General features: G+C 36.4%; 6 protein-coding genes and 1 long non-coding RNA gene across 16 annotated transcripts; 6 read left to right on the top strand and 1 right to left on the bottom strand.

Moving 5' to 3' along the window:
- Positions 1–5,275: 5,275 nt before the first annotated feature.
- vcpkmt (valosin containing protein lysine (K) methyltransferase) lies at positions 5,276–8,704 on the top strand. Its single transcript, XM_079632474.1, has 5 exons — positions 5,276–5,653; positions 5,834–5,947; positions 6,366–6,438; positions 6,951–7,070; positions 8,246–8,704. The coding sequence occupies exons 1-5, from the start codon at positions 5,397–5,399 to the stop codon at positions 8,351–8,353; spliced, it is 672 nt and encodes a 223-aa protein (XP_079488600.1). The 5' UTR covers positions 5,276–5,396; the 3' UTR covers positions 8,354–8,704.
- Positions 8,705–12,094: 3,390 nt separating this feature from the next.
- LOC307009743 (calpain-1 catalytic subunit-like) lies at positions 12,095–20,031 on the top strand. Its single transcript, XM_079633776.1, has 12 exons — positions 12,095–12,222; positions 12,512–12,756; positions 13,753–13,822; positions 13,945–14,063; positions 14,170–14,303; positions 15,346–15,520; positions 15,788–15,862; positions 18,024–18,109; positions 19,145–19,219; positions 19,300–19,460; positions 19,643–19,806; positions 19,904–20,031. The coding sequence occupies exons 2-12, from the start codon at positions 12,520–12,522 to the stop codon at positions 19,934–19,936; spliced, it is 1,329 nt and encodes a 442-aa protein (XP_079489902.1). The 5' UTR covers positions 12,095–12,222; positions 12,512–12,519; the 3' UTR covers positions 19,937–20,031.
- An 18,258-nt stretch (positions 20,032–38,289) lies between these two features.
- LOC307009063 (calpain-1 catalytic subunit-like) lies at positions 38,290–49,447 on the top strand. The gene is made up of 13 exons (XM_079632466.1): positions 38,290–38,437; positions 38,733–38,977; positions 39,986–40,058; positions 40,214–40,332; positions 40,422–40,555; positions 41,437–41,611; positions 42,916–42,990; positions 43,729–43,814; positions 46,105–46,179; positions 46,260–46,420; positions 48,693–48,856; positions 48,954–48,965; positions 49,084–49,447. Exons 2-13 carry the CDS (start codon positions 38,741–38,743, stop codon positions 49,315–49,317), a joined length of 1,545 nt encoding a protein of 514 aa, XP_079488592.1. The 5' UTR covers positions 38,290–38,437; positions 38,733–38,740; the 3' UTR covers positions 49,318–49,447.
- A 444-nt stretch (positions 49,448–49,891) lies between these two features.
- On the top strand, positions 49,892–62,206 carry LOC307009066 (calpain-1 catalytic subunit-like). Its single transcript, XM_079632470.1, has 13 exons — positions 49,892–49,961; positions 52,082–52,302; positions 52,583–52,827; positions 54,217–54,289; positions 54,447–54,565; positions 54,655–54,788; positions 55,548–55,722; positions 55,989–56,063; positions 58,920–59,005; positions 60,427–60,501; positions 60,581–60,741; positions 61,140–61,307; positions 61,541–62,206. The coding sequence occupies exons 3-13, from the start codon at positions 52,591–52,593 to the stop codon at positions 61,597–61,599; spliced, it is 1,362 nt and encodes a 453-aa protein (XP_079488596.1). The 5' UTR covers positions 49,892–49,961; positions 52,082–52,302; positions 52,583–52,590; the 3' UTR covers positions 61,600–62,206.
- A 267-nt stretch (positions 62,207–62,473) lies between these two features.
- On the top strand, positions 62,474–99,688 carry aspg (asparaginase homolog). 5 transcript variants are annotated; one of them, XM_079632460.1, is made up of 19 exons: positions 62,474–62,610; positions 64,024–64,114; positions 85,463–85,610; positions 88,046–88,175; positions 89,381–89,492; positions 89,740–89,865; positions 90,278–90,361; positions 90,771–90,897; positions 91,613–91,725; positions 91,918–92,103; positions 92,178–92,291; positions 93,062–93,181; positions 94,353–94,448; positions 94,663–94,826; positions 95,393–95,479; positions 95,875–95,974; positions 96,670–96,741; positions 97,986–98,012; positions 98,371–99,688. In XM_079632460.1, exons 2-19 carry the CDS (start codon positions 64,040–64,042, stop codon positions 98,401–98,403), a joined length of 1,914 nt encoding a protein of 637 aa, XP_079488586.1. In that variant the 5' UTR covers positions 62,474–62,610; positions 64,024–64,039; the 3' UTR covers positions 98,404–99,688. The 5 variants fall into 5 exon arrangements, with proteins under 5 accessions (XP_079488586.1, XP_079488584.1, XP_079488587.1 ...); XM_079632458.1 differs by having other exon boundaries at positions 62,581–62,610; positions 64,028–64,114; XM_079632461.1 differs by lacking the exons at positions 62,474–62,610; positions 64,024–64,114 and adding an exon at positions 85,004–85,155.
- arf6b (ADP-ribosylation factor 6b) lies at positions 78,310–83,307 on the bottom strand. Its single transcript, XM_079632475.1, has 2 exons — positions 83,145–83,307; positions 78,310–82,953 (listed from the first exon to the last, which is right to left on the bottom strand). Exon 2 carries the CDS (start codon positions 82,314–82,316, stop codon positions 81,789–81,791), a length of 528 nt encoding a protein of 175 aa, XP_079488601.1. The 5' UTR covers positions 82,317–82,953; positions 83,145–83,307; the 3' UTR covers positions 78,310–81,788.
- Positions 99,689–100,559: 871 nt separating the features above from the next.
- On the top strand, positions 100,560–116,134 carry LOC307009473. Of its 6 annotated transcripts, XR_013800043.1 has the most exons (9): positions 100,560–100,849; positions 103,291–103,393; positions 103,660–103,784; positions 103,910–103,978; positions 109,390–109,526; positions 112,255–112,396; positions 112,523–112,608; positions 114,488–114,529; positions 115,432–116,121. It is a non-coding gene; the product is annotated as an uncharacterized lncRNA (long non-coding RNA). The 6 variants fall into 6 exon arrangements; XR_013800041.1 differs by lacking the exon at positions 114,488–114,529 and having other exon boundaries at positions 115,432–116,134; XR_013800044.1 differs by lacking the exons at positions 112,523–112,608; positions 114,488–114,529 and adding an exon at positions 107,936–108,119 and having other exon boundaries at positions 115,432–116,114.
- The last annotated feature ends 6,615 nt before the right edge of the window (positions 116,135–122,749 follow it).

Below are 122,749 nucleotides of genomic sequence, written 5' to 3'. Positions count from 1 at the left end.
CTATGGAGAGTTGCTAGACTGCCCTGACTGCAAAATACATTTTGCTGCCGCTAGGGTGTGCGTCTAGATTTCTAGGCTAGCACCCTGCCACACTGCAAAAAAATTAAAGGAATGGTTTGAGGAACATGACAAAGGGTTCAAGGTGTTGCCTTGGCCTCCAAATTCCCCAGATCTCGATCCGATTGAGCATCAATGGGATGTGCTGGACTAACAAATCGGACCAGTGGAAGCCCGACCTCGCAACTTGGAGGACTTGAAGGATCTGCTGCTAATGTTTTGGTGCCAGATACCACAGGACATGTTCAGAGGTCTTGTGGAGTCCATGCCTCGACAAATTATAACTGTTTTGGCCGTTTTTGACCTGAAATTAACATGGCAGTAAAACTAATTTGATTAATTTTCCCATAATTCCTTGCAAACTTACCTACATTTTGATGTTTGTATCACATAACCAGCTCCATTTGGTTTCTCACGTAAATGTTCGGTAGAGCACCCGATACAGCATTGAACTTGAGTACTTTAGTCAGGAAAAAAAGCTCAAATATTTGTAGAAACAAGCTAAACTGGCGATGCCGCTACAGTAGGCCTAAATGTTTTTTTTTTTTAAATCTCTTTTACTTTTGTTAACAATATCGGTTAAGTATTCGAAAAATACTGTGCACTGACTTGACATTTCATTTTGAAAGCATTGTGAAACGTGAAGAAGCAACCTTAATATAATTTTGCAGAAATGACTATTCCCTCAACATGTTTGTTGGATTAACAGCAATTTAGTGATAAATTGTATTTAACAAACCTATAATCATCTTCAAATGTCAACCATATAAGCTGCATAGCTCATCCGACTCAGAGCTGATGCACAAGTGATAATCAAGGAGACATTTAAACAGCTGTCACCAAAATAATAAAGCACCCTGCCAGAGCCACCTCAGCAGGCAGTCTCAAATGCCAGTGTCAGTCTCATGCAGAGACAAGCGAGTCGCAGGCAGATTAGCTGATGAAAAGGCAAACTGGGCAGCCGCTAGAGATGGGTCTAATTAAATAAAATAAAAGACATGTTTAAGCAGGAAGGAAAATGTAAACTCTAACAGCTTTTCCCATATGGAAATGTAATATATGTACATATATGAAATATATCCACATATATAATAAAATATATATACCCATATATATATGCCCATATATAAAACCTATTAGAAAATGGAACAATTGACATATAAAACCAGCCCATATATTTTATGTATGTATAATAGTGTTTTTTTTACATACATGTCACATATATATAATTATCAGTTTTCAAATAGAATTTGTGTAGTATTTGTTTTGTTTTTATGAGCTGGTCAAGGAGAGGTAAAATATTAATAAATAAAATATTTTATTTATAAAAGATTCGAAAATGAGATAGAAATTGAAATGAAATGTGGATATGTAGACTTGATCTGTAGACTTGAAATAAATAGTTAAATAGTAAATAGTTTGGCATATATAAATTAAACATATCGGTGACATATATGGTCAAAACATAGTATTATATAAATAATAATCATATACATCATATTAATATATGTCAATATACTCATTTAATATGGCAAATTTATATATGTTAAAAACCTATATCAACATATATGTAGAGATATGTATATATGTGATAGCAATATATTGTCTTATATTTAGCATATATGACGTCGTCACTAGCGATATAGGGACATATATGTCATATATTACATTTCCGTATGGGTTAGTTTCTCATTTGATAAACCACTGAATATAAGGGGCTGCAGTTTATAGACAATGTTCTTGTCTTGCAGAAACAGAATAATGAGTAACATGAGAAAGTGCTGAGAGTCCGAAAGCCTGCTGGACTTAAATTACAATGCAAAAACACATTCCCACATCATTGACAAGCATGGTTTACGGCCTGAGAAAAGATAAACATCATATCTGTTCTAGTACACCACAACACACAATATTTCATGCAGTACTTCAGATCAAAAATGCCGTGCTGAGCTCTCCTGCCCATCCTATAACCCTAAAAGGAGGGTGATGATGTGTGGAGACCATTGGCATACTGTGAGCATAGCAGACAGCTCAGTAACTGCTGATCTCACGCTATTACCCTGCGGACTATGGGAGAAAACAGCAGTTGATCTTTGTAAACAATAAATGCCATTACTTTTTAGTATCAGATTAAATGCTATTCCAGATACACAGAGATCCTGCCGCTTTCTTCTCTCTTCAGCAGCCAGGTGATCTAAACGCCACAATTCGTAAGACTTTCCATCATTAAATTAAACCAAATTAAGATTTTTCTAATGAAATCTCTGAGAGATTTCTGTCTCTCCAGTAAGTCTAAGCCTATTCACCCAAAACATTCATAAAGAGGTTGTTAAAGAAATCCATATTAATCAAGCTGTTTAGTCCAAGTCTTCAGAAGGGCCATGATCGCTTTATATGATGAATAGATTTAATTTAGGTTTTTATTCACATTATTCACAACACTCAAATATGGTAAACAGAAGTGCAAGGATGCTTGCTTGACACGCAAGAACCAATGAGATTGGTTCTTGCGTGTCTCGCAAACACATTTGAGCTTCCGCAAAAAATCAATGGAGGTTTGTTCTCGCACGTCAAGCAAGTATGATTTACCATATTTGAGTGCTTTATGTATGTATGTCAGTCAGAGTGGACAACCAAAATGTCTGGATCTCAACAGGAACAGTTAGTTACACATCAAAGTCCAATGTAGTGAAGATTCAGGAAGGGACACTTGTAGTTGAGTTAAATCCAGCTAATTTTTGGTCAGCTACATTTTGACAAAATTTGTAGTCACTCTGTTTTATATTTGTACATGAGATGACAATTATGTAATCATATACATATACTGTAGGTAGGCTATAAAAACCTGTATGAATCAGTCTACACTGCCATCTAGTGGCACCAAATAAAACCACCATGTTTGGTAGAACGCAGCACAAAACTATCAACTTCACTAAACATCAGTCACATACAGTAGCCTACATGTTCTCACACATCATGCAAATGTGGGTTACCTGTCACAAAAACGGAAGAGTTATATGAATACTATAATATGAACTATTGATCAAGCAATCTAAATGGCACGGAACAATCTTGTACGACACACACTGACTGCATGTCCTTGACAATAAACTCAATTAACTTTATTTGTAATCAGTTGTTTATGGAGACTTTAAGCTGGAATGGAGCAAATAATAAACAATAAAATTACTTAAATAAATAATAGCATCAAGCCATTTCAAATAGCCTATATGGTAAACCTATAATATTTTGATGTCAGCCAGGTAGTTCTTCTTTATGACAATTGACAAACACGTGCTTAGCTTCCATAAGTCAACTGACTTGACTAGCTAGCTAGTTCTTTGTAGCCTAATGCAATTTTAAATGTGGGATTTTTTTTAGGCCTATTTGATGTCAGTCAGAAAGACATTCCTCTGTCGGACAGTTGTGCTAATAGACCTTATTCAGAGCAGTGCCATGATAGGTATGAAAGAGAGGCTGTGAGGGATAAACTTACCTCTTTTCAATGGCATCCGCAGTAAAAAGGCAAAAGCTGTAAGCTGAACACTTTGCCCCAGCTATATGGTGTGGTTTTTTTCTTCTTCTTGTCAACTGAAATTTCAGTGTTACTGTTTCATCAGCAGGACAATCCAAAAATACATGAAATAATACCATAACCAAATGAAGAGATATAACGTAAGTCTATATCTTTCCCTCACAGCCTCCCAAAGATGGCGCTGCTGGGAATAAGGTCTATTGGGTGACGGTGAAAACTTAAAAGTTTGAAATACCACTTAAAAGCCAGTTCAACAAACAGATTTACGCATAGCAAAAAAAAAAAAAAAAAAAAAAACATTACACAAACAGACTACCACCAGTAATATTATGGAAGCTTATGAGTAGCAATATTCAATTTGATATGTAATATGCAAAATGACAATTCAATATGTAAAATATGTAAAATGGCAATGCATTTCTGTAATTACATTTACATTTTCCCATACATTTGTGCAACGTTTGGTGCAAAATGAAAATGAAAATGCAATTATATAATTTACATTTGCCATTTCATACACTAGGTTTAATATGTAAATTGAATACATATTTTAACGCTTTATAAGTTGCAAAATGAAAATGAAAATGTATTACAGAAATGATTAGATATGTGTAACATGTTCAAGCAACAACTGTTGCAAAATGATCATTCAAATGTTATTTTTCTCAATTGCATTTACACTCACAGTCAAGACACTTAGGATTGCATTTTCATTCAATGTCCCGCAATGTATGTAGCAAAATTCAATGTGCACATTGAAAATGCATTCCGAGCAGATCACGTCTGTCTCCGCCCCCTCCCGCCATGTCAATCACTGCGTGAAGGCGGGGCACGGGCACGGCAACAGGTAAACATAACGTGCTTTTTGAGATGTTGGAAACATGGCGGCGGCAGAGATAATACGGGCGTTAAATACACTAGCAGATGAAGTGGAGCGTGAACAGAGAAACGGTAGTTATTCCGAAGATTGTTACGCGTATGTAGGTGATAGAACAAATACGTTGTTGGAACGTCTGGGAGAATTGTCTGCCTTAATACGCGTAACAATCTTCGGAAATACTACCGTTTCTCTGTTCACGCTCCACTTCATCTGCTAGTGTATTTAACGCCCGTATTATCTCTGCCGCCGCCATGTTTCCAACATCTCAAAAAGCACGTTATGTTTACCTGTTGCCGTGCCCGTGCCCCGCCTTCACGCAGTGATTGACATGGCGGGAGGGGGCGGAAACAGACGTGATCTGCTCGGAATGCATTTTCAATGTGCACATTGAATTTTGCTACATACATTGCGGGACATTGAATGAAAATGCAATCCTAAGTGTCTTGACTGTGAGTGTAAATGCAATTGAGAAAAATAACATTTGAATGATCATTTTGCAACAGTTGTTGCTTGAACATGTTACACATATCTAATCATTTCTGTAATACATTTTCATTTTCATTTTGCAACTTATAAAGCGTTAAAATATGTATTCAATTTACATATTAAACCTAGTGTATGAAATGGCAAATGTAAATTATATAATTGCATTTTCATTTTCATTTTGCACCAAACGTTGCACAAATGTATGGGAAAATGTAAATGTAATTACAGAAATGCATTGCCATTTTACATATTGAATTATCATTTTGCATATTACATATCAAATTGAATATTGCTACTCATAAGCTTCCATATATTATGAATAAACTACCAAACGATTTGAGTCCATCAGTGAAAAGAACCTGTTCAAATGAATGATTCGCGAATCAGACGTCACGTAGATGCGTGACGTAGAATGTGTGCAGCCGCGGTCTAAAGAACATGGCGACTGACGAGGATTCGGAAGATTATTTTGTTAGAGAAATAGATAAAAATGACGGGTCTATTTTAAGAATGTATCAGTGCAGCAAAGGGGACGTGGGCTGTGTAGTATGGGACGCTGCTATTGTCCTGTCAAAATACCTCGAAACGCAACAATTTTGCAGTATTCAGTCTGGTGTTAGTACATGGTTCTCCAAGAGCATTATTGAACTGGGTGCAGGAACTGGACTAGTTGGTCTCGTTGCTTCAACTCTGGGGTGAGTTATGAATGCTGTGCCATATAAACATATAAACATAACTGATTAAAATGAATTTATTATGAAAGTTTTAGGATTATAATGTATTATTCTTTGTTCTGATAATAAATATTATGCATAAATATTGTTCAATTAAAAGTATTTTGGCTGGATTTCAACCTGAGTAATGTGCACCCACAGGGCAAATGTGACAGTGACAGATCTAGAAGACCTGCAGCCTCTCCTAAAGCTGAACATTGAGAAAAATCTGCATCTCATCCGCACAGGCTCAATCACAGCCAAGGTACTGAAATGGTTTGTACTGCATTTCATCCTACAGGATCTTTTGGGGAGGGGTGTGTTTTCATCCTTAGCTATGAAACCTATTTATTCATTACATTCAAGGTTTACTAAATACAAGTTTTACATCAAAATAAATTAATTAATACACTTTTACTTAAAAAAATGTTTTTTCTTCTTCCAAATAAAGTGAGTTGCCCCCACATGATCACATGACCATATTGCACACAAATAAAATGTAAATATTGTCATAATTTATTCACCCTTATGTCATTCCAAACATGTATGACTTTTATATTAAATATTATTTTCTTATATGAATGAAAATATTTTGAAAAAGGTCTGTTTTTATTTTTATTTTGTCTGTACAGTGAAAGGTTTTCATTTTATGAAAACGACTAATGAAACTTATGAAATATTTTCCTTTTAAAAGGGGTGGAAGTGTTGAAGATTTTCTACCTTATCCTCATTATATTCTGATGGCTGATTGTATCTACTATGAGCAGGTACTATAACAATGAATATTACACACACACATATATATATATTTATATATTTTTATTCATACATTCATACATACACATTTTTTTTAGAACTTGTGTTACCCATACAGCAATAAACCTTATTCACAGCAGTGCCATCTTTGATTTCTAACGGGAATGAAAGTGAGACTGTGAGGGATAGACATGCATCTCTTCTTTGGGTTGTACTGTTTATGTGTACAGCACTTCAATGTGTTTTTTGGTTGTTCTGCTGACAAAACACTGCAAAAATATCTTTCCAAGAAATTACAGTACACAACAAACCCCAGACAACATGAGCTGTGGAAAATTATAAGTGATAAAACACTAGGAGTTTTATACAGCTTTTTACAGCGGATGCCATTGAAGTCTATCCCTCACAGCCTCGCTTTCATCCCTGTTATGGCTCTGCTCTGAATAAGGTCTATAGTTAGCTCTACATTCCAGAATTGTTAACAGTACTAGGTTTAATACCCTTTGTGTTTTATATTCCACAGTCTGTGGAGCCACTAGTGGAGACTCTGAAACTCTTGGCTGGACCAGAGACGTGCATCATCTGTTGCTATGAGCAGCGCACTGTTGGTGTCAATCCTGAAATAGAGAAGAGATTCTTTGAGGTGAGAGAAATAAACTGTAAAATCCTCTATTACACCTTTACATTGTCATATTTAGTGGCACACTTTAATGAGAGTGTGTTAGATCAGTAGAATATATAATAAAGGGGACCTATTATGCCCCTTTTTACAAAATGTAGTATAAGTCTCAGCTGTCCCGAGAATGTGTCTGTGAAATTTCAGCTCAAAATACCCCACAGATCATTTATTATATGATGCCCAAAATGCCTAGACTGGGTAAACCCAGCCTGATCTGCCGGTGATTTGATTTCGCCCTTCAGATCAGGCTGGAAGCCTGTACATTTATTTCTCAATAAATGAAATCAACCTGCAAAAATTGCTCAATGCTACAAACCAACACGTTTGTTGACACGTTTCCTGTCTGGAGTTTTCGCGTCGCTGATTGGTTGAAGGACTATCCAATTGCGTACAGAGTCATTTGAACTATGCCCGTTGATCACTCTTGTGCAGTAGAAAATACATAGACTCCCCAGACCAATGTTCAATCTTAAAAGATTGAGCTTGGTCTGGTGATAGCCAGACTACAAAATGTCCCTTTTTGGGTGGAAGCAAAAACATGCTGTTTTTGGTGTGTGTATCTTTAAATGCAAATGAGCTGCTGCTTCCTTTCCAGAATAGGGCTGTGCCTTTACAGCTTGTACCTGGAATAGTCTGGCAACAACAAAACAGGAGAAACTGTAAAAGTGAGAAAATGTAAAAGTGCGCTAGACAGACCTTGCATTTTCCCCCGTCCCATTCGGGGGAATTCAGTCAACGTGTCTTTGCGTCTAAAAACGCGAGACGCGGACAGTGGAAACATGCTAGGTCTCGAGATGCGTTTTTTTAAAAGTTACACTTCTTTTAACTTCAGCGCTGCATTTTTAGAGCGATGTTTCCTGTGGACGGGATGTTTCCTAACAGCCTGTTACACTGTGACCTCACAATGTACAAAAGATGCAAACAAGTCATTTTGAGACACTGTTTATGATTTATGGGGAATAAATAAAAGGAATAAGTGGACTTTTACCATTGTAGGGTGTTTGTGTACACACACTGCTGACGCATTTATGTTTTGCATAATAGGTTCCCTTTAAATGCATGAATAAAAAGCCAGTTAAATTTCTTGTCTGGCTAAATCTGCTATTGTCTTATTCCTTATCTAATACTCTGTTTCATAGCTACTTCTGCAAGAGTTCCAGTCAGAGTCGATCCCACCTGAGAAACAAGACCCAGAGTTCAACAGTCCTGACATTCGTCTTCTCCACCTGCGACGAAGAGTCGACTGAATGCCTTTTATGAGGATGGGTTGTGTTTTTATGTTTTAATAGATTGCAGTGTTTGTCACTGTACCTATTATAAAAACAAAAACAAATTTTAAGTGCATGTTATGTGGTCTGGGAATTTGGGCTTAATGTGAGCCCAAGTGTGTTTTAAGACTAACAAGTTTAAGCACATGGTTTTGCATGTGCATTGTGGACTGTTAAACTGAAAATAAATCTCAAGTGTGTTTTTTTTTTTTTTTACACCAATTCAAAGAATGTTAAACTGAGTGTGATCTGTAAATAGTCTACTTACTGTATAAACTGCACCAAAACATTTTTGTCAATAGTAAATCATTTAAAAACCTTTAGACAATGCTCAGTTTTAGTGTCATTAATCATCTGATTGTGATGTTTCAGCATTATTATTATTTACAGTTTTGTCCAGTGTCATTCTGGGCCCTTGAATGCATTGAGACTACAGTGGAGATATTTAGTGATATGTTTCATAATTTTTTTAAGAGCTACGTCTGAAGCAGAAAACACTGAAATTTCAGCAAATACAGATCTTTATAGATTTATTTAGTTATTAGATTCATATTAATGTTTTTAATTTTCTAATTCACAGTTAATTACAGAGGCAGAAGTTATTTTTAGGGGGGTACGCATTAGACTCTACCCCCTCTAATTGTATGTAAGTGTGAAACGGTGGAATTCACGGCTTGGCAAATTTACAGGTGGGAGGAAAAAGCGTTTACAAATTCCAAGAAATGTATTGACAAAAAAAAAACTTCAGCCAACATGAGCTGTGGAAAATTGTGTGAGATTAAGTTTTTTTATTTTAGTTTTGTTTTTGTTTTTTACAGCGGATGCTATTGAGAACACAATAAGTTTATACTTGGTCAGAGGGTGCAGGGTTTTCTATTGCATTTGTGTCCACCGCTCCGTGCTTGTACATATAAAAATGCAGTTATTTTAGTCACAATGCTGCAACTTAAGTCAGTGATAGACAGAAATCAAAAGGTCTTCAGATGATGTACTGCTCCTTTCATTGGGCCTTTAATTTGACCTATTCTGGACGCAGATTTGCGGAAACACCAGACTCCACTTAATCTACAGTTCATAATGATTCAGAAGAATCCAGAATTATTTTTGCCAGACACAAGTAAACGTCAACTGATCAGCATGAAATACTACACACAGTTAAAAAATCCAGTCAAATCAAGTCAAAATGTATTTCTATAGCACATATTTAAAAGCAACAGAGTTGTGCCAAAGTGCTGTACAATAAAACATTGAGCATATACAAAGAAAGCATACAATATAAACACATTAAACAAAATGCAATACAAAATCTAATCTAATCAAAAGCCAGAGAGAACTAATAAGATTTAAAACAGACCTAACATTTAAGGGCAGACTGTTCCAAAGTGTAGTTGCTGCAGAAGAGAAGCCTCGAACACCTTTAGTTTTACAGCGAAACCGCGGGACAGTTAAGAGAAGCTGATTACCAGATCTCAGTGTTGTTTGGGGAGAGTATGGAGTCAGAAGGTCACAAATTTATTTTGGTGCAACGCCAGATAAAGCCTTTTACACAAATACAGCGATTTTAACATAAATTCTGAACTTAACAGAAAGCCAATGCGAAGTTGCTAAAATGGGAGAAATGTGTTCTCTCTTTTTTGTGCCGGTAAGATGTCTCACTGCAGCATTTTGGACAATTTGCAGGCGAGAGATCACAGTTTGAGACAGGGAGTTACAGCAGTCCAGACGTGATGTTATGAGAGCCTGGATTATGGTCTCCAAATCTTTCGGAGGTAGAAATTGTTTTAATTTCGCAACCGATCTCAGATAAAAGAAACTGCCCTTTACCACTGACTGTACTGATTTGTTTAAAAAATTTTAGTGAATCAAATGTAACCCCAAGCTTCCTTATATGAAGTTGAACACTGGCGGCAATAGAATCTAAATTTAACAAAAAAATCTAAATTTTACTTTTGCTTTCATTTAATTGCAAAAAATTATTAGCCATCCAACATTTGGTCTCCTCAAAACAGTTGCAGCCCAGCCAGCAAAAAGTTGTCTATTAGACGTTGAATAGACGTAATTTTTACGGTCTAATTACGGTCCACTGAAGGTTGAAAATGAAAATTGAAAAGACGTCAAATTTGTCCGACTTTTCAACGTTTAAATTTTTTTTATAACTTTGACGGAATATGTAAAACTCTTTAAATTTATTTGACATAATAATGAACATGGTTTGGTAGTTTGTTTTCTCTGTTGTTTTAGCATGTATAACAGACTTATCCTAGCTGTCTTAGATTATCAGTTGAAAACATTTTAGATGATCAGTTGAAAACACGTAGTCAAACAGTCCGGCCAAAACTACTTAGTTGAAATCACGTCGTAAACCAGTCCAAGGCGGACCGACATATTTTCAACCATATTTCAACGTTGAAAGACGGTAATTGTTTACTGGGAGAGCACGTCCAAAGGACAAAAAATTTCAGCGGGTAGATAAAACTGTATCGTCAGCACAGCAATGGTAGGAAATACTATCTTTCTTAAATAGTAGCATATAAAGTGGAAAGAGAAGAGGGCCTAGATTGGACCCTTGGGGCACACCACATAATAGGGGAACTGAGGAAGAAGAAGAAAAACATCCCAATGCTCACTGAGAAAGTTCTGTCTTTGAGGTAAGAGGCCAACTACTCCAAGGCGACACCCTGAATATTAAACATAGTGAAACTGTCAGCATACCTGGCAATAGAGAAACACACAGCAATTGTGCTGGAAGTTTTGCTTACAGATGCTTTCTTCTGTGTTTTTCCAAATCTCTCTAAATACCCAAATGGAACAAAAGAACTGTAAACATTTAGCACCCAGATATTCATGAAGCTTTTGTTGGACCTACTCTCATGCACAGAGGGTCACGCCTGGTTTCGGGGTTCGACTGGTTTTATCAACACTTGACTGTGTTTAAGTTTCTTTAAACATTTTGAACAGAAAGCTGAGAAAATTTAGTTTTTGTCAAAGCCTATGGATTAGTAGATCCATCAACACCCCAAAGCCTCACAGTCATTTCCTCTTTATGGGTTCAACATTTTATTGCCCCTATACCATAAACAGAGAAAAAAATCTGTTAGGAAGTATTGTGTCATACTGTAAATGACGGAAAATTCCATCAATGGCGGGGATGGGAAAGAGTAAAGTAGACTGGAAGTAAACCAGTGGACTACACAAAAATATACTCAGAATCAGGAACATATCTGTTTTCTTTATAAATAAAACAATGTAAGTTTATAAGACAGTATGTAAAACTATGTGTAAAGGCTACTAAATTAAACACAACTACAAGCCAAGTATGCTTAGAATAATTCATTATACTTTTAAGTATATCTCGATCAAAAGATTAAGTACAAGTATAGGCCAAATATAATTTTCAATTGTCAGTTTAAGTCAAGTATACTTGTGTAATTTTAAATATATTTCTGAGAAGTCCATAAAAAGTAGACTGAAATTATTTTTACTTTCTTGTATTTTCATTTATAAGAAGTATAGCATATTTGAGTAAACTTTTTAAGGGAAGTCTCATTTTAACTGTATTGATAAGTCAGTTGACGTTTAATTCAATATTATAAAAAAAACAATATTTTGGCTACAATCTTAAAAAGACATTTGAAGTTGAACCTGCTTTCCGTGTTCATTTGCATATTAATTTTTTTTTAGAGTTAAGGCTATATATGGTGGGACTGGTGTCCCTGAGCAAAACCAAAACCTACACACTGCTCTACACCCTTCCTGAAAACATCATTCGCTCTGAGCACAGCAATCCAGAGCCCAGGGCAGAACAAAGAGAATCGGTCAAACCTAGTAAGAGAAAACTGCTCAATTAGGTGAGTTGTTATCCTTGGAGGTGAAGTATATCATTTATATCTTAAAAACTGAGTTTAATCACTAATTATATTGTAAGTCTCTTAAAGGCTATCAAGATGTGTCTTCCAAAAGGGCAATATTTCCCTCCCAAACATGTCTAACAAGCCTATGTCTCTTATCTCTTATAGGTCTTTGGAAGCAAAACATATTATAGCATAGTGTTGTGTCATCTCACCAGTAACTGATGCAAGATGTGACACTTTTATCTTTGTTTCTTTATATTTATTCCTAAAAATCTGACTTTTACAGCTGTAAAAATGCCACCACCTCCTGTGATCAGAATACCCAGGGATGAACAGCCCACAAGAGACAGAACTGGCACTCTTGACGTCCCTTTGAAATTCTTGGATCAGGACTACCAGGAATTAAAGAAAAGCTGCTTCACTAATAACAGGAAATATGTTGATGAGAAGTTCCCTTTAGACAGCAGCTCCATTGACCCAAAGAAGAAACTTGGATTGGATATGGAACAAATCAAATGGTTGAGGCCATCAGTAAGTTACCTGTATTTACTTTCCATCTTCAGAAACTTAAGAAACTTTCATGAAGAGTAGACCTTATTGTTTGAACGGATCTAAAACAACTTGTTGAATATTACCTGTTATGATCAATTGTAGCAAAATGTCTCTTAAGGCTTGTAAGAACAGGTTTATCTGTAGCATTTCCCAATATATTTCTTTTATTTACAATTGTGGCAAGACATCTTAAAGGCACAATATGTAAGATTTTTGGATTAAAATATCCACAACGACAATGTTATATACTTTGGTGATGTGTACTGGCATGATCGCAAATGTTTCCAGCAATGTTTAAATCCAGAGAGATCAGGTATTTTAACCATTGTAACGGCCGTGTCATTGTTTCGCCTGTCAATAACGTAATATATCCACATTACCAGTAGGACATATTTGTGTTTGGATACTTTTATCGACAGAAAACAAATCATTGTTATATAGTTCAACACGATTAGTCTTATTGCTTGAATCTCTTGTTTTCTTGATTTACCGCGAGTAACATGTTTGTACAATGCCTCAGAGACAATGCTATTTTGTCAAGTGATTAACATGGCATAATCAGACAGACCTTGTAGTAACATTTTCTCCACCATACAATATATTTTAAAATTAAGTGCATGCAATTTAGCAACACAAGTCACCCAGCTTTTCGATCTAGCTTACTGCAATTAACCAGCCACCAAGCGAACGCACAGAGTAACGTTAACATAACTTTCAACACACTCAAATGTATTTTAGTTTTTTAAGTAATTTTAGTCATTTTAAAATGACAACTCCCATGATTCCACGTTCAGTCACGGCATCATCAATCTACGCCTTTGTTATTGTTTTGAAAAAGGAACCTGAGGCGTACTGTGCCTTTAAGTGTCTTGAAAGCAGATTCAAAATACGCTATACGAGTCTAAATGTCTTCTGTTGTTCCCAAATCCTTAGGGCAAATTTCATTGTATAACGTATTAATCTCTCTCTCTTTAGAAAATAGTGGCAGACCCTCAACTTATTGTAAATGGGGTTTCCAGGTTTGACTATTCCCAAGGATCTTTAGGTATGTTTATATCTGTGTTTATTTACATACTCCAGTAGGTGTTGGTTTTGAATGACACTGTATCTATGCAGTAAATAGCATCAATCCATATAGACCAGAATGCCTTTTCTCTTTTACCTTAGGAGACTGCTGGTTTCTTGCTTCAGTTGGAGCTTTAACCTTTCAGAAGGATCTCATGGACCAGGTCATGCCAGTTGACCAGTCATTTGGTGAAGATTATGCAGGAATATTTCACTTTAGAGTGAGTTTTTTTTTTTATTTGAGTTCTTTTTCTTTTTCTAAATAACTTAAATACATTTTATGAAATCAAATGATCAGTCCTTAAACCTTCTGCTTTATTCATATAGTTCTGGAGGTTTGGGAAATGGATTGACGTTGTCATTGATGACAAACTGCCAACAATCAATGGCAAGCTCATTTTTGTTCATTCAAACACATCTAATGAGTTTTGGCCTGCCTTGCTGGAGAAAGCTTATGCCAAGTAGGTTTATTCTTAAAATTATTATTCTTTCATACTATAAAAGCATGTTTGTGTATTGAACATAAGAAAAAAGAGATCCGCACACGAATATAGGCCAAAAAGCCCACGGGATTTTATTGTCCAAAACGTTTTCGTGTTCATCCCTTCATCAGTGTGATGTGTTACCAAGCGTTCACCTGCGGTCATTTAAACACGTTATTGAACATAAAAATATGAGGTTACGCTTGATTTTACAGTATGTGTTCTTACATTGTACTTTCCCAAGACAGCACTGGTAATATAAGATAACTACATGGGTAAAGGTTAAGTTTAGAGGTAGGTTCAGTGTTAGTACCTATTTATTACCCAGTTATTGTAATTTCTATAAGTATGTAGCTATGTAAATGGAGAACGAGACTGTAAATAAAGTTGCTCACACTATTTATTTTCACACTGTCATTGTTACAGTGTAATTATACATTTAAGTATTGAGTAATATTAAGCAACTACATGTACTTACTATAGGGTTAGGGTAGGATTGGGATTTTTTTGAGGGTTAGTTGCATGTAATTATGCATAATTTACTGTTATTACTATGGTAAGTACATGTAACGTATGTAACAAGGACACTGTAAAATAAAGTTTTACCATAAAGTGCTACCAAATATTATTTAATTACAAGAGATCTGTGCCCTTTTAATGTTTTTTATGTACTCTGGTTCTGAAGTTGCTTTACAGATGGAAGTATTGGACATTGTCACGATGATTACAGTCCAAACCCGGTCCTGGAGGGCCACTGTCCTGCAGAGTTTAGCTCCAGCTTGCCTCAACACTCCTGCCTGGAAGTTTCTAGAATGCCTAGTAAGACCTTGATGAGCTGGTTCTGGTGTGTTTAATTGGGTTTGGAGCTGAACTCTGCAGGACAGTGGCCCTCCAGGAGCAGGATTGGACACCCCTGATCTATTTTAATAATCAACAATTTGAGTAATCCCACAGAATCAGTCATTAAAGGCTTGTTGGTCCACTGTATATACAGTATTGAAATGTAGAATGACTTTTACAGGGTGTGCAGCTCCTATGCTGACATGCAGGCTGGTCTTGTATCTGAGGCTCTGTTGGACTTCACTGGTGGCGTCCACGTGCACTTTGAAACAGCAAAAACTTCTATTGATTTGTGGAGCCTGATGAACCGTGGAGCAAAAGCAAAAGCTCTGATGGCCTGTGGCACCTTTCTGGGGGTAAGCAGTGACCTCAGGCTTGTCCTTTCATTACCGTGACCGATTATCACCATGTCCAGCTAAAGCTTTGTCACTGAAGTATTTTGCATTAAAGATTTCAATGTTCAATTAAATACAAATTACTACAGTGAACATTTTTACAATGTAAGATGTAGGAAACAATGTAGAGCATTAGCTGTACATAAAACAATATCGTCCTATTTCCTGATACATATTTCACCGGGCAGCATTATTGATTCAATATGTCTGTTTTTCATACCATATCAGAAAACATCTGCAAACACAGAATTACCCAATGGCATTGTTCAAGGCCATGCATATTCAGTGACGGGGGTTTACAAGGTAAGTCTGCACAGAATCAAATGTCAAATCACAGTGCCATCAGACAGACAGACAGACAGACAGACAGGCAGACAGACAGACAGACGGATAGATAGATAGATAGATAGATAGATAGATAGATAGATAGATAGATATATAGATAGATAGATAGATAGATAGATAGATAGATAGATAGATAGATAGATAGATAGATAGATAGATAGATAGATAGATAGATAGATAGATAGATAGATAGATAGATAGATAGAACAGTTTTATTTGTAAAAAACACAACTTGAAAAAAGTTGAATTGACTGATTTTGTTGTGTTGGTTCAGCAAAAATCCACATTGTAAAAATCTCGTAAAAACAACAACAACTTAGTACTAATTTCCCCTAGCTTTTTCTTGCTAGGTTATATGAACAGTTATAAGTTGTCTGTGACAACTTGACATGATTTGTTTTCTGGAAATATACAACTATTCTATAACAAATATTTTGTAGTTTTGTAGTAACTGTGTTTATTGGAAACAGAAGTCCTTATTAAGAATAAGATGTAGATTTTTTATTGAAAATGTTTGGTCACCATTTTGGTGATGAGCTTTTTCCTTGAGTTGGGCAGTTTGGCATTTTATGTGAGTTTATCTAGATAACAGCATCATAAAGGGGAATAGTTCACTATTCTTATTCCTGACTGAAAAGTTATTATTTGTGAATAATATATTATATTTAACATAACTTTAATGCTTGTTGATTAGATATTCTGAATTTAGATTTTGAACTACATTTTGGGATTTTTTTTTTTTAAACACACACACAGACATCAAGAATCAGCATATGAATCTCAACAATGGTGACATGCTTCATATCGCAATGCATGCTGGGAGCCATGATTTTAGTACTATGGTGGCTCCCAGCATGCATTGCGGCCTGAAGCATGCTTCATAGATTCATATGCTGATTCTTGATGTCTGTGTGTGTGTCAAAATATTTTTTTTCCTTATAACGTATTCTAAAATCAGAATTCAGAATGTCTGATCTGCTGCAAGAAAGTTTTGCTGGTAAAATATTAATAAAAAATAATCAATTTTGGTCAGAAATCAGATTAGTGATTTATTCTAGTTTATGAGGCTGAAATCTTGATCATCTTGGTTTCTTTTTTCTTAGAAGTTTTCTTAAATTATGTGTTTTTCTAAACACTGTTACAATGACCACAAACTCACACAAAAAATCCAAGAGTCAAACTGCCCAACCAAAGGAAACGCTAAGCACCAAAATGGTGATGACCAAATGATTTCCAATAGACAAAAAATGTTGAATTGGCTCAACTACAATGGATTTGATACAGAATAGTTGCACCTCTCCAGAAAATAAATTATGTAAAGTTGACTCAACTAAACGTTTTCCAGTTCGTATAACTGTTATTTACAAAAGTTGAGTCAACAAGAAAAAGCTAGGGGAAATTAGTACTAAGATTTTTTGTTGTTGTTCAAGCTTAATTTTTTTTACAGTGTATTGGAAAGCAAGAATAGTGCGTTCTGTTCCAAGATGTAACTGCAAGTAAACTCACCAGGGTTCCTTCCAATTGCAATCCTCTAAGAAATTATCAAAACATGTAAAAATCTAGCAGTCTAGCAACTTTCTGAATTTGTTCTCCATATGAGCATCACTTTTTAGCTATTTTAGATCTTCAGGAGCACTTGATAATTACAGACGGGTGTGTTAGATCAGGTTCTGAACTCTAGGTTTGATCTGTAAGAACAGGATTGGGCACCCCTGAACCACAACAATACTTGCTTTCTTTGTTCTCATATTAACCATTTTTGTTATTGTGTACACCAGTATTTATTTACTAATTGCATTCGGATGTATTCAGCATATGAGCTGCACACTTTTATATGTCTTTTGTTCAGTTTGCATTCCTTTGTATCTCTTATGTCAAGCAAGAAAAGTTTCTTGAAATAATGTTTTGTACTTTATGTAACTCGGAGCATTGTGTTTAGACACTTCAGTCCTGAGGTAAATAGGTTATTTCACAATATCCCTGGTGAAATTACATATTCTGTATTTAAACGGTGGTGGGGAAATCCCACAGTAGAAGCAAGCAGCCCACACTAAGGTTTTAAAGACTTTTATTACAAGAATTTTGCATTAAAAGTGTCATGTCATGTTGTATTCTACAGGTAACATGCCAAGAAAAACCAGTTCAGCTGGTGAGAGTGTTGAACCCTTGGGGAAAAGGCGAGTGGACCGGTGACTGGAGTGACAAGTAAGAGTCATATGAAATTATAGGTGCACTAATCACAACACTGATCAAGCGTCATTCTTTGTTCGTACCACTAGATGATTCATGACTATTATATTTTTAAAAATCTTAACAGGTTTGACAGTTGTGTTAAGTTGTATTTTTTTTTCAGTCAGCTTGTTAGCTTTCAAACTGTAACTCTTTAAAAGTCACTTTGTCCCCATCATATATGTAGTATATTAGATAAAATATTAAGCTCGCCAAGCTGAGTGCTATGTAATAAAAATGTAATAAAAAAATTTAACCCAACGGCTGGGTTTGTCCATATTTGACCCAAAATTGGGTTAAAACAACCCAGCATTTTTTAGGGCACGTTTACACGACAAAGGAAAAGTTTTTCATTTTTGCGTTTTTGGTGTACAACGACAATGAAACACTACGCGTCGCCTATATAGACTGAACATGTAACATGCATGACGTCACCGTTTTTATGTGCGTTTTTACATGGAGACGATAACATTTTCATTTTCAAAAACTTTCACACAAAGTTTTCTGTATGTAATTTAAAATGGTGTCTGTAAATGCCCCCTCAGTCCTTGAGTCTTGTTAATGAATGTTCACACAACATAGATTAAATCGCTGGAGGTTGTAAAGTGCTGTTGGTTTTTCATTTGCAGTTACATAACGATCACTGTCATTCATATCTCCGGAATCTGCTAACTCACATTCACTGAAGGATATTTTGAATGAATGAGCTTTTGTTGCCTTTAGTCACTCTTTTGTAATAGAATATCCGTTTAAAAACAAAAGCCTGTTATTTAGTGACATCATCTTCTGCTAACTTTATTTCCATCCTTTTTGGCATCTTATTTAATTCTGAGCCATTGAAAATTCAAATATCTTTAAAAAAAAAAAATTAATTAATTACAAAAGATGATTATTCAGTTTAAAAGGTAGGCCTACAGTATATCTGTTTTTTTTCCTCTTTATTTGCTGCTGTTAGTTTCTCAGTTAGCATAACCATGTAATATTTTAATATATGCTTCTGCATAACTTTAGGTCATCGTTGTGGGACAAAGTGAGTGAGAAGGAGCGATCCAGGTGTCGTGTTTTGGCCAATGACGGAGAGTTCTGGTGAGCATTAACTGTAGTTTCAGATATGATCTCTTGCATTAATGAATCAAATGTTTTCAGTAACTCATATTTTACTGCAGGATGTCAATGGAGGACTTCACCAAAAACTTTGAAGACGTTGATATTTGCTGCCTCAGTCCTGATTTTCTGGACAGTTCCTCTGAATGCAGATGGACTTCCACATGTTACAAAGACAGCTGGGTTGCTGGGACTACAGCTGGTGGCTGCCTCAATAATAAAGGTAACTCATAAATATATAATGAGAGAGAGAGTGGCATGTGAGCATTTCATTCAATTACATACTAGCATGCATGAATAGAAATATTAGATACAACATGCAACATGTGTGTGTGTGTGTGTGTGTGTGTGTGTGTGTGTCTACTGCATGTACCTCAAAGGTCTGATTCAATGGATGTCTTGTAGACTCTTTCTGGAGGAACCCTCAGTTTCGGGTGAGGATTGAGGAGCTTGATAAGGAATGTAGTGGTCAGTGCCCTGAAAACATACTGGTGTCCCTCATGCAGAACCATGAGAAGAGAAACAGAAGCGAAGTCTCTAACTATGCCATCGGCTTCAATGTTTTTGCGGTCAGTATTAACAAATAACTCTATTGGAGTCACAGAAATACAGTAATTTTGGTTTCCACTTATTAATGGTGTGCTATTCTATTTTCTACTTCAACAGATTCCACCAGAGGCAAGTACAAAATATAGTTAATTCAAGCTCAAAAGTGTTAAACTTTGCTTTTAAAATGCATAAATTCCATAATATTTACAAAATAAACTGGTTAATTTAATACAAGTTTATATTTAATTCTCCTTTAGATGAAAGATGTGAAGCTCCCGGACAATTTCCTCTACCGCAAACGCCCCATTGAAGGTAGTGGGAACTTTGTCAAGTCAAGACAAGTGATGAGATTCTTCAAACTTGAACCAGGAGAGTATCTCATTGTACCGGCCACTTTCAATCCTAAAGACTGTGCAAAATTCATATTGTCCATCTTCTCAAAGAGTGAATCCCATAGGAGAAATAACTAACCTGAGATGACATATGTATGAAATGACCGATCACTGAGACTCCAGATAAATGAAAAGACACGACTGCAGTAATTTCATACATCAGTGCTACTGTATGTTCCCTTGGGATTTTTGTTGTTTACAAGCATTAATGTTTCTCCTAAACTATTGTTATTTAATTTAATATCTGAATTTGTGAGCTGTGAAATTAATGTTATTAGTCACATTTGTGTTTGGATCCGGTCAGTCATAATGAGACCTTGTTAATGCCATTTCAGTCAGTGCCCAGAATGTCCCACTAAGCAAAATTATGTTCAAAAGACGTCTTTTCAATGTCTTTGTCAGAAAAGCGTGAAGAGACGTTTTTTATGACGTCTTTTTTGACCAGTTCTGCGTGTTTGATATAGACGTTCATGGAACCTCCATACAAGGTTTAAAACCAGTTCAAATGTGGTCATTGTGGACATATTTTCAACATCATTTTGATGATTTATACTGTTTCTGGACGCATCTTTGGATCGTGAGAGAAACCAGATTTGAAGGAAAGACTTTCTGGTTTAGACAGTGTCTCCCACTGAGCCTCTTGTGCTGCTCTTAATCACAGACATAAAATACAGATACTTTGACTATTTCGGTCAGATGTCTAAGTTAATATTGAGAACTGACAGAGGTTTAGATGTTGATATTTGTTTCATTTGAAGTCACCATTGAGGAGGTCAGTGTTTGCTTTGCTTGGGCTCTTTGGCCTTGACTATTTGATGTCAGTTTTATCTCTGGCTGCTGTAAGTGTTTGTTATAGCAAGAGAAAATGTGATCAACTATGTCTGATCCAGAAAGTCTTTCCTTCAGATCTGGTTTCTCTCACGATCCAAAGATGCGTGAAATACAGATGCTAAGTTGTCTAAATGTGTGAGTGATGTCTTTTATTTTCATGATTTTCATGAGTTGCTTTGCAATTACAGATGGAAATTAAATTGAAATAAATGTGAGTTTAAATTGAATGCATCCTGAGAGTGATTATTTGGTCCAGAAACAGTATAAATCGTCAAATAATATGATCAAAAGTGGTCGCTTGTTATTAATAGATTTTCACCAGCAATGCTTTCTTGCCAGAGATCAAACATTCTGAATTTAATTCTTAAATACATTGTAAGAAAAAAACTTTAGATACACACACAAACATCAAGAATCAGCATATGAATCTGGAAAGAACCTGAGGATTCATTTTGACCCATACAATGTATTGGTGGCTATTGACACAAGTATACCCGTGCGACTTATGACTGGTTTTGTGATCCAGGGTCACATATATGGTGGAATTCACTGTTTGGCAAATTTACAGGTGGGAGGGAAAACATTTTACAATTTTTACATTTTTTTTTTACAGCAGATGTCATTGAAAACACAGTAAGTCTATCCTGGGTCAAAGGGTGCAGGGTTTTCTATTGCATTTGTGTCCACCGCTCCATGCTTGCGCGTACACAAATGCAGTTATTTTAGTCACAATGCTGCAACTTGTTCAGTCAGTGATAGACAGAAATCAAAAGGTTTTCAGATGATGTACTGGTCCTTTCATTGGGCCTTTAATTTGACCTATTCTGGACGCAAGAGAGAGTTTGTTGGGCTACATCCTGTCACTTTGAGTGATTTATGGCCCCCTCATAAATTCCGATGCCCATAGCCCCCACCCGTGTGAGTTCCTGAGTGCGCATGCGCGGTGAGTGTGGGAAAATTCCCACGCTTGCCCCTCCCCTAAGGGCGTGAACTGTATCGTGGGAGAATCTCGCAGGCTAGTCCATCCTTTATGTTTTACCCATGTAGAATTTGTGTTAAGAATTGAATGTCTGATAAGTTTTCTGTACGGAGCACCTGTTGGTGCACCTGTTATGTTTGTCTGTTTCAATCACAGTGTATGGATCCTTAGCTGTGTATGTGTGTTTTGAGGTGTAAATGGTCGAAAATGATGAAAAAATATTCCAAAACAACGTATTTTAAGCTTTTTAAGAAGGATGACAGAAAACAGAGATGAGATCATGTTTTTTATTAAAGAAAGGGTTTTACACATTTACATTTGAAAAAAGTTGTACTTTCACCCGTTAGTAAAATGTTTTAAAGGTTTAAAATTAAAAAGGTTTAATAGCATTTTCTAAAACTATATCAAGCAAACGGTTCTATTTTCTAATATACATTAAACAAAACAAAAAAGTCTTATGTTTTTACATATGTTCAAAAAGTTTAGCTATTCACAAAACACATGGATTTAAAAATCATTAAAACGTTGTATAAAGTTAAAATACACATGTTTTCCACACATTCGTAAAACTGTTGCATTTTACATAAGTCAACTTGCTGTTTCAAACACATCATAATATTAAACCATATCAAGCAACATGTTAAAAAACTGCAAGTATCAAAATATTAAGTTTTTACAGTTCCGTTTGTTAAAGAAGAACACAAGTTTTTTAACCAACCCCAAAGTTTAAAGATGTGTAAAAAGATTCCCATGTGTGTAATCTCATGGGAGCTCAGTGAATCGCGTGTGGTCACACCAGAGGTCTGTCGGGAATGACAGAATTGAAAGGTGTCCACTGACTCGCTCAGGCCACTCCTACCAAACACACCCCTCAAAGCTGAGAGGTTGAGAGGCCGTGGTTTAAATTAAAGGTAGATATCTATACGAAATAAGATGCACCGGTGTTTTGTCAAAAATAAGATTATACTATGCATCATCTTTATACTTTAATTCCTTTTTAACTGTTTTTAATTGTCCTAGCTTTTATTTTTATTCCTTTCTCTATTTTTTAGGGTTGTGTGTGTGTGTGTGTGTGTGTGTGTGTGTGTGTGTGTGTGTGTGTGTGTGTGTGTGTGTGTGTGTGTGTGTGTGTGTGTGTGTGTGTGTGTGTGTGTGTGTGTGTTTGAGGTGTAAATGGTCGAAAATGATGAAAAAATATTCAAAACAAATATTTTAAGCTTTTAAGATGTATAAGTATGGCAGAAAAACAGAGAAGGGATCATGGTTTTTATTAAACAAATAGTCTTACGTTTTTACATATGTTTAAAAGTTGTACTTTTCACAATTAAATAATGTTTAAACTCATTAAGACAATGTATAAAAGGTAAAATACAACGAAATGGTATGTCTGTAAAATCGCTAATAAAAAAAACAACAAGTTAAAACGTCTAATTTTCTTAAAGTTATCAAAATGTGTTAGCATGTATTAAATTATATCGAGCAATCGTTCTATTTTCTAATATACATTTCAAAGATGTACTTTTCACAATTACATTGTGTTTAAAAATATATTTTCAAAATATATTTCAATATATTTAACAGTGTTTCACATATATGTGAATATATTGCATTTCTGTATGGGTGATGTTAAAAATTAGTAAAGAATTTCAAAACAGCGTGTGTCAGAGTCGGTAGAAATGCCTGCATATGTCTCTCTGACACCTATCGCAGGTGCTGTCTGCACCATCTAATCTACTACACCAAAAGAAAACATTTTTAAGAGTAGCGAATGTGCGTTTGTACGTTGAAATCTATGTTATTCAATTAAAAAATGCTACGAAACAAAGACAAGAAAACACCTTTCTATAAGTGACCCTCAAAATATGTGCATGGAGCAAATGGGTCCATGTACAATGATTTATCAGAAAATTACTCTTGTCACTTTGTTTGAAGAAAAAAACTTAAATCAGCTGGTGCTATAACTATTGAAGTTATTACATCCTGAATACGGTAATGACCTGTTTTATGCGACATTTAGGCCTATATCCTCTTTCAAAATTAACTCAATACATTTGAATACGCTAAAGGTCTATAACCGAACTTTAACATCTTAATATTTGGTAAAGTTAACTTTAGCCCTGCACAAAATGAAATACATACTATCTACTTTCTAAATGCTTGTTACGACTCTTGTTGCGAACAGACCACCATGCATATGTTTTGACCTTGTAATACTTAATCAAAATTTTGTATTCGGTGTGGTAATCTACACGTTGTGTATGTCACTAACAACAGTTACACCCACTCTTTACAACGTCATGACGTGTGGAGTTGTATATCTGACCTGACAATCTCACAGATATAGGCTACGCAGAGCTCAACTGACCTCCGGACAGAGCTGACCTAACAGGCCCCGTGCAAAGACCGGTGTGGACACCTGTGGTACTGCAACATCTCATCGATCAAGGTTGAAGGGATATTGTCTGGTTGTTACATGGATAGCCAAAGACCACATCAACATACCCGTACGTCTGAGCATGACACGAATTGCGCTTCTTCGGCTAACAATGTGGAGGATCTGACGGTAAAACCCCCACTTCAGAGCGTTAACGCAGATGACCTGGACGATTGTCCTGCAAGGACTCAACCACATGACATTCCAGGAACTATCCGTATCTTTCAACATCGAATTGGGGACAAAGTTTATACCATCCGTGAAGTTTTGTTCTAAGGACTTGTGAAATGGAAGAACGGAGTCCGTTGAGTTCTGAAGATGCTGCACACAAGCCAACGGTGTACGAGTGTGCCGCGAGCAAAGAGTGTCGTTTAAGGGGTACCATAGACTGTATGTTTAATGATTATTTCAGAGGACAGATGATTGACTTGATGCATAAGATCATCGATGCTGTGTGTGATTCGAAGAACGATTGTACCAAGCGTGTAACAAATCTCAAAAATGAAATGATCGCAAGAGGCTTGGTTGGCTCATGGCCTGATGTTATGATTGTATGTCTTAATGCCAATGAGCCGATCTGTGTAATTCTCAGAAAAGTTCTGGGTGTGGTGTTTGATTGTAGTGACGAATTTGGAGTTCTCTGTATGTGTACATTTGTAGCAGATCTATGCATGACACTGTTTTCAAAAAATGAGAAAATCTGTGATGTCTGTGAAATAGTTGAAACTCTAGTTAGCTACATCCTAGAGCAAAACAAGATAGGCTGCCGAAAATTTATTTTATGGTCAGACAAACTCTAATGTAGTTACTATTGTTTTACTTTTACTTAGCCTATTGCTTCTTTAACGCTTCAATGTGTGAATATACTGTAAAATGCTTCAATGTATGAATATACTGTATAACACATGTGTGAATATACCGTATATCCCACAATATATTGTTGAAATAAATTGTTTTAAAAAATATTTCTTTTGTGGTCATGTCTGAGCTCATAAAAATGTAACATTTTATCATATTACAAAACGTATTCTTGGCGCTTATTAGGGACGGGGGCTTTGGTAAAAATGTAACGATTCGTTAGTATTGCAATGTTTGAGCCGCGATTCAATATTATTGCGATTCTTAACATATTGCGAAAAGATAATCCTACTACTAATAATGCAATATACAACCATAGGCTGTGAAAATATAGTCTACAACAATGAGTTGTGGGGCATCAATTTAGTAAAACATTCTCAAACAGAAAACTATCACTTAAATTCTTAATTGTCATTTATTCCTATAAACACTGAATGTTGACGGCTCTCAAAGAAAAGTCTTCACCTAAAACACATACAGTCCAACACACAAAATGTGAAACAGGGTCATAATTTCCAAACTTGTGTGTATTATAAACGATGCTTTTCACCCCCTCTTTTCTTAGTAATTTGGTCTTTTGAATCTTACACGGTTGTGCATGTGTGATTCCTGTATAAAGGTTATGTTTTAAAGTTAGTCCATAGGCTTTACAAGAGTGAGGTGCTTTGCATCATATGACAAAATAATACAACCAAAGATTTAAGCACAACTATTTACACACAGAATATCTAGATTGTGTACATTCCATTATCTCTTTGTTTGGGATTAGAGAACATCCTCAGCTCCTTAGCTCATATGTTTCTTTAATTTGTGCAGGATGTTATACAGTAGGTATTGGTAACAAACAAACAACCAAAAACTTTAAAGCAACATGGACCCATAATATTAATATATAAAATATGATATAATTAGTTTGAAAATGACTTCCATAATATTTTCTTTTAGTAAAGCTATGCCTGGATCACCCAAAGATCTCATAAAGATTACACCAATATTAGCTTTCTCAAACATTGCATGTTTGCACTATGCCTAAAACTTAGAAATCAACATGCATTTCCTGCAGTTGTTAAACGCCTAAAAAATGAAATGAAATGTAAGTTTGTCAGAAGAAAAAGGATTGGTCATACATTTAAAAAAGTCTTCTAGTGAAGATGTTGTGTTTGTCACAAACACATCCAAAGAGTTTTTATACGTGTGAGGAAACCTCTAGCAACAATACTGATCACAGAAATAATGCAGGTCATCAGATTGTTTTAAAGAAATTAAAACATAAATAAAAGGTGAATCTTTATTTAAAGAAGATAGATTGCTGCTTTTTCAACACACATAAATGTTCAAAATCGTTTGTATCTTTGACTACTTCTAATCCATACTTTGATGCATCATGGTTTTAGGTCTGTAAAAAAATACATAATAAAAAAGAAATAACTGACTAGGGTTAAATGAAATATCCTATTTTGGTGTCTTGTTTTAGTGTAATAACAGTTTTTGTAAAGCAAAGAGTAGAGTTCTATTAATGTTTTTAAAATAGTTTTCATCCATTTCTTGTAGAGAGAACTAAAAGTTTACCAAAGCTCACAATGCCATTCAGAGTGCACAAGAGATGCTTTCTCGTTATCTAGGCATAACACAGCATGGTACAAAGTGATGCTCTCTCTGTATGATGTCAATCTAATAGTGAATTAGTACCTAAATTAAATTAAATGTGAAACATTTTAAACGTTGTTTTGATTAAGTACTTTTACCCCGATTTAAGTCTGTAGCAATAGGGAATGTGAAGGTACGTCACGCAGTGTTGCATTATGGGACGTGGCCGCCATATTTACAGGCACCGATCTCTGTTTACCTTTTCGCGGTAGTTGATGACATTTAATAGTGGGTGTGTTTGGCTAAAAAGAGATACAATTGAAGAAGAACGGGAAAAAATGGAGAAGTTGAAATAAAAAGAGAAGGGACCCTACCGGGAGAAACTAAATGCCACTGCCAAAAAACGTTATTTGGACAAACTGGGATTATGGACTAAATGCTAAATATTCAGCTGAAGTTATGTTATTTTAAAGAGTCATAAGCAGTGGGTTTGAGCAGTTGCATTTCAATAAAAAAAAAAGATTTGTTATAATCGTCAACATTGTTTAAAAAATATAATTTATAATTTTCTGGTATCTTTGAAAGTCGTTCGCGAAAGACATTCTATAACTTGTTGACTTTTTTGTTTTTAACGTTTTTTTAAATATGTAGCCTATGTGAAGGAAAGCATTCTAACTTTAAAATTTGACACCTTTGTATTTTAACTTTTTACATCGTTTAAAAAATATTTAAGTTTTACGTGAAAGTGTTACACCCCTGTGAAAACTGTTTACCACTTATGTTTCACTTTTTAAAAAGTTTAAAGCACATCGGTGTGTGCGTGTGTGCGAACTTCTGTGACAAAGTTATTTGTTATAAAACTGTAAAAATACTAAGTTCATAAGAGCGATTGAAGATCGCTATCGTTGCATTCCGTCTTATGTTTACTTTGTTAATTATGTTTGCACTTTGATCGGCTAAATGTCACGTGATCCCCCCTTGTTATTTATCTGTACAGTATTTAATGTTATATCTGCATTTTGTGTAGACTTCGACTGTGTCTCAGGGAGCATGTAGGTTAAGGGCATGTTTATCCGGTTCGAAGGACCATGTAAAAACAGCTGTTCACTTTTAACTTTTCTGGTTCGAAGTAATTGAATGGATAGCCTTCTCCTGGGGCGTGGGAGATTTGTGTTGTCTTTTCCCACGCTTTGCTAGTCACCTGGTGTGGGAGGGGTGGTTAGGGGGTGGAGCCACATCGGGTCCGTGTGTGTGTGTGTGTGTGTGTGTGTGTGTGTGTGTGTGTGTGTGTGTGTGTGTGTGTGTGTGTGTGTGTGTGTTGTGGTGGTACTGGGTGTGACGCGTGGGAACTGCTTGTTATTTTTTCTCACGGCTGTCACATGGTGTGGGAGGGATTAGAGGTGGAGCCTGCGTGTGGTCACTGTCTTCTCCTAATCACCCCATTTCTGGCAGACCTTTGAAGTGACCACCTGTGTTCTTCTTTAACAAACGGAACTGTAAAAACTTAATACTATTTTGATACTTGTAGCTTTTTTAACATGTTGCTTGATATGGTTTAATATAGGGCTGGGCGATATGGCCAAAAAAAAATATCACGATATTTTTTTTTTATATCAGTCGATATCGATAATTATCGATAAATGTCAAATCTTTATTTATTTCAAGTTTAAAGACAGATTTGTACTCCTCCTAAGTGAAAGCTGTAGAAAACAGAGCGTTGTGTTTTTAAACTACTCTTTATTGTCAGAACATATCATGACAAACACTTGCCAGACAGGAGAAGCACTGTGCGCAACGATACAGTCAGAAGGCTTTTCCGTCTACACATTCCCATCATTTACCACGGATTTAACGTTACTGTAACGTTAGCCTAGTAATATTAACTATATATATATTGAATTGTATAATATTATTAATGTAGACAATGTATTAAAGGCCTAATGGAATATAATTACAGTTTTTAATAATGTATTTAGGCTACTGGTTTTCATAAATACCATAGAAACGTCACAATATGTGACGTTTCTCACATAGAAACCATAAAGTTAAAATAGAAACCATAAAGTTACATTTTATCTGTGGTTATCATGATCTAAATGCATGATGCTGGATGACCAATGGTTAATTTTAATAAAACTAAAGAATATTACATTTTACCAAATACAAATAATGTTGTTACTTTTTTTTAACAGATTTTACTGTTTTTGTTAATGAACATAAATTGTATAAAGTAAATCTGCATCCTAACTCATGCTAATACTACTGAAATAAAGATATTTATTTTGTTAAGGAAAAATGTCAAATATTTGAATGTTCTACCTCGGATTTGTGAAATGTTCACCTGTTTGGCAAGTGTTTGTCATGATATGTTCTGACAATAAAGAGTAGTTTAAAAACACAACGCTCTGTTTTCTACAGCTTTCACTTAGGAGGAGTACAAATCTGTCTTTAAACTTGAAATAAATAAAGATTTGACATTTATCGATAATTATCGATATCGACTGATATAAAAAAAAAATATTGTGATATTTTTTTTTGGCCATATCGCCCAGCCCTATATTAAACCATATCAAGCAACATGTTAAAAAAGCTACAAGTATCAAAATAGTATTAAGTTTTTACAGTTCCGTTTGTTAAAGAAGAACACAGGTGGTCACTTCAAAGGTCTGCCAGAAATGGGGTGATTAGGAGAAGACAGTGACCACACGCAGGCTCCACCTCTAATCCCTCCCACACCATGTGACAGCCGTGAGAAAAAATAACAAGCAGTTCCCACGCGTCACACCCAGTACCACCACAACACACACACACACACACACACACACACACACACAAACACACACACACACACACACACACACACACACACACGGGCCCGATGTGGCTCCACCCCCTAACCACCCCTCCCACACCAGGTGACTAGCAAAGCGTGGGAAAAGACAACACAAATCTCCCACGCCCCAGGAGAAGGCTATCCATTCAATTACTTCGAACCAGAAAAGTTAAAAGTGAACAGCTGTTTTTACATGGTCCTTCGAACCGGATAAACATGCCCTTAACCTACATGCTCCCTGAGACACAGTCGAAGTCTACACAAAATGCAGATATAACATTAAATACTGTACAGATAAATAACAAGGGGGGATCACGTGACATTTAGCCGATCAAAGTGCAAACATAATTAACAAAGTAAACATAAGACGGAATGCAACGATAGCGATCTTCAATCGCTCTTATGAACTTAGTATTTTTACAGTTTTATAACAAATAACTTTGTCACAGAAGTTCGCACACACGCACACACCGATGTGCTTTAAACTTTTTAAAAAGTGAAACATAAGTGGTAAACAGTTTTCACAGGGGTGTAACACTTTCACGTAAAACTTAAATATTTTTTAAACGATGTAAAAAGTTAAAATACAAAGGTGTCAAATTTTAAAGTTAGAATGCTTTCCTTCACATAGGCTACATATTTAAAAAAACGTTAAAAACAAAAAAGTCAACAAGTTATAGAATGTCTTTCGCGAACGACTTTCAAAGATACCAGAAAATTATAAATTATATTTTTTAAACAATGTTGACGATTATAACAAATCTTTTTTTTTTATTGAAATGCAACTGCTCAAACCCACTGCTTATGACTCTTTAAAATAACATAACTTCAGCTGAATATTTAGCATTTAGTCCATAATCCCAGTTTGTCCAAATAACGTTTTTTGGCAGTGGCATTTAGTTTCTCCCGGTAGGGTCCCTTCTCTTTTTATTTCAACTTCTCCATTTTTTCCCGTTCTTCTTCAATTGTATCTCTTTTTAGCCAAACACACCCACTATTAAATGTCATCAACTACCGCGAAAAGGTAAACAGAGATCGGTGCCTGTAAATATGGCGGCCACGTCCCATAATGCAACACTGCGTGACGTACCTTCACATTCCCTATTGCTACAGACTTAAATCGGGGTAAAAGTACTTAATCAAAACAACGTTTAAAATGTTTCACATTTAATTTAATTTAGGTACTAATTCACTATTAGATTGACATCATACAGAGAGAGCATCACTTTGTACCATGCTGTGTTATGCCTAGATAACGAGAAAGCATCTCTTGTGCACTCTGAATGGCATTGTGAGCTTTGGTAAACTTTTAGTTCTCTCTACAAGAAATGGATGAAAACTATTTTAAAAACATTAATAGAACTCTACTCTTTGCTTTACAAAAACTGTTATTACACTAAAACAAGACACCAAAATAGGATATTTCATTTAACCCTAGTCAGTTATTTCTTTTTTATTATGTATTTTTTACAGACCTAAAACCATGATGCATCAAAGTATGGATTAGAAGTAGTCAAAGATACAAACGATTTTGAACATTTATGTGTGTTGAAAAAGCAGCAATCTATCTTCTTTAAATAAAGATTCACCTTTTATTTATGTTTTAATTTCTTTAAAACAATCTGATGACCTGCATTATTTCTGTGATCAGTATTGTTGCTAGAGGTTTCCTCACACGTATAAAAACTCTTTGGATGTGTTTGTGACAAACACAACATCTTCACTAGAAGACTTTTTTAAATGTATGACCAATCCTTTTTCTTCTGACAAACTTACATTTCATTTCATTTTTTAGGCGTTTAACAACTGCAGGAAATGCATGTTGATTTCTAAGTTTTAGGCATAGTGCAAACATGCAATGTTTGAGAAAGCTAATATTGGTGTAATCTTTATGAGATCTTTGGGTGATCCAGGCATAGCTTTACTAAAAGAAAATATTATGGAAGTCATTTTCAAACTAATTATATCATATTTTATATATTAATATTATGGGTCCATGTTGCTTTAAAGTTTTTGGTTGTTTGTTTGTTACCAATACCTACTGTATAACATCCTGCACAAATTAAAGAAACATATGAGCTAAGGAGCTGAGGATGTTCTCTAATCCCAAACAAAGAGATAATGGAATGTACACAATCTAGATATTCTGTGTGTAAATAGTTGTGCTTAAATCTTTGGTTGTATTATTTTGTCATATGATGCAAAGCACCTCACTCTTGTAAAGCCTATGGACTAACTTTAAAACATAACCTTTATACAGGAATCACACATGCACAACCGTGTAAGATTCAAAAGACCAAATTACTAAGAAAAGAGGGGGTGAAAAGCATCGTTTATAATACACACAAGTTTGGAAATTATGACCCTGTTTCACATTTTGTGTGTTGGACTGTATGTGTTTTAGGTGAAGACTTTTCTTTGAGAGCCGTCAACATTCAGTGTTTATAGGAATAAATGACAATTAAGAATTTAAGTGATAGTTTTCTGTTTGAGAATGTTTTACTAAATTGATGCCCCACAACTCATTGTTGTAGACTATATTTTCACAGCCTATGGTTGTATATTGCATTATTAGTAGTAGGATTATCTTTTCGCAATATGTTAAGAATCGCAATAATATTGAATCGCGGCTCAAACATTGCAATACTAACGAATCGTTACATTTTTACCAAAGCCCCCGTCCCTAATAAGCGCCAAGAATACGTTTTGTAATATGATAAAATGTTACATTTTTATGAGCTCAGACATGACCACAAAAGAAATATTTTTTAAAACAATTTATTTCAACAATATATTGTGGGATATACGGTATATTCACACATGTGTTATACAGTATATTCATACATTGAAGCATTTTACAGTATATTCACACATTGAAGCGTTAAAGAAGCAATAGGCTAAGTAAAAGTAAAACAATAGTAACTACATTAGAGTTTGTCTGACCATAAAATAAATTTTCGGCAGCCTATCTTGTTTTGCTCTAGGATGTAGCTAACTAGAGTTTCAACTATTTCACAGACATCACAGATTTTCTCATTTTTTGAAAACAGTGTCATGCATAGATCTGCTACAAATGTACACATACAGAGAACTCCAAATTCGTCACTACAATCAAACACCACACCCAGAACTTTTCTGAGAATTACACAGATCGGCTCATTGGCATTAAGACATACAATCATAACATCAGGCCATGAGCCAACCAAGCCTCTTGCGATCATTTCATTTTTGAGATTTGTTACACGCTTGGTACAATCGTTCTTCGAATCACACACAGCATCGATGATCTTATGCATCAAGTCAATCATCTGTCCTCTGAAATAATCATTAAACATACAGTCTATGGTACCCCTTAAACGACACTCTTTGCTCGCGGCACACTCGTACACCGTTGGCTTGTGTGCAGCATCTTCAGAACTCAACGGACTCCGTTCTTCCATTTCACAAGTCCTTAGAACAAAACTTCACGGATGGTATAAACTTTGTCCCCAATTCGATGTTGAAAGATACGGATAGTTCCTGGAATGTCATGTGGTTGAGTCCTTGCAGGACAATCGTCCAGGTCATCTGCGTTAACGCTCTGAAGTGGGGGTTTTACCGTCAGATCCTCCACATTGTTAGCCGAAGAAGCGCAATTCGTGTCATGCTCAGACGTACGGGTATGTTGATGTGGTCTTTGGCTATCCATGTAACAACCAGACAATATCCCTTCAACCTTGATCGATGAGATGTTGCAGTACCACAGGTGTCCACACCGGTCTTTGCACGGGGCCTGTTAGGTCAGCTCTGTCCGGAGGTCAGTTGAGCTCTGCGTAGCCTATATCTGTGAGATTGTCAGGTCAGATATACAACTCCACACGTCATGACGTTGTAAAGAGTGGGTGTAACTGTTGTTAGTGACATACACAACGTGTAGATTACCACACCGAATACAAAATTTTGATTAAGTATTACAAGGTCAAAACATATGCATGGTGGTCTGTTCGCAACAAGAGTCGTAACAAGCATTTAGAAAGTAGATAGTATGTATTTCATTTTGTGCAGGGCTAAAGTTAACTTTACCAAATATTAAGATGTTAAAGTTCGGTTATAGACCTTTAGCGTATTCAAATGTATTGAGTTAATTTTGAAAGAGGATATAGGCCTAAATGTCGCATAAAACAGGTCATTACCGTATTCAGGATGTAATAACTTCAATAGTTATAGCACCAGCTGATTTAAGTTTTTTTCTTCAAACAAAGTGACAAGAGTAATTTTCTGATAAATCATTGTACATGGACCCATTTGCTCCATGCACATATTTTGAGGGTCACTTATAGAAAGGTGTTTTCTTGTCTTTGTTTCGTAGCATTTTTTAATTGAATAACATAGATTTCAACGTACAAACGCACATTCGCTACTCTTAAAAATGTTTTCTTTTGGTGTAGTAGATTAGATGGTGCAGACAGCACCTGCGATAGGTGTCAGAGAGACATATGCAGGCATTTCTACCGACTCTGACACACGCTGTTTTGAAATTCTTTACTAATTTTTAACATCACCCATACAGAAATGCAATATATTCACATATATGTGAAACACTGTTAAATATATTGAAATATATTTTGAAAATATATTTTTAAACACAATGTAATTGTGAAAAGTACATCTTTGAAATGTATATTAGAAAATAGAACGATTGCTCGATATAATTTAATACATGCTAACACATTTTGATAACTTTAAGAAAATTAGACGTTTTAACTTGTTGTTTTTTTTATTAGCGATTTTACAGACATACCATTTCGTTGTATTTTACCTTTTATACATTGTCTTAATGAGTTTAAACATTATTTAATTGTGAAAAGTACAACTTTTAAACATATGTAAAAACGTAAGACTATTTGTTTAATAAAAACCATGATCCCTTCTCTGTTTTTCTGCCATACTTATACATCTTAAAAGCTTAAAATATTTGTTTTGAATATTTTTTCATCATTTTCGACCATTTACACCTCAAACACACACACACACACACACACACACACACACACACACACACACACACACACACACACACACACACACACACACACACACACACACACACACACACACACACACACACAACCCTAAAAAATAGAGAAAGGAATAAAAATAAAAGCTAGGACAATTAAAAACAGTTAAAAAGGAATTAAAGTATAAAGATGATGCATAGTATAATCTTATTTTTGACAAAACACCGGTGCATCTTATTTCGTATAGATATCTACCTTTAATTTAAACCACGGCCTCTCAACCTCTCAGCTTTGAGGGGTGTGTTTGGTAGGAGTGGCCTGAGCGAGTCAGTGGACACCTTTCAATTCTGTCATTCCCGACAGACCTCTGGTGTGACCACACGCGATTCACTGAGCTCCCATGAGATTACACACATGGGAATCTTTTTACACATCTTTAAACTTTGGGGTTGGTTAAAAAACTTGTGTTCTTCTTTAACAAACGGAACTGTAAAAACTTAATATTTTGATACTTGCAGTTTTTTAACATGTTGCTTGATATGGTTTAATATTATGATGTGTTTGAAACAGCAAGTTGACTTATGTAAAATGCAACAGTTTTACGAATGTGTGGAAAACATGTGTATTTTAACTTTATACAACGTTTTAATGATTTTTAAATCCATGTGTTTTGTGAATAGCTAAACTTTTTGAACATATGTAAAAACATAAGACTTTTTTGTTTTGTTTAATGTATATTAGAAAATAGAACCGTTTGCTTGATATAGTTTTAGAAAATGCTATTAAACCTTTTTAATTTTAAACCTTTAAAACATTTTACTAACGGGTGAAAGTACAACTTTTTTCAAATGTAAATGTGTAAAACCCTTTCTTTAATAAAAAACATGATCTCATCTCTGTTTTCTGTCATCCTTCTTAAAAAGCTTAAAATACGTTGTTTTGGAATATTTTTTCATCATTTTCGACCATTTACACCTCAAAACACACATACACAGCTAAGGATCCATACACTGTGATTGAAACAGACAAACATAACAGGTGCACCAACAGGTGCTCCGTACAGAAAACTTATCAGACATTCAATTCTTAACACAAATTCTACATGGGTAAAACATAAAGGATGGACTAGCCTGCGAGATTCTCCCACGATACAGTTCACGCCCTTAGGGGAGGGGCAAGCGTGGGAATTTTCCCACACTCACCGCGCATGCGCACTCAGGAACTCACACGGGTGGGGGCTATGGGCATCGGAATTTATGAGGGGGCCATAAATCACTCAAAGTGACAGGATGTAGCCCAACAAACTCTCTCTGACGCAGATTTGCAGAAACACCAGACTCCACTTAAAGGCACACTATGTAGAAATTGTACCTTAATATAACAGCTTCAAAGTCATTTTGTGGTAAACAAACTCATAGTTGGGCGAATCATCCTGGTAGTAAAGCTTGGGGGGGGGGACGCCGCGGGAAAAACCAGCAATGCAAGTTTGAGATGAGCGCCCCCGACAAATCTCGCGAGAATCACGATTTACGGCAACGACGTCACACACATTAACAATGAAGCACGAAGACACTTGCGCGCATTTCAGACGTGATACTCGACGATGGAAAAAGCAAAGAAAACGCGGTCGGAAGAGACTAGGAAACGGAAAAGAGAATCTGACCGGACAAGAGTCACTCGGTCCGGCTTTCACTCGTGGGCGCGAGCTAAAAAGCAGCACTGGATGCAACAGAGATGCTGACCTAGTGATCTTGTTGATGGACTAGTAAATAAATCTCTTATTTGTAAACTTGTTTGCGTTCTATGTTGTATGTTGTTGCGCTTGCTTGTACTATTTCATTTTTTTACGATGCTGTTCATTTATCCATTATTATCAGAGACGACATTGATTCCTGCGATTATCATGAAAACAGTTGTCAATATCTCACATAATTATCAGGACATAAATAAGCCTAGAGGTTGTAAATAGTGTAAACGAGCACAATTTGCAAACTATTATGATAAATTGCAATAATCATGTGACATCATAACGGCCAATGTTATGAAATAATGCGACGTACATTTAACTTTATTGATGTCATCTGACATTTTGTAATGTTTACATTACAATCAAAAAACAAAAATTAAATTATACAGTAGGCCTAGACTATAGGCTATTTACTTGTGATTTAGCTGCAATCATGTAAAAACGTTATAAGCCAGCAAACGCGGTAGGCTACTTTATTATTATAAAGTCTAACACTTGACATAAACGTATTATTATCATCCTATTACCATCATCAGTAGTTCAGTAGACTATGCAGAATGCAGTAGCCTAATATTTGTATGAAATCGTGAAACATTACCTGGTCAATATCTTCGGAGTCTATCTGTGCCTGTTCCATGCCCGACGCTCTATACCGAACAGGTACCCGGTGTACAGGGTGGGTATTTACGACAGTGCAAGTATTCCACAGGGACTCTAGGGGTCACTGTTTGACAAAAACACAATTTCTACAAAGTGTAATTTTAATCTACAGTTCATAATGATTCAGAAAAATCCAGAATTATTTTTGCCAGACACAAGTAAACGTCAACTGATCAGCACAAGGGGGGTGGAGGGGCAAGAGATTCGACTGGCCAGATTGAATCATGTGCTTTTGAGATTTTACATTCGTAGGCTACTGCTTGTACAAGTGAACTTATACTGATAGTTTAGTCAAATACTTGTAGCATATTATTTTAGCTTATGAAAGTACACTTTGAAGTATACTCTCAGTAAACTACTACTGTAGTTTGGTAGTTTTATACTGTACTTTGGTAGTAAACTTGCAAGCTTTCATTCACTTCATCTTAGTTTACTATTTATGTATTATTTGTATTTTTGCACTTTAAGTATACAATGTTCAAACTTTCCCTGCCAGCATATATATATATATATATATATATATATATATATATATATATATATATATATATACCTTTTTTTTCTTCTTCTTCTTCTTAAACTATATATATTCTTGTGTGATTATTGGTGATAGAAAGAGTGGGGGATGAGGGGAAGAAATGTAGATTAGGATGACTCAGAGGTGAGACTTTAGTCTCGATACTGCAAGTTCAAACGGTAATTTCCAGCAAGGTCCTTTGCCTTCTCGAGGAGTAGTCATTCCAGTTTTTCCAGTCTTACAAAGTATACTTGTGTAGATTTAAGTATATTTCTGAGAAGTCCATAAAAAGTAGACTGAAATTATACTTTCTTATTCTTTTAATTTAAAAGAAGTATACTAGTAGAACATTTGAATAAACTTTTTAAGGGAAGTCTCAGGTGAGAACTTGAGTGGGATTTGTGAAGAGATCAGTAGGCTAGAGTTTCATTTTCATGATCTTATATATCATTTTAACTTTATTGATAAGTCAGAGGAAGTTTCTTTATTAATTCAATATTATATATATAAAAACATTATTTTGACTACAATCTTAAAAAGGCATTTGAAGTTCAAACTGCTTTCCTTGTTCATTTGCATATAAAACATTTTTTTGAGTTAAGGCTATATATGGTGGAACTGTTACGCAACTGCACAGGTGGGAGGAATTTGGAAGTCTTTTTCAGTTCACGCAACAGTGTCCCTGAGCAAAACAAAACCTACACACTGCTCTACACCCTTCCTGAAAACATCGTTCGGTCTGAGCACGGAATTCCAGAGCCCAGGGCAGAACAAAGAGAATCGGTCAAACCTAGTAAGAGAAAACTGCTCAATTAGGTGAGTTGTTATCCTTGGAGGTGAAGTATATCATTTATATCTTAAAAACTGAGTTTAATGAGTCACTAATTATATTGTTAGACTCTTAAAAGCTATCAATATGTGTTTTCCAAAGGGGCAATATTTCCCTCCCAAACCAGTCTAACAATACAGTATGTCTCTTATCTCTTATAGGTCTTTGGAAACAAAACATATTATAGCATAGTGTTGTGTCATCTCACCAGTAACTGATGCCAGATGTGATCGTTTTATCTTTGTTTCTTTATATTTATTCCTAAAAATCTGACTTTTACAGCTGTGAAAATGCCACCACCTCCTGTGATCAGAATACCCAGGAATGAACAGCCCACAAGAGACAGAACTGGCACTCTTGACGTCCCTTTGAAATTCTTGGATCAGGACTACCAGGAATTAAAGAAAAGCTGCTTCACTAATAACAGGAGTTATGTTGATGAGAAGTTCCCTTTAAACAGCAGCTCCATTGACCCAAAGAAGAAACTTGGATTGAATATGGAACAAATCAAATGGTTGAGGCCATCAGTAAGTTACCTGTATTTACTTTCCATCTTCAGAAACTTAAGAAACTTTCATGAAGAGTAGACCTTATTGTTTGAACGGATCTAAAACAATTTGTTGAATATTACTTGTTATGATCAATTGTTGCAAAATGTCTCTTAGGGCTTGTAAGAACAGGTTTATCTGTAGCATTTCCCAACATATTTCTTTTATTTACAATTGTGGCAAGACATCTTAAAGGTACAATATGTAAGATTTTTGGATTAAAATATCCACAACGACTAAAACGATGTTATATACTTTGTTGATGTGTACTGGCATGATCGCAAATGTTTCCAGCAATGTTTAAATCCAGAGAGATCAGGTATTTTAACCATTGTAACGGCCGTGTCATTGTGTCGCCTGTCAATGACGTAATATATCCACATTACCAGTAGGACATATTTGTGTTTAGATACTTTTATTGACAGAAAACAAACCATTGTTATATAGGTCAACACGGTTATTCTTATTGCTTGAATCTCTTGTTTTCTTGATTTACCGCGAGTAACATGTTTGCACCATGCCTCAGAGACAATGCTATTTTGTCAAGTGATTAACATGGCATAATCAGACAGACCTTGTAGTAACATTTTCTCCACCATACAATATATTTTAAAATTAAGTGCATGCCATTAAGCAACACAAGTCACCCAGCTTTTCGATCTAGCTTACTGCAATTAACCAGCCACCGAGCGAACGCACAGAGTAACATTAACATAACTTTAAACACACTCAAATGTACCGGTATTTTAGTTTTTTAAGTATTTTTAGTCATTTTAAGATGACAACTCCCATGATTCCACATTCAGTCACGGCATCATCAATCTACGCCTTTGTTATTGCTTTGAAAAAGGAACCTGAGGCGTACTGTGCCTTTAAGTGTCTTGAAAGCAGATTCAAAATACGCTATACGAGTCTAAATGTTTTCTGTTGTTCCCAAATCCGTAGGGCAAATTTCATTGTATAACGTATTAATCTCTCTCTCTTTAGAAAATAGTGGCAGACCCTCAACTCATTGTAAAGGGGGTTTCCAGGTTTGACTATTCGCAAGGATCTTATTTAGGTATGTTTATATCTGTGTTTATTTACATACTCCAGTAGGCTTTGGCTTTGAATGATAGGCTACTGTATATGCAGTAAATAGCATCACTCTATATTTTGCCTTTTGTTAACTCAATGATAGATACATTTTTGCTAATGTTTGTGCTTTTACCTTAGGAGACTGCTGGTTTCTTGCTTCAGTTGGAGCTTTAACCTTTCAGAAGGATGTCATGGACCAGGTCATGCCAGTTGGCCAGTCATTTGGTGAAGATTATGCAGGGATATTTCACTTTAGAGTGAGTTCTTTGGTCTTTTTCAAAATAACTTAAATACATTTTATGAAATAAAATGATCAGTCCTTAAACCTTCTGCTTTATTCATATAGTTCTGGAGGTTTGGGAAATGGATTGACGTTGTCATTGATGACAAACTGCCAACAATCAATGGCAAGCTCATTTTTGTTCATTCAAAAACATCTAATGAGTTTTGGCCTGCCTTGCTGGAGAAAGCTTATGCCAAGTAGGTTTATTCTTAAAATGATTATTCTTTCTTAGTATAAAAGCACGTTTGTTTATTGAACATAAAAATATTATGTTACACTTGATTTTACAGTATGTTTACTTAAAGTGTACTTACCCAAGACAGTAATATAAGATAACTACATGGGTAGTTAAGGGGTACTATGAGTTAAGTTTAGGGATACGTTCAGAGTTAGTACCTAGTTATTTCCCAGTTATTGTAAAGTACTCTTTGTACATGGGGATCAAGACTGTAAATAAAGTTGGTTACACTTTATTTTAAGGTGTCATTGTTACAGTGTAATTATACATTTAAGTACTGAGTAATATTGAGCAACTACATGTAGGGTTAGGGTAGGATTAGGATTTGGTTGAGGGTTAGTTGCATGTAATCATGCAGAATTTAATGTTATTACTATGGTAAGTATGAATTACAAGGACACTGTAAAATAAAATGTTACCTTAAAGTGCTACCAAATGTTATTGAACCATAATTACAAGTGATTTTGGCCCTTTATATGTATTGTATGTATTCTGGTTCTGAAGTTGCTTTACAGATAGAAGTTTTGGTTATTGTCACAATGATTACAGTCCAAACCCGGTCCTGGAGGGCCACTGTCCTGCAGAGTTTAGCTCCAGCTTGCCTCAACACTCCTGCCTGGAAGTTTCTAGAATGCCTAGTAAGACCTTGATGAGCTGGTTCTGGTGTGTTTAATTGGGGTTGGAGCTGAACTCTGCAGGACAGTGGCCCTCCAGGAGCAGGATTGGACACCCCTGATCTATTTTAATCATCAACAATTTGAGTAATCCCACAGAATCAATCATTAAAGGCTTGTTGGTCCACTGTATATACAGTATTGAAATGTAGAATGACTTTTACAGGGTGTGCGGCTCCTATGCTGACATGCACGCTGGTCTTGTATCTGAGGCTCTGTTGGACTTCACTGGTGGCGTCCACGTGCACTTTGAAACAGCAAAAACTTCTATTGATTTGTGGAGCCTGATGAACCGTGCAGCAAAAACAAAAGCTCTGATGGCCTGTGGCACCTTTCTGGGGGTAAGCAGTGACCTCAGGCTTGTCCTTTCATTACCGTGACAGATTATCACCATGTCCAGCTAAAGCTCTGTCGTATTTTGCATTAAAGATTTCAATGTTCAATTAAAGGAACACTTCACCTCTGGAAAGATGAATGTGTATTTAAAATGGGTCATTTATGTAGAAGAAATGTGAAATTATTTTTGAATTTGGAGCCTTCTAGACTGAGAAAAGCCAGAAAATGTATTTTTGGCTTATGGGGATGAAAGACAACAACTCCCAGAATGCACTTGCTTCGCTGCCCTAGTAGGCCACGCCTACCGGTAAGAGATCGCAGTAAACAACAAGGCTATGCTACTAGTGAGTCTCCGTGAGTCTGCCCAGTATTTTGATGTCGCCAAAAATGTCCAGGATTCGGCTTTTGCGTTCTTCAGTCGCCATTTCTCATGTTTACTGTGACGAGCAGGAACGAGACTGACGGCCGCGGAGAACGATGCGAGCCCGGTGGCGTGATTACTGATGAGTGGCGCCGGCGCCTGTGAGACGCACCGGTCTCGTATCTCTCACAGAGGAGCGGGAATTTTCCTAGCAATGTTAAAACGCACATCAAACGATCACTTGTTTAGCGTTCATGTAAACACTACATTCAGATTCACCAATCGGAATGAATTCAGTTAGATTGAAACAAAAGGTGTGCATGTAAACTATGAATGCGACTGCAGAAAGCAAAAGCCGAATCCTGGACATTTTGGACGATCTCGACGGCCGGACATGTCCGGGGAAAAGAGGATGGTCACCGCTACTACTCAGCTTTCTCCACAGAATAAGAAACTGTTAGCTTTAGCTTCCAAATAAAGAATGGCTGACACTATATGTACATTCTGTGAGTGAGATCCCTCTATGGGCGGGTTGAAAACATGCGGAACAGCGCCTTCTACTGGATAAATGATGAGCTAGTGTTTGTAGTCTTACCCTTATTCAAAGAAATTTGACTTCCTGCTTTTTATGACGCAAATTGACGATTTTTGCGTCATAAAAAGCAGGAAGTGGAACACTTAAATCCTTATTTCTCCCATCTCAGGGGAAAATAAGGGAATAAACCATGACCATTCGAAAATGTGACTGGGTTTCTAAAGATATAAAGTCTAATGCAAATGGGTGAAGTGTTCCTTTAAATACAAATTACTACAGTGAACATTTGTTCCCAATGTAGGGAACAATGTAGAGCATTAGCTGTACATGAAACAATCTTTTCCTATTTCCTGATACATATTTCACCGGGCAGCATTATTGATTAAATATGTCTGTTTTTCATACCATATCAGAAAACATCTGCAAACACAGAATTACCCAATGGCATTGTTCAAGGCCATGCATATTCAGTGACGGGGGTTTACAAGGTAAGTCTGCACAGAATCAAATGTCAGATCACAGTGCCATCAGATTAGACAGACAGACAGTGTCTTATTTCTTATTGGAAAGCAAGAATAGTGTGTTCTTTTCCAAGATGTAACTGCAAGTAAACTCAACAGGGTTCCTTCCAATTCCAGTCCTCTAATAAATTATTTTTTGAATTTGTTCAATTTGAATTTGTTCAATTTGTTGCATCAAAAGTGTCATGTCATGTTAGCCTGGCTAACGCCAGACCCAATTCTCGTTGAGACTTGGGTCTGGGAACCACATGTGCATTTTCTCGTATTTGAGGCGTGGTTTACGAATGCGCCGGCGCCGTTTATTGGGTGCTAAGAATGTCTATCAAATGCGCCTGTATGTAGCTCATAGCCAATCGTTTCCATTATACCAGATGACGTATGTAGAGAAATGGTTTAACGCCAAACGCTGCTCTTTTTTCTAAATAAAATTGCGATCTAAACTACTTAGAACAATATCTAAGGCTGCATCAAAAGGTAGCTTCGCGTCTGCTGCCATGTTGACTCCATAGATATAAACAAACTGCTTAGTTGTGTCGCAAAGATGTCGTCATCGTCTTGCTGCTCCCTCCCCGTTCTGTGATTGGTTCCCTAAACGAGGCGAAAATCAGATCCATGGTTTCCAGACTGCCTTTCAGCGAGAATAAAATCGCGCTGCGCAAAGGCAGTATGGGGAAACCCAGGCTAATGTCATGTTGTATTCTACAGGTAAAATACCAAGAAAAACGAGTTCAGCTGGTGAGAGTGTTGAACCCTTGGGGAAAAGGCGAGTGGACCGGTGACTGGAGTGACAAGTAAGAGTCATATGAAATTATAGGTGCACTAATCACAACACTGATCAAGCGTCATTCTTTGTTTGTACCACTAGATGATTCATGATTATTATTAAAAAAAAAATCTTAACAGGGTTATATATATATATGTATATTGTGGTAAGAGTTGGTACTACCCCTACGTTCCTGAAGAACTCCTACTGCAGTCGCCTGGTAGTCTTATGCTGTCAGGTTAGAATCTAGGATTAAATCCCCACTAGTCTGTTTAGCCTGAACCAATCTATCTAGGTGTCCCTACACTCGTGAAGCAATAGAAATCATTGAGAACAATTGATCAGAATTCATGCGCACCCTTCCAGCTGAATCGTTCCTGGATCTTCTTGTTGTCTTTGGGTTTTGCAAGATACTTTATACTGCTCTTTATATTACTTATAGAACTGTCTTTGTAAGCTGAAGTAAAAACTGAACAGTATTTGTCTTTATAAAATAAGTTTATTTAAACAAAAGATAAAAATACTGGTGTAACCAATGATTAATATTTGTAGCAAAATCATCCAAAAGGTTACAGGTTAAAATACTTCAGCTCATCCAATTTCAACAGGGCAGTCCTGTATGAATGGAAAATTACATAGGCTATTTGTAAGCAGTTCAAGCAATATGTGTAAAAAAATAATAACTTGTCCTCGTCTGAGTTATTCACCAGTACAGCAGATCAGTAACGAAAGTAACTGAAAACGAAGTTCAGTTAAAGACTGAACAGATAGAGAATTTCTCTTTTTGGTGGTAGGTACATGTCAACAAAATCAAAATGCACAACTGTTACATATAGCGGTTGAAGCAGGATCCATACGCAGCACACTTTATTAAATAGACACAAAACTTTACGAACGGTAGTCAGGAATAGGATTTCAAGACCAGAAACAACCACATACACATAAACAATCAAACAAGAACTCACAAAGACAGGGCTGAAACACAAAGGATAAACGAGTTAGACAAGATAACAAGGGGGCGTGGTAAATCAGAAACACCTGTGAACAATGATCAGACAATTAACAAGACACATGGCAAACAGTGAATCACATAACAGACAAGAACAAGGAACAAGACACAAAACCCACACCGTGACAACAACACTCACAGTCAAAATGCAGCCATATATATGCGGGACGCGGTTACATTGTCCCAATGCATTTGTCTGGTAGTTTTCCAGAGGAATAAACCTCGTGAGTTATTTCTTCATTCTTTGTGGCCTCCGGTGATGTCATTGTGTTCCATGTATGGGCATTTTTTTGCGTCTTCCACGCTGTGTGTAAATATCAGGAAGTGAGTTTGTAAGTTCATCAAAATGAAACAACTGCCATACAATATATATATTCCAGGTGTTTCTTGGTGATCAATTTTATATAACCAAAACCTTATGTTAAGATGACTCATGCACTGAGTATTGTTTATTAGGCAATGGCATTGAGAAACTTTGCATGTGACCAAAATATTTGCTGTTTTTTCATTGAAGTAGTTTTATCTGGCAATTATCAGTTTTCCTTCATTGTTAGAGTGTGCAGGCCTTTTTGAATCTTAGGGTACGTTTACACGACAAACTAAAGTTTTTCCTTTGCGTTTTTGGCGTACAACGACAATGAAACACTACGCGTCGCCTATAGACTGAACATGTAACACGTATGACGTCACAGTTTTCACAAATTTGTGTTTTTACATGGAGACGATAACATTTTCATTTTCAAAAACTTGCACAGGCTCCCAAAACTCTGTTGTCATGTAAATAAATGGCCAAAACGCACAACAAGTTTTCTGTATTAAATTTAAAATTGTGTCTGTAAATGCCCCCTCAGTCCTTGAAAAGGAATGTTCACACAACATAGATTAAATCGCTGGAGGTTGTAAAGTGCTGTTGGTTTTTCATTTGCAGTTACATAACGATCACTGTCATTCATATCTCCGGAATCTGCTAACTCACATTCACTGAAGGATATTTTGAATGAATGAGCTTTTGTTGCCTTTAGTCACTCTTTTGTAATAGAATATCCGTTTAAAAACAAAAGCCTGTTATTTAGTGACATCATCTTCTGCTAACTTTATTTCCATCCTTTTTGGTATCTTATTTAATTCTGAGCCATTGAAAATTCAAATATCTTTTTTAACAAAATATATATTAATTACAAAAGATGATTATTCAGTTCAAAAGGTAGGCCTACAGTATATCTGTTTTTTTCCTCTATATTTGCTGCTGTTAGTTTCTCAGTTAGCATAACCATGTAATATTTTAATATATGCTTCTGCATAACTTTAGGTCATCGTTGTGGGACAAAGTGAGTGAGAAGGAGCGATCCAGGTGTCGTTCTTTGGCCAATGACGGAGAGTTCTGGTGAGCATTAACTGTAGTTTCAGATATGATCTCTTGCATTAATGAATCAAATGTTTTCAGTAACTCATATTTTACTGCAGGATGTCAATGGAGGACTTCACCAAAAACTTTGAAGACGTTGATATTTGCTGCCTCAGTCCTGATTTTCTGGACAGTTCCTCTGAATGCAGATGGACTTCCACATGTTACAAAGACAGCTGGGTTGCTGGGACAACAGCTGGTGGCTGCCTCAATAATAAAGGTAACTCATAAATATATAATGAGAGAGAGAGTGGCATGTGAGCATTTCATTCAATTACATACTAGCATGCATGAATAGAAATATGAATATGCTTATAAATAAAGCATATAAAATATGCTTTTTGAGTGTCTATGCATAGTATTGGCCGTGTGTGTGTGTGTGTGTGTGTGTGTGTGTGTGTGTGTGTGTGTGTGTGTGTGTGTGTGTGTGTGTGTGTGTGTGTGTGTGTGTGTGTGTGTGTGTGTGTGTGTGTGTGTGTGTGTGTGTGTGTGTGTGTGTGAACAGTGGGGAGAACAAGTATTTGATACACTGGCGATTTTGCAGGTTTGCTACTTACAAAGCATGTAGAGGTCTGTAATTTTGATCATAGGTACACTTCAACTGTGAGAGACGGAATCTAAATTATATATATATATAAATATATATATAACTATATAATTTTTAAATAATTAATTAGCATTTTATTGCATGACATAAGTATTTGATCACCTACCAACCAGTAAGAATTCCGTCTCTCACAGACCTGTTAGTTTTTCTTTAAGAAGCCCTACCGTTCGCCACTCATTGCCTGTATTAACTGCACCTGTTTGAACTCGTTACCTGTATAAAAGACACCAGTCCACACACTCAATCAAACAGACTCCAACCTCTCCACAATGATCTAGACCAGAGAGCTGTGTAAGGACATCAGGGATAAAATTGTAGACCTGCACAAGGCTGGGATGGGCTACTGGACAATAGGCAAGCAGCTTGGTGAGAAGGCAACAACTGTTGGCGCAATTATTAGAAAATGGAAGAAGTTCAAGATGACGGTCAATCTCCCTCGGTCTGGGGCACCATGCAAGATATCACCTCGTGGGGCATCAATGATCATGAGGAAGGTGAGGGATCAGCCCAGAACTACACGGCAGGACCTGGTCAATGACCTGAAGAGAGCTGGGACCACAGTCTCAAAGAAAACCATTAGTAATGCACTACGCCGTCATGGATTAAAATCCTGCAGCGCAGGCAAGGTCCCCCTGCTCAAGCCAGCGCATGTCCAGGCCCGTCTGATGTTTGCCAATGACCATCTGGATGATCCAGAGGAGGAATGGGAGAAGGTTATGTGGTCTGATGAGACAAAAATAGAGTTTTTTGGGTCTAAACTCCACTCGTCGTGTTTGGAGGAAGAAGAACAAGAGTACAACCCCAAGAACACCATCCCAACCGTGAAGCATGGATGTGGAAACATCATTCTTTGGGGATGCTTTTCTGCAAAGGGGACAGGACGATTGCACAGTATTGAGGGGAGGATGGATGGGGCCATGTATTGCAAGATCTTGGTCAACAACCTCCTTCCCTCAGTAAGAGCATTGAAGATGGGTCGTGGCTCGGTCTTCCAGCACGACAACGACCCAAAACACACAGCCAGGGCAACTAAGGAGTGGCTCCGTAAGAAGCATCTCAAGGTCCTGAAGTGGCCTAGCCAGTCTCCAGACCTGAACCCAATAGAAAATCTTTGGAGGGAGCTGAAAGTCTGTATTGCCCAGCGACAGACCTGAAGAAACAGGAGAAGGTCTGTGTGGAGGAGTGGGCCAAAATCCCTGCTACAGTGTGTGTAAACCTGGCCAAGAACTACAGGAAACGTATGATACAGAAAAAAAAACAGTTTTCTGTACCAAATATTAAGTTCTGCTTTTCTGATGTATCAAATACTTATGTCATGCAATTAAAATGCAAATGAATTACTTACAAATCATACATAGATGGCATGGTGTTCTCAACGCGTAGCAGAAAATCCTCAGTCCAAACATTAGCTCTCTTCGGGTGGTGTTCCCGTTTATTATAAAGGTAAAATTGATAATTTACATTAAAATGGTACTTCACCCAGTGCTAAGTAATAAAGTGCTGTTGGTAAATTGGGTGCTCACGGCTACGGTGAAAACCGTGTGTTCCTCGCCATCCACACCTTTTCCTAACTGATTGCCACACCTGTAAATATACCTAACACCCAGTGCAACACTCCCACTAAGTGGCCAGAATAAGTTATAGCAATGTTAAACTATCCAGAAAAGGTGAATGTATAAATGGCTCCTACAGTGATTTTCTGGATTTTTGTAGAAGTCTGACATTTTTATCATAGGTACTTCTCAACTGTGAGTGACGGAATCTAAAACATGCTTTGTAAGTGGGAAACAAAATTGGAAGTGTATCAAATACTTGTTCTCCCCAGTGTGTGTGTGTGCGCCTACTGCATGTACCTCAAAGGTCTGATTCAATGGATGTCTTGTAGACTCTTTCTGGAGGAACCCTCAGTTTCGAGTGAGGATTGAGAAGCTTGATAAGGAATGTAGTGGTCAGTGCCCTGAAAACATACTGGTGTCCCTCATGCAGAACCATGAGAAGAGAAACAGAAGTGAAGTCTCTAACTATGCCATCGGCTTCAGTGTTTTTGCGGTCAGTATTAACAAATAACTCTATTGGAGTCACAGAAATACAGTTATTTTGGTTTCCACTTATTAATGGTGTGCTATTCTATTTTCTACTTCAACAGATTCCACCAGAGGCAAGTACAAATAGTTAATTCAAGCTCAAAAGTGTTCAACTTTGCTTTGAAAATGCATAAATTACAATTACAAATTACAAAATGCTTTAATACAAGTTTATATTTAATTCTCCTTTAGATGAAAGATGTGAAGCTCCCGGACAAGTTCTTCTACCGCAAACGCCCCATTGAAGGTAGTGGGAACTTCATCAATGCAAGAAATGTGATGAGATTCTTCAAGCTTGAACCAGGAGAGTATCTCATTGTACCGTCCACTTTCAACCCTAAAGAGTGTGCAAAATTCATATTGTCCATCTTCTCAAAGAGTGAATCCCATAGGAGAAATAAGAAACCTGAGATGACATATGTATGAAATGATCGATCAGTGAGACTCCAGATAAATGAAAAGACACGACTGCAGTAATGACAGTTTCATACAGTGCTATGCTATATATATATATATATATATATATATATTCCTTGGGGATTTTTTGTTGTTTACAAGCATTATTGTTTCTCTTAAACTATACTTAATGTAATACCTGAATTTGTGAGCTGTAAAATGAATGTTATTATAGTCACATTTATTGTTGTTTATTTGTTAGATTTTGTCATGTTGTAATGTCGTGTTTGGATTAGGTCAGTCATAATGAGACCTTGTGAAGTGTGACAAAAGCTCCAATACTAAAAAACAGTTTTTCAAACAATTATTTTTCCTTGTATAACTGATTGGCCGCTGGTGAGGCTGTGTTGAGTTTTTCCAGTTGCTCCATTTAGTTTCTGGAGGAATAAGTGAAGTTCCCCTGTAAGTTTTGAACTAATACGGCAGTTACGGGTTTCTTACAGTAGAGGGCAGCAGTTTACTAAAACAATGGACATCACATTCACAACAAACACAGGTAGAAGTGAAGTGAGAGCATTTACTATGAGCCTCGGCCAGTCAAGAAGTATCGCTGTAGTAACATGAGTCTCAAATGCGTCTCCTTTGACGGTTGACCTGGTATGAGTCGGATTCGGGTGAGCGTCTCTGGTTTTGTAACTAAATCATCGCTAAATTAAAGTGTTGCCCCTGTTGATGCCATCTAATGACATAATTAACGTTATAATGGCAAAACGCTTGTCTTTCAATTTAAGATCATTCAAAAGTAGCCCTCTATTTCAAATTTGTTTTCACGAATCACGCCATATGTTCACTTCAAGTATTTCATTAGATATGTGAACACTAGGTTATGTGTGGAGAGTATGAACTTGACATATACGATCACAAAACGTCTTGGTTTTTATTATTATTGTAGGCTTAGATCTCCATTTTTGATCACCTCATGGATCTTAATAGGCCTACCAGTGTAACTGAGATCTTAGAGAGAATTGGAAGAAACTTTATTTATAAAAATTAATTATTAGTAAAATATTAGAATTAATGATTAATAGGCTATTACACCATTGTCCCTCTAGCAGTTTAAAACAAAATTGACCCTTCGCAGGGAGCTTGATTGGCTTGAAGGTGATCTGACCAATCATACTTTGCTTTCCGCCATTTTGTCTGTTTTAAATAGGCCTATTGACGTTTATTGTAAGGTTCGAATAAATTTAATTTATTGTCTAAACTGCGTCTGGACATTATTTTCTGACAGCCACGTGGGGAGACAGGGTGGGGATTTATATGACGTCCACCTGTGAATGCAGACACGATGGCTGGATTGTGTTTACATTAACGTTTACACTGAGATCCGATCACAATGCGACCTCGACTAGCCTACCTCCGAAACTGGACATGCTGATCGGATAACATTCCGATCAGAAGCGCGTTTACACTTGTCTTTTCAATGTGTGTGTGGACAACATCCAGATACAGGTCGCGTGTTAATGCCAAGTGTAAACGCAGCCTTTTGTGGATTAACATGGGAGGATTTGAACTTGAAAAACGGAGTGTGCTGACGCCTTTCCGCGGTTAAAACAACATTCCTTCTTCTGTTCATTAATGTTTATTTGATGCTATAATCAATCACCGGCACGAGACCGGTGGCATGATTAATGATGAACGACACCTGTGAGGCGCACCTTGTGTAGATCGAGAGAGGCCAGGCCTGTTTAAAAAAAAAAAATGTTTTTCTTCTTCTTCTGTTTTGTGTGACCAGGACTCGTCCGCGGGGGGCAGCTGTTTTATATTTTCATTTTTGTAACTTATTTGTTTATTACAATTGTTGAATGTTTGCCATTTCCCACCTCCTTCTTCCCATAAGATCTGAACCTCGTTAGAGTGAGCTAATAAAGTATTAAAACTCAGTCGAATCAATATTTTGTGTACAGTTATTTAATTATGCCATCCAGTAGCTATTCAGACTGAAATCCTCTCCATCAGTTAGTTAAATTGTTCTCAGAATATAACCCCCTTCAGTCTGATTAAGGTGTCATAGCCTAACCTCTGCTTCGCATCGGGGTCCTCATCACCCTGTCGGTGGTTATTCTCAGTGAACAACCGGCTGGGTGTGTATTATCCCTTACTTATGGAGAGGATCTCAAGCTGAATAGCTAAATATATTACCTATCCATTATTAGACACAATATTTCCTTGAATATAAATTCCATCACAGCACAACAACATCCATAATGAGATGACCCTTCACAATAGATAATGCTTTACAATCAACTCTATTAGAGAGCTACATATGGCAATCTTTCTGTTCAATAAAATACCTTACTCACCTGTTGAGAAATAAAAAATGAAAGTGGATTCTTGTTTTATTACAAACTCTGTCGCGTTATCTTTTTGCCATCAGAATTTTCCCGGAGACTGGAGATTTAGCTGCTCCATGTCAACATTTCTCACTCGTGACAACTAGCCTGTTGACGAACTATCCCTTTAATGCGCAACATAGCCTATATTGAGGATAATACCCAATGGATCAGAATTTGACTTATCAAAAACTAGTAAAGGTTTGTGTGTTTTCCTGGACTTGTGGCTCTAATTGAATAAAACTGTTAAAGTGGTTCCTCTAAAAGTTTAAATGTGCTATTGTATTGCTTGTAGAATTATTTTTCTGTTACAATTAGCCACAATCTTAGCAACAATCTTAAAAAGACATTTGAAGTTCTTGAAAGCTCTCTGTGCTCATTTGCATATTACTTTTTTTTAGAGTTAAGGCTATATATGGTGGAACTGTTACACAACTGCACAGGTGGGAGGAATTGGGAAGTCTTTTTAAGTTCACGCAATAGTGTCCATGAGCAAAACCAAACCTACACACTGCTCTACACCCTTCTTGAAAACATCATTGGTTCTGAGCACAGAATTCCAGAGCCCAGGGCAGAACACAGAGAACCAGTCAAACCTTGTAAGAGAAAACTGCTCAATTAGGTGAGTTGTTATCCTTGGAGGTGAAGTATATCATTTATATCTTAAAAACTGAGTTTAATCACTAATTATATTGTAAGTCTCTTAAAAGCTATCAAGATGTGTCTTCCAAAATGAAAATATTTCCCTCCCAAACAAGCCTATGTCTCTTATCTCTTATAGGTCTTTGGAAACAAAACATATTATAGCATAGTGTTGTGTCATCTCACCAGTAACTGATGCCAGATGTGACCGTTTTATCTGTTTTTCTTTATATTTATTCCTAAAAATCTGACTTTTACAGCTGTAAAAATGCCACCACCTCCTGTGACCAGAATACCCAGGAATGAACAGCCCACGATAGACAAAACTGGCACTCTTGACGTCCCTTTGAAATTCTTGGATCAGGACTACCAGGAGTTGAAGAAGAGCTGCTTCACCAAAAACATTACATATGTTGATGAGAAGTTCCCTTCAAACAGCAGCTCCATTGACCCAAAGAAGAAACTTGGATTGGATATGGAACAAATCCAATGGTTGAGGCCATCAGTAAGTTTCCATCTTCAGACCTTCAAAAACTCTAAAGAAGAGTAGACATTATTGTTTGAATGAATCTAAAATAATTTGAATATTACCTGTCACCATCAGATGTTGCAAAATGTCTCTTAGGGCTTGTAAGAACAGGTTTATCTGTAGCATTTCCCAACATATTTTTATTTACAATTGTGGCAAGACATCTTAAAGGCACAATATGTAAGATGTTTGGATTAAAATGTCCAACAAACACCAATACAATGTTATATATTTGCATATTGTATATAATTGCATGATCCCAAATGTTTCCAACAATGTTAAAATCAAGAAAATCAGGTACAGTGTTTTAACTAGTGTAACGGCCCGTGTCATTATGTCGTCTGTCAATGACATATCCATGTTACCGGCAGAAGACGCTTCAATATATTGTTATTATGTATACTATGTTATGTGTTTAATAATTATTATGCTTTAATATATTATGTGTTTTATTAGAAAGGTGAACAACTTTTTGGATACTTTTATCAACAGAAAACTAATCATATAGTTTAACACGGTTAGTGGCCTCAGAGACATTGTAATTTACATAATCAGACAGATCTTGTAGTAACAGTACAGCGTACTCAACTATACAATATATTTTTAAATTAAGTGCTTGCCATTTAGCAACACAAGTCACCCAGCTTTTAATAATATGATATTCTAATATCGATCTAAGTTACTACAATGTGCAAAACAAGTGTCTCATACCAGCCACCGAGCAAACGCACAGAGTAACGTCAACATAACTTTCAACACACTCAAATGCATTTTAGTAAGATTGTAAAACAGCACTGTTACCCCACAATTTTTTTAAATCAGATAAAGTATAAGAAGTTGAGAGAAGTATGAGATCCTGTATCAGATACCTGTATGAGAAGTAATTCAGCACTTGCGGCTGTTTTATTAGAATTAAATAAAATGAGGGGAATTTAAGTGATCAAACATACTGTAACTGTAATAAAGTTTAAGTTCAGGAAAGGAGGTGAACTTTAAATGTAACTGAAATAAAAACAGCAAGGTGAAATGTCCCACGGCTCTCGGCCACGCCCTGCTTCATACCACAGTAACGTTAATAAAATGAATCAATCATTAATCCCGTCGGATTGCTTTCCATCGGCTGTGGAGGTGAAGAGGACAACTCCCATGATTCCACGTTCAGTCACGGCATCATCAAGCTACGCCTTTGTTATTGATTTGAAAAAGGAACCTCTAGAGGCGTACTGTGCCTTTAAGTGCCTTGAAAGCAAAGTGTATCAAACTACACTATATGAGTCTAAATGTCTTCTGTTGTTCCCAAATCCTTAGGTAACTAATTGCAATGTCATTGTATAATGTATTAATTTAATTAATTTCTCTCTTTAGAAAATAGTGGCAGACCCTCAACTCATTGTAAAGGGGGTTTCCAGGTTTGACTATTCCCAAGGATCTTATTTAGGTATGTTTATATCTGTGTTTATTTACATACTCCAGTAGGTGTTGGTTTTGAATGATACTGTATCTATTCAGTAAATAGCATCACTCCATATAGACCAGAATGCCTTTTGTTAACTCAATCAAATCAGTTTTTGCTAATGTTTGTGCTTTTATCTTAGGAGACTGCTGGTTTCTTGCTTCAGTTGGAGCTTTAACCTTTCAGAAGGATGTCATGGACCAGGTCATGCCAGTTGGCCAGTCATTTGGTGAAGATTATGCAGGGATATTTCGCTTTAGAGTGAGTTCTTTGGTCTTTTTCAAAATAACTTAAATACATTTTATGAAATCAAATGATCAGTCCTTAAACCTTCTGCTTTATTCATATAGTTCTGGAGGTTTGGGAAATGGATTGACGTTGTCATTGATGACAAACTGCCAACAATCAATGGCGAGCTCATTTTTGTTCATTCAAACACATCTAATGAGTTTTGGCCTGCCTTGCTGGAGAAAGCTTATGCCAAGTAGGTTTATTCTTAAAATGATTATTCTTTCTTAGTATAAAAGCACGTTTGTTTATTGAACATAAAAATATTAGGTTACACTTGATTTTACAGTATGTGTACTTAAAGTGTACTTACCCAAGACAGCACTGGTAATATAATATAACTACATGGGTAAAGGTTAAGTTTAGGGGTAGGTTCAGGGTTAGTACCTAGTTATTACCCAGTTATTGTAATTTCCATAATATATGTACATGGGGGACATGACTGAAGGGTTACACTTTATTTGAAGGTGTCATTGTTACAGTGTAATTATACATTTAAATACTGAGTAATATTAAGCAACTACATGTACTTATAATAGGTTTGGGTTAGGGTAGGACTAGGATTTGGTTGAGGGTTAGTTGCATGTAATTATGCATAATTTACTGTTATTAACAAGGACACTGTAAAATAAAGTGTTACCAATAAAGTGCTACCAAATATTATTTAACCATAATTACAAGAGATTTTGGCCCTTTATATGTTTTGTATGTACTCTGGTTCAGGTGGAAGTTTTGGACATTGTCACAATGATTACAGTCCAAACCCGGTCCTGGAGGGCCACTGTCCTGCAGAGTTTAGCTCCAACTCTGCAGGACAGTGGCCCTCCAGGAGCAGGACTGGACACCACTGGTCTATTTTAATAATCAACAATTTGAGTAATCCCACAGAATCAATCATTAAAGGCTTGTTGGTCCACTGTATATACAGTATTGAAATGTAGAATGACTTTTACAGGGTGTGCGGGTCCTATGCTGACATGCACGCTGGTCTTGTATCTGAGGCTCTGTTGGACTTCACTGGTGGCGTCCACGTGCACTTTGAAACAGCAAAAACTTCTATTGATTTGTGGAGCTTGATGAACCGTGCAGAAAAAGCAAAAGCTCTGATGGCCTGTAGCACCTTTCTGGGGGTAAGCAGTGACCTCAGGCTTGTCCTTTCATTACCGTGGCATATTATCACCATGTCCAGCTAAAGCGTCACTGAAGTATTTTGCATTAAAGATTTGATTTCAATGTTCAATTAAATACAAATTACTGTAGTGAACATTTCTACAATGTAAGATGTAGGAAACAATGTAGAGCATTAGCTGTACATAAAACAACATTTCCTGATACACACAGTATTTCACCGGGCAGCATTATTGATTAAATATGTCTGTTTTTCATACCATATCAGAAAACATCTGCAAACACAGAATTACCCAATGGCATTGTTCAAGGCCATGCATATTCAGTGACGGGGGTTTACAAGGTAAGTCTGCACAGAATCAAATGTCAAATCACAGTGCCATCAGATTAGGGAGATAGATAGATAGATAGATAGATAGATAGATAGATAGATAGATAGATAGATAGATAGATAGAACAGATAGACAGACAGACAGACAGACAGACAGACAGACAGACAGACAGACAGACAGTCTTATTTCTTATTGGAAAACAAGAATAGTGCGTTCTGTTCCAAGATGTAACTGCAAGTAAACTCACCAGGGTTCCTTCCAATACCAATCCTCTAAGAAATGATCAAAACATGTAAAAATCTAGCTTTCTTAATTTGTTCACCATAGGACCATCACTTTTTCCGTTACATGATTTCCAGTCCATTTAGTTTTAAAACCTCCTACACTTTAACTTTGTGTTGATTTCCTAAGCAGTGCCCTCAATGCTCTGTTCTGGGACCTGTGTTCACATGTAACCACCTGGAAAATTTTTAAATTAGCCTGAGGTTGATTTTTATAGAAAGACAGGTGTTTAAAGGGGTGCCAAATCCTGTTCCTGGAGATCTACCTTTCTGTAAAGTTCCAATCCTGATCAAACACAACAGAACCAGCTATTTTAGATCTTCAGGAGCGCTTGATAATTACAGACGGGTGTGTTGGATCAGGGTTAGATCTGAACTCTGCAGGTTTGATCTGTACTATAGGAACAGGATTGCCCTGAACTACAACGATACTTGCTTTGTTCTCATATTAACTGTTTTTGTTGCTGTGTACACCAGTATTTATTTACTAATTGCATTCAGATGTATTAAGCATATGAGCTCCACACTTTGGTATGTCCTTTGTACAGTTTGCATTCATTCCTGTGTATCTCTTACGTCAGGCCTGTGATTTTGCAAGAGAAGTTTCTTGAAATAATGTTTTGTACTTTATGTAACTCAAAGCATTGTCAAGACAAGTCACTATTATTTATATAGCTTATTTTACAATACAGATTGTATCAAAGCAGCTTCACAGTGATAACATGAAAATAATACAACAAAGTTTGTTTCTAGAAGAAAATTGCGTCATCGTCCACCAGGGTTAAGGCAGATCAATAATATAGTTGAATATTAAATGTCCCCAACTAAGCAAGCCAAAAGACAAGGCACCAGTGGCAAGGAACCCAAACTCCATCAGGTGACAGAATGGAGAAAAATAACCTTGGGAGAAACGATGGCTCAGTCGAGGGCTAGTTCTCCTCTGCCCAATGAACAGTGTTTGATTATAATTCAGGCAGCATTACAGGTCAGAAGTCAGATTGGATCATAACATTCACAATATTTATCCAGTTCCATCTGGTTGGAGGTTAGAGTCATCACGCCGGTATGGAGACGAGTTGTTTGAGGATCAGTGCCGATGGCTGTCGTGTCCATGATGCCTTCACAGGGCTGATGAGGCTGGCACTTCAGGGGAGCGTTGTGGATGGGTCCGTGCGCAGGTCCATCATCTGATCTGGATATGGCCCGGATCGCCTGACTTCAGTAAACCTCGGAATAAACAGAAAGACTAACATTAGCGTAGATGCCATTCGTCTTATGGTGTAACGAGTACATCAGGTGTTATACAATGTTTTTATACAATGTTTAATAGGGAGCCAATGCAGTGTTGACAGAACGGGGCTAATATGGTCACTTCCTGGTTCTGGTAAGAACTCGAGCTGCTGCGTTTTGAACTAGCTGTAGTTTGTTTATTAAGCGTGCAGGGCAACCACCCATAAGAGCATTACAATAATCTAGCCTTGATGTCATGAACGCATGAACTGTTTCGCATTTTTTCATTGAAAGCATATGTCGTAGTTTAGATATATTTTTAAGATGGAAGAATGCGGTTTTACAGATGCTAGAAACGTGGCTTTCAAATGAAAGATTGGTATCAAAGAGCACACCCAGGTTCCTAACCGAGAACGAGGACATAACAGAGCAGCCATCAATTGTTAGACAGTATTCTAGGTTATTAAGTGAGGAAGTTTTTTGTCCAATAATTAAAATCTCTGTTTGGTTAAGTAGTAGGAAATTACTAGTCATCCAAATTTTTTTAATATCAGCTATGCATATCGTTAATTTCGTGAATTGGTAGGTTTCCTCAGGGTGCGAAGAAATATACAGCTGAGTATCATCAGCATAACAGTGATAACTAATTCCATGCTTCCTAATGATATCTCCCAAGGGAAGCATGTACAGAGTTAATAGCAACGGTCCTAGTACTGAGCCTTGTGGTACGCCACACTGAACTTGTGATCGATATGACATCTCTTAATTTACTGCTACAAACTGATAACGGTCAGATAAGTATGATTTGACCATGCTAGTGCAATTCCACTAATGCCAACATAATTTTCTAGTCTATTCAAAATAATGTTGTGGTCGATGGTGTTTAGTCACTTCAGTCCTGATTGGTTATTTCACAATATGAAGTTTTATGTAACAAAGTTCGGGAGGAACACATTCAGTTAATCAACCAATCAGCACAAGAGGAAGCCGGTATAAATATAGCCTTCCCTCACCTCTGTCCCATAACAGTTTCACAGCATCCCTCCACCACCCCATCACCTTACTCTTGGCTGGTTTTCTATCCCAGTCAAAAGGGGGGAGTACTCTGGGTTCGGCCCAAATTCCGTGCTCGCAGTCCTCTCCCGGACAGCACGCCAAATACGCATAAATTACTACATCTGATTTAATGTATGTGTGAACTCGTGAAATCCCTGGTGAAATGGCATATTCTGTATTTTGATTTACACTGTGGTTGTGAAATCCCACAGAAGAAGTAAGCAGCCCACACTAAGGTTTTAAAGACTTTTATTACAAGAATTTTGCATTAAAAGTGCCATGTCATGTTGTATTCTACAGGTAACATGCCAAGAAAAACCAGTTCAGCTGGTGAGAGTGTTGAACCCTTGGGGAAAAGGCGAGTGGACCGGTGACTGGAGTGACAAGTAAGAGTCATATGAAATTAGGTTCACTAATCACAACACTGATCAAGCGTCATTCTTTGTTCGTACCACTATGATTCATGACTATTATATTAAAAAAAATCTTAATGAGGTTTGACAGTTGTATTAAGTTATTAGTATGCTAAATAACTTTTTTCACTTTGCTTATTAGCTTTTTAAACAGTAAATCTTTAAAAGTAATTTTGTCCCCATCATATATGTAGTGTATTAGATAAAATATTAAGCTCACCAAGCTGAATTCCATATTATTTTTTCTAGGTTTCTTTGATCAAAACATCAACATTTTAATAATTAATTTTAAATTATACCCCTACTTTGGTTTGCTTGGATGCTGCCATTTTTTAAAGCTGCTATTTTTGACAAGTCCCCATGCAAAATTCAGGTGTTTAATTAATTAATTAATTATTTCAATTTCAATCAAGATGATAGCATTTGGTGATCAATTATATATATATTTTTGCGTACAGATGACAATGTTGTCAAAGGTATTCACACGGATCCGCAAAAACTATTAATAGTGCTGTATTATTCATGCCAGGCCAGTAGTTGGCGCTGTCACTTTGTAAAGAAACACTTCACGCCTATAGACTAAACATAATACATATGCACATAACGTCACCGGTTTCACAAATTTGCGTTTTTGTACTTTACACATAAATTATAATATTATTGTTCTCAAAAACTTGCTCAGAGCCCAAAAACCCTGTTGTCGTGTAAATAAAACGCCAAAACGTTTTCTGTTTTTAGTTTAAAATCTTGTCTAGTCTTGTTAAGGAATGTTCACACTAACATAAATTAAATCGTTGGAGGTTGTCAAGTCGTACTGTTGATTTTTAACTTGCATGAGTTACATCAACGGCCACTGATAACTCTCATTCACTGAAGGATATTTTGAATGAATGAGCTTTTGTTGCCTTTAGTCACTCTTTTGTCATATAATATACTTTTAAAAACAAATGCCTGTTCTTTAGTGACATCATCTTCTGGGAAATGACATAATTTGGGTGGGGAACAAAGCACAAACATCAATTACTTTTAAAAAGAGTTGATGAATTCTGATGTTTTGTGCTATGGTCACTTTAAAACATTCCAGCCTGTTAAAATGAGAGAAATTGGTTTGATAATATATAAAAAGATGGTTAAACAATATTAAAATTGACTTTAAATTGACTCTGATGTACAGTTGCTAACTTTATTTGCATCCTTTTTTTAATCTTATTTAATTACGTAACATTGAAAATTCAACTATACCCTTTTAGAGAAATAGTAATTACAACAGAAAGCTTGTACATTCAGTTCAAAAGTATATGTTTATTTTTTTTCCCTCTATATTTGCTGCTGTTAGTTTCTTAGTTAGCATAACCCAATGTAATATTTTAATATATGCTTCTGCATAACTTTAGGTCATCGTTGTGGGACAAAGTGAGTGAGAAGGAGCGATCCAGCTGTCGTTCTTTGGCCAATGACGGAGAGTTCTGGTGAGCATTAACTGTAGTTTCAGATATGATCTCTTGATCAATGAATCAAATGTTTTCAGTAACTCATATTTTACTGCAGGATGTCAATGGAGGACTTCACCAAAAACTTCGAAGACGTTGATATTTGCTGCCTCAGTCCTGATTTTCTGGACAGTTCCTCTGAATGCTGTTGGACTTCCACATGTTACAAAGACAGCTGGGTTGCTGGGACTACAGCTGCTGGCTGCATCAATAATAAAGGTAACTCATAAATATATAATGAGAGAGAGAGTGGCATGTGAGCATTTCATTCAATTACATACTAGCTTGCATGAATAGAAATATTAGATACAACATGCAATATGCTTTTTGAGTGTCTATGCATAGTATTGGCCATATGGTGTGTGTGTGTGTGTGTGTGTGTGTGTGTGTGTGTGTGTGTGTGTGTGTGTGTGTGTGTGTGTGTGTGTGTGTGTGTGTGTGTGTGTGTGTGTGTGTGTGTGTGTGTGTGTGTGTGTGTGTGTGTGTGTGTGTGTGTGTGTGTGTGTGTGTGTGTGTGTGTGTGTGTGTGTGTGTGTGTGTGTGTGTGTGTGTGTGTGTGTGTGTGTGCGCATGTGCTGCATGTACCTCAAAGATCTGATTCAATGGATGTCTTGTAGACTCTTTCTGGAGGAACCCTCAGTTTCGGGTGAGGATTGAGAAGCTTGATAAGGAATGTAGTGGTCAGTGCCCTGAAAACATACTGGTGTCCCTCATGCAGAACCATGAGAAGAGAAACAGAAGCGAAGTCTCTAACTATGCCATCGGCTTCAATGTTTTTGCGGTCAGTATTAACAAATAACTCTATTGGAGTCACAGAAATACAGTTATTTTGGTTTCCACTTATTAATGGTGTGCTATTCTATTTTCTACTTCAACAGATTCCACCAGCGGCAAGTACAAAATATAGTTAATTCAAGCTCCAAAGTGTTAAACTTTGCTTTTAAAATGCATAAATTACATGATATTTACAAAATAAACTGGTTGCTTGAATACAAGTTTATATTTCATTCTCCTTAAGATGAAAGATGCGAAGCTCCGAATTCCGAACATGTTCCTCTACGGCAAACGCCCCATTGAAGATAGTGGGAACTACATCAATGCAAGACAAGTGATGAGATTCTTCAAGCTTGAACCAGGAGAGTATCTCATTGTACCGGCCACTTTCAACCCTAAAGAGTGTGCAAAATTCATATTGTCCGTCTTCTCAAAGAGTGAATCCCATAGGAGAAATAACTAACCTGAGATGACATATGTATGAAATGACCGATCAGTGAGACTCCAGATAAATGAAAAGACACGACTGCAGCAATGACAGTTTCATACATGCTATGCTATATATATATATATATATATTCCTTGGGGTTTTTTGTTGTTTACAAGCATTATTGTTTCTCTTAAACTATATTTAATGTAGGCCTAATACCTGAATTTTTGAGCTGTAAAATAAATGTTATTTGTCACATTTATTGTTGTTTATTTGTTAGATGTTGTCATGTTGCAATGTTGTGTTTGGATTAGGTCAGTCATAATGAGACCTTGTTTTAGGATTTTTTTTTTTTCAAATATTGTTTTCATTGTAATTTAAATTTAGTTTCTATGTTTGCTTGTAAATTGTTTTTCTTTCTTTTTTTGTTTTTCTTTTGAAGTTGACCGAAATAAACTTTAACTAACTAACTAACTAACTAACTAACTTGTGAAGTGTGACAAAAGATACAATAATTTTTCAAACAATTATTTTTCCATGTATAAGACAGATTGGACGCTAGTGCGGCTGCGTTGAGTCCAGTTAAACTGCTCCAAATCCATACATTTTTTATTGGATAGTGTTTCGCTCCATTTAGTTTCTGGAGGAATAAGTGAAGTGCCCCTGTAAGTTTTGAACTAACACTGCAGTTACGGGTTTCTTGCAGTAGAGGGCAGCAGTTTACTAAAACAATGGACATCACATTCATTCACAACAAACACAGGTATAGTAGAAGTGAGAGCATTTACTGAGATCCGCCTCGGTCAGTCGAGAAGTATCGCTGTAGTAACATGAGTCTCAAATGCGTCTCCTTTGACGGTTGACCTGGTATGAGTCGGATTCGGGTGAGCGTCTCTGGTTTTGTAACTAAATCATCGCTAAATTAAAGTGTTGCCGGGGCGTCCAAGATTGACAGGTCTTCGCTGTAGCCACTCTTGATGCCATAACTAATGACATAATTATAATGGCAGAAAGTTTTCACGCCATATATTCACTTCAAGTATTTCATTATATTAGATAGGCCTATGTGAGGTTATGTTCAGAGAGCGTGAAATTGACATATTTACGAAAACGTCTTGGGGTTTATTGTATTTATTTAGGTCTCCACTTTTGATCACCTCATATATCTAAATACCAGGTGTAAATGAGGCACAGACAGACAGCTTCTGCGACCAATAATAAAGATAGAGAGATTTCTCCACGCCTCTACCTCTTGGCACGTCCATTACTCCAACCTGCAGATACTCACACACTTGGAGAAAAGAGATAGAGATTATCCTACTTCTCATTAAATATTCAATATAGGCTTAAGAGATATAACCAGTGTAGATGGAGAGGATCTCAAGCTGAATAGCTAAAGACATATCCATTATTAGACACAATATTTCCTTGATTATAAATTCCATCACAGCGCAACAACATCCATAATGAGATGACCCTTCACAATAGATAATGCTTTACAATCAACTCTGTTAGAGAGCTACATATGGCAATTTATCTGTTCAATAGAACACCTTACTCGCATGTTGAGTAATAAAAAATGGCATCTCCACATCACTTTTACAATATTTCAAATCCCTCAGTTCTCGCCGTCTCCGAAAAGCCAAAAACAAAGTCAATTCTTGTTTTATTACGAGCTCTGTCGCGTTCTCTTTTTGCCAGCAGACTTTTCCCGGAGATTGAAGGTTTAGCTGCTCCATGTCAACATTTCTCACTCGTTGTGACATTTAACCTGTTCCACGATAGATTACATGCGTCAAAGTAGCAGGAGCAACTTTTCTCTATTTACAGATATGACGAGACATGCACGCAATTCCCCGCGAACCGTCTCGCTAGGTCTAATGTGCATAGTGTACCTTTAAGATTCTATTACTATTAAATGGTATACTATGGAGTATTTTTTTCCATTAAAAATGGGTTGTAAACCCATGTTCAGTGGTGGACAGGAGGCCATATGGAGGATACATAAACACTGGGATAATGTTTTACAGACCCAAAGCCTCCCGTTTGCATGCATGGGCCTCTTACAACAATCACAACTTGTGTATGTTGACACAAAACACACTGAGCCCCTGCACGTGTACAGCATGTACTTGTTTTCTTTGTTTTAATGTTTTTCCTTTGGACAAATTTCTGTCATATTTAATGTAATTAATGTTTGTGTTTCTTCTAATTTTATTTGTTTCACAATCATTTAAAAATGTTTTTTCAGTAAACTGAATTTGTCTTGATAAGCTTCTTGCTTGATGTCACTTTAGAAAGTCTGACCCTCAGATGACCTCTGACCTCCTCAGGCACAGGAAACCGAATCTGATAGAGGACTTCCAGACCAACTTCATGAAGAAACGGGTAGGATACATGCAACAGTGGTGCAGCAACCTACTTGTAACGTGACACACATGCACACACGCCTTTGTAATTTCAGAGGGACGTTTCAAAGAAACATATGGCCCCCATATGACAAAAAAAGACAGACAAAAGCATTTCATACAATGCGACTGCAATTACTGTATTATCTCTGTTATATTTAACAATGTTATCTCATATTTCACTATATAGTCTAATTATAAACGCATTCAATCTACCACTATACACGCATCTCTTTAACCATACTGAAATTATACTTTTAAATATGAAACTAAACTGTAAGTAGGTGAAGGAAAATCAATGATTCATTGAATCATTGAATCATTTAATCAAACGATTCGTTCAAAATGTCTGATTAATACAGGGACAGAGCAAGTTGCTGAATTCGGAACCACATACTACTCTTGCTATTTCTGCCGTAGAAAGATATGGTAAACGTAGTACGAGTAGTATAGTATGCGGTTCCAAATTCAGAGAGTGACTTGCTGCGTCCCAATTCGCACACTACTCATCCTAAATAGTTTTTAGGAATAGGATAGGAATTAGAATTAGTGTGTGCCAAATCGTAGTTTGTTTTTCCGGTTAGAATCCGAAGTGCAGATCCATGCACTCTTTAACGGCTAATATTGCCCACAACCTATTGTGCGTTGGTGATTTCATTAGAACTACAAACATGAATAAAATGTGTTAAGAAACTACAAACATGGCGGATTTGAGTCTGACTGTTAAGTAAAGAGGTTTAGATCAATGGGTTTGAGTGTTTAATGACCAGTATCTAACCTGACAAAAAAAAAAAAAAAACATTTCGTCAATGTTATCCACATACTATATTTAATCTGAATCAGCATTATGAACCTTTCTAAAGATACATCTGGTCATTTGGAACGACAGGAAGGTGTCCTCGTTGGAGTAGCGCTTGATGATATCATCCATGTTTACCATTATCCTGAAATGAAGCTGAGATGGTGTTACACTATGGTTTAGTTTTACCCCGACTGACTGTGGTTCAGTTACTAATCAAATGACGTGTGGGATACATTAATAAAAAATAAAAAAAGAATAAAAATACATTTGAATAAAATGTATGGTCACACCTTATATTAGGGTCCAATTCTCACTATTAACTATGACTTTTGCCTCAATAAACTCCTAATCACTGCTCATTACTAGTTAGTGAGGTAGTTGTTTAGTTTAGGTATTGGGTGGATTAAGGGATGTAGAATATGGCCATGCAGAATAAGGCAATAATATGTGCTTTATAAGTACTAATAAACAGCCAATATCCCAGTAATATGCAAAAATTGGACCCTAAACTAAAGTGTTACCAAATATCAATAAACTAAAAAAAATCAGATAAATAAACATTTTTAATTAAAATATTATATTAATATTAGATAATGAATTTAATGCAAATCATGTCTTTATATTATAATAAATTGACAGCTAAGGTTTAAAGAAATCTGTGTGTCTTAGCCTTTCTTGGATTTCTTGAATACTTTTCCCATCTTCTCAAGAGGAACTTCATATTTTTGTGAAATCTGGTGGACAGGAGATCTATTAGCGGGCGCCAGAAGTAAAACTTTACATTACTGTGTCTATCTGACAAGCATGTTATTGTTATTTACATAGCAATGGATAATTTTAAGCAACTCAGCACAATAATTCTAAAGTATTCGTCCAGTAATGCAACCCTATGCACTTATTAAATGGAACATTTGTAGACCCAAGTAAGTTTTCAAGCCAACTAGTATCAAAGTTCATCTTATTTCGGGATACAAATCGTTCGGCTTAATGTTTTCCCAACCCCCTACCCCCCAAAGACCTACGACAGATCAACACGCTACTACATTTCTCTCCGATACGGTGTGAATTTAAATTAAATTGAATGTGGATGATTTTGTCTGTGATAAGATGATTGACGTATCTAAGCGACCGAGCTGTCCCGTTAAAGGCGCAATTATGACGAAGGATGTCCTAAAGCTTGCTTACTATTCTCCTACACACTCAAAAGTGCTTTTTCTTCTCAAAAACAGTACACACTTTTAGGGAATAGCCTATATGTAGGCGAATTGGGATTCATTCATTCATTCAACAACATTCATTAGAACAACTTGTATAAAAAAAACGCAGATACATTCAGTAAAGAAATATTACTAGGACTGCTAGATTTCTAGTGGATACTACGGATTTGTTTGGAGTTATGAAATAAATGAATAAATATACAAATTTTCACCACCATACCCATTTTTGGGATTAGCCTTCTACATGACTTCAGAATGCGACGGGTCAGCCCTCGGGCTCTCACTGCTGGACATCAGCTGTGAATAACTCTCTCTGTCAGGTCATAGAGTTTGCTGAGGTTAAACCCCATTAAAAGCCCAAGTAGAGCCGTCTGTGCTGTGTCACCGCTGCTCATTCTCGGTGTAATCTTATAAACGTAGCCTTTCAGGTTTTAGTGCTTCTGTTGCAGTACACACACTGGAAAATCATATTTACAGAAAACCGTATTAAGGCTGGTCAGACCATGCTATCTCTTATATCTCATCCCTTCTGTTATAATCCTCCACATGTAAAACCATGAGTTCATTCTTGTGTGTGTGTGTGTGTGTGTGTGTGTGTGTGTGTGTGTGTGTGTGTGTGTGTGTGTGTGTGTGTGTGTGTGTGTGTAGGCTATACATGTACAGGTGAAACTCGAAAAATTTGAATATCGTGCAAACGTTCATTTATTTCAGTGATTCAACTTAAAAGATGAAATATTATATAGACTCATTACATGCAAAGTGAGATATTTCAAAACTTTATTTGTTATAATTTTGATGATTATGGTTTACAGCTTATGAAAACACTAAATTCAAAATGAAAATATTGTGAAAAGGTTTTCATAAGCTGTTAGCCATAATCATCAAAATTATAACAAATAAAGGCTTGAAATATCTCACTTTGCATGTAATGAGTCTATATAATATATTAGTTTCACCTTTTAAGTTGAATTACTGAAATAAATGAACTTTTGCACAATATTCTAATTTTTCAAGTTTCACCTGTATATAAAAAAATATATAAATAAAAAATATATAAATAAATAAATACCTTTATAGATGAGTATCCACCTCTTTCCAAGTAAAACCATTTATATGAAGTTAGCTCCTTATGGGTTTCCCCAAGGCAGCCAACAGGTGGCGCTGTACAGACTACAGTACTGCACTTGCAAAAATGCTTTGGTGGATTAAAATGAGGTTAAATTCAGGGTGAACATTTCTGGTTTCATGTAAATGGCTATGACTCAAGACTAGTTCTCATTTTTAACTATAACAGCTCATATTTTTACCTTGAAGATGCCTCACTTCCCCCGCAACAGTTACTATGGGAAGCAAACACTTCCTCTTTCTCTCTGGCTGAACTGTGGCAGATGTCAAAGGCACTTTCTACAAGTAGGGTACAAAACAGGACCTGGAACTCGCAAAGTAGCTTATCACAATTTTTCAACAAACGGACAGTGAAAGGAGGTGTTTAACCCATAGGTCAACTTCATATTAGATATGGGTGAATTTATTTTAAAGCAATAAACATTAACGCTCAAACAAAACACACAACACAACATCAGAATGGGTTAGGGTTTCCAAATCTATAACACTTCGTTTTTGTGCTAACAGTTGTTCAAAAAAAATGTAGGACACATATACAGTATATTATGTTTAAATGAATTAAAATCATTAAAGAATATTTTTCAAATAATTAATGTAATATAGTAAAATATTTAATTAAATATTTATTTTATTTATTTAAACATTTGACTACAATTAATTAAATATCAATTCAACAGACTATGTCAAAAGTAAGACATTTTTGTACAATTTAAATGTTAAATACAGCGTTCTTGAACAGCCTGAAAATATTCATACATTTTATGAATTAAAAACTAGCAAATTTCTATGGTCATATTAATAATTGTATGTTAGTTCTCACTACAAAAAATTGGGATTTTTGTCTCTAATGCATGAAACACACTTAGCTGAAGGCAATGACCTTAATAGGGCAGTGAAAAGTGCCTCATAGCCATGAACCGAGGACTGCAGAGAAGCACAACAGTAAATATATTCTTTTAAGTGCATGCAGAATACACACAGATCACTAATGAAAGTCTGTGTACACAAGCAGAGCCTCTTAAAATAGTAAGTGATAGGTTTTTTAAATAATTAATAATACACACAAACTGGATGGCTGGCTTTGACACAATGACTTATGTGATTACTCAACACAGCAGGAAAGGATCTGTGACATACGCTTTTACATCACAGACCATCTGGGCCTCTGATTGGTGGACAGTGACATCATGTGGAGTGGTTCTGTTCTGCTTTGCAGACTGGCTGATGGCAGGTGTGAAAATGTGCATGCTCAGTTTGCTCACACATTCACAATGCAAAAAAACAAACAAGAAGAAGTTAAATAAAACATACAAATCAAGCAATTTATTTGTAACACTTTATTTTGATTGTCCCTTTTGAAAATTCTGTTAACTATAAGTAACTGCAACTACATGTCAACTAACTCTCATTAGAGTATTAGTAGACTGTCTGCTTAATATCTGCAAACTCTTTATTGTGATGGTCCTCCAACAGACACTCTACTGACTATAAGTAACTTTGCAACTACATGCCAACTTATTCTAACCCTACCAGTCTACTAATGCTCTACTAACACTCTAATGAGAGTTAGTAGACATGAAGGGGCAATGTTACTTATAAACAACAGAATGTGTTAAAGGGACCATCCAAATAAAGTGAAACCAATTCATTTTATTGGGCTGAAATAATGCATCTAATCTTAGAAACATATTACACCCACATTCCATTTCACAGCTTTTTAAAAAGAATATTCGGCGTTCAATACAACTTAAAGGAACACGCCGACTTTTTGGGACTTTATCTTATTCACCGTATCCCCCAGAGTTAGATAAGTCCACACATACCCTTTTCATCTCCGTGCGTGCCGTAACTCTATTACGAGAAACTATATTCTCAGAAGGCGAAGCACTGCTACTTCTGCGGAGTGATTTAGCGCAACACTAGCGGGCTTCTCATGTACTGCGAGCAAATCACTCCGCAGAAGTAGCAGTGCTTCGCCTTCTGAGAATATAGTTCCCAGTATGTATACGGTTAGACGATGGCTGTGTCTCATGTGACCTTGTTATTTGTACACGCTGTGACTATACAAATCACAACATATAAATATAGAAAATGTTGGTGTTATTTTGTCACTTATTGTGAGCAGTATGCTAGCTGGAGCCATTTACCTCCAGTCTTTGTGCTAAGCTAGGCTAGCGATGGGTGCGTCGGACAGAGTTACGGCACGCACGGAGATGAAAAGGGTATGTATGGACTTATCTAACTCTGGGGGATACGGTGAATAAGCTAAAGTCTCAAAAAGTCGAAGTTCCTTTAGTTTAAAGCTACAGTATGTAAGATTCTGAGCCACAAGAGGGCGCTGTTTCCAACAATAACAAAGGCGAATCTTGATGACGCTATGAAGGAGAGTGGAACGATGGGAGATGTCGTTTTCAACATCCAGAGACGTATGGAATTAATGAATCATGATCACGGATGAGGTAATTTATTCGTTTTTGTATTACCTGTACGTCTGAACGCGAAATTTTATGCCATGATAATGAATTAACCTCAAGGAACGCGAAATGTTATGCTATATTATCCTGTTACAGCTATTTGTCAAATGATTTGTTAGGTTAATGCTGCGTAGTTTTAGGATGTTTATAGTTAATGAAGTGTTGTTTTACGTGTTCAAACCAATCGTAGTAAAATTAAATTTGAACGGACATTTGCAAGTAATGGCTTAATATTTTTTAACAACTGATATCCGATTGTATTTAATTGCACTGCCATAATCTCGGTCACGGACTGGCAGGCCAATGTGGGCCGGCCCACCTTGTACAGAATATAAAATAATGACGGAAATCATAATAGGCTATTACATGCGTGGGTGCGGGACGCGGCCGACAATTTTGTATAATTTATAATGTTGATGTAGGCTATCGCATCACAATAGAGTCGTGGGCAAGTGTGCCATCATACAACGTGGGAGACCCGAGTTCGTTTCCCAGCTAGAGGAACTTTTTTTTTACTAACGCATTTGTCCACGTGATATTGCGGAAACCAAGGATAGTGCGGATATTGCGTCACTGACAGGCGACATTTTTTTCCGGGACGGACAATTATTTAAAATTGGAATTTCTCTGAAATAAAAAATCTTTGGAGACTTTTGGGATATTGTAAGTACATAACTGCAGGAAATATATCACACTGTCCAAGTGATTTTTGGATCTTTTATTACAAAATTGTTACATATTGTATCTTTAAGCTCAATCGTATTTGTGGTATATTGGAACAAATATCAGTATTAATGGCATAATGTTGATTCTTAAAAAAAACTTTGCTATCATGGCAGCCTGTAATGAAATGTCCTGAAATTATCATAAAAATTACTAGTACAACTGTACAGTTCAAATAATACTTGAGTTTTAACAGAAGAAATAATGTAGGAAATTGTATCAATTAGATATATAAATAAATTGTGTAGCAGCCTATTAATTATATATTATTGAATTTATATTAATTATTAATGCTGTCAAATCGATTAAAAGTGATTAATCGCATCAAACATAAAAGTTTGTAAATATATATGTGTGTGTGTGTGTGTATGCATTTATGTGTATATATATATATGTATATATATTCATACACATAAACATATAGGCTATACGTATACACACTTTTATGTTTCATGCGATTAATCGCTTTGACAGCACTAAACATTATATATTATGTGTTTTTAAATACTCAAAAATCGCATAATGTGTGTAATAATGCTTAAGGTTTTGAAAAAGCAGCAATGAAGTTAAAGTGATTAGCAAGCAGCGCTAATAAACTGATGGGTTAAATACACCTCAAAAACAATGTGATCAAGATCTTGACTTAAAACTGTCAACCACAGCCAATGTAGACACACCCAAACAGGGCCTTATCCGTTCTGCAGGGTTGCCAGATCTCACAGAAAATTATAAGCATGATAAAGAAAAATAGAAGGTGATTATATAATAAGCATACATGGCAACATTGCCATTATGCCCAAAACAATTAGAATGGCCTTAGGTTATGGGTATAGCCGACTGCAAGTCTGCTAACACTGAATCTATTGTTTACTGTAGAGATAATGTTCTAATGTTCTTTGCTCTTGCTTCAGGACACAGCCTTCAAAAGAAGAAGGTCCTAATAGCAGCCCTGGAAATAAATAAATAAATAATATATCTTGCAGTATACAAGACAAGCACAATGACTAGAATCAAGGCAGCCCTAACAAAGTTATATAACGCAGCCAACATCACAAAGCGGTGGCGTCTGCAATGTGGCAGTACATATGCCTGTCAGTGGGTGGCCTACAGACACATCTAAAGCTGGTGTGTGTGAGCTAACATTAGGAAGTGTGCTGGAGCCTGATGATGCTCTGTGTGCCTGTGAGTGTGTGGGCAGGGCAGTTATAATCAAACCATGAAACTTAACCCACAGTCTAAAGGAAGTGGTTGAGAGGATCCTCAAAACCGTAATTTACCAACTGTCAGTTGTGTGTTCAATTGTTCTTTATAAAAGACCACTGCACAATAGGGCTGTTAAAGTAATGCATTGTGTACAGTGTACAGGTTGAAATATTTGAACTTCACTCTCACTTTTACAGCAAGTAAAAACAGCGAGAAGAATTAAAGTGCCCCTATTATGCTATTTTAAAGGTTTCTAACTTTGTCTTGGAGGTGTCCTACAAAAGGTTTATGCATCCAAGTAAAAAAAAAACAAAAAAAAATTCTCATAATATACATTTCATTATTATGTCTCATAATATACATTCTCATAACAATATACTAAGCGCTTATCTAAACGGTTTAATAAGGATTCGGTCTCTCTAAACCCCTTTCTGAGAGCCTACTCTGCTCTGATTGGTCAGATGGCCCAGTCTGTTGTGATTGGTCCACCGTGTCTAAAACGAAACTGAATTTCAGCTCCAGAGGTTTCCTCAGCGCTTGATACGCAGTGATACGAACAGTAACAATGGTGTTGGTTTTACCGTATCAATTCAAACTCTCATCCTTTGTTAGTGCATGCACAGTGAATTTGTTTTTGAAGCGCAGAAAACACAACACAAACCAAACTCTTCCAGTCTCAGCTACAACTCAAGTGTTTGAGGGCAGAGCAAAGTAGACGTTGTTCACTGGCAGCCAGTGAAGATCAACCTTCTGCTTGTCAAATGTTAGTAGAACATGTGTTTACTCTGCCACGACACCTCTGTGAACTTGAAGGGATCTGACTTTGTATGTCCAGTTGTCCACTAAAAATAATCTTGAGATTTGTTCAAAATAACTCCTCTCTTGATAATGCAATTGGTATTTTTTTTTGTTTAAAAAACAAAGAAGCCTCTTATAAAACTGTCCACCTTGGCCAAAACAATATGGAGGATTTGGGGCCCTGCATTTTTCCTTTGACTTTCTCTCTCAGCAGCTAATATGTATCTGGACCCTTACCTTAGATTCTCTCTGGCTAGACATACTATTTATAGACAAATCCTTGAAAATGCTCTCCCGTTACAAAAATAATATTACCACATACCTCAATGAATGCCTGGTGGAAAACGCACAATGCATTAAACTATTGCTCAGAACTATCAAATCATGAGCCACTGTGGAACAATCCTTAATTACTTATTAATAATAAACCATTCATTTCAATATGGAGTCAGTGAGGCATAACCAGCCGTGGCCAATTGTACTTTACAGAGTGCTTGACTGTGCAAATCCAATACAAGATCTTGACCAAAATGTATGCACATCTTGATATATATATGTCTATACAATATGATTTCAATTGCGATTATTCATATGCATATATATATATGTGTGATTTTTCACGTAAGGGCTCTTGAATGTAAAAGACGGGGCTAGATGGGGAAATACATCATTAAAATAAATGATTAAGATTTAATGGTTAAAATACATACTGTATCCATGGACAGCTCTAAAACATTTCTGTCAGTGTACAGTATTCAAAAGAATAAATAATAAAATAATTCCCCATAGACACTGTTTTCTCCATAGTTCAGCTTTTCTCAAGGCCTTGGCCAAAACTGAATTTCAATAAAAATATTGTATTCTATGCCAACCAGTCAGAAGTCTTTCCCTCTGCTTCTGTAATGTCAGTCGAAAGAGTCGACTCCCTTCTCCTTTCCTGTCTGTGGCTTCTGTTTGATCCAAGCTCTTTATGGATGACTTTTGGCATATATCAATGTCTATAAACTGGGTTATGTTTGCATGGTTACCACACAGGAATGTGCGACTATAGAATGCACATTAAACATGGGCAGATCTTTTTTTTTTGGGGACAATTTAAGATACTCTTTCTCAAGAATGATTCCACTTTTAACCCCCAAGCAACATTCACACAACCTTTGCATAAATCTAATACTTCCAGTTTACCATTTGCATGAAATACTTGATTACATGAACGGAAACACGGGGGCTTAAATGATCTCAGTGCTTGCCTTTGCATGTGGATAGGTCGAGTTTTCTAAAGGTCTGTTATTATGAGTTGATGTGTGAAAGATCTAGCCCTAACTCCTCTTTCAAAATCAATAACAGCTCAGTTCGACTATGGCCTGCTATGGGGCTCAGCGAGTACAGATGTCTCCATTCAGTCTTCTGAACCACAACAGGAAGAGCGCTAACTATAAACCACTTCCTGTGTCAAATGAGGAGTAATGGTATGCAGTGTTTATGAGCACTTGAGCAGGGCAAGACACTTACTGCTAAACTCTGAAACTGACTGATGCCACCGTATCTCTTCAGTGTAAAGTTTTAAATGTTGACCTTAAGCTTAGCAAGATGAAATAATGAGATACCGGTAATAAAAAAGAGAAGATACATGGCACTAGAAGAAATAATGTACATGGCAGGCTTGCCATAATAATATTGCATTGTATGGATTGGAAGCCTGTGTCCGCCACTGAATAAAAAAATAAAAAAAGTTATTTAAAACTTTCTATCCAACAATTCTGACTATTTTCTCAGAATTGCTTGATTAAAAAAGTCGCAATTGAGAATTATGAAGTCAGAATTGCTTGATATAAAATTGCAATTGCGTGTTATAAAGTCAGAATCGCATATAAAGTCGCAATTGCAAGATTTTTTCTTCTTCTCAGAATTGGACTTTATAATTCGACTTTTTTCTCGTAATTGAAAGTTTATATCTCTCGCAATTCTGACTTTATTTCTTGCAGGTCTGATGTTATAACACAATTATATCTTGAAATCATGAGAGAGAAAAAAATCAGAATTGTGAGATTAAATATCCATTCCAATAATTGGCAATAATAATAATGGATATATATTTTTGAATTAGATTAAAAAACAACAGTAAATAAAACAAAATGTGATTGGGACTTACAAATAAACAATAATGAAATTAATTAGATTAAAAAACAAACAGAACAAAACTTGAGTGGGTCTTACAAAGAAACAAGAATGAAAGAAATTGGATTAAAACAACAACAAAAAAAGCAAAAAAATTGTTTTAAAGAAATTGGATTCAAAACAATAAACTTAAGTGGGTCTTGCAAATAAACTGGATTCAAAAATACGTAATTGCATTTGACAAAAAAAAAAAAAAAGTCACCACCACGATTAGAGGGTTTTCCGGGGTGTTAATAAAATGTTCTGAGTGTGAACTGGGCGTTTACTATTATCAAAAGAGTTCACTCATCTAGTCTAAGCAGTAAGCACAGTCACATTTAACAGAAATGCTAGAATTATATTAGATTACAGTTCTACACAATGTAAAGCATGTATGAAGTATCGGATCAGATGACGGCATTCGACATTGTTAAACTGTAGACTCAAAAGGACAGGTTTGACCTGACCAGCCCTCTGAACAGAATGAAACAGAATCTGACTCACTCATACTCACACTTTACAGTACGAGTCTCGTAAGACTGTTGCTACAGCAAAGGGGAAATCAAACAGGCCTCTGAATGAGTGTATTCTAGTGCAGAATGGGTGGGTCTGCATGTGCCCATGGTTACACCCTTTAACCAGAGTGAGTTACCACTGACAGAAACGCCAACCGATTGACACGACATTAACGTACTTTGGCTCAGTGGGTTGACTCACATGTACAAACAATATCATGTTTGTTAGGACTAGACAGAGAAATGGGAAAATTATGCAAGTATGCTATGGCATGTTTGTTTCAATCAAAGCCCATGCTTTAAATATTGGCTATGGGATTTATTGCGAATCAAGTTTTGTTTAGGGAGGGAACCGTTCTGTACTAAAGGAATAAATAATAAAGCGTTGAACTCTCACTGGCTAACAGATTCATCATTGAGTCACCTGGGAGGAACCTCATTGGTTACGTAATCCATCCATCATGTCTGAACAGTGAAACAACAATTCTCACATTCCGCCTTCCCATTCATCTACTTTCCCTCTGACTATTTTCCGCTCCGGAAATCCAGCTACAGAATTCCAAATATTCCCATAGGAATGCTTCCTCCAGCCAACAATCCTCCAGCTGCACAACATAGGCCGGACAAATTGCGAGAAGAAGTTACTGCATAATGTAACCATCCACATAGGCTAATAACCAAAGTGAAAGAGCATTCTAGTTTGGGAATTAATGGAGACTGGGTTTGCTTGCAGTGAAATAGTTTATATGGAAAGAGTTGATATGGTTTGGAAAGTGCCATAAAGTGTTCATTAGATTCCCGAGAATGGGGCTGGAGTCGGTTCTATTGGTGGTTTCCCGAGTTATCATTGCTAATATTGATCCTAGAGGTCAGCCTTTGAACTCTCCCACCGTATCCAGTGTTATCCGAGAACATCTGCAGCTAAGGGTCAGAGTACACCGAGTGTAAACACTGCACAGATCCACTCACTCATCACTGTACTCCGCACATATTCATGTGAGGTATTATATTTCTGTGAAATGAGTAAGTGTGAGCATTTATCGTTAAAACAAATAAGACAAAACATTTGGGAAACACTTTATTTTGATGCTTTAGACATTCTACTAACTATAAGTAACAATAATGATTTGACGCAGCAACACTAGTATGCTTTGCTTGTTTTTTTTTAAAAAGTGAGAGATGAGAAAATAGCTTACGGCTGGAATACACCACATGACTTTTGACCAAGTTTTTGGGTAACACTTTATTTCGATGGTCCACTTTAGACATTCTACGAACTATCAGTAACTTTGCATACATGTCAACTAGCCGTCATTAGAGTATTAGTAGACTTTCTGCTTAATATCTGCTAACACTTTATTTTGATGCTCCCCAACAGACACTATACTCAACTAACTTATTCGACTAACCCTAACACAACAGTTGACATGTAGTTGCAAAGTTACTTATAGTTAGTAGAATGTCTAAAGTGGACCATCAAAATAGCGTAATCAACATTTGATAAATAAATAATAATTATACTTTCCCCATTATACTTTCAGGTCTTCTGCAAAATAATCATGGAAATATATATATATATATATATATATATATATATATATATATATATTAAAAAAAGATTTATATTCATGTGCAAAGATTTCAACGCTATCTCACGACCAATTCGTACGAATTTGTACGAGTGATTAAAAGGTGGCTAATTCGTACGAATTTGTACGATTTGTCTAAACCCACGTGATGGGTGGGTTTAGGGGCGGGGTCAGGGGTAGGTCATTCGTATGAATTCATACGATTTTGGCAACTCGTAAAATATGTACGATTTAGCAAAAAACGTACAAATTCGTACGAGTGAGGTCGTATGAATTGGTACGAATTAGCCACCTCGTAAAATTCGTACGAATTGCCGTGAGATTGGGCTGAAGATTTCCACCTGTTTTAATAGCAGACCATGTATGTAGTATAGAAATGTCACAGATGCATATTAATGGACACTTAGCTTCTACATGACAAAGTTTTTTTTTTCAAAGTATTGCAGTTACCAAACCTGTCCTACAGAAACTAGTGTACAGAAGCCAACAGTTAAGCTATACAAACAATCATATTTTCTGAGGTTAGTGTGTTAGATTGGTTGATAAGATCATAAAGGGACGCACGATAATGACCATAATTATGAACAGTAACTAGAACATGGTGGCATCGGTCTAATAACAAACTACATAAAACTTAAGACTTCATCTATAGAAATACACTTACTGTTAGACAGTAACATTCCAATCCTTTTTTTTTTTTTTTTTTTGAGGTGGGGCAATTATAATTCAGCAGAATACAATTCTTATTGTTGTGTCCTGCCGGAACAGGCCAGTAAAGCCATTATCCATTTAGCTTTCTCTGACATGATCATTTCATTCTAAAAGAACGATGAATCAATAAATTAGTCATATAACTGAAACTTTCCCCGAATTACTTTAATGCGGAACATCACACTGATGTCAGACTGAACAGAGAGAACCACAACTTAAAAAAATTGTAACAGAAAAATGATTCTACAAGCAATACAATAGAATATTTAAACTTTTAGAGGAACCACTTTAACAGTTTTATTCAATTAGAGCCACAAGTCCAGGAAAACACACAAACCTTTACTAGTTTTGAATTTTTTTTTTAAAGTCAAATTCTGATTAATTGGGTATTATCCTCAATATATGTTGCGCATTAAAGGGATAGGTCACCCAAAAGGAAATTTCTGTCATCATTTACTCACTCTCAAGTTGTGCCAAACCTGTATGGCTTTCTTTCTTCTGCGTAACACAACATATATTGTGAAGAATGTTGGTAACCAGACAGTTTTGCTGACCATCGACTAGTGTGTGTGTGTGTGTAAGTAAAATAGTGGTTTTCTATTGTAATATACTTTAAATTATAATTTATTTCTGTGAAGACTAGAGTAATGGCTGATGAAAATTCAGATTTGATTTAATACTCAGTTATTATCAATGTTGGAAACAGTTGTGCTGCTTAATATTTTTATGATACTTTTTCAGGATTCTATGATGAATAAAAACTTAAAAAAGAACTGCATTTATTTAAAATATAAATATTTTGTAACAATATACACTACAATTCAAAATATTGAGGCCAGTCATTTTTTTCTTTCTTTTTTTGAAATTATTTTTATTTAGCAAGGATGTAGGGCTATTAAATTGATATAAAAGTGACAGTAAAGATTTGTATTGTAAGAAAATATTTATATTTTTAACAAAATGCTGTTCTTTAACTTTTTATTCATCAATGAATCCTGAATAAAATAAATGAATAAAAAATATTAAGCAACACTGTTTCCAACATTGATAATAACGGAATCAAATCAGCAGAATGATTTCTGAAGGATCATGTGACACTGAAGACTGGAGTAATGATGCTGAAAATTCAGCTTTGCATCACATAAATAAATTATATTTAAAATTATATTAAAGTAGAAAACCATTATTTTAAATTGTAATAACATTTCACAATATGACTGGTTGTTTTCTGTATTTTTAATCAAATAAATGCAGGATTGATGAGCATAAGAGACGTCTTTCAAAATCATTAAAAAGTGTTGTTTCCAAAATATTGACAGATACTGTACACTATTTTATGTTTCACAGAAGAAAGTCATGATAAGTAAATGATGACAGAATTTTCATTTTTAGCAGAACCATTTCTTTAATATGACAGTTATACGGCACAATGTCTTTCTTCTTTTGCACGTACGTGTTAAAGATATGAAGTGGTGATTAGTTTACACTGGTATTCTGAGGGGTGCATTTTTGCCCTCATACACACAGAGACGACTATTAATAGTGTCTGTGTCATTAGCACAACACCGGCATCAGCAGAGCCACATGCACACCACCCAACCTCCCAGCTCCGGCCTGACGTCACACTGACCACTTCCCTTTACATATGACAATGAAACTAGCTCGGCACTAAAAGTTCCTGAGCCGGCAAACACGCACACACTGAGAATGTGGAGAAAAACTGCTGATATGAAAATGGAGAGGAAACATTTGTTACTGTATTTTTGCCATCATTTATCATGTGTGTATATAACAAAGTACTATCCCTTCGCACAACACAAGCTTAATTAGCATTTCACATAATACACTATATATACACACATATTAAATATTCTTTCTATTTAGAAAAAAAAAATACAATAATAAGCAACTGTTTTAAAACTTGATTTTTTTCTTAAGCAAATTAGCATAATTAGTATGATTTCTGAAGGATCATGTGACACCGAAGATTGAATGATGCTTTACCATCACATGAATAAATGATGTGTCCAAAAAGAAAACATTTTAATTTGTAATATTTTATATTTTCATGTTTTTACTGTATTTCAGATCAAATAAATGCAGCCCTGGTGTATGTGTGCGTGCGCATGTATGTATATCCACACAAGATTTTGGATTAAACATCGGCTAAAAAAGGGCACGAATGAGATCATCCACACTTTTGGCCTCCACGGTTATTCATAAACCCACATGCAGCACACTACATGCCAATGAAGACAGATAAGACGCAGCCATAAAACACATGTAGTGTGACAATCACCTGCTTTGTAATTCAAACAGTTCTGTTCTTGTAAAATGTGACTAACAAACATGCAAATGTCTGCATTTTGGTATAACAGCGAGTCTCAACAAGTTGGACCACAACAGTAGCTGCTTTATCCCTCAGGATTGGTTACAGTATCCCATGCCGTTAGTACAGTGTTTCTCACTGTAAAAGAGAGCGCACCAAAACTTCAGCTAAAACAACCGTCAGCATGTCAGCAGTCAAGCTCATTTCCGGCATTGTGAGCGGCTGATGCGGCCCTTGTGGCTTCGACTGATTTGAATACCGTCGAGTGTGAGAGCAGAAACAGCCTAGCGGTTTAACAATCATTCAAGATGGCGTGCAAAGCAACAAGTGAGCACAGCACTTGTTATTAACAGCTGTGTCAGCAAGAGCAGCATTTGTGGCGTCCAGCGCCGACCGCCCATTACTCTTCTCTGTGTGCAATAGTTTAGCAGCTGTGCGGCCTTTAGAGAGTTAGCGGGAGACATCCTGTTTTTTACAGTGGGATTTGCTGGGGGAGTGTGTAGAGCTGACCTGTTTCCAACACAAAACAGCTTATTTTGGGAGATTAACTACATTGTAAATATAACAAATATTAAAGGAAGATCCAAGTGTACCGCACTGTATAAATTAAACCACTCACTGAAAGTGTGCCATGTCATATAAGTTCCCTTTAGAAAGGTGTCTGGAGTCGTGTGTGCAAAAGCACATGATGAAGTCAAACATTAAACCAAACACACATTCTTTACAATCTTATCTGCTGTGGATTCCAAAGTGCTTGGATTCCCAGGTTTGGAAAATTTTGTGCAAATATATATATATATGGGCCTCAAAACTCCGGGAAAGCAAACAGAATTTTTTTTCCATGTGCACTACCTAAAAAAAAAAAAAAAAAAAAAAAATGTTCTAGCGATGCTTAACACACTTTCCATCTGACTTTGGTAAATGACGGTGGAAACTCCCATGCATTGATAGGCATCAAAGACAGCATGAATTGGTCAGAACAAGAAGGAACTAAAAGCATTAAAATGACTAAGTTTAATTTGAAGTTACAGTTACATAGCTGTTTCTGTACATGTTTCTCAAAATGATTAAAGCAAAGAGAGGAAATGAATAGAATGAAACATTTCTCTCCAAAAATGAAAACTTCAGTCCACTCTACCGCAAGCACTACACTTCAAATGCAAGAATGTAACAATCCCACATTTTAGAGACATATGAGTGGAAGTCAAAGACAATCTGGTCAATGGAATTAGCCTAAATGGTATTAGGGCTACAAAAGGCAACCCTCGATGTTCAAAAAAATTAAGTATCTTTTAACATTGAACTTGTTTTGGGCTACACTGCAATGCAGACAAAAAACTTTTCAGTGGATTTTCAAGCTTTTTCGAGAGCACAAGACATCACCTGTTTCGATTATGCTGTTTGAATATAAGTTATGTCTGTGGTAGTAAGCCCGCCTTCCACAATTAGACTCTTGCATAAAATGTTCCATGGATTCATTTACATGTTGATTATCATTGGATGTCAGTGATATCATAACTATGGCACGGTTCAAAACCTGTTACACAACATTAGCTACCTACGATTAGTATGCTACAACCTCCTCAGCAAAACTGTGCTTTGCTACAGTGGATGCCTGGATACTCGGTATAAAATGCCTTTAACACACTATTGGACTGTTTGCTGGAGAAAAACTTCATTTTTTTTTTACTCTGAAATCTCAAAGAAAGAAGCTGTAGAAGAGACAACAAATATAGAAAACCTACAATCAAACAAAAAAATAGATAATCTTCATTCAGGAATGCTTTTATCATGTTAAGCAATAGTCCAAGGTGTGTGACATGGCTGTGTCACAGTAGACAGGAAACTAAAAGCAAGCCAAACCCATTACGTTATTTCAAAAAAAGGGTCATTTGAAAACTAACCAAAAATAAATGTTAACTCTAAATCAAAACAGCACAAATATTGGGTGATGTCATCTGATTTTCCCCATATTGAGTTCATTTGTCCTAAACAGTCAGTGCCAGTATCATTAAGACTTGTAGTTAGATGTTAACCAAGTTAAGCCTTCGTACAGTCCATCTCCGGTGGTCGCACATGAGGGCTGCACGTACCAATTCCTATCTCGGATGCGTGTCAGTCCCAGCTTCTCCTGGATCTCGTGCGGCTTCATGGCGTCCGGCAGGTCTTGCTTGTTGGCGAAAATCAAAATGATGGCGTCCCGCATCTCGCGGTCGTTGATGATGCGGTGGAGTTCCTGCCTGGCCTCGTCTATGCGATCTCTATCGGCGCAATCCACCACGAAAATTAACCCCTGCGTGCCCGTGTAGTAATGTCGCCAGAGGGGACGGATCTTATCTTGTCCGCCCACATCCCACACGTTGAACTTGACGTTTTTGTAGGTGACCGTCTCCACGTTGAAACCGACAGTCGGGATGGTGGTCACGGACTGGCCGAGTTTCAACTTATAAAGGATGGTGGTTTTCCCTGCGGCATCCAGACCGAGCATCAATATTCTCATCTCCTTGTTGCCAAATATCTTTGACAGCATCTTCCCCATCTTGCAAACTGTTCATAAATGGTTACTTCCCTCCAAAAGAAAAAAAAAAGTTTTATATGGGTAGTTCAAAAGCAAAATAAATGGGCTTTTTGTTTAAGATTTCTTCTTGGGAATGTCAAATTTAGAAGTGAACAGAACACGTGTGTAAAGTTATCACGCTGCTGGGCATAAAGTCACTGTTAATAAAATGTATTTCCAGCCGATATGGGCCACTGTTCAGCTGATTAAATGACAGTACTGAAAACTTTCAGTACTAGACGAAAAGGTCAAAGCTCGGTTTGCAACGCTTTTGCTTCGGTTGTAGGGAGGTGCCCGTTTGAAAAATCCCACACTCACTGTTAATCCACAGAGATGCGACAAAAGCAGCGATTTTTCGGTGCTTTTCCTGTCGCTGTTAAGTGCTGAGGCCTCTTTAAGAGCCTGCGGTCTTTCAAGACTTCCTCTTGGCGTGTGAATGTCCGTCTCGGGGGCTCTCTCACGTCCGTCCCCCAAAAATGTAACCGGATAGCAGCTGAAGACGTTCAGAGCCTGGGCGGAAAAGCGTTCATTTGGCCGGCCGGTGGGTCTGTCACCTGGACCGTCTGAAGCGGAGCCGCATCGATTTCAACCGTCCTGAATTCGACTGTCTCACGTGTCCCTGAGAGACAAGAGAGGCTCAGAGGGAGTGCCAGAAAAGAGCAACTTAGCTTGCTAGCTTAGCCGTCCGAACAACCCACACAAAATAGCCACCACAGACTTTTTACACATATTTTCGACAGCATATGTAAAATATAACATTTAACAAGTTATTTTCATTCATTTTAGAGCGACTAAATGCGTTTTAGTTACCTGCGGAGGGCCACCATTCTCTAGCAGTCTCAACCCCGGTGTTCACTCCTAAAATCAGCCGAGTTCTGTGTGAAACTGACTACGTCAACGCAAACCAGCGGAAATGCCCGTTACAGCCCGTATTTCATAATAAAGGTCTTTGCAAACGTCAAAACCCCACACGGTCTTGTTCTGTATTATCTCTTTTTTTGTACTGAATTTTATTTTAATTATGTACTAAAAAAAGACTTTACTATAAAAACACATTTCAAAATACACATATGCATTATCACACAATCTGAGAAAAAGTGTTACTTACCAATAGCGACGGTAGCCACAATATATCAATAATAACAACACTAACAGACAAATCTAGTCTAAAAGTGAACTGAAAAAGATCTTAAGCATAAATCATAAAATAGTTGTTATGAATTATTAATGGATTGACTTGTTAAAGGGATAACACGTCAAAATTACAGTTGTCATTATTCACCCACCCTCATGTCGTTTTAAAACTACACAAAACGGTGAACAGAACAGGAGATATTTTGAAGGGTGTTGGTAGCCAAACCATTCTGGTGACCATTGACTTATAACAAACAAATAAACAAGGCATCCGCATAGAGACCCATAACTCATGAAGACAGTCACTTGTCACCATCTACTGGCGTAACAAAGTAACCTACAGAGTCACATCTATCAATCCCCACATCTCTAGAACAAACATGAAAAACGAGAGTGATACAGTAAAAAAAAAAAGTCCTAGTGCTGTTTGTCTGAAATTCAGCACTCTTGGAACTAGTGACAGGAAGTAATGACTGGAACTAACATCACAACAGATATAATAATATCTGAATAAAGGCCCGTTCACACCAAGGATAATGATAACAATACAGATAATAGTTATATTTTAAAAAGTTGTTCTTAATTTAAAAGAATAGCTGAGTTCACACTCCACACCATCTATAATGATAACAATAACAATGATATAGAAAGTCGTCCGTTGTCTATTACAGTTAGTTAGTTAGTTAGTTATCTTTAGTTATTGTTCTTAGTGAACAGGCCTTAAGAAAGAGCAACAGGTTAATGGCTAATGAAAAATTACCCACAAAGTTCTGTTCTGGGAATATCTACATCTTACAACTTTCAAGGAGCCAAAAATATTTGTTATGCATTGCTCTCTCATTGGTCCAAAAACACACATTTGCATGATGTCTGAAACAAATAAGAGAGTAAATGTTATCTTTACAGTGTGTATGTGTGGTGTGATGGAAATTTTAACTAATCATGAACTAACATTTATTTTTATTTACAGGCCAAAACATTTAATCATTGATTTCTCTTTGCAGGCCTAACATTTAACATCAGCAGTATTTTTTTAGCAAGGTTGCCATTTAATAAACTCTGAAGACTGGTTATTCAGAATTGAATAATCCCATATAATGAGTAATCAACGATGAATTAACAATGAACCACCAACCCCAAGATTTTGTTGATTCAGATGATTCTAAATTTGCTTTGCCACAGGGTGTGGGTGCATGAACAAATTGCACCAATCAAATTTGAGAAAAATGACACAATGTTCTCAAGTAGTATATGCTATTTTGCTGTGTTCTGTATTTTTATCCTTTATAAACTGTTGTATTTTTGATGAAGCTGGGATTCTCTTTGAAATGTGTCTGAGGTCCTCTGGCCGTGATTAAAGCATTGCCTGGACTGAGTCTGAAATGCTGTGCAGCAGGTTAATGTAACACTAGAGATCTTAATCACAAAGTGATAGTGTTCAGAAAGGTTGAGAGGTCGTCCGACTCAGACTGAGACTCTTGGGCGGGGTTCCGATGCGGTCAGGTAACTATAATTCGTAGGCATCTTATGTTATGCGGTCAGAGTAGATACACTTAAGCGTCAACCAACACCCGCTTTAACTTAAGTCAGGTGCATAGAGGAATTTTTTTTACCACAGTGGTCAATGCTACATACTGTATACATAATGAACTTCAACTAAACTGACATGGGTTCTTCTCATTGCTTGGTAAGTAAGTCTAAAGTTTGAGAAGTCTCATTAGCCTATTTATTGTTTTAGCCTATTTTTTTTTTCTATTTTTTTTTTCAATTGTTCTGATACCAATACTTTCATTTGTACATCAGCATGTGTATCAGTGTTCAAAATCGATGCGCTGTCTCTTTAAGAAACTGCGTCGTTTGGTTTTGGAATAGACATTAGTGTGTCCGATATGGCGGAATGGAAACACACTACCTCTGCTCAGTCTTCAAAAAGCATGACCTCGCTGGGTCGAGCTCTTTCTCGCAGCAGGTTAAGTCAGCCTGATGTGTTTCAGTCGCAGAAATCTCTCAGCCGGAGCACCACGGGTCAGAGCAGGAGGTTCTCCAGCAGCTCGGAGTCTCCTGATAACAGCCCAAATGTCGAGGCGAGGGTCCTGGTCATAAACACCGGCGGAACCATTGGCATGACGTATCATAATAACGGTAAACACTATCATCAGCATCGCTCACACACCATGAGGGTTCACATGTGAATACGAATAATATTGCGCACTATAGGTAGTATTATTTTATGACACGTTTATGGGATGATTTGTTTGCTGATGTATATAAAAATAAATACTGATTAAGAGGGGGCAGTTTAAATGGTGGGTGTAACGTTAAATATTAATGCACGGGTCTTTGGAAAGTAGCCTAAATGGCCTAATAATTATCTTTAGGATGAACCTGGAATACATTAATGCAGTTATATATCAAACCAAGTTGCGTGCGATCTGTAAATAAATGATGCTTTGTCTTTTTGGATCTACTTCACATTTTCTGAGCATGTATACCATGACTTAACGAACCTGTACCAAGATGTAGGCTATTTATTTAATACAATATATTATAATTAAATATTTTTAATTATAACTTATTTATTTATTTTCAGAATAATTTTGGGAAAACGTATAGGTATAAATGCCACTTATGCACAATCTTTTTTATGTTTTCATAAGGTTTCTTTGGGATAGTCTGTGCTAAGTCAAAACTACAATAAATTAGACATGCAAACAACTTCACAGTGAGTGAGTGCTATAATGTCTTTGCACCTGCTATGCATTTATTTGGTGGATGATTTGGTAACTTCATCTTTAATTTCCCATCGTCATGCAGTCTAATGATTTTAATATAATTTCATGAATTTCAAGCATGACTTGTCCAGCCAATTGCTTTTTTTTTCACCAATTGCTGCATCTTCAGTGGATGTATAAAAGCAGGAATGGATTACACAGCTGAAAGTCTGATGCACACATGGTGACTTGATTATGTAAAGTAATAAATGGGAATGGGAAAAGTGCCTTAAGAGTGCTTAAAGAGGATGCTGATCTTGTTTTATGACTTAATTAGCAAATTCTTTGAATAGAATGGTTAAATATTTGCCTTCTGTTAACAGGTGTTTGTCTTTTCCGACACTGGACGTATACCATTTCCTGCAAAATACTTTTTTTTTTTTTTACTGTAATCGATTTACAAACGTGGATCTTTATCTCTTATCTAAAATGAACACTGATAAAAAAGGGTATCATCTTTTAAAGAACTTGCAATGTCAAACACAAAAACATTCAGCTCTATTTATCAGAGGTCAAGGACAGAGTGTACTTGCATAACAGAAATACAATAAACACTGACTTTTCCCACCACTTTTTTTGTATTTTTTATCTTTTATTCTGCCATAAACACAGGCTCTGTGAAAATCAATCTTCATGTGGACAGAGGTCCTGTATTTTTTTTTCTTCCCCAATGAAAACCTGGACACATTTTGTTCCAAGACTCTACAGTTGCATATACAACAGCCGACTTGGCTTGTTGAACACATGAACAAAGTCAAATGGGAAACAGTCCACTGCTTTACTGTAGACTCCTGCCATTACGGGTCTACATGATGCAATTTTTTAGTGTTTCGGCGTACATTTAACTTCTTGTACCACATAGTTTTTACAACATTGCCTGTCATGATCATTAATTTTGTGCCGACGATTAATTGTCATACAAATAATTGTGATCAATGATTGATTTCTGTTTGACATGTCACTTGCAGTGTAAGCCTATTATATGTATATATATATATATATATATATATATATATATATATATATATATATATATATATATATATACTGTAAAAAAAATGTTGGTTTAACTTAAAAAAGCAAGTTACCTTGTTGCCTTACAATTTTGAGTTCGTTGTAATTAAAAATTAGTTAATACAATGCAGAAGAATGGTTTAATAAACAGAAACTCAAAATTATATGTTATCGAAGTTGATTTGACAAAAGATAAAAAGTTGTGATAACAAATCATGAAAATATTTATATATATATATATATATATATATATATATTTTTTTTTTTTACATGGAATTGTATATAATAAATAATCATAAAAAATATAATTATTAAATAGGCCTAAATATTATAATATAATATAATTGATCTTTATGTACTGTGTACAGTTTTTTATATTCTTTGGCGAAATGTGATTGAAATTTAAACTGCACAATTATAGTGTTTTTTAATTATTAGACCGATTAGACTGATTAACCACTATCATATTAATCAATAATCACAACAGGTCTGTAAACCGTTTTTAATTGAACTTCTAGCATACATCATATAAAATTAGTTATACTAGATACAATATGTTTTTATTCTAACCTGTAAAAGGGAATGTGGTTCAAAATGTGTAAAATGATACAATATAGTATACAGGATCAAATATTCAAGATGGTCTTTTTGGCTTCATCGCTGATGCTGAATTCTGGTCAAAAGAACCTGAGGGATGCAAACATGAAAAACATAAAAAAGTTTGTACAGTGTGTAAATGAATTTGGTGCATTTATTCATAACTTTTTACAGGCTTTTCGTCTATATTTGCAGTTCTGTCTCCAGAACCTAATACTCTTGTTGAAACTCTACGCAAACTCCCTGTTCTGCACGATGAGCAGTACGCACAACACACCAGACTGTACGACTACTACAAGCCTCCGGAGAACACACTGGTGCTGCGGTAAGCTCACACACAGATGCACACAGATAGACGTGCCATCAAGTTAGTAGTTTGGAGGTGTTGTCCTGTTTAGATCCAAACACTATACATTCATCTATTTGTATACAAACTACAGGTTTAAATAGTTGGTTCCGTCCTGAAAAACACTGTAGTTATAGCTGAGGCCTGGAAGAGTTTGGTTCGTGTTGTCGCTGTTTTCTGTGCATGCACTTCTAAAAGATGAGGACTCGTTCTCGAATTGATGCAGTAAAATCGACAGTATCCGTTTGTATCACAGTGTATGAAGTGCTGAGGAAGATCTAGAGCTGAAATTCAAATATGGTAATGTGCATTTGGTTTCTGACACACATTGTAAGCGGTCGACAACCAATTATAACAGACTGGGCTATCTAACCAATCAGAGCAGAGTAGGCTCTCAAGGAGGGGTTTAGAAAGACTGGATCATTGATCCTTCTGTTTAGACACTGAGAAAAGAGGTTATGCTGCATTGTATATTATGATAAAATTAACGTGCCTATTGACCTTGGAAGCATGTAAACCTTTTGTTAGAGACCTCCAAAAAATGTGGAACCTTTAAAATAGCATTTTTTATTTTTTTACTCACACACTGCTAAACAAGGCCTGGGCTGCACACTCCTTCATGTCTTTAGAAGATGTCATGTTTTTTTTTTGTGTGTGTGTTTTTTTGTAAATCCATTAGATCTATTGCTCTATTAGCTCATCTGTGCGACTAACAAGGGTGGCCCAATATAACATCATCATGAATATGTATATGGTTTTAGAATATGCCGTCCGTTTTAAATTAAGACAGGCCATGCTAATCTGCTCAGTCTCTGTTCTTAAATGTGTAAAATCCCCCAGCGCTCCCCTCTTCATTAATAACACCACGAGCCGCCCCAGAGCGACGAGCAAAGTCTGAAGTCTGCTGCTTCACAGCATGTACTCATCCATTGACACAAACGGTTTTCGTTTTAACTACAGGAAATCAGACTCTTGCTGTCAATAAATAATCTTTTTTTGTTGTTTTTACTTGATCTAGCTGAACTAACCCATGTTTACCTAATGGTCTTTGCTGGTTTAAATAATACATTTTGCTTTACTTTTAGAGCTTGTTGTAAATGTTTGGGTGCTTTTTTTTAATTTTTAGAATAAACTTTTCAATTTTGCTGTTATTTAAACGTGTTCTCTCTTTTTTTCCACCCCAGACTGTCCAAACAGAATAAGAGGATTGTATATACAGTTTTAGAATACTCTCCCCTCCTCGACTCCTGTAATATGACCACAGATGACTGGGCCACTATTGGAAAAGACATCGAGGTGCTTCCTTTATAACCATCTTTATGTTTGGCTTTGAGTTGCAGGGCTTTTTGCTTACATAAAAAAGAAAAAGAAAAAAGAAAATTGTGACTGTAATGGTCACACTATCGAGTACTGAGATAGACTGAAAATACTGATTTGTGAACAGAACTGATCTGATAAATTTGATTCTGGTGTTATTTTTACAACAATTTGTAATTGTAGGTAATCAAAATCAGTACTGAGATTTTGAACATTTTATTCATAGAAACACTATGAGCAATACGATGGTTTTGTCATCCTGCACGGCACAGACACCATGGCTTACACCGCCTCTGCCTTATCCTTCATGTGTGAGAATCTGGGAAAGCCTGTCATCCTCACTGGCTCTCAGGTAACTCTTTTTAAATGGATCATTTACTCACCTTTGTGTTGCACAAATTGAACATTTTAAGAGCAATTTCACACCTGTCTTGTTTGGAACGGGGTTTTTCGATGGTTCCCTAAGTTCGGTGTGTTTAGGCTTAACTAATTTTTAACTAACTTTTACACTACTAATGCAACTCAATCATGGCCATTTATTTTTAGCATGCTTTGAGCTTACTCCAACTTTAAGACTACAATCGAGGCGTTTCAGGGAGTTCAGAATCAGTGCGCACTAAAATAGAGAATAACTCCCTTTGGAGTAACTTTGTGCTTTGTAACTTTGCAGACCTGTTTCATGCTCATACAGCAACATTAGTTGAAAATGTAAAAAAGCGTAATAGGACCTCGTTTAAAGTTACCAACCATCTTATATGTTGCAGGTGCCGATCTATGAGATGAGGAATGACGGGCGGGACAACCTCTTGGGGGCGCTGTTGATTGCAGGACAGTTTGTCATCCCTGAGGTGAGTTTGTAATCTCTGTGAGTTACTCTTTGTAGCAATTATAAATGCGTTTTAAAGGAGGATGTTAAGACTGCAGTTTTAAAATAGTTGACAATTTCATTATCAATTAGTTTTAGCATTTAAAACTATTCAACATTTAAATCGTTTTATTTTAAATATGGAAAATAGTTTTTAATAAAATACAGGAAATAATACTTGATTAAATGTGGTTTTAAGTGTCCTTTGAAATTATCATGTTTTGCAGTACATTTTGTTTCTGCCACGCCAATGAAGCACATTAAAGATTCTTTGTTATAAAGTTATTGTAATAAGAATAACATTATTGTAATAATTTTATAATAATTATTGTTATAAAATCATAAAATTGAGTAAAGGACCAGCAAAAATCCCTTTGTGTCTTTCTTCACAGGTTTGCCTGTATTTTCATCATAAGCTGTACAGGGGAAATCGTGTCACCAAAGTGGACGCTGGAAGCTTTAACGCATTTACCTCACCAAACCTGCCGCCATTAGCCAATGCTGAAGTCGACATCAAAAGTGATTCCAGTTCTGCCAACATTTATACACAGCCTTAATCCCATATATGTCTATTTAAAAATGCACACACAATTTACTCATGTCCTTTCTGTATTACTTTTTTTTCCTGCCGTAGAAATACAGTATGTACGATTTGGGACTGATGCTTTTATAGGGATAGTTCACCCAAAAATGAAAATTTGGTCATCATTTACTCACCATCAAGTTGTTCCAAACCTGTATCAATATCTTTCTTCTGTTGAACACAAAGGAAGATGTTTTGAAGAATATGAGTAACCAAACAGTTGATGGGCCCCATTGACTTTCATAGCTTGAAAAGTCAATGTTTGGTTACCAATGTTCTTCAAAATATCTTATTTTTTAAAATATTATTATTATAGTATTAATAATTAATAATCTGTAGTTTTTAATTATTTTTATTTCAATATTAGTTTTAGTTTTTAGTACATCGAAGTAAACTAAATAAAAATGAGAAATGTTGCGTTGGCATTTTTTATTTTTAGTAACAAAAAAGTTTTTTGTTTATGGTTTTATAGTTTGAGTAATAATAATTAAAAAAAAGCATTTTTAATCATTTGCTGTTCACTTTAAAAAAACATAACAGGACAGAAAACATTGCAGGACACTGCTTGAAATTTGATATAAACATTATTAGTGATGCTGCAGTGTTATTTGTTTTATTCAGATGTATTATGCTTTATTTCTTACTCTTTAGTTAACTGGGACACTGTGTGGCGAGCAAATACAACCACCAAATTCACTGTCAGCACACAACTGAACCGTAATGTGGGTCTCCTGCGACTCTTCCCAGGAATCACTGCTGATACAGTAAGGCCGTGTGGTAAAGTCTGCCTTTATTTGACACGTATTTTTGCCAAATCTCTACATTCAGTGCATGAATATGTTCATTATTTTCACATAAATAATGTGTACATTTTTTAGTAAAGAATGACAGAAGTTTATTTGTGGCTGAACTTTTGTAAGTTTCAGATGTTTAAATGAGATCCATTCCCTCATCAGGTCCGGGCCTTCTTGCAGCCTCCTATGGACGGGATCGTGTTGGAGACCTACGGCAGCGGGAACGCCCCTGATAACCGCGCGGATCTGCTGGATGAGATCCGTAAAGCGACCGAGAGAGGAGTCGTCATGATCAACTGCACCCAGTGTCTCCGGGGATCGGTCACTACTTCATACGCCACTGGCCAGGTATGGGAGTTTTGCTTAAGAAAGGCCTTATGTGTGTGTATTCCAGGAGTGTGTAATTGAATATTCCCTCTCAGGCTCTGAGTGATGCCGGTTTGGTCGCTGGGTGTGATATGACCCCAGAAGCTGCTCTTTCAAAACTCTCCTATGTGCTGGCAAAACAAAACCTCAGTACAGAAGAGAAGAAGAAGGTATGAGAAATGTCTCTTAAAAAATACATTTAAACCACATTTGGGTCAATAACATATTCACTACCATTCGGAAGTTTGATCAATCTTGTATCACTGTTTCCACATAATTTTAAGAGCACAACTGTTTTCAACATTGATAATAATAAATAATAATGAATGTTTCTTGATCACAAAATCAGCATATTAGAATGATTTCTGAAGGCATCACAGAAATACATTTTTTAAATCAATTTAATGAGCTTCTTTCATTCAAAGAGACCCCAATTTTTTGTGTATAAGTGAAAATCAAATTTAAAATACAAATGCCAAGTTCTGTGCCATATACTCCTTTAATGTTTGTTTCATATTATTTTTGACTTTTATACCATTTTCAAGAAAAGTAATTTCATGTGGTGTAACCATTTAGAAAATAGTATTAAAAATAAAAAAATGTTTTCAATATAATTTTCAAAGCTAATACGTTTTTTTTATTACATGAATTATTTAATATCAGACTACGTGACCTTTTACAACCTCCTTTCTTTCTTTCTTTCTTTCTTTCTTTCTTTCTTTCTTTCTTTCTTTCTTTCTTTCTTTCTTTCTTTCTTTCTTTCTTTCTTTCTTTCTTTCTTTCTTTCTTTCTTTCTTTCTTTCTTTCTTTCTTTCTCGCATGTTAGTTTTACCACATGAATTTGTTTTGAATTTTCCAAATAATAATAAGCAGTAAAGTAGTTTTCTTGTAAATAATAATAATAAGATAATAATTATTACTTGTTTTATTTGTTCATAAGATGCTGAGTCGTAATCTGCGTGGAGAGATGATAGCTGACCTGGGCGGAGCAAAGCTTTCTCTCAGCGACAGTCGCTTTATTCAGGTCATCGCCAAGTCCCTCAGCATTAGCTGTAAAGAGGTAATGTAACCTGCACTTTCTCTCTTTCTAACTTTGTTTTGCTCTGGGGTGTGTGATTATTGACAACTACAACCAAAAAATAAAAATAAAAATCCCAATTTCTCTGGGGATTTTGCTTATGAACGTAATTAGATGATATTTAGCTGAGTGTTTCGGGTCGCCTTGTTTTCCGAATACTATGTGTTCGGACATACTATGTTGGCTTACTGTTTTTCACATACTATATGTAGTAGGGAAGTATTTGATTTCGGATGCAGCGACCTGTCTTTATAAATGGGTCATTGCATCATTCACTCTATGCTACTTTCAAAAAACATTTTGTAACGAAACTGCTGTGTTTCGTACATAGTGTACATAAGGAGCTTTCGCACTGTTTGAAAGTTTTCATAGTTATAACTTTTGGCGGAAGTACCGGCTTTTTTATTTTTGGGGGAACTATAGCTCTTACTTCAGAGTAAGTTCTAACCCAGAACATAAGGAACTCCCAGTGACGTAAGTGTGAACATATGCCATACGAAACACCAGCACTCACCTTTTTTTTTAAACAGCTGTGTAAATGTAGTTTACATATACTTACTCTGGACTAACATACAGAAAGCTAATGTTCATGTCATTTACCTGTTGCCTTTGTCTGCGGCGTTGTGTTCTTTTCTCAGCCTCTGATATGTAGCACTGCATGTTGTCGTAGGAGTTTTCGTCTCTTAGCCCTCCTTTTTGCTCTTTCAATCGCATAACTAACATAATCACATAAGTAGATGTATTGAATCATAGATTCAATACATCTACATTCCATATCCGTTATCACAAATCCCACAACACACAACAAAAGCATAGTTATGTTCACTGCATCCTCCATCCTCCAGTTATTGAATGCCGCTCTTAAATGACATAGCTGTCAGATTAAAACACTTCAGAGTTCCTACTGGTGGTGTGAATGTAACCAGGAAAATGGCCGTAGGGGAACATTTAGTTCTCGGAGTTTCATTCTGGTGGCTAGTTCCTATAACTACTCGGTGTGAAAGCCCCTCTATAGTATACACCCCTACTTGGAAGTGATTTCACTAAACAGTTTGGTGCACTGTATAAACTATGATGATTACAAAACATACAACCATATAAAGAAGCAGAAGAGGCTGTGATGAACAATTGTGATCAACTCTGATGTCCACAGGAGCTCGAAGCCATACGAGATGCACTAACTCCCACTCTGGTCTGTGTTGCTGCCAAGATCGGAGACATTGAAGCTTTAGAGGCCATAAGGGAAATGGTAAGATATTGATACATGTTTGGACACCCATTTAGAAGGGCAAACACTACCTGTAAAAAGTGGAATCGTCCAACTCAACGTTGTACAGTTTGCGCTAATGTATGCCTGTAAACTTTTATAATAATAAAAAATGTATGTATGCATGCACACAAGGCAGTATTAAATGCAGTCGAGCAAAAATAAGATGCTGGTAATGACTCATGTTTCTATATAGGGCTCTGACTTGAGCATGGCAGACTACGATGGGCGCACTCCTCTCCACATCGCTGCATGTGAGGGGCACCTGAAAGTGGTGGAGTATCTGCTGGGTAAAGGGGCTACAGTCTATGCCAGAGATCGCTTTGGCGATACACCACTTCGCAATGCTGTTCGCTTCAGGTACGTTGGACTGATTTAAGTGTCCAAAAGTTTTTTGGGCAACAAAAAGTAATTGCCATAATTTCAAAGTTTTGACTTAACTATTTGCTGCGTAATTTATACATACGTCTTTAAGGCGAACTAGACCACTGGTTTTAAACTGGTGGTTGCGACCTGTAAATGAGTTCTGATGCAACTCGCCATATAATCATTCGTAGTTAGCATAGCATTTACTTACCCTCATTCCAAAACAACAGCTGTGTCCAAATTCAGAGGCTGCATCCTTCGAAGGAGGCAAATTTCAAAGGTCACGCCAGCGGTGAAGCAATGGACGTCACCAGCACGCAATGAATCTTGGGATAGGCTAGGCTGCGAAGGATCCACTCATTCTATCCTTTGTGGCCCGGGGAAAGATGGACGCATTTGTAGGCCGCATTTAAATGAGCCTTCGAATGCTGCCTTTGAAATATTCAGCCTCTGGTTTGGGACAATGACCTTCTTTCTTCCATAAATCACAAAAGGTGACTTGTAAGGTGAAGTCAGTTAAACACATGTGACTGTAAATGTCTTTTTTTTAATGTTTGTAGACATAAGGATGTTGTGAAGTTGCTGAGGAAGACTGGAGCTCATTTTTCCCGGGATGAAATGGTTGATGCTGGAACGGAGTTGTGCAGGTCTCATTTACATACACACATTTCCTCTCCATCCATCCTTCTCTTATTGCTTTTATAAACTTGTGGACATAGCAGTTTGATAAATGACACAAGTGTCAGTTTTATTTTTATTAGTAGTGGCAGTAGTACTCTCTCTTTTTTTTTTTTAGGATGGATTTATTTCATTACAATTTATCCGTTAAGTAGTATAGTTAAGCTTAGGGTGGATTTTTAAATGGCACATTAATATAGTTCAATGAATGTGTGGTCACAAATATGAGCATCTGTTTTTTATTATTATTTAGAATGAATATACAGATCAGTGTATTGAGCACAGTTTATGATCTTCAGTTTATGATCTTCCTGTGTTAAGGTTGATGATTGCCCATTTAGCTATTCTAATGTGTGTTTTACAGTCTTGCGGCGAGTGGCGACGTGGAAGGATTGGAGACTTGGCAGTTAGCTGGGGTTGATCTGACCATGACCAGTTATGATGGACGGACACCCATTGAAGTGGTGAGTTAATGATGGAGATCTGTGTGGAACACACAAATATAACCAAACATTTGATGCCTTCTTATGACTGTATGAATGGAGATACCAGACATTATTTATTGTATTGGCTAAAACATTACTTCTGCATTGTCAAAGCAATGACAAATATGGTCATATATTTCAAAGATGCTTCCTGTAAATCAGGGGTTTCCAAAGTCAGTCACTGTCCGACAGATTTTAGCTCCAACTTGCCTCAACTAGAATACCTAGTGAAACATTAGCTGTGTTTTACCCTCATTCACTATTACCTACATTACTCCAGTAATATAGTCTACTTGAGGAGTGAATGAAAACGAGTAAGGGAATTCAGACACTGAGTGCGCCGGAAGGGAGACGCGGGAATTCCTTCGGCATGACCCTCACAGTGCGGTATTCTCTGGCCGTCGAGTGTGCATCAGTTGTTCACTCGTTATTGTGGTGCATTATGGTATTGAATTAGTCCACTAGGGGTTCGGACACCACTACAAATGGCTGTCCCCTCAAATACTGCCCTATGTAAGGTTATAGTGGGCGATTTCGGACACAGCCCTATGATTAGCTGGTTCAGGTGTGTTTGTTTGGGGTTTGAGCTAAACTTTGCAGGACAGTGGCCCTACAGGAGCAGGATTGGAAACCCCTGCTGTAAACCTTTATTAATGGGCTTCTCTCACATGTAGGCAAGAGCCACTGGATGTGAGGAGGCTGTTACGTTCTTACAACAGTACCTGTTGGCTCAGTGCCAAACTCAGGTAGGGAACAAAAACTAATATATACAGTAGTCAACATTTGAAATGGATCAAAACGTTTCATCAAAGTTATATACATGCATTTTGAACAATACCCGTTCTTGTCTTAGGACAACTTTGATTAACTTTTTTGATCCATTTCAAATGTTGACGACTGTATATATTAATTACATAAAAAATTGCAACATTTCATGTAAAATGTCATGTGGTGCAACTCCTCTAAGACAATTGTTTTTCAAAGACATAATATTTTTATTTTACATATAAAATATTTTACAATCTTAACATTACATAAAAATACTTAACCTTTTTTAAAGAAAAACTTTAAATAATGATATAGATGTATACACTTACAGTGATTTTACTTAATGGTTTCACCACATGCCTTGTTTTAGAGTCATTCAATTGAAAATGTTTAAACATTTTCAAAACCATATGAAACCTAAATTTGAAGTTTATGCATGTCTACTCCCCCAAATAATTGTGTTAACTGAAATATATAGTATACCTTTCCACAGATTGTAAGTATTTTTTTCATAAAACATCTTTTTACTGATGCTCTTCACTTTCCAGCATCAGACAGATGAGGGTAATGAGGTAAAAACAGTTTAAGTCATTTTACTCGTAAGAGGGAAATGAAAACACATTTTTCATCATTTCATGTGATAAAAAAATCTAGGTTACACTTTTTAAGGTGAAATGGTTACATTCTACTTAAATAAGTACTGAGAAATATGAATTAACTACATGTACTACTATAGAGTTATGGTCAGGGTAAGGGTTTGGTTTACGGTTAGTAATTATGCATAATTTATAGTAAGTACATGTAGTAGTGTAACTACGTCACCTTAAAATAAAGTGTTAACAAAATCTATATGCATATATTGTACACACACAATATATATATATATATATATATATATATATATATATATATATATATATTTTAAGTGCATGCTTCAGAGTAAGTGCATGTCTCAATGGTAGGGCTGTGAGTTGATCTCCCGTGGTAAAACGATACAGGTTCAGGCTCACAGTAATTAATAGCTTGATGGACATCTTGATGTTTCCTTCAGATACACTCATACACATTGAGTGAATGTTCCTGTCTTGTTTGTGAAACATCCACCTTTGTGATAGACACTTAAGGGAATGTGCTCATGAAATGTTCAGTCTTTGTGGCATGTTTAGTGTGTAATTGAATTTACCAAAAAGATAACAAAACATCCCTCGTCTTTTTCTTGCAGCCAGTATTTGAGGGGGATGAGGAGGAGGTAAATTGTGTTTAGCTGTATATTATTCAGTACACTTAATGTTTATCTGTTCATGCGCAGTCATACTTTATGCTGTTTGACCATTTTATATCATAAATTGTGAATGATTGTGAATTAGCTGCCAATAGTGACATATTGAAATTTTACATATAGATATATTGGTCTAGACAAAACAGAATGTTTCTTAAAAAAAACTGGTTAAATGCATTAGAATGTGCATCCAGATCATTCCATATAATAATAATAAACATTGTGACAACAATCTAGATTTTGCATATTGAACATTGCATAACTTGTTGCAATTGAAGTGCAGAACTCAAGTAATGCTTACACTATTCTCTTTCTGTCTGTTGTCTAGAATGGCGAGTTTGAGTTTACTGCTTGTCCATGATCTTGAGGAGGCCGTCCTGCTACCTATCACGTTCTGCCCTTATCATCCATCCAGTTGCCAATCCTAAAGGGGTCATATGATGCAATTTTAAAAGTGAATTATTTTTTATTATTGTGTGTAATAGAATAGGTTAACATGCTTTAACGTTCAAAAAACACATTGTTTTTCACATTATTGGAGCTCCTTTATTACCAGTCTGTCTGAAACGCGCTCATTTCTTCAAAACGTTGTGTGTAGGAGGCCTTGTACTCTCCCAGTCCCAGTTTCAGGAACCTGTCCTCTGTAAAATGTGCTATGCACAAGCAAACTTTTGGGTTGTACTGATTAACCTCAGTAAGCAAAAGCAGTTTTGCTCGCGCATCCAAACACACGACGTCTCTGCAACATGACAATAACACTTCAATTCACCGAAGCCTCATCTTTTAACTTTGCGCTTTGTAACTTTGCAGATTGTATACATGCACACACCACACTAAAGGAAAACATTAAAAAGCATCATATGACCTCTTTAAAACATAAAGAGCACAAGCCATAATGTTTTTATATCCGTCCCTCTAAAACAATAAGCAATCAGATATGAATGTATGTGATGTTGACAGTAAAACAATCATAAATACTATTTATGTACAAGCACAATATCCAGACTACAGTACAGGGTATTGTAACTCCTGATGTCCAACAATATAATCATTTGAATATATATATATATATATATATATATATATATATATACATTTATTGTTTAGATTTCAATATTTGAGGCTGTCAGGACTAATGGCTGTTATGTCTTTATCCAGTGTTCTTCATGTGTTCACATATATCAGATTCACTACCTCAGCGCTGTCACCTTTATCGGAATGTACTTTTAATAGCAAAAACAGTCAGAATTGCAGTGAAGAGTAAGGATGGTTTTACAAACTGTATTTAGAGAGAAGCAAACCAAACAAATTGTCTGATGTTTAAGGAATGTTTAGTTGTCTGTTAAAACTTGCCCTGGCTGTGAGTGACTACACTGAAAACAATGTTTGTAAACCAAAATGTAGTGGACCGTCCGGTTCTTTAATTTTGTTCTTCAGTAAATCTGTGTTTTGTATTCATTAGAGGCATTGTTGAATTTTAGTTCACCTCAGTGAAAGTTTCAATCAAATTGTTTTATTGATCCATTTTTAAATTGTTGTTGCAATAAAATCACAAAAGCATATGGTTATACTATTTAAAACATGCAAATTAACATGCCTGCCTGTACTTTTCTTGTTCCAAATGGCAATAAATATGTTTTGTTGCTAAATAGTGAAATTAAATTCTCATGCAAAGAGAAAATGACAACAGTGTCCAACAAAACGTTTCTATTCTGGTTCGGATGTTGAACAATTCTCAGCTTTGTCCGGATAGAAGTGATGTCTCAAACTAATAATCATTATCAACATTCTCCTTATTGAGCAGTGTAGTCTTACAAGCTCAGATCTTAGATTGATTAAACCGAACAAGGTAAACAGAGATATTAAGTAGCCATTTTGTATTGTTAGCCACTCTGAAATTGCCTACCCTACCTTTACAACTTTTCCATATGACCTAGAAAGTTTCCCAACAACAAACTTGAAAATTAACTATAACATACAATTCACTTTTAAATAACAATTAAATACAAATAAATCACAAGTGAAACTTGGCCTTATTTACAAAATCGTTGGTCCCATGAACGACCATATATATCTGCCATTTATAGATTGTAATCCGCTTAAACTCACTCATTATGTATTACTTTGTGCTGCTTTTATCACACATTTTTCTGACTCTGACTTCTGTTGTAAAATTCTTATAACACCATGAGCAGAATTGTTTTAGTTGTTTTCTGTGTTAGCAGCAGGACAACAGTTTTCAATACTGATAATAATATAAGTGCTAATAATATTAAAAATGTTTCTTGAGCACCAAATCAGCATATCAGAATGATTTCTGAAGGATCATGTGACACTGAAGACTAGAAAAATGATGCTGAAAATTCAGCTTTGCCATCACAGGGATATTTAAATTAAAATAGGAAACATAAGTAATATATAATATAAGTAACCTATATTATGTTAAATATAATAGCAGTGATTTTTACTTTATATTATATAATTAATTATATAATTGGTAGTACAATGAAAACAAATGATGGTGCAGAGCAGACTAGCGACTGAGCGCCACAACACACATGTAGCCAATCAGCAGAGAAGGGGCCAGAGTGAGCAAGAGGGAGATTTGATTTTGAAGAAAGACTGTTGAAAGAGAGATGGCTGAGAGACATTACAAAGAGAAAGGTAAGAGCAATATCACTGGAAAAAGAAGGGTTATGATCAGGCAAGAGCTTTAGGAGCCGCATTAAAAAAGCTTTCCAGCGCTGGAGAGACCAAAGCGGGAAGGCCTGAGAACGGACGTCGAGGATGTGTTGTTTCTGCTCCAGGTGAGTAACATTTCATGGTTGTGCTGTTTCACAGAACCAAGACATGCTTTTGTTGTAACGTTAGCTACAGTAGTTTGTCTGGAGCTGCTGTTCTGCCGACGACTAAACCAACTCTTGCTTGTTTACTTGTGTATGTTGCTGTATTTGTTGTTGTCACTTGTCAGTGGACAAGTATTTTACCCAAGGGTTAGTTCACCCACAAATTAAAATTCTGTCATTAATTACCCACTCACTCTTATGTTGTTCCAAACCCATAAGACTTTTGTTCATCTTCGAACACAGATATATTTTTTAACTAACGTTACCACTTTGACGCTTCAAAAAGTTTGCAAAGAGATCGTAAAACGAATCAAATTTGATTCGAGCTGTTTAATCCAAAATGTTTTGAAGAAACAGATTGAATTTAGGATTGTAACTTATTCACATAAAAGCATTCATCAACTATCAGTTGTGGTAAACTTTGTTGGTTTGCTTGACTTCTAGAACCAATGAGGTTCATTCTCTCTCTAGTTACGCAGCACGTTTGAGCTTCTGCAAGAGGTTTGTTCTTGTCAAGCAGACAGTTGAGCTTCTGTTTATGTTCACTGATCAATATTTATATGTGAATAAAAGCCTAAATTAAATATGTTCATCATATAAAGTGATCGAGTCTTCAGAAAATGTGGACAAAACTGCACAATTCATATGGGTTATAGTTTTATGATCTCAAAGTGTCAAGTGGTTGTTGCGTAGCTGTCTATGGAGGGACAGAAATTGCTCAAATTTCATTAAAAGTATTGTATATAAGTTTATTGAATAGGATAAACCCCTTGATATGAACCATCTCGTTTTCGAGGTGTTTTCTGTACAATACAGAACAAGGGACAAATCAAAACGCATTACAATAGAATAATAAAACATAAACAATACCACAATCAACACACTACAAAAAAAAAACATTAAAAAGATAGCCTAAGTATTTAAGTGAATACAACCACTCACACAGAGGCTGTGAACAAATACTTGCCAACAAAAACATAACATAGATAAAAAATATGGTGACTTGTAAGTGATATACAGGTATATCATCATCTGAAAGAACCTTCATCTGTGTTCCGAAGATAAACGAAAGTCTTGTGATTTTGGAATGACATGAGGGTGAGTAACTTATGACAGAATTTTCATCTATGGGTGAATTAACCATGAAACACTATTAGGCACAGCTGGGGGATTTTTTAGACAAGTTGAGCTGAACACTCCCCATCAAACATCATTCAGGAGATTATCCTTCAGGAACAGAATAGATGTGAAATTTGTGATAGGCCTACATTAATTATTAGATTGAAGAAGTCAATCTGTTGTAAAAATGTTAGGCTAATTTATTATGCATGACCTAATGTTAACGAATTGTTAATTGTTACTACTTTAATTATTTTTATAACTTTAATAATATAACGTTTGGGGGAGTTTCCACATTAGATGACTGACTAAAGTGGTCAAATGACTAATAATCAAAGATGATTTATTTTGTGAATGAAATGTTAGACAACACGTTGTCTCATAGCCATAGCAACATGTTTGGTAAATGAGACACTGACATTTAAGCTCACTGTATGTTTTTCTTATGGCACACTTTCTTTTAAATGATCACAAACATATGCTTGGGCTCCTCTGTGGGGAGGCTGCTTTGAACAGTTGGGGTTCTTGCGTGTGTGTGTGTGTGTGTTGGGCTGTTTTCGCCCCTGCTGTTCTATTGATCCACTGAACAAGGTCTGGGCTGCACCCTCCTCCATGCCTTTATTCACTGGGAGGGATTTCTGTTTAAAAATGGAGAGATTAAAGAAATCTGTTCAACAAGCTTTAAGCAGCCACATGACACTATTAGCTCATCTGTGCACCTTACAAGGGTGGCCCAATGTAACTGCACTTTGGGGGCCACATGAATATTTATGCACTTTTAGGATAAGCCGTCTGTTTTTAATTAGAACATGGAGAAGGTTGTGCAAATCTGGCCAATACTTGTGCTTAAATGGGGCAAATCCCCCAGCGCTCCCCAATAACCCCCACTGACACGATGCACATCCAGAAAAATCTGAATTTCGCATCTTTACAGCATTTGCTCATCTTTCCCCTCGCTCTCTAAAGACACAGTAATCATCGTGTCTGCACTTTGCCTTTCACTTGAGGGGACGTCCCGCTGCTCAGGCAGACGAGCCCCTGAAAGGGACTTACCCCCCCCCCCCCCCTCCTCCTTTTAGTTTTTTTGTGTGTGAATCTGGTTGTGTGTGAATTATCCATTTCTCATTGTCTACAAACATGTCCATTTGAAAAGTTGAGTTGAGTTTTTATGTTTGTTTTAATTGGTTTAACTTGTGTTGCTTGACTTTTGAAGGAAATATCAAATGTGTGTTTACTGGAAATGCGTCTCATTTTGTAATTTTTCTTTCTTTTGCTCACCTCAGACGATCTAAACTGGACCAGGGGGGTTGTACGTTTTTCAGAGAACTGCTCGACTCTTGCAACATTATCCCAAATGACGGGTCAACTATTGGAAAAGACATTGAGGTTCACTTTTGACATTGGCACTAATAACAGAATATGAATCTGTTCTTTTGAGATATAAATAAATAAATAAATAATAATATATATATATTAGATATTAAGGCAAGATACAACCGGCAAAACCATAGTTTTTTGACTAGCAGAAAGAAAACATCCAAAAAAGATATTTAAGTGTTTATTTTATTGCACTTTGTTCACTCTTTTTGCATATGGAGATTTCAAGTACAAAAAATTGTTACATACATGTTAAAAAACCCTTGTGTTTGCAGAAAAAGCTATCAGGAAGGACCACGATGACTTTGTCGTCCTGCATGACAGACCTCCTCTGCCTTCTAAATCATTACATTATCCAGAGTTTAACAAAACAAGCAGTTTTTACGTGGTAAATTTATAGGTAGGTTTTAAATAAATAGGTTTTAAAGTAGATACAGTAAATGTTTAAAATAATTCTGGTTTTAAGACTTTTCATAGCAGCAGCCAAAATTGTGTGTTGTTGTCTTTTTATGTGGCCATCTTGAGATGAGGAGTGACGGGAAGGTCAACCTCTTGGTGGCGCTGTTGATCGCAGGACAGTTTGTCGTCCCTGAGGTGAGAGGCGTTTGTTCACAGAGATGTTTTTGTGGCATTTTCAAGTGCAGTATGTCCATGATACAGGCAAATATTTGTCTTCTTTGTCTTTTGCATAACATACATTTTTTACCGAACACTGTATTCAGTATTGTACAAAACACATCACATTATTTACACAAAAATCTTGAACTTACTTCTGATTCTGCCATTCACATTTAACTCTTTGCTTTGTCAAGTCTATTGCTCAGTGACGTACTGTAAACACAGACAGTACAAATGTGCAACAACCATGTACATGTGTGAAACAAGTCAGTACAAGTTCATTCGGCCCATGCTAGGGTGTTCTAATGAAAGCTGACGACTGCATCTGAGGGAAAATACGATGACGTGCAATAAAGGACATGTACAATTATGAAACACAGTTTGAACAAGAAAAACCCTCTCACTATTTGTCACCAGAGTGGATTCTGGAAGTTTTAATGCATTCGTCTGACAGAACCTGCAGCCTTTAGCCAATGCTGTCGACATCGACAGTGATTCAGTTCTTCCATTTATGCACTATTGCAATCATAAATCTGTCTAAGCTACTAAGAAATGCAGAGATATGTTTGTTGGATGCATGTAATAACTGAGCATTAAATAGCAACAATTCATTGTTGGGCAGTTTAACCTTTTTAACTAACCTTTCTTATGTTTATTTTATTATTTAGTCTATATATAATATGCAGTATAGGTGTTTTAACTGATAACCACTTTTTAAGTTATTTATTTATTCCTCAAGCGTCCCTCATAAAGCAGCCATTAATTGATCCTTCATGGACAAATTTGGGCTCAGAAAATTGTGATCCCAATTTTTTTATTTTTTATAAATATCATCTAAATGTACCATATTTTTTTAAATATATTAGTTAGTATTATAATATTGTATTTAATATTTTTGTAACCTCAGTAAAAATATGAGTTCCAGTAAGTTAAGACAGCCAAAACCTTGGTGACATCTGATATATGTTGGTATAAAAATAGCAACAACAAAAAAAATCATTAGGTTCTAGAGTCATACTTGCCTTCATCTTATAATTTCATATTTTTGTCATAAAATTATCTTTTTAACTCATATTTTGTACTTTGTCAATTAAAATTTTTTTTTGTCTCATAATTGTTACTTTTTTAAATATCAAAAAAGCATGATTTTTTCCATACTATAACTCTAAGATTTTTTTTGTGTGTGTGTGTGTGTGGATGAAATACAGAATGTCACACTGCAGGACATTGTTGCCACTGTTTGTGATTTAGTGGCAACTCCCCCATTACTGATGTAATTGTATTATTATTTTGTGTGTGTCTCTGTGTGTGTGTGTGTGTTTGTGTCTGTGTGTGGGGCGGGGTCTCTTCAAGGAATTGCTGCTGATATAGTTAAACAGTGTGATACTGCCACATATTTTTGTCAAATATTATTTATCTTGAGTGAAAAACCGGTGTGTGGAAATCTGCTACATATCATGAGTTTAATTCACACGCAGACGTTCTGCTTTTTGAGCACTTCACAGATTTGCTGCAGTGTATTATTTAGTCAGATGCTGTTATTTGGTCTGTATGTAATGAGACCGAGTTATGGAGCATGTCTAATTCTTTACAGAAAAGCCAGGAGTTGGCATTGGGGTTTACGCCGCCTCTATTAAGAGCAGCATGGGGGAAGGAGCAGGTATTTACTACCTCAATCTGGCTCTTTTGCCATGCGGTGCCTCCCATTTTTTTATCTTCTTTTATGACCTCAGTTTTTATGGCAGATCCTTCAAATACGCTTCTGTTTTTATGATTCATCTTCACACTCATTTATAGTCCTCCTAACCCTATTCTTGCAGCACTGCAATGGAAATATGGGGATATCATTTAATTGGGGTATATGCTCTTTTTGGTTGTTACAATAGTGTAAAATTTAAAAAGACACAAACAAATTGTAGATATTTACCACACAAAGAAAGTTGCATGGCTATGTTGTAAATTACCTCCTATTAGATGCCTGTAGGTGCTGACTAAAGTTTCAGTATTCATTCACAGCTACCTATTGCATTATGTGCCATTTCTGTAGTTTAGTGAACTAATATTGGCTTAGTAACTTGTAGGCTAGCTATCCTCGATTTGATTTTACACCACAGGACCTGTGTCTACAATGTCTCTGAAATGTCCTTGAGCGTGCTGATGTTTGGTAGCAGCTCCAGATGTGCCGTAGCAGGCGTGGGGTCCACCAGGGCTTTAATTTAATCTTCAGCGTCGTTAATTCTTTTCTCTGTGGGACTATTGGGCCACACACACCCTCAAGTATAACAATGTGGCGACGTGATGGGCTCGTCATCCCAATGGGACACTTCACAAGAAAGTGTAAAATTAAAACATTAAAAAGCTTGTGGTGTCTGTTAATAGATGGATCTTACATGTTTCTCCACAAGTCAGTATGAAGTTAAAATAGACCCCCCCCCCCCCCCCCCCACACACACACACACACTTATTATGAATGACAAATAAAATACAGACTGTTTATTAAGGATAAAAAAGGACAATATTTTTTTTGAAATGTAGTTTAAATAAATTTCTTAGAAACATACTGTCTGTATTTATTTATGTTTTATATCACTCGGATTTTGTTATATTCATAAAATAAATAAATAATCATAATCATTACATACATATATATATGTAATATATATATATATATTATCCTTTTTTATCCTTAATAAACAGTCTGTATTTTAGCACATTACTCTTTTAAGGTGTTTTCTTCATTATAATGTCAGGACAATTGTACGATAGTGACTTTAATGTATTTTAGACAAGTAATGCAATGTCTGTTAACATTACTGGTACTCTAATTTTGGAAACTTAAATTATGGCAATGATAGTAAAACATTTTTTATATAAATTGAGATTGATTCCATGAGCTTCTGAAACACTGAAAAATATATTTTCAAAGTGTTTCGAAAGTGTTACCTCTGGAATACATCAATCTCTATGGATAAAATGAAGTCCCAACCTACATATTTTTTTCTTGCACATTATTGTTTCACTCTGATTTGTTATATTATAGATGTAAAATAGCTTTTGAATGCTGTTTCATGTTGACTTTATATTGTTCAAATAATTTTGCTTTATCGACATTAATATGTTTGAGGTTGCTTCCTTTGTGATGTATCTGAATTTTTTTTTTAATAATAATAATATAGGGACTTGAGTTTGTCCATCGGGAATTGATTGGATCGTTGAGGTTTGCTATAGAATGCAACAATGCTCATCCCCATTTTTTCCATAAATTTTTCCCATAGGAGTCTTTGTTAAGAAGTTTTAAGCCATGAACCAAGCCAACCAGCTATGAGGTGAATCACAACACAAGCTTTAATTTGAAACAAAAAAGGTCAGACCAAAAGACAAATGTACAAGAATGTGTAGCATTGCGAACAGCATAATTGAATTAAAAACAACAGAGAAGTATAAAACTACTAATTTACAAATGCATTATGTGTATAAAAACAATATATTTTAAGTTTATTGCAAAATGTGCATACATAATATATACATATATGTGTATGTGTATTAATTTTGAGAGCATAGAGAGATCGACTCAATTATGTAATTCTCACAGTGCTTCATGGGAGTGGGCGGAAGGAGCTAAAGAGCTCTTTTGGTGCATGTGGTTTTTTTTTTTACTTTGATTGGTGTGATTTTTCTGTACATCATCATGGGTAGTGTAGTTTTCCACCATGAATGCTGTTAAACACGATTATTTAAAAAATAAGTTTAAATAATTCAGGCTGATGGCACCATGGATTAACAACCTGCATTGCTCACAGTAGGGCTGTCTTTAAAAGTTTACAAGTTAATGTTCAAAATGATTGGAGTTCCTCCGGAACCCGACTGTTGCACTTTATTGCTGTGATCTCATGTGATTGAAAGATTGTCCCGCCCTCTCCCCAAAACACACAGTCAGTGAAGAGAAGAGATGTCGCTGCAAGAGGAAGGGGAAGATATTTTGATTAAAGATTGCGAGGGCACATTAATTAAAATAATACGGAGGGGGTAATTTTGGAGATGTAATGCCCCAAACGGCCGCACTGACCTGCTGGATGAGATCCATACAGTGAGGGTTTAGAAGGCCATACAGTGAATGGTGAGCATTTGTGGTAACATACCATACAACCAGAACATGCCTATGCAATGACTGTACTATAACTCTTTGTTAAAGATGTTTGCTCTCAGGGTGATTCTTCAAATTTCCTTACAACACAAACTGTCAGTCAGGTTGGAGCATCTGGCATACAGCCACTTCCTCCAAAAACAAATGTTCAAATACCTGTTTTAGTCTAGTTTTTAGACCTGTTCTGACAATCGTTTTAAAGGACACATCACACATTCTTTAAAGCAACTCCACGTCTTAAAGCTTGACATTGGTAAAAAAAAAAAGAAGATTATATTCAGATAAGGCCTGTAGTTCACTGTTGAGATGTCTGTCTTTCTTTAATTGTATAGTCATAGATATGACTGATAGCCTTAATCCTGATTCACCTAAAGTTATGTTGTAGATTTGAGTTTCCGTCAAAGTGATTATTTCAAGGTTATGAAGACCAATTTATTCTGTGAGGCAAAGCTGAATTTTCAGCATCAGTACTCAGTCTTCAGTGTCACATGATCCTTCAGAAATCATTCTAATATGCTGATTTGGTGCTCAAGAAACATGTATTATTATTATCAATGTTGCAAAGAGTTGTGCTGCTTAGAAACTGTGATTGTCACAAGGGTGTGAGACTGGATCTAATCGCAGCAGTCACTTTATTTAACAATACGAACAAAATAACAAACCCGCAGGAGAACAGAATAAACGCAAAACTATGCCTGTTCACATGGGTCCACGAAAACGACAAAAAACGCTGTATTATTCATGCCAGGCCAGTAGTTGGGGATGTCACTTTGTAAAGAAACACTACACGCCTAAAGACTGAACACTTATACGCATGCGTATGTCATCACCGTTTTCATAAATCTTTGTTTTTGTAGTTTACACGGAGACGATAATGGTATTGGTTTCAAAAACTTGCACTTTGAAACCCTTTTCAAAAGTTTGCGTTTTCAGGACCCCTGTTGTGTAAATGAAAGGCCAAAACGCATAAAATGTTTCACGTTTTTAGTTGAAAACCGTGTTGTTTTGTAGACAGCCCCTTAGTGAAGGGAGAAAACAAGGAACAGGTGAGGTTAATCAATTAAAAAATGAGAAACCATGGCAACAAATGGAACATACCTAGAAACCATGACAACTAATGGAAAGGAAACAAGAATTAACAACACAGGTAAACCAGAAACCTCATGTGACAGTGATCTTTTTTTTCAGGACTCTATGATGAATAGAAATTTGTACTGATTTTTATTATTATTTTTTATTATAGTGCACTCACTTGAGTATGGCAGATTATGATGGCCGCACACCCCTCCACAGCACACATCAGGGAGTATCTGTCGAGTAATGGGGCCACGGTCTATGCCAAAGATCGCTTTCGTCACTTCTCTATGACGTTCACCTCAGGTAAGGCTGGATGGATTAGTGTAGGACCTTATGCATTAGAAAGCTGTGTTGTGTATGTAACTGAATGCTGTAACTGCATATTATGCCGTTGATTCGCCTAGTTGGTGCACGGGTGTGGAGATGTGTATGGGCATGTTGCATAACAGGTCTTTTTCACGTAACACATTTCTTGCCTTTACTCAAACTGAAACTTTTTATTCTTAGTTTTATACTTAAGTTTGTTCATCTCATTTATAGAGCCATTTCTTTTCTTGTAGAGCTTAGTTTAAACATTACTCCATAGCAGTCTTAAATGATACATTTTCCATGTTTCTTTAACTTGTCATTCTCTTTCTCTTAGTTTTGTACTTGCATGATAAATCGTCCCAAGGCATTCAGGAAACAACATTTATTCAGAGCATGTGCGGAAACTCACACCATCTTCCTCCCAATATCCCTGTAATTCTGAGAAATTGCTGAAGATTTACATGTTCCGTCTCAATTAATAATTGGCTGACCCACTTTTTTTTCTCTAAATGCCTGCCCTGGGCCTTAGTGTCAAGATGCCTGCGTTTAAAATCACACCACTGTCACAGCCATTAAAGTTCCATTTCTGTAACAAATTCAACATCTTAAACAATACATTTCAAGACATTTGATTCAAACATGCATTAAAAATGCAATTCAAAACTACAATTACTTGAATACACCTCTTCTATAATAAACATATAATTATTAATTTCATTTCTGAATTAAAGTATGTTTTGATTTTTGTAAAATGTTAATTTTGTACACCAAACAAGTAAATGCCTTTACCTTGACAAATATAAACCTTTTTCTAAACAATATGAAACAAACATGAATGCAAATATTATACTTGACACATTTTAAACTAGATTTCTTTATTGCCTTTATAGTTTCTTCAAAGCTCCTGCTGTGAGTAACATTCCCTTTAAAATGTGTAATGCATAGTTTTGTGCAATAAAAATATATAGTTATTGAACCTTATGGGTAAACCAGATTTCACCAAGTAAACATATTTTTTTATCCTGGAACATCCAATCAACCAATCAGATTTGAGCGACAAGATTATGGTTTATGTCAAGTATAGGCTTAAAACCCGCTGGATTATCCCGCTGATACCATGGTCATTAGCCATTAGCCAACTTTGACAACTTAAAGCTGTTATTGATGTTTGCAATGCGATATTTGACTGGAAGGGTAAAACGGGCGGTTATTTTCGTCAGTTGCGGCTCGTTGAGAAATATAATGTAGCGATTTTAGCGGAAATGGAGTTTAATTCATTAGGGAATTCCTCAAGTGGAATGGATTTGACTGACGGCGCTCTGAAAAGCGAACAGACATATGCACTGAATGTAAAAGTGAGTGGGTCCAATATTATTGTTCTTAAAAAGTGGGTGGGTCTTGTCCCACCCATATACAATGGTTCCGATGCCCATGGGCAGGGTTATGTTAGGAGTAGGGATAGGACAAATTTTTCAGACAGTTGTTGTTCCAGGATTAAAAAAATATGTTGATGATCCAGATACATGTCTTAATTGGCAAAATCACAGTGACCTTATGTTAACCGTAGCAACTAAGCTTAAGGGAAATATTAAAAATGTATGGTTATAATTAGCTAATTAATCTATTGAAGCTCTGTGCTTAGTTTCTGTTAAAGTCATTTAGCCATGACTCTTAGTCAAAAATAAAATAAATGTTTTGCTCATCCCTCTTATCTAAAGAATGACAAACTCAAAAATTATTTGCAATTCAGTTAAAAACTTCAATCAGATTAGTAGTATTTTACAGATCATCAAACCTGCTCTTCCTGTAATGGTCATTTTCCGGTGTTCTTCATCCGCTTTCTAGCTCTCGACTGCTAGCCAGATGACACAGTACAACTGCGTGGCATACACGGCAATTACAAATCTCTCCTGAGTGCATGTTTGTCTATGTCTGGCCTAATTCCTCAGACTGATAATACAAATGTATCTTAATGACCATGTTGCAATCTGTCGAGCGAAGCAAATTATGGCACAACACAAGAAAGTAGGATAAAATCTCCCCCTCGAATTCTCTATGGACCATCAACAGCCTTTAAACGTCTTACTCAGTCTGTCTCTGCGGAGCAATGCATGATCAGAACTACATGCGGTGTCAACCTCATTAAGACAGTTTAAGAACAAGGCATTAATAAAATCATGTCAAGAGACAGATTGGGATTCAAGCGACCATAAACGCTTAATTAGATTAATCATGAGGTAGATTGTTTAGAATATGTATTATTGCCTTCTTTTGTGTTCAAAGCCATTAAAGAACCTGAAAAGAAAACCCCCTGAAAAGTCTGTTTGTGGTTCAGGTCTCAAAATAAGCGTTCTGCTGCTCGAGTCATGTAGGCTATATCTAGTCATCAATGGAACGCGCGTGTTTTCTGTTTGCCGTGCAAGTCCAGACACGTCGGCCCTTTTTAAAAACAATGACAGGTTCAACTGACCTGGGAGCAACACTCAGTCTCGCTCTGAGTCATTGGAACCTGATGGAAAACACTTTTCTTTAGATGCAGTGAGACAGGGCGACACTTCCTGTGGCGTACATTGTCTGGACGTACAAGAAATGTTTGGATCTGTGACTTTTTTTTAATTGAAGATGATAAAATAACAAGGATAAATCTGAAAAAATCCAACAAGAGAAAGAAAGGTGTGTTTTCTAAACCAGCCCTACCTGATTCAAGTTTCATGTTTGGCAGATACTCTGACTACTGAAGAGAAACAGAACCAACTGGAAGGGTGACTGTCACCAGATTTGTCAGAGCTCGGCTGGGAAGGGCCAAACTGAGGTCTGAAGTGAAGGACCTGAAAGATTAGGGAACAACTACACCCTGATACTATGTAAGACTGCTGCATTATTTCATATTAGCACAAACTAAGTGCCACTCCTAGTCATATTACTAAGATTAATAAGACTACTTAAGGTTTCATTTGTGGTCTTTGCTAATGACTTTTCTATGCTATTAGACTTTCATCTGCTGGACAATAAAGTAAAATCCAATAGACATGCCCACATTGAAGGAGGGATCCAAACCATTGGACACATCTTGAGGGTGGGCTTTTTTATTTTTTATTTGGGCTAGTAAGCAACAACCTATATCACCATAGCAAACAACTCCCAAGTATACAATGGCAATTGCTTAGCCATGCATATTCTTTTTAAAATGTAAAAAACTATTTTCACCGTACTGAAATCTATAGGGTTCTAATCAAGCCTGTGTAACCAATGACAGCAAGAGTTCAGTCCCATAATACATTTCAACTCATGCTTCAATATTTTCTTAATTACCGGCTACACCTCTGCTCCGCACCCTTATCCTATGGCTGGTATTGGAATGACACTTAAACCCAATTAAACTGAGTAAACAAGGATTTCTCAGGTGTCCATGCTTGTCCCTGTGTGAGACATTGCTGCCAGTGTGTAATGGGCAACAATTCATTAAATCCCGAGTGTTATCTGCTCTAGCAACGTTTATTAGTCAAGTATCACTATAACAAGTATTATTGTTAAGGATTTTAGCAACTTTAGCACTAACTACTAAATTTAAATCTGTCATTTACTCTCTCTCATGACGTTCCAAACCCATAACCTTTCGTTCGCATCTTTTTCGTCAACACTTGACCCATTAATACTAACACTTGACTAGACTAGTCACAGCACTTGCATACTGTTGCCATATTGTTACTTTGATTGCTTCTTTTGTTCTCCTTATTTGTAAGTCGCTCTGGATAAAAGCGTCTCATAATCATTTAGTGTAAATGTAATGAGACCTGAGAGATTTGTGTCTCTCCATTGAAAGTACAACTTCAAAAAGTTCATTTAGACTTTGTAAAATCAATCCATATAAATAAATTGAATCCATGTCCGTTTACCCAACCCGATCACACTAAATGCGCCTCTAGCACGCAGTGTGTTAGCGGTCTAACCCTAACCCTACCCCAGACCTAAACCCAACCACAACCGAACAAAGCTCTGTGCGTGTCATATTGACGCTAAAGGGTGCCATGTGTGTTGGATGTAGACGATTTGTCAAAAGTGTCAGTATATGACGCCCAAGGATGAGAATGCGTTTATCGTGCAATGTATACGCGAAAATTAGTTTTTACGTGCATAGGACACACATGGGTAGGTTATAGGTTTAGTAGTGGTGTGGGGTGCGTGTGTATTATACGTTGGGGTAGAATTAGTGGTGTGGGGTGCGTGTGTATTACACGCAATGAAGTGCGTAAACTGCGTATCATATGCAAAAAAACTCTTTTGCGTATAAATTCCACGATAAACACACTGCGTGCTATAGAGACGCATTTACGCGAGAACAGGCTGCTTTACCATATATGTGCTATATCTATTGTGCGCTGATCAATGTTTAATGTGCAGAAGCCTTCATATGAAGCAATTGTGTCTTCAAGCACTTTTTGAAGGGTGGAAGGTTTGGTGGAATGGACTTTGAAAGTAGGAACAGAAATCTCTCAGGTGTTATTAAAAATATCTTCAGTTGTGTTTCAAAGATGAACTAAAGACTTATGTGTTTGGAACGACATGAAAGGGAGTAATTGATGATAACAATTTTGGGTGAACTATCCCTTTAAACGTCAGAACATAACCGGTCGTGTGCTATTTGGACATGGACACGAGTGACGCCTCAAATCATATGGCTTTTTGAGGAGAGGTTTCACAAACAACATGTTTAAAAACTGTACAAATGTAAAACTGTACAAATGTAGTTCATTTTGCACAGATTGAATTAAATAGATGGTAGAGTGCCGTAGACCAATCGTAAGACTTTCTATAGTTCATTTCTCTGTCATATTTCTATGTCTGCATGTTGGATGTTGTGGAGGTGCTGAGGAAAACTGAAGCTCTCCTCTCGTGATGAATCGCAGGATACTGGAACTGAGCTGTGCTGGTCTTTTCTTTTCTCTCTTTCACAGAAACACACATTTCTTCTTACCCTGGCCTCTTCATTCACTCAGGTCTGACCAGTCATTCAGGGACTTTCATGAACTTTTAAAATGCTCCCAAACAACATTACATTGAAACGGCAAAGATATTTCTGGTATCTGGCTGTAAACATGACAAGAGTCCAAACCGTCAGTCAGTCAGCCCTAATGTCACCAAAGATATGTAGAGCACTCGTGGTTGAACTGTGTCGTCGTCAAAGCAAACTGGTCAGATATCAGTATGATAAAAAGCAAGAGTGCTCAATGGGTATTATTAATAATAATAATTATATTAAACAATTTACCACCAAATAGTACTGTGTATTAGTTTACTGAGACTTGTTAAAATTGACAAGTGACATCAATTGAAAAAGTAAAGCTAGCTCATGTAGCACTTCTCAGTACACACACACTTCATGGCATAGATTCAACAAGGTGCTGGAAACCTGATAACATCACACAGTCGCTGCAGATTTATCAGTTGCACATGTGAATCTCCCGTTCCAGCACATCCCAAAAATCCTCTATTGGATTGAGTGAACTCATTGACATGTTCAAGAAACCAGTTTGAGATGATTTAAGTTCTGTGACATGGTGTGTCATCAGAAGATCATACTATGTGGTCATAAAGGGGTGGACGTGGTCAGCAACAATACTGCTGTAGCGTTTAAACAAAGTGTGCCAAGAATATACCCCCCCACCCCCCCACACACACCAATTTCACCACCAGCATCCTGAACCGTCGAGACAAGGCAGAGTGGATCTTTCCTTGCACACACACAGAAACTTATATATAATGTATATAGTTTTAGTTTCTTTGGAGAAATTATAACGTAGTTTTAAATACAATTTCAGGAAAGCTTAACACATTAACAAATAAATAACCCTTCAACTGCACGTGACCACACTTGTTTTTTTTTCTGTCTGTTCTCTAGAACGGCAAGTTTATCAAGTTTACTGCTTGTCCAACAAGATCTCGAATCACTTCCTGCCGTTATTGTCCATCCAGTTTCTCATTTTTAGCAAAACTGAAGAAAAACACTGCAACAGTAAGCTATCGGATCTGAACGCATTGTGACGTTTACAGTACAAGTCATAACAACTGTATAATTATACTTTTAAGGGAATTTTTATTGTAAAATAATATGATAAAGTATTGTTTTTTTTGTGTTTTCTTTCTGGGAAAGTGATGATCAGTGCTTGATGTTAATGTTTTTTTATATTGTATTGTTTTTTTTAAATGCTTTACATTCTTATTCATTTTTTATTTATTTATTATAAAACTTACAGTATTTAAAAATGTACAGCATTTTAATGACAGTGAAGCGTATTGATGTCTTTACATTCTTTATTTACAAATATGTTTAATTCATCATTTGGATTTTCCTTAAAAATGTTAAATAAATTATTTTTGGGGAACTATCAAAAAAGTATGTTCATAAAGAATGGATATTAAATTTAGTGATGTCAGATGTTTTTCTTTGTTCTTTAGTTTTGTTCTTCGTGTACATCTGTATTTCCTATTCAGATTTAAGTAATGTTTGAATTATACTTTACTAAAGGGACATTTTTAATTATGTTTATAAAATTCTAATCGCTGAATCAATAAAATGCTCCTAAAAGTAGCAATGTTCCAGCACATCTCTATCTTTATCCTTTTATACTGTCAGGACAAGAGTAGCAAAAAATACGCTTTGATGCTAAAAAATATAATTAACAAGCACAAAATGATTTACTTTTTGATTTAACATTTTTAGCATATTCTAAAGTTAGATATTGCCAAAATCTTATTTTTAACCTTTTAACAAATCGCAATCAGTATTGATTTCGTTGTAAGCACAGACAAAATTATTTTATTCTATTCTTTTTCACATTATAACAATGAGCTAAGTTAAATATTGTCTTATCAAAATCCAAATATGAAGAAAAACTACAGTAGAACATTGGAAATGGATCAAAACCTTTCATCGAAGTTATAGCCTACATGACTTTTGAACAAAACCTTGTCTTAGAACAACTTTGATGAACTTTTTTGATCCACTTCAAATTTTGACTACTATATAGAGTGCTGTTTAAGTGTCCCAAAAACTTTTTGGGGCCACTGTATATTGACTGGACCATGCTGATAATTAAGAATGAGGATTTATCTCCAGACTAAACTAAAGTTGGAAGAGAACAGCGTGAGGTAAACGGTCGTGTATCGTGCACGCAGTGCTGACTGCTCTTTCTGCCCAGGAACCCAGATGAGCCGGTCGGACCTGAAGAGTCGTCATTCCAGTCTGAATGAAAAGCCCAGTGTGAGTTATCCAACGCACCGCACAGTATAAAAGACTGCACACCCAACTTTAACATCGCCGAGGCCAGACCGTTCCAGGAGAACTGCTTGCGCTTTTTAAACAGTCTTTTCATGGGACGCTTATATCGGATGGAAACGTGAACCAGGTGCTCTGCAAGATATTTGTCATTGATTAAAGAGATCGTTTTTTGAAGAAGAAATACCTTCCCGAAACTTTCGCGTTCCGTCTGTGCCGTTTTTAATCGTTATTCTACGTCCGTCTCGCTGTTTTTAGGCCTCCGTGAGCATTAAACGCAGGTCAACTCCTGGAAACACGTCCCGAGACTTCTCTCTCCATGCTGCTGTTTTTGAACGAGTGAACGCGTTCTGTGTGAACAGGTGAAGAGGAGAACCTGGACGGCTTCAGATGTGGATGTTCTTGGTCTCTCTGGTGCAGTGGTTCTTAACAGTTCAACAGTTCTATCTCAAAATTGTGAAATGTTTAGGACCACTTGATCAGGGAGGCACTGTCATTGGTTCTGGGACAAAGATGACCTGAACGATTTGTTCGCTCTGTAAATGTTTAACAACTTTTTAAAATATTTACTGTAAACATGTGTCAGTCAAACGCTTGAGATGGAATTATAACTTCATTGTCCACTAAAACAGTTTAAATTGTTATAAAGAGTAAAATATATTATTTTGTTAAAATGATTGGTTGTTGTAGACGCTAGACTCACGGGCAGTGTATTTTAGGTCGAAGATATATAGTGTTAACTCTGCTTTTGATTCACTTTCTGTCTCATTAAGGGGAAATTGCGTTACGGGGATTTCTGTTTAAAAAGTCAGAATTGTTGTTGAGCTTTTTTGGGGGGGTTGGAGGTGTTCTAACCTAGCTAAAACCTGGGACAGCTTTTCTGACAATGTCCCCAGAAATTAGAGGTGTGTGTGTGTGTGTGTGTGTGTGTCTGTGTGTTTGTGTGTGTTGTTGTTTTTAAACATGTAGCCTATGTATGTAGGTGTTTGTGCGTGTGTGCGTGTGTGCGCGTGCGTGTGTGTGTGTGTGTGTGTGTGTGTGTGTGTGTGTCCCAGAAATTAAGGTTGGGTTTGGGATAGGGTTAGTCTATTGCAGGACATATTAGCAGTTTCCCTTTTAAGTGGGTCAGCTTTTTTTCTTTCTTTACTGTATCCATTTAATTAATGAATTTATTTTTAGACATAATGTGTATAGGTCCGTCTAACACATTAAAGACATTTAAAACCTAACAAATATATTTGAAAGACTTTCTCTCTTGTGCCCCCTTGTGTTTCCCTGTGTAACTTCTAATGCTGAATTGTAATTAGTTGCTCAACTTATATTTCCATTTTGCCTATTCAGTATCAACATATCAGCTTCTTGCCCCCTAAACACTCTTCATAGCTAAAGGTTAACAGGACACAGACACACACCAAACTGACCTATAGTCGTGTGTCTTCAGTGGTGTGCTGTCCGTGGTGCTGAACCGCATATAAGTCTCTTGGGGACCATTGACGGACTCTGCTGGTTCGCCGGTTGCCTGCATGATTAAATTGTCCGAGACTTAAGATTTAACGCGTTGTCTTAAGCTTTGACAACGGCACGACTAGGTAACGAGAGCGAACAAACACAGATGAGCGCAAACTGTCATGCAAATCAATAGTCACAATTATCGTGTCTCAACAGTTTCATCAGTTCATTAAGCAACCAAAAGACCGACCTGTGACCCTGCTTTTAATTAAAGAGCCCGACGATACCATACAGAGAGGCTCCAAGCTGTGCATCTTACACCCACTGTACACATATCAAACTGTTTGTGGACAAATCGATTGTGCATGTGTCTCGTAATCAAGAGGGGCAAAATAGAGGGGACTAGAAACATCTCATGCATTGCAAATTAAAGTGGAAACCTTTAAGATTAATCCATGTCACAGATGGAGAAAATAAATAAATAAAAGGCTATATCAAATAGCATTTAGTACGAGTTCCTTATACAGTAGCATGCACAATCTTTTAATTTAATTTTTTATTTTTTATAATAACAATAATAATACAAACGATGAAATATTATTTGATCATTCGGTAGGGTCATAGGCCTACAACGATTTCAACTGAGTCCGAAAAGAAAAAACTATAGGCTAACTAATGGGTTAGGTTTTTTCCCCCAGACTCAATCTCCAAAGATTTGTCGTCTTTTGGTGCCCCTAGCGTCATAGCTAAACATCAAATTGATTTTTGAACCAATAGACCTTATTCAATGTAGCGCCGCCATTTTTTTTTTTTTTTTTACTGGAATGGAAACAAGGGTGTGAGCCCGATGAATAGAATACTGTTCGTTCATTAGATTGTACTGTTTAACAACAATCCTATTGTTCAACTGAAGAAACGTTTTTCCGGAAAAATAAATCAGTAGCCTAGTCAAAAACTCCATAAAACAGTTAAAAAAGTTGTGAGTTGTGCAAATTACGTGATTTAGGACTTTTATACAGTGCTTTACAGTTTTTTTTACTGTGATAAGTTCATTTATTATTAATACAATTATAATATATATATATATATATTATAATTGTATTAATTATACATTTAATTAGGCTAACTTATCACAGTATAAAAAACATAGACCTAAATCAGTATATATAGGCCTATATATATATTATACATGCTATACCAGAATATGATAGATTGTGATCCTTACAGAACCCGTTAATGCGGCCTATGCTTTGAAAATATGCAATCTGACCAATTTGTTTTCAAGATGTACGTTTAGGGGGAATTCAGGTATTGGACACGTTTTGCCTTTTTGGTGACTGGGAAAAAATGTCCCAATTATTTTGAATTAACCCTAATTTTCAAGATCCACCGTGGGTTAACCTTTTGTTTGAAGCTTATATGTCACGTATCCCAAAACCACCCCCGCCCATAATTCACTCCGAAAAACTCGCTCGAATCGAATGCATCAGTGGAACCATATAGCTGTCCTTTGTTATTGATAAATTATTCATGAGCGCTCAATCCAATCAGTTATTCTGTTGATCCGAGTCCTCTCGGGCGCGCGTCGCTTTCTTTCTTCTTGATCTCAGAGGCGCGTCCTAAATAGCGGCAATATTCGCTAAACGCTCCGTCTTGCACCCCACTGGCGGAGCTCAGTATGAGTCAGGGTGGAAGATATTTCAACAGTCTTAATGAGGAGCCCGGAGCGATCCGCGTACATGCGCGAGGGCAGCAGATGTCGAGCAGCTCCCGCGAGACTCGATCCGCGGAATTTCATCATCGTGTCGGGATGACCCTGCGCTATCCCGGAGAGGAGAGTGAGAGAAAGGCTTGTGTACGTGGTAAATCACCTTTACAATGGATTGTAATCATGAGGTCCTAAAGGACTAATGCATGAGCGACCCCCTTCCCCATCCAAAACTAATCTGAAGCACTCCTTGCGCGAACTGGCTATCAATGCAACTTACGACTCAGTATATTGGGCCAAGTTGATGAGCCAATATCACTTCTAATTCACAATCGGACTTGTCAACAGTCAACTGCCTAATTCCCTTTAATCGGACCGACAAAACCTCGCTCCTTCAAAGGACAGTCTACAGGAACGAGTATATTATTGCAATAAAGCCTGTCTGCTTATCTACTGCATGCTCCTCTGTATGCTCGAGATAAGAGTTTTTATTAAGAGGGCAGCAGTAATGTCCTGTGTTCGGCTTTCAAAGCCCAGCAAACAACCGCCTTTATCTAGCGTATTAAGCCTCGTCTTTAAACTGCTCAATAACAGCCCGGGTTTGCATTCGGCCGCTCAGAAATCACGCACCAGGGAGCCTTCTGGTGGATCCGCTTTGGTGTTGAAAGATGTGGTGTTCTAAAATAATGGCAAGTTTTAAAATGAGTCTTTCAAGCTGAAAAAATACATTATAAATAAATTAATAGGCTAACATACATAGTTACACTGGCCTACATATACACTACGTAAATACTACATAGGCTACATACATAGCTACATACATGTTTGAAAACAACAACACACACACACACACACACACACACACACACACACACACACACACATATATATACTGTACATGTTACTGTTTCAAAAGCTACTTTCATTCTCCTTTTACATGGCGTTTTAATTCCAAATTATTCATACTTTTTTTAATTGTATGAAATGTCTATATGAAGACTTCAGATGCAAAAGCCTCCAAATCCGTCTAACGTTTTTCTTTAATATTGACATTTTGATCAGGCTCCTATCCAATCCAATCCAATCCAATCCAATCCAATCAATCCAACTTTATTCGTAAAGCACATTTAAAACAACCAAGGTTGACCAAAGTCCTGGACATTGACAGGATTACGGACAGATTATAAACACATGAGTAACAAAAACAAACATTTAAAACAAGGGACAAACTAGAAAATAAGAATGCAGGATACAACTCTCGATGGTTTTATTCCTATGTTTATAGGTTCCTAACTTCCTACCCAACTAACGACATTTGTGAATGGGCAGAGGCTGGTATTTAGTGAGTTTGAAGTGAAAGTATTTGATGAACGTATACTATGTGCGGAGAGCATTCACTCAATATCTAATTTTTTTACATAGGTGGCTTCTAGAGGCTTTTGCATCAGATGTCTTCACAAATATGTCTAAAAATTAAGAAGATTATGTTGTTTCAAGCACAGAATTTCATATAAGCATCGGTATTAATCTATAAGCATTGGAATATAACCATATCTTTGAAAATTAGCAATGTCGCATAATTAAGTTAACATTAAGCAACCTTGTCTGCAATGAAGGATACGCGTCATTCACAGCGCACGCAAGGAATTGATGCGCGCACTGGTTGAGCATCAAGCGCGAGAGCGACACACTCGCCATGAGGATGAGAGGGAGAGAGAGAGGGAGAGGGAGAGGGAGAGGGAGAGAGGGGGGTGGGGGGGGGGGGGGGGTTGAGAAAGAGGTGGAGTTGTTCAAGGTAGTCCTCAACAGGCTCGGGCGAGTTCACTCAGACCTGCAGTGTAGACAAGACAAGGCGTGGACCGCCTATCCAACAAGGATGTATGCCAGAAGCGCATGGATCATGTATGGAGTGTATGGGGTTCTTGAGAGCTTTGATGAGTGTCAACATATGGATGTATGATTTTATACGCGGCAAGTGATTTGGAACAGAAACTGGACGATCTAAATGAGTCAACAGTTGGATGTACCTGAGAGGGACCCTCTGGATAAGACCATGACACCGCTTTGGAATCAGAGAGAACCATCTGTAAAATGACTCGGAACTCCAGAGTGCGCGCGATGACTTCTCCACATTTGCTGTAAGCAGGGCGAGGAAACGTACTTACAGCTGCACAATGGATTTACAAAACTCTAACGGGTCATCTGGGGAGGACAAGCAGAAGCCCAGTCGGATTGACCTGGGGACGTTTTTCGTGGACGCTGACATCATTTTTGGATTTACTAGTCATCTGTTAAAGCGAAAAGCCAAGGTAAGCATATCTCAGCTTTTGAGAGTACAAAAGACTCCACAAGTTGACTAATTTAGGAATCTACGTGGGATGTTTTGCTTAAACACACTTATTGTCCTATTAAAAGCTATCAAATTTTGAGGTTCACAAATATGAATAGGAAGTTATCATTGGTTATATGATGTGTGGTGATTTCTACACTTCAGCACCACGAACAGCTCTCAGCCTCCGCATCCATTGCGCTTTTAGCAACTTCCTTTAAAGCATCCGAAATATATTAAAGTGCTATCGCAACTTAAACCCTTAATTTTGCATATCATTTTTTCATAATTTTGTGAACTTTGTGCCTGATTAAAAGTTTTTCAGCGGTTAAGATTTTAGCAATTCAACTCAGGCCTATATATAACTATAGGCTTCCTAAAACTTGAAGAAGAAAAAAGACTTCGAGTAATAAACAACATCAGTCTGAGGTGTTAGCCACTATAAAGGTGCACAA

The sequence above is a fragment of the Phoxinus phoxinus genome, assembly GCF_949152265.1.
Source record: "Phoxinus phoxinus genome assembly, chromosome: 13".
Classification (NCBI taxonomy): Eukaryota; Metazoa; Chordata; class Actinopteri; order Cypriniformes; family Leuciscidae; genus Phoxinus; species Phoxinus phoxinus.
The sequence above is the reverse complement of the archived record's forward strand: the minus strand, read 5'-3'. Positions and strand labels throughout refer to the sequence as shown.

What these genes read in the sequence shown, in the direction of transcription:
- vcpkmt (XM_079632474.1), top strand. Translation starts at nt 5,397, where the DNA reads ATGGCGACTGACGAGGATTCGGAAGATTATTTTGTTAGAGAAATAGAT. An exon ending in CTCGTTGCTTCAACTCTGGG is followed by an intron (nt 5,654 to 5,833) that starts GTGAGTTATGAA and finishes GTGCACCCACAG; the next exon opens with GGCAAATGTGACAGTGACAG. An exon ending in TAGAGAAGAGATTCTTTGAG is followed by an intron (nt 7,071 to 8,245) that starts GTGAGAGAAATA and finishes TCTGTTTCATAG; the next exon opens with CTACTTCTGCAAGAGTTCCA.
- LOC307009743 (XM_079633776.1), top strand. Translation starts at nt 12,520, where the DNA reads ATGCCACCACCTCCTGTGATCAGAATACCCAGGGATGAACAGCCCACA. An exon ending in CTATTCCCAAGGATCTTTAG is followed by an intron (nt 13,823 to 13,944) that starts GTATGTTTATAT and finishes CTTTTACCTTAG; the next exon opens with GAGACTGCTGGTTTCTTGCT. An exon ending in CTGGAGAAAGCTTATGCCAA is followed by an intron (nt 14,304 to 15,345) that starts GTAGGTTTATTC and finishes TGACTTTTACAG; the next exon opens with GGTGTGCAGCTCCTATGCTG.
- LOC307009063 (XM_079632466.1), top strand. Translation starts at nt 38,741, where the DNA reads ATGCCACCACCTCCTGTGATCAGAATACCCAGGAATGAACAGCCCACA. An exon ending in TCAAATGGTTGAGGCCATCA is followed by an intron (nt 38,978 to 39,985) that starts GTAAGTTACCTG and finishes CTCTCTCTTTAG; the next exon opens with AAAATAGTGGCAGACCCTCA. An exon ending in ACCGGTGACTGGAGTGACAA is followed by an intron (nt 43,815 to 46,104) that starts GTAAGAGTCATA and finishes GCATAACTTTAG; the next exon opens with GTCATCGTTGTGGGACAAAG.
- arf6b (XM_079632475.1), bottom strand. Translation starts at nt 82,316, where the DNA reads ATGGGGAAGATGCTGTCAAAGATATTTGGCAACAAGGAGATGAGAATA.
- aspg (XM_079632457.1), top strand. Translation starts at nt 85,358, where the DNA reads ATGGCGGAATGGAAACACACTACCTCTGCTCAGTCTTCAAAAAGCATG. An exon ending in CAGGAATCACTGCTGATACA is followed by an intron (nt 91,726 to 91,917) that starts GTAAGGCCGTGT and finishes TTCCCTCATCAG; the next exon opens with GTCCGGGCCTTCTTGCAGCC. An exon ending in CTTCATACGCCACTGGCCAG is followed by an intron (nt 92,104 to 92,177) that starts GTATGGGAGTTT and finishes ATTCCCTCTCAG; the next exon opens with GCTCTGAGTGATGCCGGTTT.
- LOC307009066 (XM_079632470.1), top strand. Translation starts at nt 52,591, where the DNA reads ATGCCACCACCTCCTGTGACCAGAATACCCAGGAATGAACAGCCCACG. An exon ending in CAGGGATATTTCGCTTTAGA is followed by an intron (nt 54,566 to 54,654) that starts GTGAGTTCTTTG and finishes TTATTCATATAG; the next exon opens with TTCTGGAGGTTTGGGAAATG. An exon ending in CAGTGACGGGGGTTTACAAG is followed by an intron (nt 56,064 to 58,919) that starts GTAAGTCTGCAC and finishes TGTATTCTACAG; the next exon opens with GTAACATGCCAAGAAAAACC.